The sequence below is a fragment of the Psittacula echo genome (assembly GCF_963264785.1).
Source record: "Psittacula echo genome assembly, chromosome: 3".
NCBI lineage: Eukaryota > Metazoa > Chordata > Aves > Psittaciformes > Psittacidae > Psittacula > Psittacula echo.
This window is the reverse complement of record NC_137736.1, coordinates 81,966,558-82,110,736: the sequence shown is the minus strand read 5'-3', so window position 1 is coordinate 82,110,736 and position 144,179 is coordinate 81,966,558. Positions and strand designations below refer to the sequence as shown.

At 38.9% G+C, this 144,179-nt stretch overlaps 2 protein-coding genes across 11 annotated transcripts in view; one reads left to right on the top strand and one right to left on the bottom strand.

Moving 5' to 3' along the window:
* Window positions 1–44,620: 44,620 nt before the first annotated feature.
* Window positions 44,621–97,760, bottom strand: RBM26 (RNA binding motif protein 26). Of its 9 annotated transcripts, none has more exons than XM_080612584.1 (23): window positions 97,297–97,760; window positions 84,257–84,375; window positions 83,574–83,710; window positions 82,109–82,197; window positions 81,275–81,513; window positions 79,243–79,503; window positions 76,280–76,519; window positions 74,697–74,864; window positions 74,208–74,348; window positions 73,083–73,194; window positions 72,129–72,288; window positions 70,758–70,922; window positions 70,568–70,633; window positions 67,348–67,479; window positions 66,263–66,334; window positions 63,162–63,290; window positions 60,938–61,012; window positions 60,223–60,393; window positions 56,275–56,379; window positions 53,764–53,973; window positions 51,942–52,028; window positions 49,841–49,954; window positions 44,621–46,290 (listed from the first exon to the last, which is right to left on the bottom strand). In XM_080612584.1, exons 1-23 carry the CDS (start codon window positions 97,365–97,367, stop codon window positions 46,201–46,203), a joined length of 3,153 nt encoding a protein of 1,050 aa, XP_080468710.1. In that variant the 5' UTR covers window positions 97,368–97,760; the 3' UTR covers window positions 44,621–46,200. The 9 variants fall into 9 exon arrangements, with proteins under 9 accessions (XP_080468710.1, XP_080468712.1, XP_080468715.1 ...); XM_080612586.1 differs by having other exon boundaries at window positions 74,724–74,864; XM_080612589.1 differs by having other exon boundaries at window positions 74,772–74,864.
* A 33,870-nt stretch (window positions 97,761–131,630) lies between these two features.
* The window catches only part of NDFIP2 (Nedd4 family interacting protein 2), a 45,642-nt gene continuing 33,093 nt past the window's right edge, over window positions 131,631–144,179 (top strand). For both annotated transcript variants that reach the window (XM_080613780.1, XM_080613779.1), the window contains exon 1: window positions 131,631–131,757. In XM_080613780.1, the coding sequence (XP_080469906.1) occupies window positions 131,722–131,757 (36 nt within the window). In that variant the 5' untranslated portion in view covers window positions 131,631–131,721. The remainder of the gene's footprint in view (window positions 131,758–144,179) is intronic.

The window sequence follows — 144,179 nt, the reverse complement described above, 5'->3', positions numbered from 1 at the left end:
GAAATCAGTAAATCTTCAAGAAGCAGGGTAAGCATTCCTAGCAATTGCTTCTAGTACAAATTTGCTCCCTAAATGGTACTAGCTCTCCTCTGTGACTAGGACAGAAAATATTCCAAGTGGGGAAACAAATTACTTGTGCTCTTCTGTGTGAAACTGTGCAAATCCATGATGAACCCATCACAAGTTAAATTCTTTTCAACATCAGGAAAAAGTATATTTTTATTTTGGGTTATATAAAATATTATTTGTTTGGGATAAAATCTTAGCTTCTCTGGTCTTTTAGATTGAGATAAATCAGCCATACTCCCAAAAAGTTTTATCTGTTAGTCTGTGAAAATGGCATGCTCTCTTTTTTTGTTTCACTAGGATTTTACATCACAATAATTATAACATGTTTGCTAAAGTGGAAGTAAAAAGCACATTTTTCTGTTGGTGCACATTAAAACTGAGGTTTTTCCTCTTTCCTGCCATGAGAGAAGCTGTGAGAGCTCATACACACCTACCGTTTTCTGTCCTCCCAGTGAAACACCCAGAGTGGATAAGGAAGATGCCATTCAGGCCTTATAAACTTTTGCCAGAATGTGGAAATTATTTCACTTTGGGCCAATGTATTTAAATCTGAACAAATCTGAAAACCCTATTTCTTCTCCCTCTCAAAGACATCCAATAAGCAGAATTAGTTGAGCGAATACTCACCCATTTTGACAGCATGTCTAATGGCTCCAGTGACAAGGATATCCACTCATATACTTCCAGTAGCAGCTTCAAACTTCGTCTTGTGCATCCTTGCTTCTCCTAGAGATCCTACTTTCTTACTTCTGCCTGACGAGAACAACAGTAGTGACACGGGAGGTGGGTGTGTAATACTTTTATAAAGAAATGATCCCACCAGAGAAATAGCTGCAAGACTACCTCCTAGTGTCTCAGAGAGCCCCCCTCTTTCACAGATACAACACAGAGACACCAGTGCCCTCAAAGCACCTTCCCTTCTTCACATCCCTTCGAGTTCCTCCTCTCCCCCACCCCTTTGAAACTTCTGTCATTATGTGCCCAAGACATTCTGTCGTATTGTGATCCTCAAATGGTACTACTCTTCCTGTTGTATTTCCTGTTTTATGTTATTCTGCTATTTCTTCTCTACCTTTCTTTTACACATTCCTGCTTTTGCTTCTTTATTTCATCAAATTGCATGTTTTTGTTAACCCTGTCCCGCTCTTGGTTGCACCATCCTACCCAACTTCTTCCCAGAAACCTCTCACATCTTTATTTTCACCTTTATTTTTTATAGTCAGTTACCCTGTGATGGGTGATGTGTCCAAGGTGTGCCTTGTGGAAAAATGCTCCAGCTGAATGCATAAAACATAAGAGGGGTGGAGCAGCAAGTAATTAAAGAAATGAAGCAGACAGGATTGCTAACGTACCAGCTTTTTTCTTGTTCTGTACATGCATATACAAAATTTAACATGATAGTGTCAAAGGTAGCCAAATGTATGCACTGCAAAGGTAGTTAAGGGCATTTATTTACTTATTTATTCTTAAATAACTACCATCGTTTGGCATAGTCATGAGTGCCATCTCATATTAGCATATCATAAAGCCTAATAGAGAATTTTCTTAACAGAGGGAGAATTCAAGGTCCTGAATTTTTAAGTTGTTTTCACATTAAAATATCATATGCACATAACTTTTAAACACAGTCATTTCCTAGTGTTTTATTGTAGACACAGAAAATCTTACAGAATTGGTTAAAACATGGTGGCAGTTCTGGCCCTTTCTTTTGCTACTGTCCCAAAGTCTTTTCACCATCATAGTCTGTGATACTATTTGTGCTTCATTTTGGCCTAAAGAATAAATGGGGGTTTTTGAAAGTTAGAGTGAAAGTGGAACAGCCATGTTGACACAGGGATGTATTCCAGCCTGCTTCACCTGGGAACTGAGTTTACTTGAGAAGAATATTCAACCAAGGTTGTTTGCCGAGCTCATCAAAGGATGCCTCACTCCTGTGATGGCAATAGCAATCCCTTCTCGTGTCAGTTCCCATTAAGGCAATGGCAGTGTAACCTTACCCTTGCTATGAGTGACACAGATGATAGAAACTGTACTTTTTAATTAGGAAATATCATACATGCATATACATAAATATCATACATGCTCTGGGCAGGAGCTATTCACAGCCGCTTCATTTGTGCCGCTGCCCCTCATTTCCTATTCTGTCTATTCTCTTGTCTTGAGTTGGCCCTGATCTGAGGTAGAGGGGGAGAAGAGGTTCTTTGTGGTGATAGGAATAAAAGTTTAGATTAAAACAACCTTGAAGTTTAATTTAACTTTTCTGTTAAAGAAAAGTGTAAGAACTCAATTTTATGCTGAATACAATAAAATATTTTGATTTTAAGAGCTTAGGAGGAAAACAAGGACATGAAAAGATAGATTTGCAAGAGAAAGAGTCTTTGTCCTTTTTTTATGGTAACCTATTGATTAGGACATACATCCAGAGTGTGAGAGATCTGGACACTAGCCCCTTCTCACATTAATATTTAATAGTTATACAAAAGGAAAAAGCATCTTAAGAGAAACTAAGAACCTGGTACCACTGCACTGTCAAACTAGTCCTCAGGGCAAAGGGAGACTGATAGTCACATATCATCACGCAGAAGAAGAACTAAGTTGAACCTGGGGCTCTTATATCCTGGCATGTCCTAAATGTCAGGTTACTAAGTAAAGGAGAAACATCTTTTCTGCCAGTATATCCTACCAAAGTGCACCAGCTCTCCTCTCTATATTTACCCTTGTATATTGCAAAGCAAGATGTTAGGAGAATGCTTGAAGAATGAGGCCTACATGTCTGAAAAATAATTAATGAAAAATAATATACAAAGGTTTATAACATTACCTCTGCTCTTGCTCAGCATTGCTGGGGAGGGATTTCGGGGGTATTTGGACATATTTTAACAAAAATAACACTATTGTGATTCAAATTAGTATAGTGTGTTTCATGAAAAACAAAAGCAGGAAATTAAATTCAAAAGCTGTCAGCTAAATTAAAGCTAAATTACTCCTTTTAAAAGCAAACAAACAAACAAGCAAAAACAACTAAAGAAACATGCAAAACAACTAAAGCTAGTATGAATTAAGAATTTGGGAATGATAAGCATTCATCCTTCATTCTTTTATATAAATATGTGTATGTATACATATATGTATATATGTTCATGTGTATTATATTGCATGTGCTTATATGCTTTCAGTTATGTTTATTTTCCTTCTCATATTAAGTTTGTCACCAATATAAAACATTTTAGTTAGAATGTCTTTCTCTTCTATGCAGAAAGAAGGTCTTTCTCTTCTTCTCTTCCTGTTCTATACCATCAAGCAGAATTGTTACAGAAAAAATTAATGTATGTATGTATGTAGCCTTGAAAGCAAGCAGATGTGATCTGTCAGGGTGTATCCGTAGTCATCCTTTTCCTACTTTCCACTTCCTCAGAATAAATTTGACCCTTTGGCTACAGTCAGGCACAGAAGACTCAGCAACGAGCAGGAGCAAACTGCTCAGTGCCTAACTTGGATCCCGAGACAGGATTGAGGTAGACTTAACTGATTTTTAGGAAAGCCAGCATGTATTTCATTTTTTATATATAGATCTGAGGTTAAAAGTTACAGATGCAAATCAAAATGTGTATCATAGAATCATGGAATCACAGAATGGTTTGGGTTGGAAGGGACCTTAAAGGTCGCCTAGTTCCAAACACCCTGCTATGGGCAGGGACATCTTCCACTAGACCAGGTTGCTCAAAGCCCCATCCAACCTGGTCTTCAACGCTTCCAGGGATGATACATCCACAACTTACCTGGGCAACCTCTTCCAGTGTCTCACCACCCTCACAGTAAAGAATTTCTTCCTAATGTCTCATCTAAATCTCCCTTCTTTCAGTTTAAAGTCATCATCCTTGTCCTATCACTACAGGCTGTTGTAAAAAGTCCCTCTCCAGCTTTCTTGTAGGCCCTCTTCAGATACTGGAAGGCTGCTGTAAGGTCTCTCTGGAGCCTTTTCGTCTCCAAGCTGATCAAGCACAACTCTCTCAGCCTGTCTTCATAGTAGAAGTGCTCCAGCCCCCTGATCATCTTCACAGCCTCCTCAGGACTTGCTCCAACAGGTCCATGTCCTTCTTATGCTGGGGGACCCAGAGCTGAACGCAGTACTGCAGGTAGGGTCTCGAGAGAGCAGAGGGGGAAAATCACCTCCCTCAACCTGCTGGTCACATTTCTTTCATTGCAGCCCAGCATACAGTTGGCTTTCTAGGTTGCAAGCACACATTGCTGTGACATGTTGAGCTTCTCACCAATCAACACTGCCAAGTCCTTCTCCTCAGGTTTCAGTGGTTTCAATCCATTCTCTGCCCAGCTTGTGTCTGTGCCTGGGATTGCCCTGACCCAGGTGCAGGACCTCGCACTTGACCTTGTTGAACTTCATGAGGTTGGCCCACCTCTCAAGAGTGCCAAGGTCCCTCTGGATGGCATTCCTTCCCTCCAGCGTATCAATTGAACCACACAGTTTGTAGTCATCAGCAAACTTGCTGAGGGTGCACTCAATCCATGTCACCAACAAAGATGTTGAAGAGTGCCAGTTCCAATACTGACCCCTGAGGAGCACCACTTATCACTAATCTCCACTTGGACATTGAGCCATTGACCACAACACTTTGAGTGCAACCATCCAGCCAATTCTTTATCAACTGAGGGGTCCATCCATAAAATCCATGTCTCTTCAATTTAGAGAAGAGGATTTTGTATGGGACAGCTTGTATGTAAATTGTAGGATTGATCTGCAGTTCTTTATGGGACTTTAAACAAGGTATTCACAAATTGGCAGCCTATCCTATCTCTTCAAGGAACAGACGTTGAAAGAAAGCTCAAACAAGAATGTAAGTGAAATTCTTCAGGAAGTAATGATTTACCTGCAGCAAACCAATATACATGGAAAGGTTTCCAATATCTTTCTGCATTTTGCCTGAACATGAGCTGAGTGGAAGGGGGCTGGAAAGCATCTCAGAAATTGCGAACATGGAGGACAGCAGGTTACTCTTCCAGAAATACGTTCTTTAGTTGGAAGAAAAGCTCAGAGGAGTGAATCCCTCTCCTATGCTGGTTGAACTCCTAATTTGTGAATCTGTATAAATTTGCATCCTACAAATAGTTGTGTTCACATCTGCTTGATTTTTAGCACAAGCAGCACAGCTGAAATCAGACTACCGTCACAGATTCAGATAACAGAACCTTTGCAGAGCTGGGTACACTTGCTCCCTGTGCTTCTTAAGTCAGCCAGTATATAACGGTGGTGTCAAGGAGAAGGACATGGGGCACTGGCAGCAACAAAAGCCGCAAGTAATAAAAAGCGCTATTCTAATTGGCTGCAATAATGTTTAAATTTTCTAATAAATAACATTTACACATATCACAAATAAGCCCTAGGTGAATGTTCCAATAGAGGTATTTATTTGCTATATAGAGCAGATTACATTTACGGAGTTATACTGCACAGCAAGGAAATCACTCTACACGGAGTGACAAGGCAACAGCCTTATAGCCATTCAGTCCCTTTTATAGAGAAGCACTTAGGCAAGTGAGTATTGATTTCAGTGCAGCAGCTTAAGCTTGCTGTTATGGATGTGTATTGCTGAACTGGGCTGTGGAGTGATGCAGAAACCCAGTAACCTTTAGGAAAATATCTATAGGATTCAGGTAGGGTGCACTAAGCCCAAGTTCAAGTGAAAGAGGAAGACTGATTGCCAGCTTCCTTGTTCTTAATATTATCCCCCTTATATTACAGGTATAACTGTCAGGGAGCTTATTTTTTAAATGTGTTAACAATTGCATTCTGCAGAAGCGTAAATATGCTCTGTCGAGAAATATACTCGCAACAATTAATTCATTTTTTTAATTAAGAGATTTTATACTATTTGGTACCTTAAGCTATGCAGCTGTTAGTGTTTACTGCTTCTGTGTGTGTGTGTGTGTGTGTGTTTGGCTCTTACTTCTGTCAAAATGTTCTCCTCTGTGTACTTCTTTTTTTCCTGTTCTGTGCAGGGATGCATGAGGGAACAAGATGAAACCTGACTAATATTGTTTGGTAATATGGTTGCTTGCAGTTTATTTGTTCTCTGGTGGATTTGATTATAGCTGCTGAATTTTTACTCATTAGTTTAATGGTGGTTATTTTGCAGATTTCTTTTATCCTGTATTTTTTATTGAAACCTTGTTCACAATACCACAGTGATTTGAATATACTCTTCACGATGCAAAATTTAATTAGATACTAAGTAAGTAAGTGGTCCATTAAAATATTATTCAGATTGTTCAGGGAAATGTTTTGGTAAACATTTTTTTTGGAAGTTGATTTTTTGGTAAGGGAAATGGAAAAAGACAGATGAATGTTGCTGTTTATTTTGTCTCTCAGCACGCAAAGGGTGAGATGGTGTGCATCTGAATTACATCTCCATTTGCAGTGGGGGAAAGGACCTTGCCATTAGAGGAATCATAGCATCCATTTATTATGCAATTCAGGTCTAGACTGGTTATACTGTAGTCCATCAAAAGGTATTTTAGGGGAAAGATGCTCATAATGTAGCAGGGAGCTCCACTGTTTGAATGATGATGATGATAATACACTGCAGTTGCTGAAGCCACACAATACACATTGCTGGAAAATGTCCCAAAAAAGATTTGAGCTGGAAATAAAGATATACGTTGTGTGTATTTAAGTATGGCTGCATTCACTAACAAGAGAGACTTTAATTATACATGGGTTTTCACAAACAAGTTAGTTCAGAGAATGTTCAATTCACAATGGTCTCTTTCTCTATACTCTGGGCTCTCTGTTCTAAGCAGTTTTGCAGCTATTGAAACAGCTGCACAATTTTTGATTTGGTCATGGATACTTTCAATGTGCACATAAAATGAAGAGGAGAGGGAGGGGACATCTCTCTGCCAGCTCCATGCAGGAGAGTGAACCAGCTTGGTATCTGAAGAGTATTGAATAGGCCTGTGCTGACCTCATGGAGCTGGAAATCAGACCTCCCTAAATCATACACAGAGCTTTGATGGCAAGCAGTCTGCCACGTGGGGGCACATCTGAAAGGGAAGAAGACTTGTTAAGCAGAAAGGTGAATAGGAAGAGAAAAGGTCAACTGTGAGAAGGAAAGAACAGCATGTGAAGCAAAGGGACTAGAAGGAATGCCAGAAATACAAGGGAAGACAATTTTTCTCTCAAGACAGTGTACTGAAACTTTTTAGCCAGAGATCTGTAGCCAGAGGTAGTCCCTCATCCCTCAAATAAACTATTTGTTTTAGTACCACGAGGCTTTTTTCTGCATTCACGAGCTCCATGGTGTGAAGCGTCAGCTGCCATCTGCTGAGAAGTGGCCATGATGAAATATAGCCAACATTTTAGTCATAGTATTCATGCAGACACATGGCATGGAAACATTTTTATCTTGGAAACATGTTAAAACCAATGCTACAGGTAAAGGGAATATTGAAGTAGGAGGCAAAGCACCAAACTGGAAGACCAGGAACTATTATTCTTCAATGCTACCATTTGGCAGACCAGTAACCTTGTTGTGGGAGCAGTTCATCTGGGAGCTGAACTAGAAAAAAAGACATTGTCTTAGGAGTGGGAATGGAAGAAGTGAGCCCTTCAGCATCACTAATGCAATTTTTTTTCTATGTTAAAGGACACCTTAGAGGTTCATAACAGGAAGCCAAACCCAGTTAACATTCAAGGTGGTCTGGATGGGAAAGATACCTGTGTTCAGGAACGGCAAAACGCTCTCAAGATACCTTATAGCCAAGACTGGCTTCTCAAAGAACTAACCTGTTGGTTTTCTGGCAGTTCCAAAACCTGGTAGATTTTCCATCAGCAGAGTAGATGATACTTTGTTTGTTATCAATTTACACCTTCAGGCTCACATCCCATGTGAATTGTCTGTAGTGTCAGTGCTTGCATTACAGCTTTTCTACCCTCTGGGGCAGGAATAGGAACTCCTACCTATGTCTACAACCACTTTATTCTTCAGCACTTAAAAAAATGTAGAACCTTATGAAATTGAGTTAAAATTGGGTGAAATATTTGAAATTATTATGGTGAGAATGGAAGATACATATTCATACGTATGTGTGTGACGATATATACACACTCAGATGGTCATAGAGCACTATCATGTGAGTTTCATATCCTTGGAAAATCAGATAAATTACAGCACTTCAGGCTGAAGAAAATAACTGTTTGTCTTTTGTTGATCTGAAAGGTTGAGGGCTTGAGTTTTTTGAAGAGTATTAATAATATTGTACTAAATCAAGAATTTTGGAAATTAGATATTCTAATATTTTCAGGCTTTTTTTGTCCCAAAGTATTTGCAAGACTACCATGGTATTGCCAACTTTGTGGTTCTCAGTCCATTCTGAAACTTCAGTGGAAAAATTACATGTAAATATGAAAAAACACACCCTAAACCTTCCTCTAAAAAGAAGAGCTTGAACCATGGATGCATGCTTTAAGTTAGTTTTTACTCTCTCCCACGTCATGCTGTAGCAGTTGGAGTCTCTGGAGGATCAGGATGCTTAAAAGAGCACAGCCACTTAGAATCATAGAATAGAATCATAGAATCACAGAATCATAGAATCATGAAGGTCACTTCATGACCTTTTCGTCTTCTTGGACAGGTAAGTATCAGAGACAGAGAAGTGAAACCCAGACATGGAGAGAGGAATAAAAAGGGAAGGGACTCATCCAAATAGACAGAATAACCAGGTATGCATTTGGCACTTTATTTCTGCATAGAAATGGTAAGAAAATTCAGGAAGGCATAATCCATGTGAAGAAATGCTGAGAACTGCAGGCGGTCTGTACAAGATATTCCAGCAAATGCAAGGGGAATACACACTTATCAGTCACTCTGTCCTATTACAAACAAATTACTCTGTTGATGCTCAGATTTGAGACAGCTTTGTTTGCAGATGACTGGGATGCCTGCTATCATTTCCCAATGGCATTTAAATAGTCTTCTGTTTATAAAGTATCACAGTATGCACTGGACATCTATGGTAGATCACACTAAGATCTTGAGAGCTGATGTTTCTCCCTTTTGAGTGCAGAGGGATCTGAGGTATTATTTTATTATTTTCGAAACAGAATTTAAGGGTTTTTTTTTGTTTCTTTTTTGTGAGATTTTGGGGTTTTGGGGCTTTTAGGAGGTTTTGTTTGGTTGGTTTGTTTTTGGTTTGTTGGGGTTTTGTTTGTTTGTGGGTTTTTCCTTTTTTTTTTTTACTTCATTCAGCATTTCTATGCCCAAAATGAATCTTTTGGATTTTTTCAAGGTGTAGTGATTTGTTCCTATACCAAAAGGCAGTGTAGCGTGGCTGGCATTATCCACCTTCTTGTCATCCACTCAGAAGTGTCAAGTCAGATATGTGACAAGCTACCGTTCTTCTTCTGCATTCATAAATCTCTTTCTGTCATTTATTTCCTAATCCATAGACTCTCTCAGTGTACTTTCTTTTGCATTTTGCATTCTGTAGGATGCAGATGGCAAGGTAGAGAGATGGGACTTTTGTAATTCTTTCTGCTTTTTCACTAATATAGCAGGAAAGCCATTCTAAGAGTAGTCTCGTGACATAACATGAAATTAGTACAAGTTGTTTCCAACTGTAACTATCCCATGTTTCTATGATCCTGTGATGTGTGTACTCAATGTGAAATAAATACTGTCCTATAACATATTCCTATATACAATTCTAAATATATCCTATAATGTGTTTCCCAAAATATATCCTAAATATATCCTACAGTATATCCTAAAATGTTTCAGAGACATAGTAATAGAGTAATAAACACAGTAATACACACAGTAATAAATAATAGTAATATATAATAATAGTGGCAAACATATTAATAAACATAGTAACATAGTAATAAACATGGTAACGAACACAGTAATAAATAAAAATAATAAGCATAGTACCAAATATAGTAATGAAAACAGTAATAAACAAGTGTCCCAGTGTAAGTGTTGTGCCCTCTGTCCCACTCAGATGACCTTCACAGCCATGTGTAAACGGAGTCCAGATGCCAGCTCCCCATGTGGGGAGGTGCCAGTGGTTGGGCATTTGCTGGTGGAGGTGCCGAGTGAGCCAGCAAGGCCTCCTGCAAGGCCTGGGATGGGTCTGAGGGTGCTGCTCTGGCTGCGGGGTGAGCTGGTGGAACCTTCCATCCAGAGCAGAAGGACACAGTGATGCTGTCCTCGCCACTGCTGAGGTGGTGCTGGGGCCGTGGGGTGGAACTGGAAGCCCAGGTGGCAGAGCTCATCTGGGGAATCCAAGCAGTAAATGGGCACCTACAAGGGCAGAGTCAGAAAGCACTGATGAAGCCATGAGGGCAGGAGCTATTTTGCTGTAAAAGGGGTCATTCCTAGCACAGGAGAGAGGCACCTGACATCCATGTTCCTCCCAAAGGTATGTGCATGCCTCCAGTCTAGGCCTATCCTGCGCACATCAGGGATGTTTCCTATCCTCAGAGCTTTGACAGATGGAATAAAGGGTCTGCTACATGCCCGGGTGCCTCGTTCTTCTTCCCCTGCTTGGATTCCCTCAGTTGCCCACCCCTGATAGCTCGGTTGCCAGCCTTCTGTTCTTATTGATGAGTTTGCTTGTCACTCCCCTCTTCACAGGTTGCTCTTCGCTTCCTGCTGTCCCATGTAGAGCCTGGCAACCTTTCCATTCAATAGTATAGTTAGACAGGTGAAGCCATGATTCCCTCGAACCCAGCAAGGATAGGTAGTTTTACTTTCTCTCCCTGGAACAGCTCTTGAGGTGTTCACTCTTGGGAGCAACGGGAGGTACCTGCAATGGCAATGTGTAAGTTAGCAGGGGGCAAGGACCTCCCTGCCCAACTGCTACCCTGGCTCTGAAAGGCACATCCCTTGGATGGGTTTGCTCAGCTCAGCTGAGCCAGTTGTGGTGGGATCACTGCACACAGCGCCATGGCCAACCTGCATCAGCCTCGCTCTGCACTTTGGCATTGCTGCAGGCTGGTGGATGACTGTGCTTGTCCCTGCGGCAGCAGCCCCACCTTCTGAGGGGGAGGCTTTTGTTGTCATGCTGTTCGTGCACTTCACATACCTCTGCTGTTGCTGGTGCCATCTGCGGTGCTGGTGGCTCCTCATCCGATGCCCTGGCCAGCCCAGCCACCTCCTCTCTAAGGAATTCCTCCTGGTGGTCAATGAGGAACTCCATGAGCTGCGTCACCTGCACACAGCAAACCACTGGTTTCATCGAGGTGGCTGGTACGGGCTCAAACAGCCTTTCCCAGCCTGACCCACGCTTCTGTGCAGGAAGGTGCAGCCATGGGGCTGCTCTTCCTGACTGCTGCCCCACAGTGTTGCTGACGGGAGGAGGCAGCCAGGACCCTCTGAGCAGGAAAGCAGGGGTGGGCTGGTGTCGTGGTTTAAGCCCTGGCTGTAAATTAGAACCACGCAGTCTACTTCCCCCCCACCCCTCCAGAGGGATGGGGAGGAGAATCGAAAGAATGTAACTCCCACCGGTTGAGATAAGAACAGTCCAGTAACTAAGATATAACACAAATCACTACTGCTGCCACCAATAATAATAATGATAAGAGAAATAACAAGGGAAGAGAATACGATACCGCCCGCCGGAAAAGAGAGCCCAACCGAAAAGAGGACGTGCCCTTCCGGGTAGCTCCCAGTTACATCCCTGGGCATGACGTGCTATGGTATGGAATACCTCTTTGGCTAGTTTGGGTCAGGTGTCCTGTCCCTGCTTCCTCCCGGCTTCCCCTCCTCCCTGGCAGAGCATGAGACTCACAAAGTCCTTGGTCAGTCTAAACATCGGTGTTATCAGCTCCGTTCCCAGGCCGAAAGTCAAAAACACAGCACTGCACCAGCTACTAAGAAGGAGAAAAACTGACTGCTGCTGCTGAACCCAGGACAGCTGGGGAGGCTGTAGCCAGGCGGTGAACACAGCGTACCTTCCCTGTCTCCTGCACCAGGACATCCACGGGCAGCTCCTGGGGGTGGCTGAGCAGGTTCGGTGACAAAGAGATGGCCAGGTTCCCAGCCGTCATCGTGGTCGTGGCCACGTTCCTGCTGATGTTATGAAGCAGGGACAGCAAGTGCTGGAGCGGGAGCAGGTTGGCCTCAGGTAGCTTGCAGGGAACAGGAGCACAGCGTTAATGAATTCGATGTTGACAGCACAGGTCTCCCAGGCTGATCTTACCCAAGGACACCGCCTGGTCTGCAGCAGAGAGGCTGCCTTCACTGAGATATGGCCACTTCCCTCCCTCCGTGCCCTTCTCAAAGAGGCCCAATGCCTGTGGGAAGTGATCCCCAGAAAGAAATGCTTTTCTGTGCCCCTTTCCCCCAGGCATAAACCCCACAGCAGCAGGAGGTGGCTTGCAGGAGCCATGGCTATTTCAGGGAGGCCATTGCTCTACAGCCAAGTCCCAGCCTGTGCCAGTCCCTGCTGGCTGCTGCCACACTTACTCTCTCAGCGCTGCCAGCCTCTCCTGCCTGCAGGTCTTCTCCAGGACTCTCATCAACTCCTTGAACAGCTGGGCATCGAGGAGCTTGGAGGGGATCTTCCAGAGGAGGTCCTGCAATGCCAAGGGCTCTGCATGAGTCTTTGGCCCCTGCCCCCAGGAGCACAGGCATCATTCCCAGCCCTCTGGCTCATGAGCAGGCACTTAGGTTTCCAGTTGTGCTCTTGCATGTGCCCATCAGCATCAACGCTGTTTGGAACAGCTGATACCACCCGGCAGTGGAGTGGGAGCAGCAGCAGTGCTGAGGATGGGGCTGGGCAGGGGTTGGCTGGACACAGCTGGAAAAAGCAGCTCTGCCAGATGTGCCTGATCAGCAGTGGAAACACCTCTGCCTGCAGCTGTGGGGCACCTCTGCCTGCAGGTGTGGAACGTTTCCGCCTGTAGCTGTAGGACACCTCTGCCGGCAGCTGTGGGGGCACCTCTGGTCAGCTCAGCAGAGGTGTTTCCATATGTTTTGGATGCTCCACACATGGAGCATCCCCTTGTGATGGGAGTACAGGTTGGCCTGGCTGCAGTGCCAGGCAGGGCTTACACAAGGGGGGCACTGACCCAGATCTCCTTCATGGCCCGGGAGCTCACACTAGAGAGGAGAAACAGCCTGAGTGCCTGCTGTGTCCCAGCCTGTGAGCAGAGGCAGGTGTCGGCACAGCCCTGCCGTGTGAGGACAGCCACAGGGTCAGGACGATGCCCGATGGGACAGGACAGAGGAGCTGCCCACCCCTCTGGAGGGATGTAGCACCGAGACTCACCAGCAGGTGGCAATGCAGGAGCCGCAGGGCCAGGTGAACACAAGGGAACTGCTGCTCTTCCTGTCCTCCCGTGTAAACCACACAGAGCGGGAGTGCTCCTCTACGGGAGATGGGCACTCCCAGTGCTGCTGGTGCTGTAAACACAGCACCGTGCCTGCAGGCACTGAGGCTGTTGCTGGGCCAGCACCGGGTTAGAACGGAACACCATGGCGACTTCAGTTCTGGAAAGCAGGAGCCCAGGTGGGGCGGGGACCTGTGGGGCTCCCCCCTCTATGCCCGTGTCTCTCTCATACTGGGCAGCCCAGACCTGGGCTCAAGTCAATGGCAGCTATGCTAGAATGAGAACAGGTTGAGTTGGCTGCTCATACTTTACCAATGGCTCAGATGCAACTATGGGATCTCACTTCCTTTCTTCTTTCTGGTTCCCTCTTCTTCACTGCCTGGCAAAATTCCTCACTGACAACACTGTACCTACAGTTTCTGGTATCAAGTGCTGCAGACTGGTGTTACTCTGCCAAACTTGCTCTTTACACTGAACTATATGACAAAAGTGTCTTCTTCCTGTGAGCTATGGCTCAAACCAGAGAGGTTTCAGGAAAGGAGGTAGAGATAGGGTCAAATGAGAAAGTGCAGAGAACTCAATGTTTTTTCAGTTACAACTGGATCCCTTCATTAAGTGATATTTTTCAGGTGCATTTGTGGGGAAAAAAATCAAATCAAAATTGCTAGTCTGCTTGTACCTAATCCTGTACACTTTGCCATCAAAATATTGGTTGTGTGCAAGGACATATGTGCTTATGAGAGTCGAGAGGAGAGGGTTTCTAATGCAGGTTAGCACAAGACTTTTCCACAGAAGCAACTGCTGCACAAATTAGGTAGACCCCTGCTGAGTCTACCTGGCTCATCCTACCTGAGTAACTTGGGATCCTATCACAAATTACACTCCCAGTAAGGTCAATAGCTGTTCTGTTTACTTTCAAGAAGTAATTTCAGTGCTTCTGCTCTTTCAGAGCTTTTGGTTAACTCCTCCTCCAGAATTTCTTGTGAGAGATCGAGCTATTGTAGGGACATTGAAACCAAGGGGTTGATCTGGATACTAATCCAAAACAAAGCCTTTGCATTAAAACTTATACTGAGTTATAGGGAAGGTCTTCAAGGGAAAAGAAAGAAGCATGAATCCATTTGCAAAGTTTCTATGTTACATAGCCAGTTTTTAGGTACTTTTGATCTCAGAAGGTGGAGACATGGGAAACTTTATCTTAAATCAGTGGGCCAGTAGTTTTCTGTGGCATGCTTTGACATGCAGCCATTTTAGGTTATGGGAAAGGTGAAAGGCTTTTGAAACCAGTGATGCTGTCTGTATATCTACTTTAACATACTGCCACTTAGTGATAGGAATGCAGTATGGCAAGAGAAGCTGAACTATGCTTCCATGAAGGAGTAGACGTTTGCCATAAATCAGCTAGTTCATTTTCATTCTATTGTTGGAAAGGGCAGAGGGGGAAGTGGGAAGAGGAAGAGTTTGGTTTGATTTCAACTGGATTTGGTTTGATTTTTACAGAAATAGTTTGGCAATAATCTTTTGTTTGCAGTCATCAGAGGTTATAAGTCTATTACTTGTTGACAACATGCCTCTTAGATTAAAGCCCTGTACTTGTATATTTACATATTCTTTTCATCATTTCAGAAGTATGTCACTCATGCTTTGCCTATGATCCATCTTGTATTTGACGTTGATTTTGGACCTGACATGTAGCTTGTCTGAATCTTACTAAATCCTGTGAAAATTAGCCTCATAAAATAAGGCAGAAGAATTGAGCCCCTAAATTTTGTCTGGATCGTATCTTGGCTCCTAAGCTGCATTCTTTGGATTTTGCCCTGTGTGGGTTTTCCAATAGCTTAAATACCCCTTGTAGGAAGCACTGCAACTGATGTAAAATTTCCTGATTCTTGTTATTATCCTGAGCATGAGATAAAATTACTCATATTCGTTTAGTCACCAAAAAAAAAAAAAAAAAAAGTAATATTCCCTGACTGTAGGCTTTATTTTCACTAAAGAAAAAAAAAATAAAATAAAAAAATAGGACTAATAGGCTCTTCCTGATCTTTCAATCCAGTTCAATATTACCAAGGGTGATTGGATAGCACACATTGTCTCTGTTGTGAAATTGTCAAAATCCACATTAAAACTGTTTCTTTGAGAGGTTTGTCACCATTTTTCATGTGGGAAAGCTTTTTTCTTGCTGCAGTACTCAATAGAAGAAACTATTGTAATCTCTTGCGTACATTCATCATGAGTGAAACTTACTTTATGACAAAGATGAAGGTTAGCTCTTTTCTCCCCCCTGAAGTTACCATGAGACAATTCTAGAAGGCAGTCTTATCTGGTTTGGTTCTTGCTTTGGTTTCTTGATTTCCTTTCTATATATACATTATATATATATATATATAAAATGTATTATATATAATAATTATATATTATATTATAATATACTATATATTATATATATTATTATATTATATATATTATTATATGATAATATATATAATTACATAATATATATAATAATTATAAAATATTTTTGAATTTATTTAATTATAATTATAAAATAATTATATAATAATATATATAATTATATTTATATATGTAATATATATTATTATATTATATATTTAATATAATATATAATATATAATATTATATATTATATATTTTATATATTATATATTAATATTATATATAATAATTATATATAATTATATATAATTTATATATAAATATATATATACATTATACATTTTATATATATACATTTCTATTTCTAATGTGAGCTTCGACCCTGTCCTATCGTCTTTTATGATAGAAAAATAATATCACTTAGTCAGAAGATTGATTTGGCAAGAGATAGTTCCTACTACAAGTTACCTTTATGTTGTCTCACTGGTGAATAAAACGAGATAAGTATCAAGTTTTTGGGCAAGTTCTTCTATCTCTTTGATTAGTTTTAGAAATTACAGTAGTTAGAAGACCTCTTCTCCTGGTGATTGTGTTGTACTTTCCCACCACTTGCAGTAATAATTGCAAAAGCAAGTGGTGGAATGTGAGGTTTTAACCTGTATTTTATGGATCACAAATGGGCTCTAAAAACACTGCAGTCTTGCAATTTCATCTAGAGATAATTATTAGATAATGCCAGTAATAAATTATTTGCTGCTCATAAACTTCCTCATATTCACTACCCATAGGTAATAAACTACTCCACCATCTTATAGAGAAAGTATGTTTGGAACTATTTGCTAGCACTTTTAAGTGTTGTACACACAATGAGCAAACCATTGCCCCAGCATGGCATGCTCAAAGCATCATTATACATGCTGGACTAGAATCAGATACACTACTGTCAACCCAGACCAAGAGACGAGGAGTTACTGACCTGCATGGAGTTGCCTGTTCATCCCTGATGGATCTCAGTAGATTTGCTCTGGGTTCACACAGGTGTAAGAGAGACCAGAACCTGCCTTTTTTGCATCATGTCCTAAATGCATTTATATCTCCATCAAATACATGGGAAGTTTTTGCTTCAGAAAACTTGTTCCAGTTCAATTGCTTTGTTTCAGATGACTCCTACCCAGTGTGGTCAGAGCTCATATAAGACCTTTCTGTCTTAAAGTAGAACTCAAAGGCTGAAAGAAAGGCCATGAAACCATTTTGACGGCACAAACATAAAAAGTTTAAATTTCCCAGGACAGTATTGTAAAACTAGAAGGATTATCAACTTGCTGTTTTAGAAAAGCTAAAACTTTTAGAAAATCTACTTGGTGATGGCTGGCATTGTCCATTTTACTCCACAATAGTCAACCACATCATTGCCTATAATTTGCATGCAGAGTAGATGGTGCACTATATTTCAAATCAGATCCATGTTCTATTTGCTTGACCATTCAGGAGACCTCAAAATCACATTCTCTGTTTTAAATTATAATCAATTCAGGCAATCCAGATTGTTTCCACACTACCACAGACCTGGCTGCCTCCCACAAAGCAGTTCACCTGTCATCAGGTAATTTAGATGATAAATTTAAAGGTACATTAAATTAATCCAAAACACACTCTTTACCTGCAAGAAAGCAAGACTGGAAAGAAAGCACATTGACAGCAATTTCATTATACATTCTATTGTGCTGAAAGCTCTGCATGAAGTTGGATCTGTCACTGACATAATCACTTAGAAGTAATCAACAGAAGTACCAGAGCAGCCTTGACTGAAGCGTTCAATATCTCTGTGAGAGAAGGTCTTCTGCAGAAGTCTTTACCATTTCTTCTTTAGTGATGGCATCTGGGCTCCCTTTCAAAGCAAACTTTCTTCTGTATATACGTCTACTGCACAATGCCTCACATGTTTTTGTGTTGGATTTATATTGTGCAAAGCATCAAAGGGAAAAAACCCACTTGCTTCTATTCTGACTACTGGTAGCAATGGCTAAGTCATAGTAATAAAACTACACTCAGTCCTCAAAAGTGGGACTTAAGGTGTCCCCCTCTATTGAAACCACCAAAAATAGATCCTTGTTCAGTGTGTTGGGAGTGCACTTTGAGTTACTGGAGTACTGAAGGAAAGGAAATAAGTCTCCAGGGGAGCTCTGTATCAGTATTATCTTTTTTGTTTGATTTTCCCCTTTTTCACAAGACTCGGTAAGCAGATGCCCCTTACTAAAACTGCTACCAGCAGATGGAAGGGACTTGTCAGAGCTGTGCCTGGAAGCTCACAAGGCAGGCTGGCATGGTATCTGTGTTAGCTAATGCCATCAGCATCTCTTTCATGAGTACTTAAGTAATCCCAAATTTTTTAAAAGACTTGTCGTTGTTTCTCAAGTAGATAAAAGCTCCATTACATTTCAGGCTACCGATGCTGCCTTCCTCATGAGTTAGCTGATGTTAAACACCACAAAAATTGATAAAGAATCAAATCGCTGCCTAATTTACAAAATAGCAGTCAACTGACACCACATTAAAAGGCTGATCAGCCATCAAAATTATTGCAGTGTGTTTATTTTTTAGATCATTTTTAGTCTTTGAAATGTCAAATGCAGTGATCCATCTGAGCTGCAAATGTGGATGAACATACACAGGAATGTCATTTGCTCAGGGAAGAGTTGAAAGCAATTGCACATAGAAGCATTACAGAACTTATACCTGTTCTGCATAAAATTCATGAAGAACAATGTAACCAGCCAGCCTCAGTTCTGCTACTTAATCAGTTTTGAGAGGGATACGTGCCTTTTAGCTAACATGCCATTGGGGCACTCAGGAATGACAGGTCATTGCACCTGGCCCATCCTGCCCCTTTGGTTGCTGAAGCTCATGAACCTACAGCCCCTCATCCCACATATCTGATGCCACTTGGGAGCTATATATGGTGGCACATTTTTAAAACAAGAGCTTAAAGCAAATCTTCCCTAACCATATCCAGGCTTCATGGAAGAGTTGAGCTTCTGCAGCCAGATGACTTTATAAATAGGGCATACAGGGCATACATACTCACCAATTCTGTGTACAGAGGTAGCTAGGAAAATAGTAATAGAATCATAGAATCATAGAATGGTTTGGGTTGGAAGGTACATTAAAGATCATCTAGTTCTAACCCCCTGCCATGGGCAGGGACACCTTCCACTAGACCAGGTTGCTCAAAGCCCCGTCCAACCTGGCCTTGAACATTGCCAGGCATGGGACAGCCACAGCTTCTCTGGGCAACCTCTTCCAGTGTCTCATCACCGTCATACTGAAAAATGAAAATAAATGAACTTTGGGACTATGCAGCTCAGCTTACAGGCTCTGTAAACCTGTTACTTCTTGTGAGTTGCAATTTCTTGAAAGGAATCTCTAGTTGCTACCTGTTTTCTTGTGAAGGCTGACGCCATACAGTAGTAAACAGCTGAGCTCCTTGACCCCAAGTGCTGAACAGTGCATGGGAGACAATAGAACTAAAATTACACCAGAGTCCTTGAAAGTCCTACCAGAGCCAAAACTCTCAGTATAGATGACATCTGGAAAACATTGAGAAAATTGAGAAAACATTTGAGCACCTCCCGTATGGAGACAGGCTGAGAGAGTTGGGGCTGTTCAGCCTGGAGAAGAGAAGGCTGCGTGGAGACCTCATAGCAGCCTTCCAGTATCTGAAGGGGGCCTACAAGGATGCTGGGGAGGGACTCTTCATCAGGGACTGCAGTGACAGGACAAGGGGTAACGGGTTCAAACTTAAACAGGGGAAGTTTAGATTGGATATAAGGAAGAAATTCTTTACTGAGAGGGTGGTGAGGCACTGGAATGGGTTGCCCAGGGAGGCTGTGAATGCTCCATCCTTGGCGGTGTTCAAGGCCAGGCTGGATGAGGCCTTGGGTGGCATGGTTTAGTGTGGGGTGTCCCTGCCCATGGCAGGGGGGTTGGAACTAGATGATCTTAAGGTCCTTTCCAACCCTAACTATTCTATGATTCTATGAAATCGCTTCACCCTGTCACTGCAAAGAGTGGGTGCCAACAGAAGAAGAAAACAAGGAACTTTCGGAGGGTTTCTTTCTCAATACTTTAATTTATAAATTTTTATTTTATTAAATAATAATCTATTTTTTATTTAGCTTTCTGTCGACTTGGTCAAAAATTATTAATTATAAGCTCACACTTGACAGTCTGGTGGTGTGTGGTCAATTTTATATATATGACTTCATCTAAATTGTAAGGATAAGTGGAAAGTTTTTGCAACAATTGAATGTCTTGATACACTGTGGTTTCACTGAATAAGGTGGAGTAGAAATAATTTATAACAATGTCAACTATTTTATTTCATGGAAAAGCAGATCTTTTTTATCTCTGGTATCCCATTTAAACAGATTGCTACTATAGATGGTTCAGGGAATTTAAAAATCATGTAATACACAGTATAATTTGTTTCTTTCAAACTAATCTGGAAAACTATATTTTTGATCAGTCACACAGACAACAGGTAGAGAATTCATTCTAATAAACAATTTCTGAAAACCATGCAAGCAAGACCAGAATGATGTATACAGAAAGAGCGATACACAATTCTGCCTTGTCAGATCGGAAAACTTGCATTCACCATCACTAAACCTTGTTATTAAATGTGGTTAATGGATTGAAAATTAAACATTTGTGATATCACTAGTGATAAACAGAAAGCTTATGTTTAGGCTCTTACTAGCAAAGAACTCAAGAATCTGTTTAAATGTTGGTGAAATCAACAGAGGTTAAAATCCATGTATGATGTTAAAGATCCGCCTACGCCCTTGTTGAATTACATTAGAAACCAAGAGACAGTGAATGTGTAGTTTTCATCCCAGTGTGCTATCATCAATAAAAGTTTACCAGAAGCAATTGTCTCAATAGACTATAAAGTGAAATATTTTTGGAGGCATCTCCAAATAAAACCCTGCAATTAGTAACCATTATCTCAAGTGTCTAGAATAAAATATTAATTAGCACTAGATTGAAATCAAACAAAAAAGCACCAACAGTTTTCTCTCTAAATTCAAGGTTTAAATTGATAATTATTTTACACTTAATTTTGAGCTGTTGTGTTTTCTTGTTTCTAATCTAGAGTTTGTTTGTACTTTTCCCCACTAGTTATTATTCACATTGTTGAGTTCTGGCAACCTTCATACCAGCAATTTCTCCATCATGGATTGGTTGTCTGGTTTTCAGTAAGCATACAAACAGGCAGCTTCATGTTGCTCTAGCTGTTTTTCTAACACCCTTCAGGGGTGGAGACACCAGAACCGAACACTGTACCAGCTGCCACATCACATCCTATAAGGTGTGGCACGATGTCTGTGGTTTGAATACATGTCCAGTGTATGTGTGTGCTGGTTTTGGCTGGGATAGAGTTAATTTTCTTTACTGTAGCTAGTATTTTCTTTACTGCAGCTATGTTTTGGCCTTCTGCTGAAAACAGTGCTAATAATGTAGAGATGTTTTCATTACTGCTGAATTTACACAGAATCAAGACCTTTTCTGCTCCTCACCCCACCCCACCAGTGAGTAGGCTGGGAGTGCACAAGAAGTTGGGAGGGAACACGACCAGGACAGCTGACTCCAACTGACCAAAAGGATATCCCATATGATATTGTGTCATGCTCAGCATGTAAAACTGAGGAAAGAGGAAGGAAAGGGGGATGTTTGGTGTGATGGCATTTGTCTCAGTATAATGGTATGCATGTTTCTATGTGGCTGAAATACTGCACTGAAAACTTGCATTCAGTACATCATATAACTTAAGTCTCAAAAACTTCCCACTTTGTCATATTGCCACATCAATTTATTGCTAGCTCTGTGCTGATTGTGCAAAGTACAGGCTTTTTCATCATCATGTCACCTAGTGTATACTTAGGTGCCACACAGAAACCTAACTGCCGCCACAGTTCAGAACAACCTTCACTGAACTTCTGCTCTGTCAGAACAGCAACATGAACATTGTACAGTAGAATGTTTTATTTTATGTTATTTTCCACAAAATCATGAGAACATCTGAAATTAACTTTGCTATAACACCTCCACTTTTTACTACTTGTGTTCCACTGCAGCCGTTCTGCAGGAGAAACCTCAAGCTGAATGGTCTACAGTGATCCAGGGTTGACCTGTTTGGTTATTGTCACAATTTTTTTCCTGCACTGATTCTTATATAGAATTTTTCATGCCAAACAAAAGCACCAAGCATTAATAATTAAAAAAAGGCCGTGAATGAATGTATCAAAAATTACCCAGTTCTAAATGTAAGTAGCTGGAGTCTGTCCACATTTCTGTGCATATTTTCCCTTTGTAAATAAAATAATTGTAGATAAATGAACCAATAATCTTCCTGTTCCAAGTGTTGAGACAATTCAGCACTGTTGAATTGAATCCACAGATGTGTAATACCAGCCGTGAGATGGTATTAGGTATCGATTTAGATAAATTTCTTAGCTAGGTATGTGACAAAACCAGCATGCTCACATGTACACACACAAACTATTTTTGCTTTCACTTCTCTCAAGTTAAGTCAGGAATAATTACAAAAGAATCAGGCTGCTGCACATTTAAATACCTTTTTCAAAAAAAGAGTCAGTTTTCCAGCGTGCAGGAATGTAGTTATTTTTGGTAAGTTCCCCCAAACTCTGAGAAATTACTGATATTGACTGCTCAGAGAGGAGATGAAGGCAGTTAACTTTTTTCATAAGTAAGTGCATCTTTTTCACCTGAAGAAGTTAGGAATCAGGCATAGCATGTAGTTGATGTCGAAGGTCTGCTGACTCAGACTTGCAATGAGCCTGTTCAAGCAGTTCTTAAATTACCTTGGTTTTACCCTGTTGAACTCTTTCCTCTCCGACTTGTTCTTTCCAATATAGGAAGAATGAAAACTCAAAACTTAATAGGGGATAAAAAAAGGAAGAAACATGCTAGATATGTCATTTACCTTTATAGAATTATCATTATAGAATGGCTTGGATTGGAAGGAACCTTAAAGATCAACTAGTTCCAAACCCCTGAAACTTAAGTATAATAACATGTTTTGGTCTGTGAATTTCGCTGCTGCTGTTTCGTTACTCTGTGTCAGCCATGCCCCAGATTTAGCACAGTAGCCCACAAATACCGTGTTTCTCCACCATAAGCAAGCAGTAGTGCTGAAGCAATGGTTGTTGCGGTTTATATTTAATGTTTTTGAACTAGATATTAGATATTTTCTGAAATGATGGAAACAGAAGAGGGACTCACACTGAAGCTTCCTCACAGCTCAGTTTAAAGTCAGTCAGCCATGTGACACAGTCCTATTAGAAACTAAGCTTCATTATTTCTGGTGCTCATGGTACTACTTGTTTTTAATTAAATTACTAAATGAGGGATTACGTGCAGAGACTGCACTGATACTGTAATTGCTTCCAGTGATGAAATTCAAATTTCAAGCCGTGAGCTTCTGTAATACAAATGGATCCTTTATCCAGACAGAATGTAGAGCTGCAGTCGGTTAAAAATAAGGTAATAGCTTTATTCACAGCAAAAGGGCTGTTCTGACATTAGCATCATGATTGTTATGTGACCTTTTCAAATAAACATGCATTTGAACACACAGTCATGCCAATATATGAGTCGCACAGACATCAGAACTAAACTTGTATGATAACAACAGCTGTCAGTTTTCTCAGTTATATTCCGAGTACATAAGACATAAGTGTCCATTTTAACAGATTTGGAGTTTGTGAAGGTAGTAAGGAGTGGCACGAGCACATCTATTCTGACCCCTAATGACTACTAATAAGTACTGACTGTAGAACTTCTGCATCACGTATGGTAATTTATGGTTCAGTTACAGCATAACATTTAGAAAAGGGTTGAAGGAAGAAGATTCACCCTGCCCTTTACTGTAAAACAGGCAGAGAAGCAGGTTATTCCAAAACTCCAGTCTCAGGATATAAAAATGCTTATGTGCAAGAGTGGAGCATGGATATGGACGTTCACTCAACAGAGAACTGGCTGAGCATTGTTTTTAAGAAGACATCAAATCTTAATTTAAGTATGTCACATAACATTGAGTCATTGTCTAAATTGCCATTGTTAAAATTTACCCACAGGATTTGAAGAGCTTTCTTTTGATGTAGAATATGTCAAGTCACTACTGCACCTTTTCTTTTACTAAACTAAGTACTGCTTACATCTGTCTGCATAGGACATATTTTTCAGTTTTATTTTTATTTTGGCAATAAATTACCATACCTATTATGGTGCAACCAAGCATCCACAAGCTGCTCACTCAGTTACCCTGCAGTGGGATGGGAGAGAGAACTGGGAAAGGAAAAACTAGAGAAAACCATGGATTGAGTTAAAGACAATTTAATGAGCAAAAGAAAAAAACTCTTAAACTAAACAACTGATGCAAAGGCAAACATTCATTCATCTCCTCCCATGAGCAGACCAATGCCCAGCCAGTCTCTGAGCAACCTTAGAAAGACTACTACCCTAATTTTATTGCCAAGCATGACATCCTATAGTGTATTGAATACCCCTTTGGTCAGCTGGGGTCAGCTGTCCTGGCTGCATCCTCTCCCAGCCTCTTGTCCACCCGCAGCCTCCTCACTGGTGGGGTTGGGCAGGGGGGACAGTGAGCAAGCACTTTCAAGCAACAGCTAAAACATTGAAGTTACCAAGAGTGTTTTGGTCACAAATTTAATACACAGCACCACATGGGCTGCCATGAAGAAAACGAACTGCCTCACTTAATGAAAGCAAGCAAGCTGGCTATGAGATTTGATTCTTATGGTTCACAGAGCACTGATGCCCTGAACCATGTGTCTGTGGACTAAGGCCATATAGGTGGAAGCACCTGCAGTAATTATTCAGTTTAAATTGCAGTGGATGATGCTAAAGAAGCACCTGCTCTAATGTTTCATAGTTATATTTATTTTGCAACACAGATTAAAAAATGATGAAACACCACTGGTATTGGAGGTACATGAAGTCAAGAAAACATCCATTCCATTATGCAACTGTAAAAGAAAAACAGATGTAAATCACTTAATAATTTTTCTGACTGCAACCACATTTTAAATTGCTGCTGCTTAAACAAACAATTTTGATCCTGATTCGTTTTTTTGGGACACCAGGTTTCGCTGCAAATCGTGGCTCTATTTATACCTGCTTCTTCAAAAATGGCTGCTAAAATTAAGTATACAGCTCATCAAGGCACTAGTCTGCCATTATGTTATAAAAATCTCATCTCCATAAATGCAAAGGGACATGGGGCATGTTATGGGATGTAAGGTAAGAGTCTTCTGTGATTGTGCAGGACTTACTATAGAATGTGCAGGGGAGGAACTACCTGGTAAGTAGGTAAAGTGGCCCAGGAACCAGGGGGTGTCTGAAGGTAAGCCCTTGAGAAGAACTGGCTACTGGAAGCACCAGGAGAGTCCTGTTCAACTGTTGGAGCGATCTTGGGGCTTGGAGGTTAGCTGAGAGACCCTTGTGTGCATGTATGTGAGGCACCTGGAGACAGGATCCAGGGGCAATTTACTGGACAGGCTGTGTATCCGATCCCAGCTACTGGAGATCCATGTTGCATCTATAACCAGATTTTTCCCACAAACAGGCCTTCATCCTGAGAAGAACAGGATGAAGCCATGAGTCCTGTTTGTCTTCATGTGTGTCTGCCTGGGTTGATCTGTGTGACCGGATAGGTATGTTTATTTCTAAACATGCATTGTACACACATTTGTGCAGGTGCCTACTGGGAATATATCCCCAGCCTCACAACTGGTTGAAGCTGGGTGCCTGGAGCTGTTGCAGCCTCGTCTCCGTGGGGCTGCCAGATTCAGCAACCCCTATGAACCTGTACTGGCATTTCAACATGTTGCTTAATAAATACTGGAGACTGGATTGCCTTTGATCTAAAGGTACTATACATGCAGAAGTGTAACAGCAATGACATTTGGTTTGTTCCTTCTTTTTTAAGTGTCCCTTTTTTTATTCCTTACTAATGCCTGCTTTTCTGCCACATCTGTGTTTGTATTATAGTTTGAAAAGGTAACTGGCAACTTCATTAGAACATACGAACTTCTTTCTCTACATTAGTAATGTTCACCCGAGCTCAGAGGTACTTTCTGCCTTGGAGGTATATCACCTCTACAGTCTGCCTCCTTACAGCACAGCAGTAGCATTGCCCTGGCACCGCATGTGGAAGGAAAGCTGTTGAAATAAACTGTGTACAGCATGTGCAGAGCCCACTTATTTTGTTATTCGTATTATAACCGCAGCTCATTCTCATTTTATGTGAGTATTTTGATTCAGGTGTAAAGCAGGTTTTATTATAGGATATGCTTTATTATTATTCTTCCACCTCTCACCCCTAAAGGTCCCAGCAGCCTCCATTTCTACCATTTGACTATTTGCAGTGTTTCAAAGTAACCATGGGGTGCCTGTCCTTTTTAGCATCTAATTACACTTTGTAAGGGCTTGATTACCAAAATGCATTAAACAATAATTAGATAAGGATAATTTACATCTAAACAATAAAGTTGAAAAGAACAATATAACTGATAATTGGCCTTGACCAAGGTAAATAATGTCCTTTTTTTTTGTTTACATTTGGTTTTCCCCATAAACTGCCTACTGGGTTGTACAGAAGTAAGAGGCTAGCAAAAATCTGAATCCCCATCCATCAGTATTAATCTCACACTTTACTGAGGCCCCATCCATTTATCTTTCCGACACAAATTAGAAATTCAAGAGTTTTAACAAATGAGCCTGCAAATGTAAACTTATTAGGCCATATATTTTTACTACACACTGTGCAGTGCCCTCCACAAAGCTGTCCCTTCAGAGAGTGTTTTCCTATTTTGTGTTATTGATGGCAGCTAACTAATCACATTTTTAATGTTGTCTTTGGGGAGGGCTGTTTGAGTGAATGTGCAAACTAAACTACCCAGAATAAATCTACCTTATTAAATGCTTGGAATTATGTGTCTTTTACGATAAAGAAACTCTCGAGCATTGTTACATTTGCTAACCTTCTTTTTGCAGAAATCAAAAGACCAGGATTAATTAAAATAATACATCAAAACAGGGGTTTATACAGAACGTGTCTGCGCGTGAGAGAAAGGCCAAGAAAAATTGGTTAATTGGTCTCTTCATCCCTGCTCTCTATCCCTCCATTGAAATAGCTTTAAGAAATACTTTTAAACTGACCTTTTTTTAGCTAAATGCTGTGATTATCTAACTCTTGGAGAATTTACTAGTGAATGGATCAAAATGCAAACCTGGAAACACGGGTTTTTGCAAACCTCCTGCACTTGTCATGAGAGTTTGTCAAAGCTTCCGCATAGAAAGGAGACTCTCTGAACAAAGCGTTTGATTTACAAAACCAAGCTATTTTACTGATAATCAATTTCTCAAAGTTTCTGTTAAGTGACATATTTATCTGTCTATCTACTTCTTGCAAGGCATAGTTGTCTGTTTATGTTGTTAAATTTGTAGAATTTTAGACAAGATTGGGAAAAGAAGGGACTGATCTGAATGGCATAAGCTTTTCTACAAGAAACATTTTTGACCAATGACATCCATGCTGTTTTATTTCATCATTCTTGGCATTTAAGAAAATGATGTAATTACTTCAAGGGTCTTTATTACTTTGATAAAAGGCGGGTTAAATCATTTTAACCAATGATCAGTAGAAATGCTAATTGCCCTTTTATTGCTCCCTTCCCAGCCGCAAATACAAACATAGAAGATATCTGGATTTTTATCTTTAAAAATCAGGCATATTACCTGTTTCAAAGATTTGAGCACTGAAGCTGGTTTGATTTGGCCAGGACCTTTAGGACACGCAGTACATTTCATCAGTGACTCCTACAGAAAAGATAGAGAACATTTTCCAGTTTTCAGATAGGTAGGAAATGAAACTTGAGGACTAATGATTTTATGCCTTTAGAAAAAGGAAATATTAATTTTAAATATACTTCCTCATATAAAAGAAGGGTGATAGTTTTACAAATCAAGGCAGTTCAGTTTACTTTAGACCTGTGACAGTCCAGCTGTCTATTTCTGCCCTAATCACTATTTAAAATCAGTTTCCATCTGAAGCAGTCATTTATAGCAGTGGTTCCATGAAAATGGAATTCAAGCACCATAGTTCCTCATATCAGTCCAAAGGAAAAAGAGCTTTAACACAGGGCAAGATTAAGCTTAATGAAAGGCACACAAGTTTTATTTTGTCTATTCTTGCTAAAATACTCTAGTTAGTGAAATGGTCTATTTAGTCATCATTTTTCTTTTCTTAATTAGAATTCAGATTCTACAGTACTTGGTAATTAATTAATTACTTGGATTATTCTGCATCAACTGTATTTTTACATTAAATACATGGTTTTGCAGCTGTTGTACTGAGCAATCTGCTTATTAGATGTGGTCACATTTTTAGCAAATTACTTGAAATTCTGTTTAATTTTTTTTTTTTGTTTAATTTTTTTTAATATGTACCAGTGGAGGAACCTGTAAATGCCACTACAATAGTAAAATTATCTAGCAGAATTTCAGAGCAATGAATATTCTGCCATTTCAATACAATATATATCCTATAAATAGCACTCTAATGGATATGAAATTACAAATACTGTTATGTTGTCGAAACCCTACGGCTTGTGCTATAGAGGAGGTCAGGCAAGATGATCATAATAGTCCCATTTGGCCTTACGATCTATGAATTTCCAAGAGTTATAGGTGTAGTTTAAGTGCACCCTCAGCATGAGTTGCCTTATTATTTAGCAGAAAGGGGGAAAAAGTAACCTTGTTCATGCTTATACTGTAATGCAGTAGGTCAACACACATTTTACCCACAGGGTAAATAAGTTTTGGTTTTTTATATAAAATGAACAGGCAACTTAACATATGTCTCCCTTTGCATATACCTACAAACCACGGAGATGTGTATGTGTAACCTGCTAAGCCTTTCTGTGCGTGCTTATTCTTTTCATTTAGCTGTAGTCGAGAGCTAAGTTCATGGAAAGGGGGTCAGCTTTGTATAATAAAACATATATGGAGAGATGGAGCAGTTAGCTCTCTTACATGCTGATGAAGTTACTTGCAATCTAAAGCAAAACAGAAAGCAAGTTAACGGAATTTTGTTTATTCTAACATCCAACCTAAGAGACTGAGCTGAGGAGAAACCTTTATTTACCCAAGCAGACCTGGGAAAATGAGAAAATCCCCATGAATTACACAAAGGTACTTACAGAAGCAGGAGAGATTGGTTTTAATCAAACATCAATAGATATCTAGTTGAAGGATAAATGGAAAGTGTACATTTTATTAGAGCTGGGGGAATATGGCAAAACATTTTCCATTAGCACTTGTTCAAAATTTTGAACACATTTCTTGCCCTTGCTCTGTTATGTTTCTCCGACTTGCTCAGCAAAACATTTTATGGATAAAGATATTGAAGGATGTAGAATTTGAGGAAATTTTGCAATGCGATTTCTGAAATTATAAATCACTCATTTGCATCAAGAACCCAGTTTGGAGAACTGCATGTTCATGTTTACTTAGGAGACAGATCAACTTAATGAAGAAAGTTTAGAATGTAATTTCCTTTTTCAAAAACTTTCTTTAAGTCCTGCTATCACAAGTATTTTGACTATAAAACTTACCCTGAGAGCCAATATCTTGATTTGCGGCTCTTGTAGTTGTTCTCTTCCATTCTCTTGCATTGCTTCTTGCACTACTTCAGAATACATTTAACAATACACATAACTAAGTTCAAAGAAGAAAAAGTAAAGGAAGAAAAACAAGGGATGAGGATTATTTTTATAATGAATGAAACAATTCCAGGATTTAACAATAAAAATTCCATGTTCCAGTAAGTTAAATTAGAAAAAAAAAGCAATAAATTAATGCCTTTTTTTCTTGTTAAAATCTGAGAAAAGGCAGAGGACAGAATATGCTCCTGTAAGCATAGTTCTTCTTAAGACCAATATGGTGCATGAGCCTAAATATTTAATTCAGTTCTACTAGTTTTAATATTTCTATGAGATTTCTAGATCAAATCGTTGCATGCTAAGGAGAGATAAAAAAATTATCAATAGTTATTAATCCCGGTGTTGAAGAACAGGGTAACTAATGGGTTTTTATTGTTCTTTTTCTATGAAGAAAAGGGATTTTGAAAATGGTACCTATTTTCTTAGGTAAATAAATCTTCTTCCACCTCTTTGATCACAAAGATATCTCAGGACATTTCTGCTATCAGAATGTATTTTTGCAAGTGGGAGAAGCTGGGAAGGAATATTAGATTCTTTATGGAACATCTTATTGAAGGTTACTCAGAGTAACCCAAAAGATGTGACAACATTCTGGAAATCCCCCGGCCATCTTTTTGGTCTGGATGAAGAGCTGCTATTTCATCGATTTTCATATTCAAACCTGTTGGCAGTGGCAACGTTATCTTCAGTTTGTTAAGTACAGAATGAAGTTTTTTGTTAGCTAACTCATTTCTTGAATTGCTGTTGCTACTTAGTTTGATGCTGTGGGCCTGACATGTTAATAAATAGTCTCTTCCAAACGTGTCTGTAGCCCTCTTTTCCAAATACTTAATTTTGCAAATATGATTTGTGTATTTAGTGCAATTCATTGGCAAAATCAAGAAAGAAGACGGGAAAGAAGGTCAGCTTTGGAAAGCTGTTAATGAGGAAGGACATAAAATAGTACAATGTGAAGGAAGGATATAAAAAAGGAAACTGACAGTATTCTAGTGATCACAAACAAGCAAAATGTAGTGAGCATAGAGTACAGCACGAGTTATTTCTCCAGCTGCATTTTTAATGAGAGTAGAATTCAGTCATAAAAATGAGGAAAAGGGCAAAATTTAATGGAGAAGTAAAGGACAGTGATCTCCAACACACTGAGCTGTGAATATTAATATCTTAAATTGCTGCAGTTAAATGCATTAGACTTCATCAAAGCCCTTCAGCCTGTTTAGCCTAGTAAGGCTGGGATGACATGGTTCATGAACTATCAAGTAAACATCACAAAGGCAGAACAGCTGTTTAAAACAAAGGACAACTCACCATAGTTAACCTGGATGCAAGTCAGTTTAGGTGACAAATTATATCATTCTTAATAATCAGGGGGAAAAAAAAAAAAAAAAAAATGCCTTTCTTGGTGTACAGACTTACCAGAGAAACGGATTAAAATGTCCTACAGTTTTAAGATACATCTTGATGAGTTCATGATAGGCCTTACCCCTGTTATCAGTGAACTTGCCATGAAAGTCACTTCAGGGGTTTTTCTCCCTTCACCAAGAGAATGAAATGGAACTATAAAATTTATTTTAAGCAAAATATTTACAGTTCGGTTTTGGGTTTTTTGATTTTTTTAAACTATATTTCAGTCATATCTGCTGACAAATTATTATATTAATTTGAAAACATGTATCTTGTTATTTTAGAACTGCTAGAAAAATATTGTTTGCATACATCTAAATACCAGCTTTTCTTATCAAGTTGTTTATAGATGCTTTAAATGACCTTGATAGATTTATATCTACTATGCCCATGTTATCATCTACCTTCTTAAATGACAATTTATGGGCATTCAGGGTACAATCAATGCTGATACCAAATGGAGGACGATTTGGATAGGTAGATGATTATATTTTTTTTGTATTTTTGTATAGATAATTGTTTCACTGAATCTCCTCTCCCTTCACAAAAAACAACATGACTTGAACTGTTTTAATTGGTTAGCTTTTGGTATACATTATAAGAAACGATGTGTAAGTTATGCAGATAAGAGAAATTTATATGAAATAGAAGCATGACATGTAAGTACATTTGAAAAGCTACATCAAACCCCAGAGTTTTAAAAAACTGCGACAATTTGAACAGTACTTCATCCATGAGCTTTCAATGTCAGTTCAAAAATAGGTCTTAATTTCAAATGAATATAGCACCTCTGTAATAGGCTGCCACAAAATACCTAGCAATAAGAATGTGGTTTTATTTACTGTTCCCTTTTGAGAAGAAAATCTTAGTCTTCATTTTGAAATAGTATATGTTCCTCTGATATAGATAATCAAAAGCAAAGACACTTCCAGGATTTACAGGAGGACAAGCTAAAACGGCAAAATGCAAAGGCATATACCAGTAATAGACTGCAAAATCAATTTAAGAAGTGCAACTGCAGTTGTCTTTCCCAGGTTTTTAATTATGTGTTTGTTTGCCATGGTGGCCTAATTTAGTCAAGTAGATGAGCCAACATTAAAAGCTGGTAGGAGAGGTAAGTAATCCCCAGGGTGGGCTGCTTGTGTAGAGAGTTTAAAAGCTACATGTACAGAAGCAGAAGCCAAGGCAAATTTGAGAAGGGGGTCCACATGATAAACAGTGAAAAGCCGGCAAATCAAATTTTTCACAATTAGTTGAACAACAACTGTGACAGGTTCGGCGCTTAGCATTTTCATTTGTGTGCTCAAATTTGGTTATCTGTCCTCTTTTATGCAAATGTGATGTGACAGGAGAAGCTGGGAGCACTCAAGCAGGCCGATCACTCACAACAGGAGCAAGGTCTGTACAGCTGAGAGGCCTGGATTAAATGGACTGAGTGCTGATGGATAAATGCCATAACCCAGGCTGAAAGCCTCATGAAGTGATTTAGAACTTCCACATGATGATGCCCAGAACATAAATTGTACTTTATCCTCAAATGTAAAAATAGAGGGGAGAAAAACATCAGCTTCTGCTAGTAAATAACCATGCTTATAATCTCAATAAATCCTACATGCTTGTTGCCGACTAAAATACAAAAGTTGGGAAAACTACCTCTAATAATTGCTTATGCACTACCATGTAACTATACAACTCACTGTGGTGTTTTTGTGCCTGCATGGGAGACGTGGAAAGCTGATGAGGCAATTAAAGCATTCGCTGTACTTTGACAGATGTGAGCATGGCTGATGAAATACACGTACAAACACAGAAAGTATTTTCACTCTGTATGCGTAAGTAATCTGGCAAAAAAAAAAAAATCATCTGGTCAGAGAATTCTATGCTGTTGCAGAAGATACAGTAATTAAAGTGATATATTGTGCCAGAAAGCATACTTACACATGAAGGGCTAAAGGATGCATTATCTGTGTATAGCTCCCCCTTTGACAGTTTATAGGAAACTGCAATTCTATACGTAGGTTTGCAAGTAAGGTACCACAGTTTGCCCCTTTGATTACACCATTAATACTGAATTATTACTTAATACTTAGTGGATAGTTCAAGAGACCTGCAAACCTTACTAATGATAGGAAAGCTTGAATATAATGGCCTATGTGTACTTCAAGTTTAAGATTTTTATTCATTTCCTTTAACAAGGTTTCTTCTAACTGTATCTCATAGACTATTATGTGTTTTGCAGTTTTCATTAAATCCAATTGTTACTATGGTCTATACATTTTTGATTGCTAATTGCCATTTATTTGTACATCAGTGAAAAGCACTAGGAATTTTTTTTGAGTACCATTTCTCTGTTTAGTTAGTAACACTTATCAATGGAGAGGATGGATTCCTTGGAGAATGGTGGTGTCAATTGTCACTGCATTTCCACAGGTCTTCCTCAAGGCATCTGTGTCTATCACTGGAACTAGATCCCATTACCTGCTGCTGTTGGACAAAACTTGGCATTCAAAGATACTGCACAACTCAGACAACATCTGAATCACTAACCTTAGCATGTCCAGTATATATCATAGGCACTGGAACTTTGTTGGTACTTACAAATTGTCAGGCCTTAGCACCACAGAGACCTGGATCAGTTATCCCAAGCCAGAGACCATTTCCAGCAGAGAATGTGGATGTGGTTGTCCTTGTTTGAAGCCTAATAGAGTGTACCAGAGTTGTTCCATGCCAGTTGGCCTCGGCATCAGAGAACAGTCCCAGCCATGTTTAATTCACTAGTATTGATGTATTCTAAGAGGCTGAGTACCAACATTCAGACAGGGAACAAGACACTGAAATAATCTATGTCTCCAGTGAGTTCTGTTAAAAGCAAAAGCTACAAAGACATAGTGAAATGTGATAGTGCCGGATAGGCAGCAGACTAAACCACAGCATGACATCAAGGCATTTGGAAGCCACCACAGCCCACCGCCTTGTAAAATCCTCAGGCAAGGTAATACAGGCAGGAGCAGTTGGTGTTGCAAGAACATAAATGGGCTTTTCTCACCATTCATTTGATTATTAGGGTAGAAGCACAAGTGTTAACCAATCTTTTGTCCTTTGTCTCATAAACATTTGGTGTCAAATTCAGAAGGGCCTGAGATACCCACATCATTTAAAATTTCATTCATTATCTTTCTAAGCAAAACTACAGAATTCATGCTGAGGGTTCCTTACATGTTATTCCTGTAACCACTAAATAATACTAAACAGAGTGGCTAGAGAAGACTACTCATTTTTTGTTTGGACATTTGGAAGAAACAAACCAATAAGTTCTTCAAAAGGCAGTGTCTATTTTCACAAGTAACGGTAGATACAGCATTTGGGTACGCTTTAGGTATTTGTATATGTGCTGCTGTCAGTTTTGAGAACTCTTTAAACTGACCAGTGGATCCACGGAGATAGAAGTAGAAAAATACTTTTCACTGTGACTTTTGGCCCTCAACAAAGATTTAAGATGACAGTCTACCTTCACATTAGTCTTTTCATTTTGAATGTTTCTGATTACTGATTTTTAGAAAGCAGTCATCAAAGCATAAAAGACCTCTCTCAGATAAGAGAGTACTTGGTATGGCTCCTAACGCTTCAAATGTTCAGGTCAGTTCCCAGTCTGCTCAAAGATGGGCAAGACAGGACCATTGATTCTTTGGACAGCTGTAGAGATACCTGAAAGGAGTTAGGTGCCAAAATGCTTATAAAGGTTCAATTGACACATGCTCACCTTAAAGGAACTATCAAAGTTTAGATCTGTACACCTTCCAGCTTATTCTGCAGCCATGATGACCAAAGAGGACTCATTACTCCCATATCACAACAATATCTCACCAGCATTTAATTTTCCATCTGAAATTATAACCTGCCCATTAAGTTTCTCATGTAACTGCTTCCTAACTTGTTCACTCAGACAGCAGGAGTTTTAAACAACAGTTCAAATAAGAGGAAAGATCCATTACTACTTGACTTGTTTAAGCTAGCCTATCTGATTTGAACAAACAGATTTGAACACACAAACACTGTCTGACTGGAAAAGTACTCTTTCAAAGCAGTAACTGACCAATGACACAGCATACTCTGTAAGGATTCATAACAAGGAACGCTGAATTCTGCAATCCCTAAGCCATCAAAAAGGGATCACTAAAGTGAGGTTTCTCAACTCTTTGGTATCTTGGATGCTACTTTAAGGTTCCAGATGAAAGGCTCTGTGAAAGCACAAGCCAGAGAAACACTTTCTTTGCCCTAGTCTGTGGATTTAGCATTATTTCGCACATCTTTTAGTGAAAGTCTTTTCTCTTGTGCAACAAACTAGGCTACCCACTGCTGTGGCACACCGTGAGTGGATTGCAGGAAAGGAAACATGCAGATAACCAATTGTCTGGCCAAGAAGTCAAAACCTCAGCTTCCATCTGCTTTAGTATCTCCTTCTAGAAATTTAATATTGGTAGTTAATTTCAGCAACACCCAAAAACCTTGAACAAAACCAGCCTTGACCCTAACCTAATCAGAAGTCCTGTAGTGCATGGTACATCCAATTCTTATTCTACTTTCTTTGCATCTGCTTGGTTACCTGACTAGCTAAGGTCCCTAAATGTTATCAGGACTGCCTATGTTCCCTTCCAGTGGTTTAGCTTATCGACACAGATCCATTAGAGGCAATAATGTCTTCCTGCTCCAGCCTTGCCTCAGGGCTGTTTTACCCAGCTGGCAAACCTGAGTTCTCCTAGGAAACAGAAGTGCAGGCACTGTGGCCCTGCTGCACAACCGTGACTGGAGGAAGAAGCATCTCTTAAGTAGCCTGCTGCTACTGCATTAGCACTGTACTGACACACACGTCACACAGCCTTTGCCACAGAACTACTGTACTCACAAGAAAGCTAAAGGATGATCCAAAAGGTCTGACAAAATTCTTCCATGGCTTCTCACACCTCCTTTGGAGGTGATCCTTGATGCATCTGAGACTGCTTTTTTAACCTACCCCTCATCAGAACCACTGAGGGATACACCAAGAGGAGCCAGAGCTCCTACAGCAAAGTCCCTGTTTATATGGCTGTTAAAACTACCTTTTTGCTGATTTCCAAATGGGTACAGAGGGTCAGATGAAATGCAGGGCCATACAGCTTTCAATTTAGCAGGTCACTGCTGAACCACAGCATGTCTTGTGTTCCTGAGGAACCTGTGCCGATGGTTCTCTATTGCTCTTCTGTGGAAGCACTTCAGCTTCCACATGCTGCTCACTAAATGCTTTGTTAAATGTTTGAAGCTAAACACATATAACTGAGAACAGCACAGTGGTGGTGGTGTTTCCAGTGGAAGTAGCTTGCGTTGAACCAAAACTGAGGGATGAAGAGCTCGACTGATCCTAGCTCCTCACTTCTGCCCCAACATCCCCTGCCACTGACATCTTTCCATCCACCCAGCGAAGTAGATTAGGAAGGTAATTCCATTGGACTACTCTGTTTCTAAAACCAGAGCCCAGCTCCTCAATTACTACATTATCACACACATACCTACTGTGTCAAGCACAAATGATGGGAAGAAGGGACCAGCCAGGGCAGTCTTTTAATGAGGACATGGAACAAGACTATTTATGAGAACATTTTGCACAGCTTAGTCCTGGCCATCAAAGAGTTACTACTGCTTTATCTAGAAAATGAGTTCTTGCAAAACACTATAAAATTTAGTAGTGGGCAAAAATTATTTCACAAAAAGATTCAAAAACTAAAAGCTCAGTATTTGTTAATTCAGGGTGACTCCAGAGAGTAATTCGTAAGCTTCTAAATTAATATTTTTAAGGCAGTCATAAAATGTGAACTTCAGTAACTGCTACAGCCAATCAAGCTGCCATCAATCCTGCTTTAGACTACTAAACCACTGGTAATTGCCACTGGTAAGTCTAACAAAAGCTTATCTACCAATAGTATTGTAGCATGATATACTACCATCTTAAAAATGGCAGTGTAGTGAATGTTACTGTTTAATCTTTTTATTATTTCAGATTCCAGTTTCTAGAACTTATTCTCTATTTCTTCAGTGTTTTCTTGGCAAGCTGTCTTCAAAAAATTCAATATATAGTAAATTTGCAGAGAAGGACCAGTACAAGAGCAAATACATTAGTATTATCAGTACAGGAAGCATTACAGTAAATGAGGATGGAAAAGAAATAGCACTTACTTTAAACTCACTTGAAAGGATGTTTAGAGACAGTGCAACACAGAAACAGAAGAAACTAAGATTAATATTCAAGTTATAAAACCGTAATTCAGTGAAGACACACAAATGATATTGTGGGAAGTTCACCAATATAAAATTGCAACTACAGACCACATTAACATGTTAAAAGTTAACAACATCTAATGATGACTTATTTTCCTTCATTTTTCCCTATATTTCAACGGGAAAAAAAGCGCTCATTTTCATTCTACTATATTGCCGATATCCTTGCACAATTTCTAATAGGAAAATTATTTTGTAATTTGGGTCAGGCAGTAAGTCTGCTGACCAACACTTTGCATGTTAACCACCTCTCCACTTCTGCCACTGTAAAGACTACTGCTGTTGTCCTTCGCTTCTTAACTCACATTTTCCCTTGACAGAACACTCCCACAGATAAATTAGGCTACATCACAATAATACATCTAAATACATAATGGACAGGATATTGCTTCTGGAAACAAGTAATTCCAAACTCAAAAACCAGAAAATACCTTTTTCAGACTACAAAAGGTAGCTTTGCAAGCTGAAATTTCACAACAGGAAAAAAAAACAAACCAACAACCAAAAGAAAAACACACCACCAAAAAAAACACCCCACCCCAAAACGCAAAGCCAAAGCAACAGATGTAGTGTTCAGATACCTGAATATTCTAAACAAATATCCACCAATTACTGACTTAGCATTTTAAAAGCAGACAGATTTCCCTTCACCTCCTGAAAGACACTAGTAAGTACTCCTGAATACAGAAGCAAAAGAAGTTTTCTATTCTTTGTGTAGAAAGATTAATCCATATAAAAAGTGTTCCTGTGGATGAGCAGTTATGGTTTTATATCCAGGCCCATTCAACTATTGGAATAATGCATGGAAGCAAAGTTTTCAGGTATGAGCAGGTGGTATTTCTCTTCATTGTAAGAATGTTTGAAAGACAGTCAAAATTTCAGTTACTCGGATAAAGAAAGTCCACCTTTGTGAAACCTGTACTGCACAACTCTATACTGCAGCAAATTTTTCTAAACATTCTCAGTTGCTGCTTACTGGATAGTTCTAATCTTATGGTCTCGATAAAATTGCAGTTCTACTTAATTTCATATTTCTTTTGTACTATATAGGACCTATGGACCTATATATGGCCCACGGAGGTGTTTTGAAAACAGCAGCCATGAGTTTAAGATTGTAGAACTGTGCAAATAAATAAACAAACAATATCCTACCACTCTCCCCTGTTTTCTAAAGTAAAACATTACCACAGAGAATGCGGATGGAAAAATAGAACTAAAAATTGTATCAAAATACATACAAAGATTCTGTGTCTCTCTTATTTGCTTCCAAACTGGTAGAAGTAGCATATGGAGTATATACAATTTTAAACATTACATATTATAATATATATATTAAATACCTTTCTCAGAGCATCAGTAAGGTAGATGTTACTCATCTACTGATCTGAATGCAAACCGATAATTGTGGCAAAGAAAACAAAGTAAGTTTTTCAACAGGAATCTCTCTTCTCACAATCACTTCTCACAAGGTTTCCGTCTTTAAGTGAATTCAAAGATACTGACTTCTTGGAAGTTTTCCAGCCTTTTATGATGTCTGTCCACAGGTAATGCCATAGCTGTCATCTTGTGAGGAAAGAGAGAGCATACAATCATCTCCACACAGCTGAATTTGAGAGTTAGAAGTAGTGTAGCAGAATTTGTGATGCCTCAGCACTTTGATATCGCATTAATGATTGAGAGGGAAAACAAAAGAACACAGAGCAAGTCACATATGCTTCCTGCATGATGTTGGCCTAAACATGATCTGTGTGCATGGACATCGCACATTCAGAGTTCCAAGAGCAGAGAAGCATGGCCTACCAGTAGCTTCCTGATGCGCTCAGGCAAGATAGTAACAGACAGTAAAAGGAACCTTTGAGGATGAGCAAGTATTTCATATCATAGTTGAAAAATTGTTTCATGTACTTACACTGCACCAGTTGGTGGAGCTACAGTAGTAATTCTTTGATGTATTTAGTGTGAGCCTACCATAAAGCAAAGATAACCGCCTACAGTGGTGAAATTTCTTCATACCATGTTAAGTTGGCAATTTCTTTTATAGTTTGTATAAGAAACGTAATATCATCTGCCATTTCTGCCTCCCCCCATCCTCCAGCAGTAAGTTTTAGCTTTCAGTTCACTGCATATGTGCCATTCCAGAGCACAAACACATGCTTAACAGATTCATTCTTATGAAAAGCTTTGACAAACAGGATGGAGCTACCCAAAGTTTTTTATAACTTCAACTGTAATCTATCAAAAACTAATTCAACTCCCAGAGTAGAAAAGGAGATGGATATATGCCTCCTGCAACACAGAAATGTTCTTCTGTTTTATTCAGATTTAAACACCTCGAGTCATGTTTTATCATTGGTACCTAAATCCAAAAAAGAAGTACTTTGTTACAGTTCACATAAATAGAATTCTTGCTGACATAGTAGAGATGTATACAGGTTTATGCAAGAAATGCAAATATTAGGATGAGAACTGAAACAGGAAAAATATCACAGAAGTGTTGAAATGGGAGCAAATTACTTCCAGTTATTGTGTTTCACTTGTGTAGCCATAGTGCCCTCTAGCAGCTGAAAGAGAAAACACAGAACTTTAACCCAAATAAAAAAAAAAATTACACAAAATCAGAACTTTTTTTTTTTTTTTTTTTTTTTTTTAACAGAGAAAGGACAGTTTGCAAATGTGAGGAAGAACATTTCTTCATGTTAAAACAAAGCACGTTAATGGAAAGGGCACTCGGCTCAGCTTTTATGCGGCACAGTTCTGCGGAACTGGGAAGCTTTATAAAATAAGAGTTCTTGTACCCTCGAGGCATTTCTGTGCTTCTGTAAATCTCCCCTACACCACACATGCATTAACAACATGCACACGTTTTTAGCAAAAGGATATAGATTTTTACATGCATAGATCAACATACGTTTCTGTCAAATCTGTTTTCTCTGCAAGGAGGAAACATTTTGGCTCAAACATCTTTATCACACAAAATTCTGTGCAAGATGACAACTAAATTACTACCTTTAAAACCTAAGAAACTTTTTTATTTCCCTAGAGAGCAAATTATTGTACAGAGAGAAGAGTTAGTGTGCCTTAGAGCTGGGAAATATTCTGTCTAGCTGCAGATCATTAGGAAAACATTTGGAGAAGTTACTGTTTCTTTCTCTCTTTAAGAGAACACTAAGAAGCAGAAGTCATTCTTTAGCAACTGGGAAATGGTCATCTGCCCCATCTGAGTTCTGAGGCCTGTAAATAACATTTCTGATTTGAAATAATCTCTATAGCTTACCAGAATGAACTGGAACCAGTTTGCTTCCCTAGGCCCCTTTCCTTTTTAAAGGAAAGTATATGCTGGATAATATAAAAATATCTGAACATTTAAAGAAAAATTTTACCCATCAAATTGCTATAAAAAATATTTATGTGAAACTGCAACACAAAAGAATAAAATAGCTAAAAGAGTAAAAATGGAGTTTTACCCTCTCTGCATGCAAAAGGTCAAAAAAAGTCTACTGCAGATGTTTCTCAGAAAAAACAAACTTTGAGGAGTACTTGCCTCAAATTTCTTACTCCCAGTTGCCTACAGGGAAACACTGAAATACAGTTCACCAACTAGCACAGACAGATTTGCTGAATGTGGTATTCCAGTCTCTGTCAGAGAAAGGTGAAAAACTGATTTAGTCAGTTGTGCTAACAAAGCAGGAAGGATCTTGGAATTCAAGAATTCAAACTGTAACATCAAAATTACCATAAACTACCAGGGAGTCAGATGAGATGATTTTCAAAGACATCAACTGGTCTCAGGATTGCAAGCTTACTGCAAAAAGAAGAAGAAAAAAAATTAAATTCAACTTCACTCACATGGATGAAGTACCATCATTCAGACAAGTTTTAGCATTAACATATATAGAAGGATTTTACAAATAATGATACATTAGGGATTAAAAAAAGAAAAATTCCTAGTGGAGTATGTTCTTGGAATCCCTCTCATTAGTGTTCCAATTAGATCTAAAGAGAATTTAAACAAAAGACCAAAACCACCAGTCTATTTTTGTTGCAAGTATTTTTGATGCAAGTATTTTTGATGTCTACACATTTAGAACATGGTTCAGAATAAAACACATAAAGGCATATTAAACAAAAATGAAAGTAATTGTTTTATAAACCTACAGTATTTAGATAACTGTAGGTTATGATAACTGTAGGTGTGACAAGCACACTAGTGTGCTTATAAAAGTCTACATGAGTCCACAAAAACTAAGTGTTCATTTTCACCAAGGATCAGTTTTCAGCTGTATCAGCTCAATTGAAAGAAATTTATTTTTTTTTAAGTCTTGAAAAATAATTTTTAGTTGGTCTGAGTTGAGGTTCAATGACAGCAATCAAGTGCTATAACGTCAACACAATAATAAGCAGCCCACTCAGAATTCCATGATGAACAACAAAAACTGTTCAGCTTTTCATACTTAATTACCCTCGTTTTCCACAAGCTTCAGATTTCCTCTATTTGTTCCAGTTGTTCTAATCTTAATTTGTTAATGGTAACAAGTCAATAATTGTAACTTGCTATTTGTATAAAAGGTAAGCAATATTGGATTAAATCTGACTTTCTTTAGCTGCAACATAAACACCCCAATGTTGAATTACAGTAAATGAGGTGCTTCTGTGGAGTTCTACCCCTTCATGTTATTTTGTGCATTAGTACAACACTAGTATACGACTAGTAGAAGGGAAAAAAAAAAAATAGAAATCCCCCATCCCTCCCCATCTATTTTTGCTGAAAACTACTAGTTCACAGATCAGTTAAAAAAATACAGGGGACATCCCAAATAACTGGAACCAAAACCAGACTCTTGTGGATCTTTTTGTGCTCTTTTATGCTCATGCTGTAACCAACAATAACAAATTAACCATTCCAACTACAAAACCCCCAAATAAATGTACTGTTATTAAAAGTTATCCAAGGGCTGACAAGAATACTAAGCTCAAGACAGTTTGGGGACCTCTTCCGATGGCCAACAACAAAATCAGGTCTTTTATATCAGGTAACAATCACACTAAGCTGCTCTCAGATACTGAAATTACCTGGATAATATTTCTTTTTACTTCTTTTCTAGTTAATTAATAGAGATTTTGTTCAGAGTATGATTTAGAACAGAAACCTATTTTAGGTGTCTGAAAGTTATATGACTATTTTTCAACAGGTGTTCTGTTTAAAAAAACGGACCTGCTTAGACTTGGTTGTAAAGTAAGCCTTCTACCTTCGCATTTAACTGGTAAATACTGTATTTCTCGAATGGGTTTTCCGATTTGAAATAAGTGAGTTTTAATCACATAACAGTCTGAGTTGGAAAAGACCTTAAAGAACAGCTAGTTCCAACTCCCCTGCCACGGGTAGGGACACCTTCCATTAGATCAGGTTGTTCAAAAGCCCATCCAACCTTGCCTTTTGGAAAATAATGAATACAAGTAATACTATAGCCATAAATAATGCTTCAAAAAGGAATCCTTGTTACTTTACTGTTTTGTAAACAGACTGTAATATAGTCTAAACTACTGACTTCCACTGCTTAAAAGTTTTTGTAGTTCGACCAGATATGGTATACTATAATACTGTCATTGAACTAGATGTCCTATCACATTATTCAAGGCCTTTAGCATCTAGCTGGAAGAGAAAATACCTTCTTACAGGTTTACCCTTTTTTCTCTCCTAGAAATTTTCAAAAGCTGTCTGCAGAAAACCAAGGTAACCCCACTGCTGGTGTTTCAGACTAGGAAAATCCATTTGCAGAACTGTTAAAAGAAACACAATTCAGGTAATCACTGTGGCAGCACGCTTGAGAACACATTCCGAAGAATCAGCTAAGTAAAGAAAGGAATGAAGTCAGCAGGATATTTGGTTTGTTGATTCAAACAAGTAAGGATGCTGCTCTAGGTGACAACAGATTTCACCAAAGGCTATGCTAGTGAGGATCTGACTGAACCGAAATGACAAGAAGTTGGCAAAGGCAGTAGCAAAAAAGGGAGCGAAGATCTAGAGAAGTAATACAGAGACATAGCAAGCCGAAAAGGAATCAAATCAAGGAAGTAATTTGATAATGACAGAAATATGCACGGAATCCACTTAGATTGCAACTGGGACTCAATTTTCTGATGCTGAATGGCATACAATCACACATTGGTTTCAACTGAAACAAGTATTTGGGGTTGCTTTTAAAGCAAGAGTAAACCAACCCATTCTGATCCAGGTGGGTTTCCATCATTCAGTGTCACAAGGTGACAGCACGGGACAAAACACACCAGTAAAATCTCCTCAACACCTTTCATTGACAGAAGTTTGAGGGAGGAAGGTAGTTAAAAGGATTTTAAAAGGTTTTGCCCCCTTATAGATAGACCAGGGTGCAAAGAGTTATTAATAAATTAATCTTGCATGGATGTGTTACCAGGCTGAATTCAAAACAAAAAGGCAAACTTGGAATACCAATTTTAAAATTATGTGATACATCAATTTCAGATGATTCATAAGAAACATCCCTGTAAAGAACACACCAATAGTTGCCATTAGCTTGTGTTGATTGACTGCAGCAAAAAGGCAGGTTTGAGCACCAGACAAAGCATGCCACAACCACTGCAAGGAAGCATGCACAGTCCTTTTCTGTGCTGTACCTGTTCTTTAAGACACACAAGAAACCTTCACCTCCCCAGCTGTTAATCTGGCACCCTTCAGATGCACTGAATTATTAAGAAAGTAAAGTAAGAAAGCTTGTACCTAATTCAGTGAACTAGAACAGCTCATTCAGAGCACTGGATAAAAAGGTTCTTAAAATATTTTATTTTACCTGAAATTCAGTGAAAAGAAAATCAATCTCCCAAATACAATTCCTTATGGAAGGATTTAGAATGTACTGTAAACAAGCATGGCAGTCAATTATGAAATTTCAGTTTAAAACAAACTATACAAAAATGTAAATGCATTTTTTTTCAACAAGATATGCACATACACAAGGACTTAGGGAAAAGACACCCAAACAAAAAACCAAAACCCCCTAAAATCAAATGAAAACAACAAAAAACCCCAAACAAAATGAAGAAAAACACACAAAAAAACCCCCCAACAAACAAAAAACCCCAAACAAAAAACACACCCCAGAAAGCATCAAACCAGGATCCAGGTTTCAAAACCTCCTCAAATAACTGAAAAGCACAGAACAAAAATTCTACAGCCAGGGCAATTCTCTCCAGGACACTGCTTCTACTTTCCTCCATTCCTATTTTGAAATAATACAAAAATAAAAATATACTCTTAAGTACTATCCCCTGCATCTAGTCGATAAATTAGATAGTTAGTGGGTTTATGCTTTTCTTATTAATGAGCAAATGGGAAAAAGAACCCCTCTCCCACCCCCAAAACTCAGAACAAAAATAAACCCCGCCACTTTAATACTTAAATAAATGGACTGTCTTTTGAAAACAGACCAGCAAAATGCCGCTGAATGGGAATAAAATTGTCTTTCTGGTAAGAGAACCTTTACTGCCGAAGACTGGGTCGTTCCCTTTTTTTAAGGGAACAATGTTCAGACCTCACAGAACATTCTATTGGAAAGGCCCAGTGAAGTATTTCTGTGGAGTATACTAACATTTCTTGCATGTGTATTTTTCAATGGTGAATATATGCTATAGTTTTAACTCAGTATCTACTGGGTGTTACTCCCAATATAGAAATAAACGTAATCAGAGCAATGCAGGAATAACAAAGGCGCATAATTTGTGTAGTCACTTTTTTTTAGAATACCTACCAAGTATTCCACTTCTCCTAATGAATTTTTCTGAACTACATTTCAGTACTGCATATATTTCTGTGGGCTCAAATTTTCTTCTACAGTTGCACAGTGCAGGGATACAGAATAAATTCCTTATTGTTGGAATATTATTCTATTTAGTGTTCGACTTAAATCAAACAGTTTAAAATTCAGAAGACATCCAAAAGCTTTTATGCAGAGTACACCTGTGTTAATGTAAATGAAACACCATTACATTGAGATTTTCTTTTATATTCAATACTATTTTAAGGTAGGTGATAGTGATTAGAGCTCCTTTTGTGAATATGGGGGTGGGGGTTGCCATTTGGAATGGTCTTTTTTCTTTTTTTCTTTTTTCTTTTTTTTCTTTTTTTCTTTTTTTTTTTTTTCCACTTTGAAGGACCATTGCCTCAGCTTTTTTGGTTATTGCTTTTTTTTTTTTTTTTCTTTTTTTTTTTTTGAAGACCATTCCATTTCTTTATTTTTTAACATCTTAAAGTCATAAGGACTTATATGCAAAGCAGTCATACACTTTATCATTAAAACCCATAGGTAAAATACGTACACAAATCCAACAAAAGGCTAGTACATAGTAAAGCCTAAGCATACTACTATGCAATATTATGAATACATAACTTTAGAGACTTCAGTTTAGTACTGTTATCTATTCATTTCTGAAAACATTCACAAAGATTTTAAATGCAAATTTTCATTCCGTATCTGGAATAGAACAAAAATTATCTATGTTATAACAACTTCTGGTCATTTGTGTTTGACCAATTCAGTAAATTACAAAGAACCCAAAGAATTCTGTAACTTTCTGTAGAACTATGTAATAAAAACATTGCATATGTTCCTAGTATGATGTCTTTAGCAATCATTTACTGAAATGTAACTCAAACATCAATCTTTCAAAACGTATAACTGACCAGCTGCATTTTAGTCTACATCTGAATTCAACTTCATCACAAAACCCCTTTTAATACAAAGATGCAGAAGTATATTAGGTAATACTAATGCAACACAGGTGCAGTTCTAGCATTGTCATTGATTAGTTGAATCATCTTCTCCATGAACGAGATTCATTTTCCTCCTCCTCTTCATCATCATCTTGAAGCAGTGAGTCATCCACCAAAGATTCTTCCTGAAACTTCAAGAGAAAACAATACTCTGTTATGTCAGAAAATGTTAAAGATCAAAAAGCAAAATACAACTCTGTGACTCTCACAATTTAAAAAGGAAAAAATATATGAAAACGTAGTAAAGCTCAAAAAAATACACTATGTATATATATTATATAAATGTATTAATAAATGGCAAATTAGACATGTTTTTTTCTTTTCAATGGTCTTCAAAATGACATATGCACCTCGTACTTAAACAGCTCTTTTTGGCATGTCATTCATGCCCAAGCTGCAATGTTCCCATGGAACTTAAGATGCTATACTTAAAAGTAATGTGAGTTTTCGCATGTTTCACAGAAACTATGCCTCTTTTAATTCAAGATCTCAATCTACCTGTTCCACAGAAAAATAAAAGGCTGAATCTGAGACAGTTTGATTCTGGCAGCTTATTCAAGCTTAACACCAATATAAAGATTTAAAATATGGGGGCAGGGAGACAGGTATTTACAGAATTTAGTCAAACTATATTAGTGTATTTTCAATTCCTTTCAGTAGCAACATAGTAACTTCATAGACTTCACAAAACTCTGAACATTTCAGGTCAAGAATTTCAGGCTTGAGAGAGGCAAAGTTGAAAGAACTCCAGAAAAAAACAGTGCGTTGTTTTGATTTTTATTTAGACACAGGGGTGTATAAATAAACTATCCCGCCTCAGAGCTTTTTTGGCAACTGCACCTATCATAGCAATTTCTGCACTAGTGAAACAAAGGACTAAAACACAAGGATGTGTTTCCTTAGAAAACCCTCCCAGCTGCTCTGTAACTCATAGCCTTCCTTGTTTATTCTTCTTGTCCCACTGACTGTAGTTTTTTAGCTACAGATTTTCCAAAGCCAACAAGAGGCATGAAGGTTGATTTGTGAAGCTAGGGAGCCTTCTGGAAATGTGAACATGTAGGCTGAAGAAAGCCTAGAAATAAGCCTTCTCTCACTCCAGCAGGCTCTTTTTTTAAGAGGCAGAAACCATTATTTTTATTACTTTTGCCTATGGAAAGCTATTTTAAAAAGCAGCTCTGTTGACACCAGGCCTGTCTGTCACTGTATGCTTGGGTACTCTAAGCCAGACTAAACCACAGCTTCCTGAGGACTTAGCCTCTTCCCGTGGTGTCTAGATATCCAGCAGGCCAAAATATGAGAGTGCTATCAAAAAGGAGGAGTCCTGGGCAGCACACAATGCAGAACTCTATGGTGCACAAGGCTGAGTGGCAGTAAGGATGATCAAAAAACTTAGAACAACTTCCATATCAGGGAACAACTACAGGGACTTGGATTTCCTGGCCTGGAGAGAAAGTAATAAAAGGAAAGTATAACAGGAGCCCCTATATGTAAGTGTCTCAGAGACAGTGAAGGAAGAATGATTGTCTTGTTGATGCAAGATCAGGAAAACATCAAAATTAAACACATAGGTGCTAAGTCCAATATAAAGACAGTTATTATGGATAGACATAGTTGAATCGAAGCATTCCCTGTTGCAGGACACTATAGATGCTATTCCAATTTCAAAGAAACCAGACAAAATAACAAAATAAACACCTATCAAGGGCTTTTAACTACAGAGACACCACAACCCTGATTCAAAAGGTCCCTGAGCTGCAAACCACTGGTAATTAAAAGCTTTTCTCTACTTAAATGTTTTATACCATTCCTAGACATTGGTTGTTGACTCAGTAGAGTCAGCTCCTTCGTTAGGCAATCTGGTGTAGAACATGAAGCATCTAGGAAGATTAGGTTCTTTCATAATTAAGTGGCTACTGAGCAGGGAATTTCTAGAGCATACAAGTCCAAAAGACCTACTTCATATTTTCATAAACAGATCAGGAGCCGTATTATTAATAATGTCACTCCACTGAATGATCTAGTCCCCTTTTTCTTTTCCCCCACCAAACATCAAGGTACTTGGCTTCACTCAAGTCTTAGGCCCGCTACCCCACTTTTACATAGTATTCCTTAGCTGAACTAAAACGGTGGTTTAGGCATGGAAAAAACAAAGAACTTTTTCAACTGTTTACAACACCTAATATAAAATGAAGTTAATAAGTAGCATCATGAATTGTAGGCATGCAGAAACTGAAGACATTTTATACATATGAAGAACATATGATGGAAATTCAGGTCACTGACAGTAAGAACCTACCCCGCCCCCTACTCCTGCATAAGTACCAAGTTTTAAAAAATAAAACTATGTAAAATTTCTTTCATGTAATTGGTTGAGCTTCAGCACATGAACATAAAACTTCCCGAACTCATCCATCTGGGACCTGGGGAATCATAGCATTATACTTCAAATACTAACTTAAACAAATGCTAGAAGCAATACAAAGCTCACAGAACGAAAGAATGGCATTTAAATGCAAAATTTCACAAGGATTATTGCATAGAAATCCCTCATGTAAAGAAACCTGGTGAAGGTTAGGAGGACTAATTTAGTTGTAAAAAATTGAAATAAAAATCCAATCTCATTACAGGAAGAAAATAGGAGAGCTACATGTACTTGGCTTGTTTTGAGAATAGGAAAGGGTCAGGGTTAAATACATCAATCACACCAAATAAAAATAAAAATAAAAATAAAAAAAAAAAAAAAATCTTTGAATGCTGGGCCAAGTAAGAATCAAACAACACTACTAACAAATATACTGGTAAACTAACATTTTTCTATTGCACATTTGCTATTGGCAAAGATTTCAGCAAGCAAAAAAATACAAAAGCAATGATCAGCTGGGTTTGTAATCCAAGATCAATTCCTATACACTTTTCACAAGCATAATTAGCCGAGGAATAACTGTAGAAACAGTCCAGAGACAAATAAAAACAGTTAAAGAACAGAATCGGATCTCAAGAAAAGAGTTAGAAAAATAAATGGTCAGGAAAAAAAACTCATAAACCAACCAAACAATAAAAGTAAGTATTCTAATAATTAAATTATTTCTTAAATAACAGTACTACTTCTTTTAACTTCAAGTTTGAAAATCTGGAAACTTTTAGATAAGCCCATCAATTTATGAATTACAGAAAACAGTCCCATGAAATCTTTTCCCTGAGTTTTTTTTTCCATACCTGATGACTCCTGCTAAGGAGAATAACCATCACCTAAAATAGAAGTATCCCACTACCACAAACACTTCTCAGCTGACAAGGCCTAAGGTATGTTCAAGAGTTTGTAAATCTGTCCTTTCAACTCTGCCAGCGCAGCTAGTGCACGTTGTTTGTTACTATCTTCATTCCCTTTCCTCTACTACCAACACACCAGAGGTCTCCTCCTACACTCAATGTCTTCAGGTAGGGTTAAAAGATGAGTGCCTCTGCTGTTCACCTGCCAGTGAATCTGTCCTTTCTTTCCTTTACACAGCTGAAGTGTTTGCATATCCCTATGTGCCCTGCCTTCATTATGCAAAATGGAGAACTCTCAGTGGTTAGCTAATGAGACCTCTCAATAAGGCAGACTCCTTGCAGCAACAAACACTATAGCAACGAGCTACATTATTTCATCTTAAAGTAAATGAAAGAAAAAAGCAAGCTTACTTCTTCTTCATCAGGTTCAGCTTCTTCTGTTTCAAGAGCTGACAAGCTAGCAACAGGCTTGTTCCATGCCAACTTTAGCTCTTGTCCTTTAAAACGAGATCCATGAATTGCAGCCTAAAACAAGTTTAAACATTTTAGTTATATATTCTACACATATATACATGTAGTCTTTTGTCAAGGGAAAAAGTAACTTCAGTAATACTTAAATGCCAGAAATAAAACAATAGCCAGCTTTTTCAGAAGAAAATTCAAGCTGTAGTATGTTCATACTGAATTACTGTTAATAGGTTAAAACTAAACAACTTTATTCACTGCACATGGAATTCACACATCATTTCAGAAAAATTATCAAAATATATTTAGAAGAAAAATAGCTTGGAAAACCATAAATCATTTGGTGATGTGGGCAAAATACTGAACCAACACCTTCTAGCTTTTAGTGCTATCTTGATGGTTCTTCACCTTTCAAAGATGGACACAAAAATGTTAATGCGCAACTTACTGGAAGATGTAAGACATCCCACAAGCAAATGATTTAATATATTAAAAAAAACACAAAACAAAACCAAAACAACTAAAAAAGCCCCTTTGTGATTACAATTTAATCTACGGGCAAACGTTCCACTTCCTGTAAAGCCATTGTAATTGAAATGTAAAAATTTTTAACTTATGGGATATTCATGCCTTTCTAAGTACCAGCTGCATTAAGTGGCTGCTTTGGAAATAGTATGTTCAAATTAAAGTAACATGAATGAGCATAAATCAGTGTTAGCAACATTCCGAAATAACCGTCATAGTCACAAAAGATTTATAGTACAATCTGAAAGCACAGCATAATGTGAAATGTAGAAACAATTACATGTTCAATGACATCTGAACATGAATTGTGTGATATTAAGGTCCCCAGGTATAAATTTTAAATCTGTACATATAAATTTATGATAAATTTAAAAGATTGTATGCTTATTAAAATGCAGCTCAGGAGCTTTTTGTCCATGGTCTCATCACAATGTCACACAACTAGAATTTTTAAAAGTACTTATACGTGACACTCGGGTCCAGAAACAACTTGTAATCTTTAGGAGAAATTACTACTACATAAAAATGCAACATTTTACAATTGGGAATCCTCCTCTTCCTTTCAGGCTAGAACATATGTATTCATAAACTGTAGACCTATTTTCATTTAAGAAGGTAAAATATTGACTGCATTTACCTCACAATTGGCCTCAACAGAGGTTTTTAATGTTTACCTTCTACAATTTCTCCAATTGCCAGTCTTAAAGTCTGCTTTAGTAGTAAACACAGAAATTCCAGTAGAAGTACATATTTAAAACTATCTTAAGGAAAACACAGATTTTACTGTATTTGATCAAACACAGTTTTCACACAATTTTAGTTTAAAATTGAAGGTGCAATTAGACACAAAGCCATTTGACAAAAGTTTTAATGCTAACTAGAATGTGGCCACCTCAAACATTGATCATTCAAGAAAAGAAGAAAAAAGAAAATCCCATCACATCAAATCACATTTACACTATCACAGGTTTTCACAGAATCATAGAATAGTTATGGTTGAAAAGGACCTTATGATCATCTAGTTCCAACCCCCATGCCATGGGCAGGGATGCCTCACACCAGACCCTGTCACTCAAGGCTCTGTCCAAACTGGACCTGAACACTGCCAGGGATGGAGCATTTTCAGGCAAAAGAAAATCCAACTGATCAAAAAAATGAAACAAAATATACAGGCTCACTCTGCAGGATACTAGTGAAATTTCAGGAAGACTGTGAAGGTACCAAGTCTCCAGGTGGAAAAAACTGGTAATTAAACCAAGACATCCTGCTATCAATTCTCAAGTGTTTCTCTTCTTTTCTCTCTTACATCCTGTCCTTGAGTATGCTACAAACATCCTAATTTCCTAAGCATTTCAGTAATATGCTGTTCCGATAATTTGTTTAATCTAGAATCAAACTTCTGTGTCAAACTTCTTTTAAAATGTTTAATTAAGCAATATTACATTTAATCAAATACAGAAGTATAACATAACTAGAAAGTAGGTGAATGTTGCAGAGTATTTTCAACAACGACTTTACTCACAGCTTCAGCTTCTGCTCTTGTTTTAAAGGTAATCACTGCATGAAGAGAAGAGTCATCTATCTGGCAATCTTCAATGTCACCATATTGCTTTTAATAAAGAAATGCAAAAAAAAGCTTAGTGAAATAGTTCTCCACCTCTGAAAATGCTGTCCTAAATCAAAAAAATCACAAATTTAGAAAAGTGCCTTTCATAGCTTTAATGTCAATTAAGAGTACTTGTGTTTGCAAAGAATACCATTACTTTTACTCGCATTTCTAAAACATGAAAGTGCTGTAGTCTCTGGACTTCCATATTGTAAACATACAGGTATGAAGTAAAATTATGACAGAAAAGAGGTTGTTCTGCTTCAATACTTCTCTCTTGAACAGAAAGAAGGTATCTTGAATTCCATTAATCTGAAACTTTTCCACAAATAATATTTATTAGACACAGGGACTGCAGAAAAAGTTTCAAAACTGAAATTATTTCAGCAGCTTAAGAACCTGACCCATCTATTCCTGTAATGGCCTCTCTACTATTGCTACCTTTAATGTTCCATCTCTGTAAGCTGCAATACCAAATATATCTGTAGAGGTAGAGTGCACTGCTGATGTGCAGAGCTGTAGTATCATAACAGAAACAGAAAATACAGCTACTATTTCTATGGAATTTGGAGTAAGTTTAAACCAGCTAGTGCACAGCCTGCAAAATGAAATAATTTACATTTTTTCTCAATTTTATACTACTAACACTGTGAATAGAATTTTGTTTTTGTTTGTTAAAAATAGTAAATTTAATACTGCAATAAAGTATAAGAAAACACTAAGTTCTGAGCAAATTTATGACCATAAACTGACACCACTCAGCAACCTTTTAACAGTGGCAGATTTTGTCATCGTTATAGTCTTTGCAGAGAAGAATTTAATGAATTAAAAAATACGAAAAGTGACCAGCAAAATTTACTTTAGCAATAATCACAAGGCATATTAAATCACAACATAATGTTGTAGATTAAAAATAAGGTTTTTTCTTATACTCATGGAATTTGGTCTCAGAAACATCCTATGGTTGATCATGTGATTGTACTATTTCATTTTAAAGTTACATGTTCTTAGCCTTATAAGGAAAAGTTTGTAAAGTCATTGCTCAGAAGTCCAGTCCTGCATACATTTCTATAGAAAGTACTTTAGTTCCCCTTCAGAACTCATAACCAAAACCCAATGGGAGGGGGTGGCAGAGTGGCATACGAAGATTCACACAACTTACATCACTAGATATTCTTCACATTTATTCCACAAAATAAACAAGTTTCCTTTTATTATAGCCTTTTTTAATGGAAAGGGTTTAGAAATGTGTGTTGATTTCTCCATTATTTTTGCAAATAAAAATTTAACAAGAATTTTCAGTGAAAATTTTCATTAAACACTTGTTAAGGTACTTCAATGAAGATCAACAGGCGTCACAAATTTAAAGTTTGGCAAAGAATCAGTCTTTTTCCTCACCATTACTCCTTCTATTTCTTATACCTAAAAAATTATAACAATTTCAAAAAATTCTGAACAAATAAATATTTCAAGTCATTACTTTGTATTCCACATTTCCTTTTAAGAAAAATAACAAGCCTCGTAAATGCTATGCAGTTGCAGTTACAGCTAGCTGAATCAATGGTGTAATTTCTCTCTGTTTCACCTTTTAGAGATGCATCTTTTTTCCATGAACAGGTATATCATGCTGAAGATTCATAACTAAATAATATTCCCAGATTAACTGAATCAAGAGAAAACAAATCCTTCAACAGAAGAATGTCATCCAAAGAACAGAAAAAGTGAAGTTGCCACATACCGCAAAATGAGGAAGAAGATCTTCTCTATCACTCTCTGTAAATGCAGAGATTTCTAATGCCCTAGGTCGATGATCCACAACTGCATGCACAGGAACTCCTCTGCCTCTACCCCGGCCTCGTATTCCTCTACCTCTGCTACGTGATGCACCCCGACCTCTTGCATGAACCCCTCTACCACGAACTGAAGAAAGAATCCCTCGTTTGGCAGCCTAAGATGTTTATACATAACATATTGATGTATTAAAATTCACAATCTAAATATTTAGACAAACTTACAAACATATAATCTTATCTTTCCTATAAACACCTCCAAACAAGACTTAAAAAGAGCAGCTTACAGGTCTTAAAATAACAAAAGGTGAACGTGTTAATAACACCGAAAAGCCAAGACTGTGAATAATTAAACAGATCAAAAATAGAATGAAAAAAGGAAAAAAGAACCAGGTATTAAAAACAGGTGTCAAAAGAGCCCTTATCTGTGAGGCTAACTCCTCACAGAAGAAAGGAACTGCTGTACAATACTTGCAATTTCATTAGCAAATTTCTTTGATGTAGTGACTAACTCCTCAATTTGTCTCTAACTTTGACTCTTAATTGTCTCTGAACGTCCAGCCAGGACTTTTATTCTGACCAGAATTTAATACAGTGTAATAACTTTTGGCCACACAACTGTGAGGTAGGAAACAGAGGCTCTCACAAGTGCCTCCAAGGCCAAAAAGCTTGGCTCTACATACTTACTAATTTCCACTCCCACCTGTGTATCCCTTCTAAAGAACTGGCATGCACTCTCCAAGAAAAGTCAAAAGGCCGATGGCAGTATCTGACAGCCATTTGAAAAATAATTTGCAAAAGTCATTGTAAGTTTCAAAAAAGCACTTTCAAGGATTTAATTTCATCATTTATAACAAGAAAAAAACATTTTCAGCACAAACAGATCTGCTACAGGAATAAAATGTTAAATGAAATCACTGTAACAATGTTTTTAACATACCCTACTGTGTTTACAACTCAAGTACTGATAACAGTACTTTAATGCATGCCAGTGATATTACTCATAAGCAGCTCAAATTTGTTATGGCTTTATTCCTGAAATTATTTAGATAATTTTACAGTAGTATGTAGTTCTGTAATTCACTGTGTGTGTGTGGGGGGGGGGTGGGGGGTGTAGTAAAACGTGCAGGTTCTGGTGGTTTTTAACATTTTTAAATGGTTAAATGAATAATCCAGACAGTTAAACATTATGCTAACTCAACAATCAAGCTGTATACTGTTTGGGTTTTCTCACAGCAAAAGCAGGGTCACCTGGAACAGAACAGCAGGCTACAAGGCACAGAAGCAACACGATTATTGTGGCAGTTAAAGTCACAAAGAGAATGTGTGAATAAAGTTTTTCCAAAGGATTTGTAGGAATTCTGAATAATCAAACAAATATCAAGGGGAAAAAACTCATAGCCCTCCTGCAAATTATAGAAAGGATACATCTTGTGCTGTTCTCTAACCCTGGTTTTCTCTATCTACTTTGATCACTATTTGCGAAAGGTTTCAGAATATACCTTTTACTAGCATTTTCTAAAATCTACAATTTATAAATAAGCTTTCAAGACACTTTTGAAATATTATTCACCATCAGAATATATATCAGAATATTAACATAAGCTTTTTTGTCATCTCCACTGAACTGGTTTGGCTTATTTATAACCCTATTTTCAATTACCAAAGCTGCATTACAACTTCATTTTAAAGTAAGATTTTAATGCAACTTAGCCATAGGTATGTGCACTGTGTTCATATGTAGCTATACATAAGACATGACCAAACTTCATTCAGACAAGAGGGATTTAAGCGACACAGGAGCCTGCTTAACAATAAAAAGAGATAAGATTATCATGCAATTAAGTATCTATTACACAGGTAAGCAAGACAGTGCAACAAAGAGCAACACCCACAGCATTCAGAATTTCTCAAAATAAGACACACATGAAGTATCTTGCACAGCTTTTGCAGTTTTTTAAAAAGTATGTTTCTAAATATTGAGCACTGCTTGAAATATTGTTTCTGCTTTTGGTATAGCCTCCTTCTCCTGAAACCAGTGCTGCAATATTATTACTTTTGGCACTTCAATGTTTCAGTTAATCTTAGAGTGGATGCTAACATTTAAGAATAAAAGATCAAGCAGTGTTTTTTAACTCCTCTATATCAAACACAACACCACCTACAGAAAACAATTCAAAAACACTCCAAGCTCGCAAGGAAGTATTACTACCACAAATCTGTGGAATATCATGTCATGTAATAGTTACAGAACTTAACTAGATTAGCCATCAAGCTTGAAGACAATACTATTTCTCTACTATCAGTGGAATTAGAAGCTATTTTTTTAAAACATAACTGCTAATTGCCTCTATATACAATATTGCACAAAAAATAGTTTATAATGCAACAGGTGAGTTAATAAACATATATGAAAATACATTAAAAGTCAATTGCTACAAAAGAAGAGACAAACATACTTCCAGCTGCAGCTCTGTATATTTTCGTCTTAATTCAGTAACTTCCTCCCCAGCTTGCATCTTCTTATATAAATCCAGTTCAGTATCTAGTAACTCTTTCTGCATCTAAGAAAATGTTATGGTAAGTTATTAGGTTCCACAGTTCACATTCTCTACCGAGGAAATAACATTCTGTTAAGACCCAAGATTCTACTGCTACGCCCCTATGAGCAGGCTATTTCAGAAATACACAGCAATTTAAAGGTTGGCCAGGGCTGGCCTCCAAGTAAGGTACCAGTCTGCCACAGCACCTCTATCTGGAAAACAGATTCCTAGACACTGTAAGGAAAGGGAATTTGAAAACTAGATGTTGTAGCTTCCATAAGGTTCTAAACTTAACCAAGTTGTGACTTATCAGTTCACATCACAGCTCTACCTTTGCAGGTATACTGCTTACTATGTTAGGTTTCCACCCTCAAAAACAAAGTACAAGTTTAGGAGCCTTCTTGGCTTGGGTGTGTAGTAGCAGGTTTCTGAGCTTGCTGATGTTAAACCTTTTAAAATACCACACAAAGCCAAAGCCAATGGAATTTTTTCTAAACTAGAGATAAACGAAATAGAAAAAATGCAAAATTACATGATAGTGATGATGAGATAGAAAGACATTCTACAAAAAAGAAAAAAGCAGTACAATTATGAATACGAAATCTATAATCAGACTGGAGAATAAGAATTTATCACAGTTCCATAACGCAAAAGCACAAACAGTAGTTCTGTTCAGACCAGTAGAAAAAAAAAAAAACAACCCAGTAACAAGACCTCCGTTAATAAAAGGCTGGTCTCTGATGCACTCAGTTACCTTCCAGCACAAAGTACCTTAAAAAAAAAAATCATTAGAAAGTTCAAAAACATGCCGAAAGTCTTAGAAACTGAAAGGTGTCTCTGAACCCAAATGTAGACATGTTCACTGCAACCACTGAGGTGCAGGTTCTGGTACAGGTTTTATGTAACCATGAATATTTTATTTGAAGTTCTGTTCCAAATAGAAAACTTTCTACAGCAACCAAATGTTCAAGTGACATCACAAATGAAGGATAAAATTATAGATGATTGGTAACAGTTTTACATTTATACCCATTGATTCAAAACCACAGCTTGTAATGCATTCAAAGGCTGGTTTTCAAGAGATGAAGGTTTCACATTGTGATAGTTGGAAACCAAGTATCATCACTGAATGAATGTTGTGTTGGTTTCTTGACCCACACCCTCAACCCACCCACCCCTCCACCCCCCCCGGAAGCTTTAAAAGAAAAAAAAGATGGATTATTCAACTGACAAATTATTCAACCGACAAATTATTCAACCTGACCCACTTTTAGCCCCATTCTATGATTATCTACAGCAACCAGATTAAAAAAAAAAAAAAAAAAAAATCCATCACCTCCTATATAATAGTTTTCAAAGTTCTCACAATTGGAAACACTGTTTCTCTCAAATCTCACTGTGCTGCAACACATCAATGACATGGCAAACCAAGGACTTCTGAAATTTAGTAATGACCAGCAAGCATCTAAAACTGACAGAGGGATCAGGCCAAGTCAGCATGGGTTCATGAAGGGCAAGTCCTGCCTGACCAACCTGATTTCCTTCTATGATAAGGTGACCCACCTGGGCCAGGAGGAACCTCCTGCATGTCAACAAAGCAAAATGCCATGTTCTGCACTTGAGGAGGAATAACCCCAGCCACCAGTATAGGATGGGGGCTGCATAGATGAAGACGACCTGAGGGGTCCTGGTAGCAGGAAAGAAGTTCAACATTAGCCAGCAATATTTCCTTGTGGCAAAGGTGGTCACCAGCCTCCTGGAGAAGAGCACCACCAGCAGGTCAAGGGAGGTGATCCTTCTCCTCTACTCTGAAGCAGTGAGGCCACAAATGAGTGCTGTGTCCAGTTCCAGGCTCCCCAGCACAAGAGAGAAGTACTGGAGAGAGACCAGCAAAAGGCCACGAAGATGATTAAGGGACTGAAGCATCTACTGTATGAGCAGACTCTGACAGAACTGGGATTAACTTTGAGCAGGTGGCATGGGGGATCTTATCTACATGTATAAATACATGGATGAATAAAGACTGAGTATGAATGAATCCAGGCTCTTCTCAGAGGAAACTGGTGATGGAACAAGACAATCCCCAGAGACCCTTCCTAATCTCAACCATTTCTAGCAATTTGGTGTTAGACAATTTTCTTGTCCATTTCAAAAATTTACTGGAACACTCTCTGGGTAAAATAACTGTTATGGGTTAAAATGCTACATTGAAGTTTTCTGATTTAGTTTTCAACCTCCTTCTTAATTTCTATGGATCTGGATTCATTTCCTTGCATGTGAAAAACTTATAAACTATTTTCTCCTGTTCAAATTTATGAAGCACTGTACACCTCCAGTAGAAGAGTACTCCTCAAAACCACGAGGCTTTAACAATAAAACGAAACTTTAAAAATACTGACAATTTCTAAGACTGTTATAGTTCAAATTCAGACAGTGATTTCCTTCACACTTCTCAGAAAAGTTCTCTCACCAGACAACATCTACTCTCTCTCAAAAACAAAATAAAAATTACTCCCTCATCTCTAAAAAAAGAAGAGTTTAATCTTATTATAGCAGGTCCCGAATTTTGGGAGTATTACCCTTAGTTCCCCCCCCAAAAAAAACACAGTAGAATATTCCACCAAAACTGAAATTGTTTTAAGAGGTATAAACTGACTTCCAGAAATAATAATCTATGTCCATTTTTATGATAAAAATATGCTGCTTCAACTTTTCCTAGATAACAATGTAAGAAGTTACTGTAAATATATGACATTTCAGTACTATTTTTCATATTGCTTTTAAAAACCGTACATCACTAATTTACACTGCGCTTTTAATGCCTACATTTCTATGTAAAATAAAGCAGTAGAAACGCTGCTTCAAACTGAGACTTAATACTCCATTTAAATTAAATCTGGGTTGTAATGTCGCAACAGATTTTTAAAAAAAGAATCACGAACATTGCAAGATTGAGCATTCTGAAGACTTAAGAACTGAAAACAGCAAGAAAAGACTTTTTTCTTTACTGAAAAATACACTGTACAAAAATTGCTCTTTTATTAGCATGAACTTCCTCACTTGATAAATCAAGAAAAGCTTGTGATATATTTACAGAACATTAATCAATTTCTTAAAACATTATTTCTCTAAGTCTTTCCTAATTCTTAATCACCTTGTGACCTGCTTAGGAACAAATACTTTATAAAAAGCAAAATACTGCATTTTAAAAAGGTAATACAATTGCATCTTAAAGCAGTTGGGAAACTGGTTAGAGGCATATACTAACACAAGTGATAGTACAGGGGAGAAACTCCTCTTACAGGTACAACCCAAACACGGATAGCCAAATAAAGGAATACTGACCAGTGCAACATTCGATCTAAAAAGCTTAATATACTGAAACATTCCAGTGACATGAAAAGCCCCGTGACATTATGTACCAGGACAGTAGTCAACTAGTTTCATGAAGCAGTCTGTTTTCTGTATTAAACCTCATCAGAAGATACCTGTGTTGCATAATGAAAACCCTTTTGCATAAGAAATTCTACTTTCATGATTTCTATTAAAAAAAATGTAAAAAGCAACAGATGATACACAGAAGATTCAGTAAGGAAAAAAGAAGTAAGATTTATGTTTTGGTTTTTTGATTTTCCAGAAGATGCGATACCTGTGTAACAATGGGTAAACATTTTAGACAATGGCATAGTTTTGAAATCAACTATGTTAGTTTAAAAACAAGGTAAAAACAATCTCCCTTCAAAGATGACTTCAAAATTAAACCAGTATGGCTTTAAATACTGCTTAGGTGGCTGCCTGTTTTTAATTCTGCTGACATAAGCATGTGAACTTATCTTATTAAAAGGCTGACCAAAACTTGAGTACCTGAGTCTTAGTTTTCATGCTTTTTAAAGGAGTCCCTCCTCCTGGTGATACACCTTTTAATTCGTCCTTTAACTTGGTAATGCTATTAGTCAAAATTTCCAGTGTTTTCATGATTTCTGCTTTGTCTTCTGACTTCATGGTTTTATTCTTCTCCAGCTTTGAAATCAGCATCTGTTCAATTCAAGAAGATAAAACAAAATGTTTTATACTTAGCAACTACTACTACAGATCTATTTTCCAGTACTCAGTATTGCATTACTTTTGTTGTGATCGTCAAACTCAATATATAGGGCCTTTAACAGCTTATACCAAGTTAAAAATTTTGTCTGAATCTCTGACTATTTGCTAATGAACATCTGGTATCTCCATTTTACTTGGCCAGATTTGCTCAACAAGACTTATATAAATTAAATTTTTACATTTCTACTCCTAAGCAAAGTGCAGTCATGCACACTTTTCTACACCTGTTCTTGTCAAGTCAAACACTCAGGTTTTCATTTCTCCCAGAACATATGCATGTCGCACCCAAATTAGGCAATTTCAACTAACAAGACAAATTATGTTAAAACTTAAAATCATGTGGTAATACCATTGTAAGAGAGTGCTTATTTTATAGGCCAGTTTTACAGCTCATGCTTACAAATTCTGAAATACTTTCTAGTGAACTGAGATTTTACAACTGACTTGTTCACTTTCTTTAATGCTAACATTTTACCTTCTGTGTTTCAATGTGCTTTTCTAAGATTTCTTGCTTCTTTTTTCTCACATCTTGTTGAAGTCGTAATGCATCCTAGAAGCATAAAAAAATTATAGAAAGTTTCTGGATTTTGAAAAATAATACCAGAAGAATAATATACCTGACAACTCTACAGCAGTAATTTCCAATATGCTTTCAAAACAATGAATCACCAAATGAGCAAAAGGTCTAATATCTTTCTTAGTCTGATCTGTGCTGGAAAGACTTCACTATTACTTACGTACAAAGCAAACACACAAGTCCAATGAAAGCTGAAAGGCAATATAATACACTAGTGCAAGAGGTACAACATACAAGAGTTTAAATGCGTAAGGTCAGTATCTTGAAAGAAACTGCAAATCAAGTCCATCAATTAAAACACATTCTGAAGTACAGCTCCAAGCAAAAAGAAAATACATCCTGTTTTCTCAAACTAATGCGTTACCCAATGAAAACCATCTCTTTTGCATCTGACTGCTGCAACTTGGAAGTGACAAGTGCTACCACCCCATCTGCTAAAACCAGAAACTTGACACTGCAACGGGCAAATCAAAATTAATTTAAACTGATAATTTTGTAATATATTTCACTCGAAAGGAGAAGCAAGAGGAAATGCCACAGCTGCTGTGCTCAGCTCCTATTCATGCTGCTTGAGAAAGCAACTGCTTCTTGCTCTCAGATATAGAACGTACAGGTCTTAGCACGAGACTTGCAGGAAACAATTAAGAGCTTTGATATCAACATATTTAATGGGATAAAAGAGGAGAGGAAGAAGATGATTTTGCACCTCTAAATTATCTATCAACTGGGATCAGACTGGAAGTGGATTATTTTATACAAAGAGCATAAATGCACAACAGCCATAAAAAGGAAATAGTAAAGGTTCTGTATGTCTTCCCAAATATTGACAAATTCTGCTGCATGAAATGTTAGTTTTGCAATCCTGTGTGCAACCTTTTTTCTGAAGGGAAAAGGAAGATAAGACAAGGGGATGAATGCTAAGAAAAATTAGGGAGACAGGAGGAAAGATGGGAGGGAGTCCCACAAAATTATGTGTTTCCACAAGTACTAGTATACTAGTATATTGTAACAGAAATCTCTGAGGAAAGGAGGAGCAGAAGAGCACATGAAAAAAGAGCCAGCCACTTAGCATGTCTCCAGTGTCTTCTCCCAAAACCTCAAAAAACAAAAACCAAATCACCAAAACCCTACAGCTGTTAAGAGTCAATAATTTTATTACAAGGTTTTTGGCATTTCACAGGCATTTAGCATCTAAACTTGAAAGGTAAAGCTTCCATTTCTGAAAAACATGTTTGAGGGGACAACTATTAAAGGAAACCCCAAAATTAGAAGTAATTTCTTTAAAGTCTGAACCAATACCACAATGGACATGCAGTTATAAACTGCTATTTCAAATTATATTAGACATTAGTTATGTAAGTTTACTAATAGTCTAACAGTTATACTGATTTCAATGTCTGTTTGAATCCAACTTAGTACTGAACTCTTACTTTGAAGTTTGAAACCAGCAAGATAAACATCCTGTATTTAGTTTTGCTAAATTAGAAGAATAAATCTGAAAAAAGGAAGCTTACTGGCCTTTTCTGAAAATTCTAACCAAGCTAAATTACAAGTGAGCAAGCTATTCAAGGCCAAATGCATTTTTGTTGCATTTCCCCTCTAAGAAAAAGAGAAAACCTAGTACTACGCAAAAAGTAAAAAAGGATGCAGTAGACTTATAGTTTGGAAACAACAAAATGAAGGGTTATACAGTTTTTAGTTCTCTCATGTGAAGAAAATTTTGGTCAGAAGTACAAAATACACTGAAAATAAAGGCCAGTTTGATGTTAAAGGTCAGTTCCAGAAGGGCTTAAGAAAGAAGAATCGTGACTAGACTATACTCCCTTCTCACTCACAATAGACAATTCATGCCTAAACATGGAAATCCTGCTTTCAGGAAAAAGCATTTCACATTTTGAACTTGAGAGTTTTAAATCTACTTGTACTGTCTGAACATACATTGAAAAAGCCTACGAAAACCATGCTGAATTTTCTTGTCCTTTGAAAAGAAACCATCATAGTGAATGTAATCTTGTAACTAGTTTCATCTATGCTCTTGAGATGAATATACATAGTGCACTATCTCTAGTGGTCACGAGTTCCCAATCTAAGTCCATTTTATAAAGAAGTATATTTAATTTACCTGTTTTTTCTTCTGTGCTTCATTAGAGTCTAGCACGGAAGTGGAAACAACAGGCAAAGATTTCTGTGCTGCCTTCAAAGCAGCAGGGTTGTACACAGTTTTTGTCAAGCCAGTAGAAGTGGATAAAACCTATAGGAGGAAATCATTTTATTCTTTTGCCAGTGAATTTCAATTTCTTTTTTAAAAAACACGAGTGCTTAAAAATACATAAGCATCTTTTCTTTTGTCTGTTTTGATGATATGGAATATAAAAAATTTGGTGTAACAACTATATTTGGAGTTGCTGAAGTTAAACAATTTTTAAAGAGGCAGCATCACAGATATGTAAGGATTATAAGCATCAGTTATAAATCCTTTCCACTGAGATGTCCTATGTACTTCCAAGTTCAAATACCTAAAATTTTAAGTAATTGAGCATAATTAAGCTAATAGAAGACTCAGATGTTCCTGAGTATAACTGAAGTCTGTCATTTTTTGGTTTTGAGTTTAAAATATAATTTTTCATGGCTACATGAATTTTTTTGGCAAAAATTCAACATAACTTTAGGGACTAAGGTCCCAAGTAGATAAAATAGTTCCTTTTCATATTCAGTTTATGGAAAGCAGAGCTTGCACAATCAACAAGAAGTAAGTACAGGGAAATCTTCAACATCATACAGCAAAGGAAGAGAATACTATGTCTCTCTGTTCTCCTTCCCACTTTTGTAATGAGGTATGAAATTTCTCCCTGACTTAGTGAGAACCAGTTGTCTGCTTTACAAGCTGTCTAGAGTATACTATGTACACCTCACAATACCTGAAGATCTGGACTATTCTGTTCTCTTAGGATGTTCCTTAAGGACATTAAGGCCATAACAGTATTGACAAATCCATGTCTAAGTGCTGGAAATAATATAGGCATGATCTTGTCCAGCTTGTTAGCAAATCACAGCAATTATGCAATTGGTAAAATTGCCAGGATTTTAAAGATATATATGTGTGGAAAATTAAAAGATACATGCAGAGTCTATTGGTCAACATGCACTCCATAAAATAAGACACGATGCCCACCAACAGGAGAGAAAAAAAAAAGGCACAAGAGAGACAGCCAAGAAACATTAGAAAGACAGAAAAGATCAAGAGATCACAAGAATTTCCAACAGGAATACTTCCTATAAAGGGTTTTCACTTCATAGTGCTATTTATACTATTTCTTCCCACAGAGTACGAAGAGCGGAGAGAACAAAAATCAAAGCATGTTATAAGGTATTATAAAAGGTGATATAAAATGCTCTAAGCAGGCCATTAGAAAGGAGATGAAGGAATTTCTTTAAAACTTATTAAAGCACATTAACATATGCATATCCAAGTCATACAGTTCCTATTACAAAGAAGCTTTAGGACAGGCTACATCACATATAAACAGAAGACCAGGTAAAGACAAAAATATCCTTTCCTGAACTGTCTTCATGGCAGAGTGAACCATGCTTCCTTATCTCCTATAATTAAGCAAAGATGCCACAGAAGATTACCTGCATCAACTAATCTACAAGAGCAGGAAGCAACACATTAACGTCTTCTACATCCCTTACTACTATTCAAGAGAAGAAATAGTGTAAATCTTCACAAGTTCATAAAACAGGTCAAACCAAGTTTCAGAACCCTACTAAAAATGCCAAAGTAAACTGCTGCTTCACAAGCACTCCAGTAAACAGCTCAGAATTTACTCAAAATCAATCTGTGCTATAAGACAACAGAGCTGAAAACCATTTTAGCATGGATTTACTATTTGTAGAAAAAAGCGGTTTAGGATAACTCAACTCTTGTGGAATAAGAAAGAAAAAAAGACTTCCACTCAAAGTGAAGCAGACTTGTTTATTTCTCAAGTATATAGTTCATATGCAAAATGTAGTTGAGAAATTCAGAACTTACGAGAACTTATTCAGAAATTTACAAGCTGTCTAGAGTATATTATTCAGAAATATTATTCAATATTACTCATTATTATTAATATTACTGAACATTATTCAAGTTGTCTAGAGTATATTATTCAGACATTCAGAACTAATTTCTCTGCAAATAACTTAGGGCAACAAGAATGCAACTAATCAAACCAAGAACAAAATACAGGCAAGAAGCCAAGGTGAATGCATTTTGGTGGACTGCTCAGCTTGAAATGAATCAAAGAGACATCCTCCTATACTACAACTCAACGTTAAGTATTATTACTATTGTATGCTAAGTACAGCACCGTATCTTTTGAGCTAATTTTACTTGCTAGATTCCACTAAATGCATTATAAATGCTATACTGTAAGAGGGCACAGGAGACATGGGAAATGCAGTGGATGCTTCATTCATTTCAGATCAAGTCAATTCCCAATAGAATATATACACCAAGGCAAAGGAATCTTGTTACTGGGTAAAACTTGCTGCCTTTCTACCTAAAGTCTTCGCAAATGAGTATTATAAACACTGGGGAAGCCTGACCCCCATAGTGCTAAACAGATCTTTAAACATGTATCACAAACTTTGCTGCTAAAGTAAACACATCAACAACTCTCTGTTCTGAAAACTGCAACCACCAGGGAAAACACATAATCCATAACCACCTTTCCCACCTTAAGTCTCCTTTGTCCTGTCTATACGGATTAATTTCCACTTTTATCTTTCCACAACTACTGCAAATTTCAAGATCAAGTAAGGGTAAATGTTTACAGCATCACCTTTTAAAGGGCACAAAAGCCCCAAAACATTTTTATAGAAAGGCTTTCTACAGATTCATATGTAGTGTCAAAATTTATTTATTTTTAAAATTTATTTCTGTATTCTCCTAACAACTAAGGGCCCTGGAACATATCTAGTTATTTTCATGACTGAATGAAACCTACTATAGTAAAACAAAACCCACAGAATAGCAGCTTCTGTCCTAACACGGCTTTTTAATTCTTACAATCATTTAGCCATTTGCTAAGCTGAGGTTTGATATATAAGACTAATATTTAATAAATAACTTTATTCATAGTTACAAAGCAAAATTAATATTGATACCAGGGGTTTATAATAAAATTAACTCTACTGAAATTAAATGTGAGAGGAAGAGAATATGAGACATTCTCTTACCTTTTCAGTTGTTGGAGTAACTGGCTTTGACACAAAACCCAGTCTATCCTTTACAGATAATTTAGTCACATTCTAAGAAAGCAAAAACAAAATTATAGTACACATAATTTATGAAGTTTACTGTTTCCTATGTAATTTCAAATGTTAGGAATTCAGAAAAGAGCATTCAACTAATAACGCAATAGACTTTTGACCAAAAATGTAAGAAAAATAATTAAAGCAGTTGCTGAAATGAATTTTAGATATTTGATTGAAAAGTTAATATACATCTATATGTAGACTAGGTAAGACAAAGATAACCCCAAATTTGGAATCAAAGATTTTACTGCCTTTTTTTTTTTTTTTTTTTTGCAAGGAGTTCACGACACGGTGGCCAGCAGAGGATTCACACAGGCCTTTTTAGTACACTTCAGAGTCTGTGGTTTACAATCTGCTATTTCCAGGTATCAGTTGCAGAAAGTTGTCATCTGAATTTAAACTACAGATGTTTTCTGAAGTGTGGTGGTCTTCCTTTTCAGATGTAAAATTAAAGCAGTGGTACAATGCTCATGAAGAAATACTTCTAAGATAATAAAAATTTAAAGACTATTTCCAATGGGAGTAACATGCCAGACTGTCATTCATATTAGTACTGTGGATACATTCTCTCTTTTATTAAGGGTGACATACAAATACTGAAAATAGTTTTAGATGCTGACTACCAGTCTCTAATGGTTTTAGCTGTTTAACAGATATAATATTAAAAAACGGTAACTTTCTGTTCTATGGATAGAAATTAACTTTATTTTGCAACATGAAAACTACAATTTAACACAACACTACTGAAATATTTTCAGAGGTTTTAAACTAAGTAAAAAGCCATGATACTAAATATTGAATACTATGCTTGGGTAAGAAAGCCAAATATCATTGCACTGAAGAAAACTTTAATATCAAAACATCACTCACTATCAATTTAGATGCATTTATTAGTAATAAATGTGTACTTGCACTAAACGAGTTAACTGTAATGGATACATTCAGACAGTATAGAACCTATTCTAAAAAGAAAAAAATACAACTAATTTTTTTACTTTCATACATACCTGAGCGACTTCTGTATTGGCACTCTGTGCTTCTGCAGGTTCAATATTACTTGCAGGTACTGGACCTAATCGCTCCTTGACAGACTGTTTCACTACTGGTAAACTGGGTTGCTGAACTAAGGGTTGTATTACCTGTAACGCCACCCCACCCCCAAAAGAGCACATCATAATATTAAAAAGAAAAAGCTGCTACACATGTAGTTCAACAAATACACAACAAAATTCCTGTAATGATATTTAGATTTACACTTCTTCCTTTCTATCATTCAATAGCTTTTTCACCTGATGGTAAAAATAAACACTTCCTGAGATTTAGGATGTTATACTGACTATATCTGTAGTGCATACAGCAGTAATATCTATTTTGCACTTGCAGCTCACAGATGCAATCAAACAACTCCGGTTTATTTCTATTAATCGCTTCTCCTTAGACCATCTTAATTTCCACCTGTTAGAAGTGAATAAAAGGTAATAAGCAGTCTTATGATTCCTTTCACAAATCTTTCATCATCAACCATTTAGTTATGGAAAGGCAGAATGCAAACGTGTATCATAAAGACGCTGCTTTTTACAGCAATTGTAACTTTTCATCTGCTATGTGTTTAACTTGGACAGCATAGAAAAAGAAAGATATGAAGACATGCACTCATGAGACCAAGGAAAAAGAAAACAGAGCAGCTAATCTTCAAACCTACCACAGATATGCCCCAAGAGGTAACACCATGCCTTTGTTTCTTTGACAGAAACATTAAACTCCTCTTAGGACCAAACAAACAAATATGCTCCCAACCAAGCTTCCTGTCATATTTATGACCCTCAGGAGGTCACCTAACACATCCCTTCACTCCAGGGCAGAATCAGCTGTACCTAAGCCATTACTGACAGTATCCATCAATCTAGTTCCTACAGTCTTCAAATGAATTAGGTCCTATCACCTCTCCAGGCAAAAGTACTTCAGTATCCTTTAGCATTAGAAAAAGTTTTTTAACATCTAACCTAAATTTCCTGCATTGCTTTTTAAGCCAAATACTTCTTGTTTCAGCTACCACAGACTGAGAGCGTATTTCTGCTTCCTGGCAGAAGTCTTTTATTTGATGATTTACTACGGCTGACTCCCACCATTTTTACTTAGTATTTCCACTCCTTTCAGAATTTCCACAGTAAGAATTTTCTGAAGTAACCCTGCTGAGGAAACAGCAATGCTCAAGAAATTGTGGAGGACCAAATACTACTGAAGGGACAAGTTAAAAGCCAACTGACTTTACATTGCAAAAAATTCAAAAGTCTGTCTTTAATGCCTGATGGAAAAAATCTGGCTATAAGTCATTATAAATACAGGCGAAATTAATTCAGCTGTAATTAATACACCAGAAATCTTGACAAAAATTCAAATACTTACAGTAAGAGTTTCCATAGTACTTGTAGATGTAATATCAAATATTACTTTCAATGTAAAGGGAAGTAAATATTAACATTCCTGAACGGCTTATGAATTAAAAATACCTGTTTACTGGCTCAACAATTTGATAACTGTTATATTTTAGGGTAGAAGAACATAAAAGCATTGCACTTCAAATCTGAATTTCCCATTTACATTGTTCTTGTCACTGTGCACCCTCTATCACCTATTTAAAATTGATGTTTTGCAAAATAACAAATCTGCAGACAAGTTATTTGTTCGAAATTACACAGTTAATACTTAAAGCTGCAACAGCATAATCAGAAAGTAAGTTGACTGCAGTAACTGTTCAAGCTGTTCTTACGAAGAGAGATGTTTGTATGAACACAAATAACATACTCCACTGCCCTCTTCTGGCTGATGAGATGAATGTCAGGCTTAGAAAATAAGTACCATTTGGATAACACTAGTTCAGATCAAGGACCAAGGATATTTATAAATTTGATTCCAAACTCAAATCTGACGAATGGTAACTGGGGAGGCCGTGAGATAGTTGTTGTTAAAACTGCATTTTGGTAGATAAAAAGCAGGGCATTTGTTACAAAAGGAGAAGAAAAAGCAAACTGTTAAAATGTCCCACAGCAGGACTGTTACGGAAAACTGGGTCACTGATTCTGAATGATGAGAACACATGCCATCTAGAGAAAGGAATTCAAAACTTAAAACAGCAGCTGAAAGAAACCTCTAACTACTCATTTGTTCATTATATCAGCGTATATAAATAAGTGAAGGTTTCTTCTACACAGACTCCCTCATGTTTTTCTCAGTGTAGAATGTGTTGCTCCATGTTGACAGCAAATCCAATAAAAACGGATATGCAGGTATCTAGAAGGACTCGTTACATACCAGGAGCTAACTGACAAGACTCAGTAACCTACAAGACCTGGGAGAATCCAAGCTTCCTCTTACATTTGAGTAGAACCACTATGCCTGCTAACAAATCTGATTTGGCTTGCCATGGGTTATGAACCTAAGTTCCACAACAGTAATTGCTATTTCATATTCTTAAACAGTTGCCAATGCTACTATGCACATCACAACTACCAACAGGTGCTTCACTGTGCAATTCATTCTAGTTCAGTTGGAAGGGACCTATAACAAACATCTAGTCCAGCTGCCTTACTACTTCAGGGCTGATCAGAAATTTAAGCATGTTACCAAGCATATTATCCAAATGCCTCTTTAAACCCTGAGAGGCATGGGGCATCAGCCACCCCTCTACAAGGACTGCTGCAGTGTTCAACTACCCACTCGCCAAGAAATGGTGCCTAATGTTACCTCTGAACCTCCCCTGGCGCAGCTTTGAACCATTCCCATGCATCCTGTCACTGGATGCCAGGGATATTAACACCTCCCTCCTCACTTAAAAATGTAAAATGTCCCTGATCCATTCCCACAAAACTAATCTAACACAATTCTCCTACACTGTTGTTTGTATGTCCTCTCTGCATACACATGCATGCATATCTGCACATACGTACAGGCACCTTCATGTAAAACAAATTGTACTGCTTCTTTCTACAGCAGTATGCATGCTCAACAGGAAAGGAAAATGGAAAAGACTGGAAAAAACAGCGCCTTTTGGAAGAAAACGGAGATTATCTTCCAAGAACTTTGTCTTCCTTATGCTCATAAGAACACAAAAAAAGACTATACTAGTTAAAGGAAAATACATGTTATTCAGCAGACAACAGCATCGAATCTTGCCTCACATGAAATGACAGGGGAATTCTCTCTGACAGAAGGGCTTTCGTTAAATACCTTCAGTCTTATCAACTCCTGAACCTTGTACCCGAGTTCAAGGAATCTACAATTAAAGAGTAAGCTCTGGAAAAGAAGTATGTGAAATATTCAGTATTTCTGAAGTACTTAATTTCCTTAATTTTTTTTAAATGTTTAAAAGACTGCATTTTACATAACACTGTAGATAGAATAGAATTAGATCCTCTACCTTCTGTGTGGTAGTCTGGATTTGTGGTGCACTGCCTTCTCGATGCCAATAAACTTTAATAAAGCGATTATTTAATACTGCTTCTGTACTTGATATAGCTTTCTTTGCTTCCTCATGTGTGGCAAACTGAATGAGGGCACCTTCTGGATCACCTTGATATGCAACCTAAGATTTAGAACAGAAGAACAAAACTTACTGCATGTAGGATTTTCATTTGTGCCTTGATCATCATAAAATCACTAGTTTCAAGGCTCAGAAGCTTGCAAGTTAAACCCAGTATAGGTCACCAGATGAATACTTCCCATTCATGATTCTATTTGAAAAGCCTGGTGTCAAGAAGCAACCTTGAGATTAAGCTAATAAACTTTCAGAATAGTTTTAACAACAAACTTAAGTAAAATACTTAAAACAGCCAAACAGTATTTCTAATTGGGAGTATGAGTAGTTGTTTGAAAGAGGAAGCATCACTGAAGTAAACTGCTATGAAAAACACATGGGTCTAGTATCAGAGCTAGAACGAAGTAGCTCATTTTGGTTTTCCTCCTTTGAGAATAGAGTAAATAAGAGATTTTAATTCCCCTCAGTGTTCAGACAGGCAGAGGAGGTTTATTCTGTACTGTGTCAGTACACACAGACACATTGTATTACACCTCTTCTTTCAGCCTCTCAGTGCAAACAAGAAAGCCAACATAAAAACACAAGTTAGCATATGAAACTTTGAGAATGAAGCATGATGAAAGATCAGTCTGAGCCCCTTAGAGACTTGGCCTGAAATACTGACATTACGCATACAGCGGGTAATATGTAGTATCAACCTAAAGCCCTAGTTCTTTGCATCTCTTTCCTATCTTTCTTTAATTGTTTGCTTATTTCTATTTATAAATGCGGATCACAGATACGACATGAAGTAACTATAAGGAACAAACTGCCTCTAATATGGGACTAAAAAGTAATTACATCACAAGGACTTTCTGGATAAAAAAATACAGGTTTTCTGTGTTTACAATTTCTCTCAAAAAAAAACTCAAAAAAAACCCCAAACAAATCAACCCAAAGTGTTTATGATATCAGATCCAAACTTGAGAAAAGGGGTGAAGGAACACACACTCCCAATCAGTTTTCAATGTTTTCAACAATATATCTGAAAAGTCTTATCTGTGAGGAAAACATCTGTTTAAACCTAAGAGACTAGAACATTTCATTTCTCCTTCTTCAATGACAACTCCACAAAAAACTGTAAGATCACGTTTAAGAAACAAGTTAGGAAAATAGTGAGAACAGTTTCAGGGAACGAGTTAAAACAACTGGCATTCTTCTTTTAGCAACTACAACTAAGTTGAAGCCTACTGCCTTCTCTTTGTTGACTCTTACCTGCAAGTTGACCAAGTTGCCAAACTTACTGAAGTGCTCATTAAGTTTGCTGATATTGTTAAGTTCTGGGGGAACTTTTCTCAATTCAAGTTTTGTATTCTCATTTCCAAACTGCACCTTCTTCTGGAAACCTGGACTATTTGTTCTGTTAAAATTTTGCCTGCAACAAATAAAAATCAAGCCAGAAATCCATAGCAAGCTAGAAAACACAACATTAAATTGTATACACTTACACAGGAGCATGTGTGTGTGAGACAGAGGTTAAAAAAAAAAAAAAAAAAAGGCAATTTTAGGGAAGTGTAGAAGAGTAGAGCACACAAGCCCATGCACCTGCAGTTTTCTCCACTGATACTCTCAGCACATCCCAAGGCATAAATCTGTGAGACAATTCACAACTATCTGCTTGCTTCAGTAAGTCCTGATTTCCACACTGCTTCCCTCCAAAAACAATTTCTCACCTATTCCATGGAATCTCCCCACTAACGGTTCAAATAACTATTACTTCAAGGTTCCTCAGTCCCAGTAACCTCTTCGAATCCCTTCCGACTTTTGTTACCCCAGGTATACATGGACCCTAAGCACTTAACGCTGTATTTTTGTCAGTAACATACCTGGCAACTCAAACCAAAACAGAAATCATACAATTCACATTTCAAAACTAAAACCAGTCATCTCAAACTATCACACTGCAGCTCCTCTGTTTCTTAGATAATTCTAATTTTCAGGGAGTAAATCTTTGGAGTAGATCCAAAGCAACTTCACCTATCTCTATATTGCCTTTGAGAGAAGACAGTCAAATGCAGATCACTCTACAGCACGATTTATTTCAGTACAATCAGCTTATTCAGTTTAACTTGCTCGCAATTTATATAGACTTATGTATGTTTCACATTACAGAAAAGAGCTCCATGGAATTCCAACTATTAAGCCAACCTTGTGTTAATGATCACTCACTTGTCAAACCAAGTCTTCTTTGTAGGAACTCCAGCATCACCTGCACCAATTGTTCTTTTCCTGGATTCAGCATCTACCACTATTCTCATACTACTTTTATTAGGAGGTTTTTCTGTAAACAGATGAAAATATTTTATTTTTTTTTTCTGCATTTTCTGTGTATTTGATTGTAAAAAGGTGTTCTGCTCACATTTAATTTACATTGAAAACCACAGTAGTTTATTTTGAAATTATGATGATCCTCATTGAAACTGAATAAAATCTTGGTCACAGACTTCTCTTAACTATCAACAGATGCTGTGACAGACCAAACCAGCTATTAGCTTTCATATTGTCATGGTAACATCACACATAGGAAAACAAAAGAGGGGTGACAGAAGGCATCTGCCTCAAGATGATGGTACTCTGCACTGATTTACAGTGTCCCATAAAATACTCTGAGGCTCACACCATTTCTGCTAACACGTCCATTCTACCATTTGATGGCATGCACAAAAATCCTCATGATAGGAAACGCACAGTACTCAAGAGCACTAACACCCAGGAGAAAATTTAAGGATGAGGTGAGAGAGGAGTCACTCTTACTGAAGAACAGGAAGCGTACTGAGGGACTCCTTGCTGAAAATACACTAACAGAAACATAATAAGGTGAAATCAAATACGTACAAAGGTAAATTAAACCACATTTAAACAAACACTGTTTTATTTTTCTTCCCTTCTCATTTTGCGTGCTGGTGCTCCTCAAGGCCACAGGAACTATGACGTCAGAATTACTCATGCATAACTGCCTGCTACCAAATAACAATTAATCCTTCCTCTCTGCAGCAGAAATCATCCTAAGATACTGAGAATCAGTAGTATTTTTCTGTATAGAAGATGTACAAAGTGACCAGTTATTACAGCCAAGTGTAAACTTTGCAATACTCTAGAAAGAGGTTTCATTTTACCTGTAAAAATGCACACACAAAGCAACTATGATGAAAATTCCCTATTCAACTGAACTTCTCTTAACTCCAGAAGGTTTTAAAGAAATGCAGTTTTCCATTATTATATTTTCTAAAAACTGCCTCAATCTGCATTAATAAAAGAAAACCACCTAAACTGAATATAGCTTTGAAAGCATACCTCTGGGTGGTAGATCCATATCACCTGATGTGAGTCCTATCAAATTTGGTCTTTGAGCATGTACTCTATGTCTATACATAGGTCTTGAAGTACTTGTTATACTTGGAGCTTCTGGATTATAGCCATCTGTGTCATACGTTTCTGGTAACAAAGAAATTGTCTAATTAAAATAAATTGCAGTTAAACTCCCTAAGGTTTCAGATACATTATTTTGTTTAATTACAAGATACAGTTACAATGGAAGAGTTATGCAACAACTATCTTAAAAAACCCTGCCATGCGAAGTTTTCTGCTTAAACACAATGAAATATTAGTCCATCATCCAGATCCACACTTTACATGCACATTTTACTTCTGTCCTAAACTAACTTTGAAAAAAACAGTTACTGTCACAGTCTAAATAATACAAACTTATTGTCCCAAACTACACAATTATAATCTCTAAACAGTACATTATAATATGAATCAATGTTATTCTATTTAGCAAACCTTGTGGGCAAAGCCTCAGTACTACACCTGCTGTAAAAAGAGAGGGTGGAGCAGGAGGCGGCTGGTGATGAATACCCGTTGTAACAACGGTAGGAACTGAGCTAGTTGCTGAATTTGGGGGGGCATCCATGCCAGCAGGCTGCAATGGGGGAAGTGGAGGGGGTGGTCCTGTCAAAACCAAAGGAAAACATTGCATTCATTTATTATCCACTACGCTTACATTACACTCAACACATGAGGAAATTGATCTGAAATGTTTGCACAGATATTCAAATAAAACGGTGTGAGAGGTATATGCACATGATGCTGTAGCATTCATCCATATGAAACCATCCCTACCAGCCAGTGACTCAGAACTTACATTACAGAGAAAAGCATTTTATAACATTTCTCCAAACACCTTCTTGCTGTAAGCAAAATGCTAACCTAGTATTTACCTTCACCAAGAGAAAAGCATTAAAGCTTTGTAAAATCCCTTCGAAGAAACAAATTCTATTTTTTAACAGTGTGTAACAAAAATATTTTACAGTAATAACCAGCTTGCCTGAAATTATTTTTCTGAACACCCAAGAAGAAACCTTCAACTCCAGTGGAAAGTCAAAGGGACCTTCTTATAACCGAGGCGGGGGGGGTTGTTTGGTTTTTGGTTTTTTTTTACAACAGGTAATGTGGCACTGTCAAAGCTGAGCAGTCACGCCTGACCTTCAATTTAATCATTGGCAAAATCAGTGTCTGGAAAAAGATGCTGAAAAAAGTCACATATTGGGACTTTCCACATAGATCTGGAAACAGCATGAGAGGAAGAACTGATCACCCCAGCAATACAGTTACCCTCTGTATTAAGGTGAAATAAATACATTCAAACCTTATCCTATCAACTGGAAATGAAAATAGTTTAAGAAACTTCCAAGCAGCATCAGATATCGATTATTCTCAAATAATTTTACCAAGTGAAACATCTAACTTGTTAAAAACAAAAACAAAAAAGAAATAATCACATAAAACTAAAGTCACAGCTTTTAAATGCTAAACTGCTGTTTTATAAAGGAGAGCCAGGCACATAAGTCTTCATGTAATTTTTAGTGCTTGAGCCAAAGTACTTTTCAATAAAAGAGTAAACAAGCAGAAGAATTTATCTTTCTTAGTTATAAAAGTTTCAAAATTAACCACAAATTACATTTCCAGGTGTAAATCTGATATGGCAATTAATTCTCTTTATTATTTCAAATGAAATGCCAAATCTGTTGCTTCAGGATTTTCCCTTCTTCTCTAATAGTAGTCAGTTGTGGACTTCTAGAAAACTCAAGGAATTGAGTTTTGCCACACCATGCGTTTGCTTAAGCACAATTAAAATATTATTCCATATTCAAGGTTCACATTTAACATGCAAATTTTAAACCAATCAACTTTGCTACAATTACCATGGAAAAAAAAAAATTGGTGTAAGCTATGCCACAGCAGGGCATAGTACAACTTTCTAAAATACAATTAGCATTCTTAAAACAGTTTTTTGCACTGCACACAACCCAAGTAACATCCAGGCTTTTCTACTAAAACAGGAGAGTTTAATCTTTTTTAATTACCTGTTACAGGTGGAAGGCTAGGTGGTAGGGGGCCTGGTGGTGGTACTGGAGGTCTAAGGTTAACAGGAGGAGGACTCAGAATTGGTGGAGGGGGAGGAAGTCCAGGAGGAGGTGGTCCTTCGACAACAGGGGGTTGTGCTGGAAAAGGCAGAATGCCAGGAAGATTTACATCTTCTACCACTACTGGATCGCTTCCATGATCAAAAGGGCACATGTCTCCTCTCATACAGAAACCCTTTTCTGAAAAATCAAAAGCAAAAGGAATTGCTGTTAGTATTCAAAAGCTGTAGTTCGATTCAGAGTAGATATGAAACATTTTATGTGTAATGCAGCCATTTGTACATTAAGAACAGAAATTTATATTAGAAAATTAAATTGACTATTTGACTTGATTTTTAACAATCAGCACACAGGAACACTGCAGCAACATTCTAGCAGAATAAATACAGAAAACAGATTTTTCTTGAAGAATTAATTCTGCACTAACTTGTAACAAATTGTGAAAGTAAAAAATTAAATCTAGATATCATCACATTAATAAAACCACAGGGCTTCTAAGTAAAAAGTGCAATTACTGGGATTGAGAAACCCCTATTAAAGTTAAAGTTAATATTACAGAATTCTGACATGGGAAAATTCACTCCAATTCTTTTTCCTCTTCTGCAATTATTTCAGGAAGAATTAGAACATTTTACTGTAGTTTAATGAGATTATGTAGGAGCAAACATTTGTTATTTACATATATACTTATTGTCTATGTGTATACACATGCATGTGTAAATACGAAATATGCACACTCAAAAATGAATATAAATTATTTTCTTTTACACTGAATTGGAGTAGGTCCAGAGGAGGGCCATAAAAATGATCAAAGAGATGGAACACCTCTCCTATAAAGAAAGGCTGAGAGAGTAGGGGTTTTTCCACAGCCTGGAGTGAAGGCTCTAGGAAGACCTTATTGCAGCCTTTCAATAAATAAAAGGGGCTTGTAAGAAAGATGGGGAAACACTTTTTAATAAAGAGCCTGTAGCAATAGGACAAGGGGTTATAGTTTTAAAATAAAAGCATATATACTCAAATTAGATATAAGGAAGAAATTTTTATTATGAGGATGGTGAGACATTGGCACAGGTTGCCCAGAGAAGTTGTGGATGTCCCATCCCTAGAAGTGTTCAAGGTCAGGTTGGACAGGGCTCTGAGCAGACCTGATCTAGTTGAACATGTCCCTTGCAGGGACACTGTCCGTCACTGCAGGGCAGTTGGACTAAATGATCTTTAAATGTTCCTTCCAACCCAAACCCATGATTCTATGATTATCTGTTTAGCAACAGTCCTGACTCCCCTCCCCCCCCCAAAAAAAAAAAACCAACAACCCTAATACAATTCAATATGAAGTGAAAGTTCAAAACATCTTCTGGTTAAAACAGGAAGAAAGCCAACTGTCCACTTCCTAAAACATGATGCAGAAAAAAAGTCTGTACCACCTCATCTTCAGGAAGAGTTACCGAACATACAAATTAGAACATCAAGAACTAACAGAAGTTCTGCAGAGACTCAAGTAGAAAATATGAAAGTACAGACAGGATGAGCAGTACGTTGGAAGCAGGTAGCCACTGAAGAGAGAGATGACCATAGAAGTTTAGAAGGCACAAACAGACATAAGAAAGGCAAACAGAAGAGGCGTGCATCTACTGAGAGATTTCAGTAACAGTCAGAAATGCAGTGGGGGGGAAACCAAACCAACAAAACAGTAAAAATTTGAGGACAACTACATTAGTTTTTTAACACATTACCATTTGCTTCATACTTGGAAATAATAAACTGCTATAGAAGACAAAGTTACAGTCACAAAGTCCTAGAGTCACACCTGAAAATGTTATTTCAAAAGTTTATTAGTCTGCAATTTTTGTTCCTGTCTTAAAAAAAAACAAAACAAACAAACAAACAAAAACAAAAAAAAAAAAAAAAAAACGGAAAAAAAAAAAAAAAAACGGAAAAAAAAAAAAAAAAAAAAACCAAAAAAAACCCACAAAACCAAAAAACTTCAAACCATCACAAACACAAAACTTTGCAGAGCTGGGAGACCATGACGATACAATGTTCTGCAGCTCAGCTTGCACTAGGAGAAAACTTCAAAAGAAACTACACTTTCACAACTCTACTTGTTCCATGGTATTGCTGTGACATAAACTGGCAAAGCTACTCTTTTGAAGTACAAGTCCGCCAGCACTTAAGAGCTCAGCCTCTCATTTTCTTTACTTAGATAAACCCCAATTAATTAGGTTTGAATGTAAAACTAGATCTTAAAGTCATCACTGTGGTATGCAACAACAAAAAAAACCTCAGAAAAACACTTGAGTGGGAAATTTAAACTCTTCTCAGCTAATAGGTTGACTGGCTGAATTCAGCTAAGACACTGCCAACTGCCGTAGCCTCTTGTGTGGATTTGGCACAAGACATGCAAAATGATAGCTTAAGACACAGATAAGCACAAAACCTCACACAATTTTAAGAAACTCCTACAAAGAAAAAATGGGTTAATGTGAACCTGGCAAGTTGTGGCTTCAGACCGTTCTAGTTAAAAATTATTTCTTAAGATAAGATGGAAAAGTTAGGTCAATAAAGTCCTTATCATGGTCAAAACTACCAAATACAGTATTTGGTGTGAACAACCCGTAAGAGAGAAAACCTTGGTAAAATTGTATATTTTTTAATGAGTTTAAATATATTATTTTTCATCTATGTAAAATAATTCTAGTAACTAAAAAGACTATATAAACACTAATAAAACTGTCTAAAAGCTAAGTTAATAAAAAAATGGGACAAAATCTGTATTGAGCAGTTGTGTAATAGAAAAACCACAGTATTAGAGAAGATCGGAAAAAGAAAGGAGTATTACCTCAATCTTTTCAGAAAGAGGCCAAATCACAGCTGCAGGAAGCAACTAGAAAATACAGACTTACCATCATAATCTCGACAGCGTTTCTTTGGAAGCGGAGGTCTTCCATAGGAGTTGTGGTCCAGCTGCTCCTCATGGAACTCTGACCAGCTTTCAGTAGTGTTATTTCCATGATGAGCAGGAGCAATAACAGTAATGGTGCTGCTCAGTGTAGGGACAGGGTAGTGGCCAGATGAAATATTTGTCACAGAAGAAACTGGAGTATAATTGTTCTCTAATGGATCTGTTCTATCCATATCATATTTTGGCTTTCCCAAATCCCTTTCTGTAATAAAAGAACAAGTTAAACTGAATGATTCCTTCTGCACATTTTTGCCACTAAGTCACTAACCTGTGTATTATCTTTATTCCACATCAGTTCACCTCGAAATATAAAAATGATAATTGAAATGTTCTACAGGTTACCCAGAGTGCCTGTAGAGTCTTCACTCTCAAGTTTCTCACAATCCAACTACACAGGATCCTGAGCAACCTGCTCCAGTTTATCTGCTTTGAGAAAGTGTGTTGGACTATATGACTTTCAGAGGTATTTTCCAACCTCAGCAATTCCATGATTCTACATTACTAAGTTTTAACCAGAAACATAACAATCTTAGAAGTACACAGTCAGCCACTGGGGTATTTCAACAGCAGCTATATCCACAGTAAAGCAGAAACACTATTTAACTTCAAGCAGAGTACATCATCTATAGTGATGCATATATATTTTAAGAACTTCAGATGGAAAGTTACTCTGAATAAAGGGAAGCTATGGGCAAGAAAAAGCTAGCCATCACTGGAAAAAAATGTAAAAGTTACACATCTTTAGTGTTTCAAGATGCTACTGCTACTGTATCTTCATGTTTTTATCTTCATTCTATCTGCATTCAAATGTATATATTTATCACATACAAAGCTTTGCAACGACTGCAGAAATAATAGCGCGTGAAAGGTGTGGAACACTTCTGGGCAGATGCAGCAGTAACATGACATTTTATTCTGAATACATACAAACTATTCTCTTAATTTTCTAATATTACCGTCAAATAAACAGTAAGTATCCAGATTAAGACAGAAGAGTTCTGTTATGAGATAAGCTGGTAGACTCAAATAACCCCGTATTAAAGGAACATTAATAAAAATGCTTAAAGATGGCAGGTAAGTGAGGGTAAAAAAAGCTTTTCTTAATGTGCTCAGATAAAGAAACAAAGCTTTCACTGTCTGTAAATAAAAAAAATATTGTCTGTAAGATATTACCATTGTCGTTCACGTAAAACAAAGCTTATATTAACATTCAATCACATTGTAATCTTCCAGCTGAACTGCAGCAAGCTGTTTTAACTTCCTTGTTTGCAAGTTGTTTGGAAAATACCTGCTGCATATTTTCAGAAAGTCCACACACCTACTTTTAAGGCTGAGTTATCAAGGCCCATTCCACAGTAAGACAAATAATACACAGGAGACTCAGATCAGACTATTTTTATCTCCACATTGTCTTAAGACAGGACAAAGATATAAAATTACTCTCAATATTCTTTTCCAACTTCCAGTAACAACTACTGGGAGAAAAAGCATACTTTTCAGCTGAATAAACAGCTTTGTTTTTAAAGAAGTTTTATTTGAAAAACAACAGTACTGAAGTCCTACAGATGCATGCAAATGCAAATATTTACTGTAATAATTTCAGCCCCTCTCTATGTTGCCAAGGAAGAGGCAAGACAAAAAGAACAGAGTTGTCCTGTTCTGCTTGACAGTCCTCAGCCAGTAATTTCTGCCAGCTCTCTCTCAGTAGCTGATTATTAATTTCTGTATCTTCCCAAACCAGACTCTGAGTTTCCTGAAACTGGATTTTTCTGCCTCTCTTCCAAACATTGCTTAAAAGTGGCCAACACTTTCAAAGGTACTGAAGAAGAATGGAGGGAAAGAGGGGAAAACAAGCACTGAAAATATAATCATATAAGCCTTATTTCCACAGAAAACCAAGATAAATTTGAACAAAAACAAAAACAACAGAAGAAATTTTGGTACATCAGGAACGTAGTGTAGGCAACATTCACCGTGTCTTAGAGACCAACTGTTGGTACCTCTGCTTCGTGTTCTGCTCCGGCTTCTGCTCCGGTCTCGATCTCGGTCCCGCAATCTCTCTTTGCTCCAACTTCTACTTCGACTCCTGCTGTAGCTCCGGCTCCTCCCTCTTCTCCTGTTATATCGATCCCTATAGGAATCTCTTCTGGGAGGATTTCGGTCATAATCTCTCTTTCGAGAACGTTCATCCTTTTTCCTTTCATCACGGCTCCTAAACATGTAATTTTGTAAATTAGTTAAAAGAATTATGAAGCCATAATTTAAAACCTTAACCACCATTATAAACCTCAGGAAATGGCAACGGAAAATTAATAAAAACAAACCTACAAATGGAATCTAACTATGATCCTTCCTTTCTTCTCAGAAGTCTTTTAAAATACTTTCATTGGGTTTATGCATTTTACTTTTACCATCCGTAAGATTGTGAAACACAGGTAAATTCTGTTTCTGCCAATAATGTACCTTCCTCAAGTTAGAAACACCAAAAAGTTAAACAGCTACTGAAGCGAAAGCTTCCAAATAAAAAAATATCACAATTCAATCTCAATAACCAAGCACAGTACATTGTACATTGTGTTGCAATACAAACCATAAATCTAACATAAAAATTAACCTTAAAATTCAAATGTGATAGTTGTGCACAACTCTGAGATGGTTTACACTATCACTTACATACTAGCCATATAACTACATATGCATAAAAGCTATAAAAGTCTTATTTTTAGCCTTAGGTAACTATACATAAAGTTCATCATAAAAATCCATCTTATTACTGACGCAATACAATAGGCTAAAAAAATTATTACCTGGTATCTCTGTAGCGAGAACTTGACTGAGGAGGGCTGTGATTTAATCTTCTAGAGAACTTTTTCTCTCGCTCTTCCTCTTTAACGATCTGAATTTAAAGTATATACATTAGATGAAAACATGAGGACACTACAATGAAGACTTCTGCACAATCACATAAAACAAATTCAAAATACCAAGCAAAGTCAGCTGTAACATCGAACTGAAACAACATTTTTGCATGTAATGCAATTAGAGAACCTTCGTATCATACTAGTTTTCTATTTCTAGGAATATTCAAAGAACAGGTTGGGCGAAAATGAAGCCGAATGAGCACCCCTATTGTGCTGCGCTGAAAATAACACCTGCTTTTGCTACAGATAGACAGAAATCCATACTAAGGTACAGTGACAGATCTGGAAAGACATGAATATTCAACAACTGACACAGTAAGGTCTTTTCTTCATCAGCAGGTTAGCAGGTTCAGATCACAGAATCATAGAATAGTTAGGGCTGGAAAGGGCCTTAAGATCATCAAGTTCCAACCCCTCTGCCATGGGCAAGGACACCATACACTAAACCATGTCCCCAAGACTCTGTCCAACGTGGCCTTCAACGCTGCCAGGGATGGAGCATTCACAACTTCTCTGGGCAATTTGTTCCACTGCCTCACCACCCTCACAGTAGAGAACTTCCCCCTTATATCTAAATTAAACTTCCCCTGTTTAAGTTTGAACCCGTTACCCCTTGTAGAGTCACTACAGTCCTAATGAGGAGTCCCTCCCCAGCATACTTGTAGGCCTCCTTCAGATACTGGAAGGCTGCTATGAGGTCTCCACGCAGCCTTCTCTTCTCCAGGCTGAACAGCCCCAATTTTCTCAGCCTGTCTTCATATGGAACTGTGGCCCTCCTCTGGACTTGCTCCAACAGCTCCATGGCCTTCTTATGTTGGACACCAGAACTGCACACAATACTCCAGCTGAGGTCTCACAAGAACTTGATATGGTCAAATGTAGGCTGCTGTCGAAAAGGACAAACCTACTCTTCTGGCTCAAAGAGCAGCATAAACATTTGTGTCAGAATAAGGAGTTTATCTGGATAAAACAGCTGGAGGAACAAGGACTGCCATTTGGAATGGCAGCCTGGATTTATGATGAATTAGAGGGCAGCATATCTACAACAGCAATTCTGAGCAAAAAAACCTGATGTAGGTTGTACTGCAACTCCTGCACTACCCAACAGCTTTATTTACATTTAGCTAAGCAGAACCCCTTTGGTTTACCTTTGAAACACCCACTTACGTTTAGAAAAATTGTGCAGCGATACTCAACATACTAGACACAAATCTTCCAACATATTTTAATGCTGTAGGACAAGTTTTGGGACTATTATTAATAAATGAACATGATGAAGTTGAGCCATGTAAGCAAACTACAGGAATGAGGAAAAAAAAAGACATACATTTAATTTAAAACCCATGCCTACCTCTTCCTTTTTTGTCTCTTTTTCCTGGTGCTGAAAAAATTCTACTTTCAGGCTTCCTGATGATGGCTGTTCTGGTGGAGGTAGATAGCTTTTTGTATTCACAGCATCAAACAGTTTTTCCACAAATATCTGAGTTTCTAAAAGTAAAGAGAGTGTACAAATATCCATTATGCAAAATACAGTTTACATGTGATTTAAAAATTTAAAAAATTATATACTTGAAAAAAATCAGCATTCACCATAAAGTTAAGACAACGAAGAGTTTGGTTTAGGTTGGGTTTTTGATTAATACTCTGCTGATAATTTTATATTTTTAAAAGGATATTCACATTCAAGAAACATGTCAATAATAACAATGTTTCACAAAGTTTTTCAACATCTGGAAGCTTATTTCTAGAATATATACAGAGCTTCAATACTTCTAATTCTGGCAATAACTCTTAACATTCATAATTTTCTTCCAGGAATACAAACAGACACAAAACACAGACCTAACATACACATATTGTGCTATACACCTGTTTAAACAAACAAACAAACAAAAAACCTTCATGAAAATTGAGTTACATACTTCAAAGTAACAAAGCTAATAAAGACAAAAATGCATTATTCTATGGGAAAAGATTGAATGAATTAAGACAGACTTTTCACTCAAGCTTTATTGCTATGATAAAAGACCATACCTTTCTGAAGAAATACATCCAGCTGATCAACACACAATGCCTTCAGTTCCTTTTCACTTTTATCCTTCTTTACCAAAGCCAGAACATATTTAGCTAGGGCAGACGGATCTGCATCACATCTGCAAACAGATTAAAATAGTAATTAAATTACAGAAGTTAACATCTGAAACTGTTATAACCAATACATATAAAGGACCAAAACATTTCCTACCATAGTAAAAGAAAAGCACTCAGATGTATTTTTTAAGACAGAGTCCAGATATGTAAGATTGCCAAGTATCACCTTTCTTTTCTAGAGAAGTAATTGCCTAGAACATGTCCAAACAATATTGCACAGAAGACTTCACAGGAAACTAGAAAGAACTATTCAGAATGAAACAGTCTCAACTGCCTAAGTCTTCAAGGCAAATAAACAAATATTTCTATAACTCTCCAATGATGAAATTAGTAATTCTGAGTGCAACACTAGGTGACTGTTAATGGGGTAAAGTCAGCCCTACCTTGTTACAAATGAATACACTTACACAGCAGAAGTGATCCACACTATTAAAATATAAATAAATAAATCACTCTGAGATTCTTAAATATGCTTCAAAAGAATCTTATTACTACCTACATACGAATACCATAAAAAACAGATTAACTGAAAAATCGTAATTTTGAAAAACAGTTCATATAATACTATCATGTAATCTTGGTAAGTGGTACAAAGACAATGAAGCGAAATTTAAGGGCTCGTTATCCATTTTAGATATCTAAATTCAATCTAAAGGTAAGTATGGAACACTTCAGTATAGAAGCTGATGGTCTCACGCACACCAACAAAGAACTTAAAAAGGCATAAGCTGTATATGCATGTTAAGTAGAACATTATTCAATATGCCTGATAAAATTTGATTATAATGTCTCACAAGCTGTAATCTACAATGAACTCTGTAGTGGTGTTACAGAGTAAAATCTGACAAAGCAAGCGAGAATACCGCAGAAAACAATTTCATGCTTCGTAATTCAAAGCCAGTAACTAATGAAATGGTGAGACAGTGGTTTATCAGGCAGAACAGCTGCATTTTCTTAAACCATTTAATCCCATTACACAGCATAAACCAAAGGAAGACCTCAGACCCCACAAACCCAGGCAGGATTTAACAAACACACGCTGGTTGTGTGATATAGGCAGTGAGCTTGTCTAGGTGGTGATCAAAGTTAATACTAGTGTTTTAAAGAGCTACAACAAAAGGGAAAAAATGGCACTGGTGCATCTAACTGTACATTAGCAGAAATAATTAAATTAAACTGGGGTTAGAAAGTTGCACTGAATATGAATATCACACAAACATTGTTCTAGTACAGAAGTCTACTAGTTACAACGAAGATTAAAATGACAGTTCCCAATCTCTTCCACATTAAACCAAATGAAATTTCAATGCTGAAGCTTAATTATAAAACTGAACATTGTTCATTTAAATTACATGTATTTTAGACACTGGGCACAAGAAACCAAATCCACCACCATTTAATGCTGCCTAATTCCTCACCCTAAAGACACCATCACCTGCACACCAAACAACATCCTTCACGCAACTATTCACTAAGCAGAGGAAGCAGATCTGTCAGAATCCATCCTCAGATCTTCTGGATAGCCTGGGTCCAGCAGTGCTCTGAAGATAAACATCAGAGCTTCAGACTTAACTCAGCATCCTCTAGAGATCAGCCAGTATCAGAATTTCAGGCTGTCAAAGCAACTTGAGCTGCTAGGGGTGATACCACAGCATTCTGTGGTATTCACAGTCTATATTCCAGAAGAACCTGCACACACTGAACTGACAAAACACCAATATATACTATTAATCAAAAAACAGATTGCAAACCAATTGAAACTTGTTCAGAAATGTTTTCCTTCACATATCACATCTGATTTGCTCCCATTCAGATTTAACAATTCTTTATCCAGAAGAAAATGCTGTTCAAGCAGCAAGTCATCTTGGAACCAGGGACATAACCTCCTACAGTAAGAGCGACAGGACCACATGGTCTCTTTCACATTGCTAGCACCTGAGCACATCATCTCAGAAGCTTATCTGAAAGTTTGATACTGAACAATACAGCCCCCCAAAGGGCCTAAGGCCTCCTTCTCAATGCTTGAATTTGGCTTTTATCCCCACCCCACCCCCTTCCTTTAATGCTACTTCAATGTCACTACAGGAAAACTTCAGTCCTCTCTCAGTTTCAAGCTGAATCATGACTCGGAAATTACTGTGCTATTTTCATATTAGCTATCTACACTCATAACAGGAAAACAATCTTCGCAGGAGAGGACAATTTTTACATGATAACACCAAATTCCTTTCTTCACCTTTGTATTCTCCACAAAAATCAGGTAAAATATTGCAAGCTGGGTTAGTTTTTTTATTTCAATTTCCACAAATATGGTTATCATCTGATAATAGTCACCTGTCATTGTTCAAAATCTGCCACAACTGACTTAAATGACAACACATATACTCAAAATGGAGGGAAGAAGAAAAAGAAGAGTAATTCTAGAAGGTAAAACCTCACTGCTGTTAGCTACTGCAATATACTTCTATATGTACTTTAATTCTACAGCTTCTACAGCAGCAACCACACAACAACCTCATGTGCAGTTTAAAGTAATTCCTCCCTCATAAGCAGAGTAGAAAAATTGAGAAACTTGTCTGGAAAGCCACACTCCAAAATGTGTAACAAAAAAAAAAAATAAAACCACCAACCTCAAACCCAAACAAACTCAAACAAAAATGGTTAAAACACAGCAAGCAAGCAATTCATGCTTTCACCCCTCCCCACTATGATTTTGGAAGTCTTAGGAATACTGTTCATCCCAGAACGACCGTAAAATTTGAATCCATCCACCCAACCCCAAGATACTCTCAAAAAAATATCCTCAATAACTGTACTTTGTATTCATAAACCACAATCATTTTCTCCTCTGGTACTGTCCTAGCCTTTATCACTCTGTATGCAATACAACCACATATGAACAATGTAAAACAATCATACTGAACTCTAAGTATTACTCAATATGTAAGTGTAGAAACCCTCCTGTACACAACAGGAAGAACTCAGATGCTTATTTATTTTGGCTATTCAACAAATGCTATATTTGAGAAGTACTAACAGATGATATTAAATAATCAGTAATGAATACAATTAATTTTGTGCCAGAGTGAGACGGAGAAATTTTTTTTATAAATAGACAGTACTGTTTGTTTTCTTTTCACTTTTTAAAATTAAACTACAATACTTCATACAAGCCAAAGGCTGACTTCCTTTTTTTTATGTACCGACTTGAAACAGAAGTCTCCTCTCTTCTATGTCTGTTGCTCAAAGCTTGAAAAAAAAAAAAACAACAACATAAACAATTGATCTGTTTTCTCCACACTGTTGCCAAGACCACACTTGTTTCTGTAACTAGTAATTTAGATAGAATTAACAAGGTTATAGTGTGATCTCTTACTGCTTTTCAGACTGCTTTTTAAGATGATGCTAAAATTAAATTTCTGGCAATGTGAAGTGGTAGAAGAGAAGGGTAATGGGTCTCATGAACTATACAGGACCCTCAACACAGTAGGCCTGCCTGAAAATTTCTGTTCTTTACAGCTATTAAGTATTCTGGATTATCACCATTAATGGTTTTGTTCGGGGGAGAGCTGCTTTTTTAAAAGCAATTCTCTTTTTCAGTCAAACTGAATTCCAAAATATTGCCTATAAATTTGCCATCCTTTGACTTAGACAAGATCTGCTGGTTTGGATTATAATGGCTTTGGGTTTTTCTGATAAATGAGTTTTTATGTTCTCTAGATTGACTGTAGTTTCTCACAGAATAGCAATCTGTGTGGGAATAATATGCAATATGCTTGTTGTGCATACATGGATTTTTCACTAATTTTGAGCATGCTTTATCAGTTTTTCTGAACCTCTGCCTTGTATTTTATGCTCTTGCAGTTGACACTGTTATAAGTGATGTCACTTTGAAGTAAACAGGAAAGGCACCCAGGGTGATGACAGCAAAATACACTGTGCAGCAGGATTTCCCATGCAGTATGTATCACTATGTTCTTGCAGATTATAAGATTAAGAAAGGTCCTTAATTGACAAATCAGAAAAATTAGAAAAATCAGAACACTACCTACACATTTCACATCTGCATTCAAAATCAAAAGTAAATTTCAATTTCAATTCTAATGTTCACTGAATTATATACATTTTCAATTGTTAGATAAAGGTTTGAATCCTTAGCTTAACTTGAATATGGAGGGTACATGACAAACCTCAGTATAAATGGCAGTGCGTGTTATAACTGTGACAGAAGTTTAAACATCACTTTATCCTTATGCTAAAGTTTGGCTGCTAGAAAAACATTCACATGTGCTGAAAGATGTAAAACAACATTTTGCAACTTGGAGCCCCATAACTATATCCTCCCAAGTTTTTGTAGGCATTTGCTGCAACTAAATAATCACAAATTTTTCCTCTTGCTTTCACTTTCACATTTTCTTTAACAAACAACATAAACCTGTTGGCAAAAGTTATCTGAACTCATTTCCACTGCAGCAAGTTAACTCCCAATGCCATTTACAATTAAACACCACAGCATGTATTCTTACACCCACTTTCTGAATATATGGCCCTAATTAGTAATAATAAATAGTTTTACCTCTAGTACTGCTTTTTTGTAGCCTGTACTCTTTCAGAGAACATGCAGTGTCTACTGTTCTGTGTTAAGTAAGAGATGGCTCTTGTAGCCCCACTTTAATAAACAGCATTTAATATAGAGGCACAGATGGAAAAATTCTCTTGCTAGAGCTCTATACATTCTTCAGAGAACAATCCGAACACCTCCAACTGCTACCCACCACAGAGAAGTTTCAAAAAGGAAAGCAACAGCCAACCAAATATTTTGTTCAATTGTAGGAGCAAGAATTCACAACTGCAACAAGCCTCACAGAAAAGTTCAAAATCCTTTCTTTCTGATCTCATCCAGTTTCGAAGTTATTAAAAGAAATTACCACTTCAAATAAAGAAAGCAGAAGAGGAAAACTGAAGTTGTTAAGAGTAAGCCCTTAAATATATACTTTTTTTTTTTTTATTAATAATGAATGTTTGAGAAGGGGAAAGTAATTTAGCTGAAGAGGACTCATTTCCCTGTACAGTCTTTTTATTTTAATACTTTGCAATTCATTAAACAATATTCAATATATCCATTTCCAAAACTCAGATTTACATATTTTTAAATATAAAATACTAAATATCTTCTGAGAACTCACTTTGACTTTTATAATCACCATGCAATTACAGACATCAGCCTAATTTACAAATGCAGTGGACGTGGAACACATATTGAAGTTCTTTTAGAATAAAAAAAGAATGTTACTGGTATAGCTGTACATACAAAATCCTTTATTAACAACAGAGCTTACACAGACTTAGACTTTACACAGACTTAGAGGTTTGGGTTTTTTTTAGCTAAAAGTAATTTAAAAATGCAGATAAGCTAAATAAACATAATACATTTGTACATAAATATTATACAGAACCCTTTCAGAAGATATTGAATAGAAGCATTCAGTAAATATCTTTCAAGCCGTAAGAGAGACTAAGCACAAACTTTGAATATTGTATGCTGAGGCAATATTGCATGCTGAGGCAATATTGCGTGAAGTTAGTGCCCAAGAATGTCTTTAAGCATCAGTAACAAAAATGTATCTTCAAATGAAAAAACATGCTGTTTGAGTATTGTTAATGTAAAAAAATACCATAAGGAAAGGGAGATCTGAAAATCTGTCGGACTAAATACTCTGAGAATTTTGGCAATGTCTCCCCAACAGGGCCCTGAACTCTCCATCAAGAAAACACTGAATAAGGCCACTAGGACTCCTGTTCAAATACTCACACTGACAGCAAACACGCCCCCACAAACCAACCAGATGAATTCTTAAACCAAAAGAAGGAAGGAGGAATTAAAAAATGGCAAGCAGAATCAAGAATGATAGTTGTGATGTTGATAATATACCTGAAAAATTCACACACATATAAATAGCTTATTAACCTTGCCTATCCTACTCCAGTCTGACTTCTTGACAAAGCACAAAATGAGTAAAAGATAGATATTCGATGTTTCCTACATATAAACAAGCTGAAGCAAATTAGCTTGAGGAAAGGTCTGAAATACCTTTTTTCCTCTCAGAAAATCTCACATATTGCTATGAAGTTCCTCATGCTGCAATTCTTCATTTCAGTCAGTTCTCAGTAAGTGAAGTAGCCACTTGGAACTGGAGCCTTAAGAAAGTTATTTTTTCTAGTTATTCTTTTAAAAGTAGTATCTACAGCATTTGCTGAAGACCTGGTACTATGCTGCTGTAGCAAATACTACAGAAATCTTTAACAAGAGGATAATCCTTTAATTTCCAAAAATCTCACTGGCATGACGAGACAAACTGTTGCTTAAATTTTACAGTTATTAGACGACTACTCAACCATTACAGGAAAAAAAAAATAAATCTTTTTTGTAGTATAACCTAATTCACACATTTCTATGTCTTTTCTATGAAAGTGAAAAAATAATAATCTACTATTCCAAAGTCTACCATCTCATGAAAACATGTTTGGAAAACAGATGCAAATTCCCAAGAGGAGATATACATAAGTAGCAATTAACTATAGGGTACATAACCTTTTAACATGCAGGGGGGAAAAAAGAGTAAAAAATTCCCATGCTGAAGCTGTCAAATTGTAATCTGACCGTTTTCACAAAATTAACATGGTTACTCACTTAAGGGAAAAAGTGTGCTTGGGGGAGGGAGAGGAGTGAGGACAGAAACTTCCATACAGTTTCCTTGTAAAAAAACCCCATTACTTGTCCATTTCAGATACATCTGGTTGCTTTTATTTCAAGCTAATGACAAAACCCTCAATCTAGCCTTCATTTTGGACACAACCATTGTGCACACACAACTCTTAAGATGGTAAAAGAAAACATGTGAGGGTTTTTCCCTTCATTTTTTAAAATTAATGTACAGACCAAAAAGGTGCTGCGAGTCCTGAAACTAGCTGCTCAAATTTAAACTACCAGAGTACACTGAAACCACAAAAGCATGTCTGAAGTCCTCCAGGCAGTGAATGATCTCTCTGAAAAGAAAACAACATGTAGGTGCATGTTATTTGCCATACTCTGATCCTGAGAATTTACAACCTAAATTTTAGTCTAGTTTTGTTGCCTAAAGATTAGTATTTATACTTCTCTAGAATGATGCTCAGTTCTTGACAATTATCAAGGTGGACATGGTTATGTTTGAAAGCTAAGAGAAATGCTTCATATTCGCAGGGCTGAGTGGGTGCAGAAAAATGCCTGCTGCTTATTGGGCAGAACAGCTTAGTCTAATTTAGGCAGCTCTACCATTCCGCTGTGTTGCTGCTAAAAAAAATAAATGTATTTTTTTTACAGTATTCAATACAGTATTCAATAAGTAAAATGAATGACATACTCATTCAGCAAGATCCAACTCTTGAGACACTACTGTAGATGAGGACCACTGTTACAATGTTTTCATTAACTTTAATAATACAGAAATACACTGAGCAATGCAACAGCCTCCAATGCTGTTACATAAGTTACTGATGTCATTACAATAGTTCTAAGTTATCATGATACCCACATCTGAAATATTCACACAGCTGCAACCAGCAGCTTAAAATGCCACCTCTAGATTCAAGAGAGCTCTCATGAGGCAGAACAGCTGTCAGCTTGCTAGCTGGCTAACACATTCAGTGCAGAGAGCAAAAATCATCGCAGCGTATCTGTGACGATATGCAATGCAGCCAAGGGTTTCCATTTTGCTGCTGATATTCAGTGTAAGAACGAGAGGTTTCCTGTAACAGGAATAATTTTCTTCTCTATGTTCCATTTTCAATTACACCTTATAACACAAATATTTTAATTCTAGCATAGTATTTTTACAGAGAAGCTTAGCAGTATCAGCACACTAAGTTAAGGACCTTAATTTCCCAAACACAGCAGCTTCCCACTAGTCCCGTTAACAAACCATCAAGTTTCATAACAGATGTGTAAGAGTATCTTCACTAGTGTTAAGACAGTGACATACCAATGACATGTATTTCTGCTTTATTTATCTTAGCCATAAATAGCTTAAAGTGTTGACAGAGTAAACATAAAGAAAAGAAACATCTATTCCTTTTGAACTTCTTGGGAAGTTTCACAGAAAACGAAAGTGAAAGCTCCTGGTAGGCTGATGAGTGCTACAGGCAGGACAGTGTGCAACAATGTAAGTGCAAAGGAATGTCGAAGTTTTTCATTTTAACTTACTTATATTCTTTCAGTATCCTGGCTTATTAACATATTCCTTATGCCATTATTAGATCTTTTTTATTCATCACCTTTCTTAAGTAACTGGGTAAAGATAACTAACCAGTAGCCTATTAACAATTCAGCAAAGATCCAAAAGGCCAAAAACTATTATAAAATTTAACAAAGGTTGAAAAGCATGACAAACAAAAACACAACAGTGAAGGCATAACTGAACACCAGAGCATACTGACTGTTTGCCATAAAATATTCCAGTAACAGATATATTCTAAATAGCCTTTAAACAATTTGGATTCTGCTCCCTCTGACATAAGCAGTTTGAGCATCATGATCACTTGCAGGATTAACTAATGCAAAAAACCTCTCCATTTTAATTAGATATACCTAAATAACTTAAAAAATTGGTTTAGCTATTTTTTCCATCTTCCTTTCAAGTCTGATTTAACACATGAACAAACCTTCACAAGAACGTAATTATAGCAAAGTGGAAAAAATTAGATATGGGAGTCTTAATCAAATTGTAAGCAAAATTCATTGGGCCAGCAGAAGATTTTAATTAAAGTTAATTTACACAAAGTAATTAAAAACAAGAAAAATTTCCACTACAAAGAATTAGGGCAAGGGGGAGAACATTACAAAGTCTTACAAAATGGTGAATTCAGCTTTAGTACAGAAAAGCTAATTTTTTCACAGGTAGAGATTCAAACAAATGCAAGAAAAAAAAAGAAAAAGACATCCTACTTGGAGCTTTACCAAGCCAGATCCTGATACTCCAGCAAGGATTATACACACAGTTTATGCAGGATCTGGAATGGATGTGCAGAAAAGAAACCCATCACAATAGATATGGCTCAGTGAGAATCTTGTTGGTACAGAAATCAGAAGTGACAGACAGATAGAAATTATATATTCCAAGTTTAACATTATTTCCAAAAACTTCATGGGAGCCATGCCATGGACAAGAGAAAGTGTATAACACTAGAAACTAAGCATATTGCTATCTGCAAGCAATGCAGAAGACTATTGAGAAATGCCTTCTTCACAGAGACTGGAGTTGAACACACAAAACAGCTCTAGTCAAATACAGAGCAGCCACAGCACAAAAATAATAATCTTGCCACTTTGTTTACACTGGTATTACATTCTCATAGCTGTATCTATAGTGGTTCTGTGTGTATATTCACTAATTTTCTGTACACCAAACTGAGCAGCTCAGGAGTTATTTCCAAAATCACTAAAGAAGCCTATCTTTGCAGAATTGTAGAAAGCGTAGAAACTCTAGAGATCTACCACCCTTCAAGCAGAGCTGGACTGTGTAAATGCTCCAGCATAGCAGCATTTGCAGTTTCTGCCTCACTGCAACAAGTCTGAACTTAGATAAGGAGTGTTTGTATGAAGGATCACCAAGGCTTTGCCAAAGGCATTAGAGACATCCAAAACAAAACAACCAAAAAACCCAACAACCACAAACAAAAAATTCAAAAACTCCCCTCCAAACATTCTTGTCTATGAACAGTGCTTCCCAGGGCACCAAGTGAAAGCAATCTAACAGCCAAATAGTTTTAAGTTCATACATTTACATAACACTATGTTATGTACTCATTATACTAAATTCATTATACTAAAAAGTTAGCATTCCTGATAGTGCCTTGAAATAGTTTAATGATAAAACTTAATGATAAAATAACAATATCCATAAAGGTTGTTTCATCTTCTAGTTCTAGAAGTGTTCCAGAAACGCATGTTTTATGGCTTTTGACGCAAGCTAAACATCCCAATTAAAAACTGCTAGCTAGCTGGAAACAGACAACTTGGAAAATGAAGTATATTCTAACTACTCAGCTCTAGATAACTAGCACATGTAGACCTATCTAAATGTGTATAAAATTTATTTGCATATTTTCTTAAATGCACTTCTCCCTTTAAAACTGAGACAACACCTACATAATGATCTAATACAGTGGTGTCTTCCTTACTATAGTTAGGAAATACAGCTGCCTATCTTGCAGCTAAAGCTTTCTGAAAGAGCAATAAGATAAAAAACAGTTGGCACATTTTGTGTTTCATTAAAAGGAAAAGACAAGTTAAAAACTATTTGCAGGCTACGGTAACACCTTGAGGCAACCAGCACTTTGGGCTTCATTGTACTAGCCACTGCACCAACACCTCTTCTTTAGAAGTAACTACACACTAAAATTTTCATACAGCCAAAAGCTATGGCTATAGGCACACATTTCAGATAGCTGAGATCAGAAGCAGCTCCAAGAATATCTGACTGCTGGGAAATGACAATACCTCTCCACCAACTATGCCACTTATTGGAATAATGCAATTACGTAGGACACTGCACAAAACTGAATTTAACAGCTGCTTCTGGCTTTTTTCCTCCCAAAGCTAAAAATTCAGAGAACTCATCCTCTGGGCCTGCAATTCCCTATGCCATGACATAGCTTTCCAGCACAAGAACCGTATTTGAACTACTCACACACAAACTCTAACTTAACACAAACATGTTGGTCCTTTTAGTGCTAAAAGCACAGAATCGCACTGATCACAGAAGCTGAAAATCACGATTACACCCTTTAACTGCCGGCTACCACTAGCAGATATGACAGTTCAGCGTGCAAACAAATAGAAAAAACAAGGAACAACCAGAGTTTGTTACCAGAACAAGAAGTTACTACTGCACATCGCTAATGAATGGAACTTGAGGGAAAGACTGAGGAACCACACTGACCTCTAGGTAAATAGTATTTGGCAAACATTTGATACTTATATTGCTAACAGGAAACTTATTCACTGGTGAAAGTTAAATTTCAGCTCCTGATGCATAAATACAAAAAAAAGCAGAAGAATGTATAAACTAATTTTAGATATAGATCTGCAAAATCCAAAAAGCCTATTGCATTTACTCAATAAAGGGATCTGGAAGTCAGCCGAAGGCCTCCTGTAAATGCCACAAATGGACTCCCAGATTTCACAGAATTTAAACATGCTCCTTGTAAACCACTTGAAGTTAACAGATCCATCTCCAGCTGCTGAGCAACTGAGAGGTAAGTGTGTACAATTCATCATTTCAACCTACTAACATGTATTTTGGTAATTACAAGGTTCTTCAAAGTTCAATATTGTCTGTTGCAAGCCTCCTGACCAGCATACTCTAGAACACCACTATCCTGTTGCTCATTACCTTTTACAGAATATTCATGCAAAAAAGTATCCAGAGCCTAACAGGGAGCATCCAGAGGACTATCTGGATCTATTACCACAGAATACAGTATGTTCTGTTATTCTAACACTATCTAACCAATGTGTTCCTTTATTCTGCTATTACCTTACACTGACTCAAGAGTGACATTAATTCACCTTCCCCAAACTAAACCTTTACAAGACGCCGCTTTTTTTCCAAACAACAATAACATAATCTTACTACAGTCTCAAACCTTTTACATAAAGGCACCGGACATAGTTTGCTGCAGGCCTAAGTCAAGTCCACTGAAATTAAGTTCAAGACTCATCTATTTCACTGTGGTTTGGATCAGGTCCTATGGAAACAAAAAACAAACCCAAAAACCAACCAAAACACCATACCCACTCCCCCCACCCAAAAAACAAAACAAAAAAAAATCACCACAAATAAAGCTCTCTGAAAAGTGTCTCAGCATTTTTTCACTTTTCCAAGTTATTTCAGCATAAGCCAAACTATAAATGTACATACATATACTTAATTAAAAGTTATGGATGCCATAAAGCAGATTTCACACACCACCCATCTGACAGCATCAAAAACTGACACTGGCCAAACATATCAGAAGTTAATACCAGAAGTAAAAGTTCTACTTCTATTGACTCAAATCAAGCTGAAGCAATTTAACCCACACGTTACAACAGGGTTTCAGAATGACAAGTGCATACTTTGATCTAAAACGTCTGCAGGCACCATATTTCCAGAATGCAAAACCTTTAAAACCAAGTTCACATCTTAGTTCCACTAAACTATCATTCAGAGAAGGAAGATGAGGACTATTTGCAAAACAGCCCAAATTACTCACTTAAATGTTATGCTTAGAGGCCAAGCAGTTACTCACAAATACGCAAATCATTCTCTGGGGCTTCTACTCCCAAGCGTTCTACTGATGCAATTTTTGTTCGGGGGGAGGGAAACAAAAGAGCGTCCAATATTCAAAACAACCGAGAACTACGTGCTACGAGTCTACACGAAATGCTACTGGGAAGATCCCAAGCCCCTGTAAAACGTCCCATAGCACCTGAGCTCTCCCACAGGTCACTGGACAAGGCGGCAGGTGGTAGTTATTAAGCTGGCCTCTACAGCGGCTGAAAGTAGGCAACAGCGCGCTGCACACGCAGACACATTATCTCCTGTACACCCTGGGCTACAAAGGGAAAGAACGAGTGCCGTCGCTAGGGGGGGGAAGCTGCAGCCTCTTGAGAAAGACGGTCCTACCTCCCAGCCGAGGACGGTACCGGGAGAGCGGGGCCACGACGTGGCCTCCCATGGAAAGCGGCCGCGGGAGAGAGGGACGCTGGGCGGGCATCTCCAGGGATGCCCCCACAGGCCCCTCCGGCGCTATGTTCCCCTGCCGTGAGGATCCCCGTCTTTTCCAAGGGAAGGTTTATTTTGGAGCGGGCGGGAAAGAGAGGAATGGTCGCCGCTACTCACATGGGCTCCAAGGTCTTGCTGAGCCAGGATTTCAGCGCCTCGAAGTTTTCTATGATCATTTTAACCACCATCCAGAGCGGCCCGGGCCCCCCGCCTCCCCGGCAGCAGCAGCAGCAACGGCGGCGGGGTCCGTGCCGCCCCGCCGGCCGGGACTCCGGCTCCCGCCTCGCCTGCCCTCACCCGCCTCGCCCGCGTCCGCCTCCCGGTTCAGCAGAGGCCGTGAGGCAGGGGCCAGAGGCCCAGCACCACGAAGGGGGCGGAACCAGCTGAGCAGCGGCTGCTCCCTGCGGCCCCACTCTCGCCTCTCCTCAGCCGGGGAACGCTCTCCGCAGCTATCCCTCGCCTTGGCGGAAGGCAGCGAGGCCAACGAGCTGCGAGCCCTGAGCGCGGCTCTGGAACACACCACGTCCCCCCTCTACCCTCAGCCGCAGAGACAGACGGAGCGAGCGGGCAAGCAGGTAAGATGGCGATACCCCCGCTATCGCGAGAACGGGAAGTCTCGCGAGGGCTGGCTACGCGCGGGGCTTGCCGGGGTGAGAGCGGCGCTGAGGCGCTGCGTGTGGTGGAACGTGTTGTGACAGCTGGTGAGGAGCTTCGGTGGCGCTGTTAGGAGGAAACGCGCCATGGGGAGGCAGAAAGAAAGGCACAGCGAGTGCACTCTGCCCTGTGGCACGAACTCCTCCCATAAATAAAAGGCCACAGTGATGATCCGGGGTCTGGAGAATCTCTCTTATGAGGAGAGATTGCAGAAGCTAAGTCTGTTTATTCCAGAGAAGACTGAGAGGGGATCTGAATAATGCATAGAAATATCTCAAAGCCAGGTGCCAGGAGCATGGTGCCAGACTTTTTTCAGTGGTGTCTAGCAACAGGATGAGGAGCAGTGGCCATAAACTACAACACGAGAAGTTTCACCTCAACATGAGGAAGAACTTCCTTATGTTGAGGGCAGCAGAGCACTTGAACAGGCTGCTCAGGGCAGTTGTGAAGTCCCCCTCTCTGGAGACATTCAAAACCTGCCGAGGCACTTTCTTGTGTAACCTGCTCTAGGTAGCCTTGCCTTGTCAGGGGGTTGGACTAAATGATCTCCAGAGGTTCTTTCCAACCCTAATGATTCTGTGAAATGTTTGCAAGTGATAGAAAAAACTAATTAAAAATTGTTTTGTTTTTTTTTTTTAGAAAAAAAGGCTGAAGTGAAATATTTCTCTGAAAACATGGGAGTGGGCAGTAAAGGCCCATGCCTTCCTGATGTTGGCCCTGCTTGGGGTGGGACAAGGCCTGCTGTGGGCCAGTGGGTGCTGATGCCATCAGGCCCGTGAGGAGGACCTGACAGAGAAGCTGAGCCCATGCACCTGCTCAGTCACCCCCAGAGGCAGTGGCAGTGGGGGCTCATGGACTGGCCCCCCAAAAACCAGTGCCCACCAGTGCGGGGCGCTTCCATGAGAAGTTAGTGTACAGCACTGCTTTTGCTGATGACCTGGACTAACCAGGTGCTGAAAGCAAATGTCCATGGTGAATGTACCTCAGAAGGTGGGCTTCTGAAAGACTGGCTTCTCACCTGAGCGCCGTGTGAGGAGCATATCCATTCTGCACAGCCAGTGAACAAAGGTGAGTATTTCAAGGGAATTGTTCACTCTGCTTTTCTCCGGGCAGAGCGAATGACTGTCTAGCTGCCTGCATGGTTTTCTCAGATAGAGAGGAACTTCAGGTAACTGACATAGATTACATGGCAACCATGGCTTTGGGTGACCTGTCAATTCATAAGCATCCTACCTTTGTCATGTAGAGTCCAACTCACACCAGTGGGAGCCCTAGAGAGCAGCGGTGAAGGCAAGGAGATATGTTTGGATAGAAGGCAGGATGCCCGTCTGTTCTCCTGGCATGGGCACTGTCAAGGTCTGTCCCCAGCTTCATCCTGCCTATGGAAACCCACCATGGACCACTAGTACTTAGTTGTGTTTGAAAAAGCTCAACATTTCTTTGCTGCATCAGTCATGGAGCAAGGGTCATTGGCAGTTATGACCCTTGTTTAAAATCTTCCATGATACCGAGAAGCAGTTGACCTCAGCAGACAGACTGCCAAGAAATCCAGTATCTGAGACAGCTAAATAAAAGCTGGAGGAGGCAAAGGCTGCCTGCTTGTGGCTTGATTACCATCTTTGAAAGTTTATTGAAAACTGGAGAGTATAGCAAGCCAACCAAATAAACTGTCAGCTTAGTATGTACTTCACTGAGGACTTCCCAATTACAAGACAGACTTTGATTTCCCTGTGGAGAGTGAACAGCACATCTGGTCAGTAGACAGAAAATCAGCAGAGCCTGAAATTCTTTGCAGACTGTGCTGTAGACATCTAGAGTCTTTGGCTCACAGTCACCAGCTTCTAAGTTAACTACCCCTGAACACGTAAAAAGGGTCACTAAGCCTGGGATTCTGATGGGTCTTTGAAGGGGCAGGCACATAGAAATTAAGCATTGTGATAAGAATCTAAATTTGGGGTTGGATCTGGCCCTTAATCCTTTCCAAAACCTAGTGTGTAGTGGAAATAATTCAGGCAAGCACTGTGTCAGTCCACTTCACTCTCATCTTTGTAACTACCTTTGATCCTTGAATATACAATGGCTAGCAAGAAAACACAGCCTCTAAAGCTTCCCCATATAAAATGTACGGATATAAGCATGGTAGCAACTTTTCTGTCTTTGACATTTCATTTTCTAAACTGCTTTCCTGCCATTCAGAAGCACAGTGCTGTAAGTAAATGAAATTTGTGGTCAGAAAAAGGATTTCATGAATACATTTTATGCACTGGATAAGACTTGTACGCATGGGGTAATTTTTGAACATTACTGCTCTGATAGAAGTATGCTTTTATCACACTTCTGTGGTGATATTCAGAGTAACTATAATAAATAAAGAAATAAAAGGTGCTGACATTCCCAGTTCTAGTTTGCAGACTTGAAGTTCTTAAGGCCTTATAAATATTTAGATGCCACATCTTCAGAAGTGACTGCAGTGTTCTGTAATATCTTTCAGGCAATTTTCATTTCACAGCAGGAATTAGAGGAGTACAAAGCAAAACTATTTATTAGATCTGAGGAAACCATTTCCATTGAAATATATAGTGGCTTCTATGCATAAGGTGGTTTCTATTTAAGGCACAACATTTTTAGGTTCTTAATAACAATTAAAAAAAAAAAAAACACAAAATAAGGAATGGTTTTTACTTCAATCAAACTTCAGTCACACGTGAAATCAGTACTTAGAAAAATCTCGGAAGATCATGTTTCATGTAATGCAATATAATACAGAGTCTGTGCAAAGGATCAAAGTAATTATTAACTTCTTCAACGTCATATTCATGTGAGACGAGTTTCTATTTCTCCCGTAACTGTTCAATGTAAAATTAATGAACTGTCCAAGGGAAAAAAACCCACATACCCTAAATTTCATCCCTACCTGTACAATTAAAGCCCTGAGGAAATTAACATGAGAAAAAATGAATCTTTGAAAAGACAAGAATTGAACACGCCCTCCTTAGGTTTCAACAATTTAACACCTTTATTTAAAAAATCAGTTCCTGTTGCTAAATGATGGTGATATTCTGTATCATGTATGTGATCTATGGATACCAACCATTTAATAGGAACTAAATAATAAAATCACAAAAATGTGAAAATAGACATATATATTCTGTGGATTAATATAAAAAAGTGCATTTTAACATCAGTAATCTTAAAATAGAAATTATTTGTTAACAAAGTAATACAAATCTAATTACCTTATTTATTCATGCATCAAAATTACATATTCCTAACAGCCTTTTTGGCTTATAAAAACTTTGTTAAGTTCTTCAGAGTAGTATAGATATTTTCACATATAATAACTCTTGAGGTTCATAGGTTTTGTGTGTGCTTAGTTTGCAGTAGTCTTATCTAAGTCAATTTAGCGACCTTTGCTATCTAAAAATAATGGGTTGTATTTCTTCACATTTTTATTGTTTCATCTACTCATGTGAGAGCTGAATGTTGCCAGCCAGGACAGAGACATCAATCCTTCCTGAGATACCTGAGATTTTATTTCTGCCGACTCTTCTCCAAAGCTATTGGACTTGTGCTTATAAACAATCTTCGTCAATGTGTAAAGCTGCAATTTTTAAGTGTTAAAGATTCTTCTTTGAAAGCTGACATTTTCTTAAATGCCCGTAGATCATTTTTTAACTCAGATTCATCCCTTCAGTTTTTTAATGCAAAAAGCAGTTGTAGGAAATAACTTGTGGGCACATCCATCTTTCTGCCAAACCTATCCTATCTTTATCCATTGCTGTTTATATCATACAAAAAAGGTTAATTATTCCTTTGTGTGTATGTGTTTGGTGAGTTGGTTCTGATTTATAGGAATTTTTTTTTGGCTTTTTTTGTTAGGTTGGAATTTGTTTGTTTGTTTTGCTTTGGGGTTTTTTTGGGCATTGCTTTGTTTAGGTTTGGTTTAAGTGAGTTTATTTTTTTTTAAGCTGCCAGACTGCTCTGTGTCATCATAAAATTCTTCAATCTAATCTTCTAACACTTCATCTTTTTATTTAGGAAAATGCAATTGCTTTTGCAATTGGTTTTAAGCATTCATCTCTGACTGTAGGTTCTCTACTAGTGTTAAATTTGATTCTGGTTTTGCACAGAGGATATAGTCCACCAGCTCCAGAGTTGGGGCCCCTAATGTCTCCCAGAAAAAGTATTTAGGCATTACAGGCCACAGATATATCTGAGTGGATGATCTGCAGATCAAGGGTTCAATAGCGGTTCAATACTACAGCCCTTAGCATCAACACACAGGCTAAAAGAGCAGGGCTGATGAAATTGGGTGTTATCAGGATGGTTTGATAGAACAAAACCATTTTTGTATGTTGCACAGATTTTTAGTTTGTACTTCTGTTGAGTTTTTGAGTTTGCTGTTTGTTGCTATTTAGATATGTATAAATGTACATCTGTATATCTGTGAATGTATTGCGTTTGCTCTGTGTGGAAGGGTTGAATGATATTCCTCCTGATACTCCTTGTCTACTTGATAGTGAGTTTCATCTCAGGAGGCATCAATATGAGTTTTGAGGATAATGTCACAGAATGGATCCAGGCCTGAAAACTCCCCTTTCCATCCTTCTTAAATTGCAAATATTTATCAACTCCTGAGCATCTGAAAGATGAGGCACTTCTGCCTTTTCCCATAAATACACCGACTAGTGCTTTAACAGCAGGTTAGCAGCAGCAGCAGGTCAGCAGCAGGTCAGCTTCATATTACTCTTTTTGGACTGTGTCTCAGAAAGATCAATGAAAGCTTAGTCTTTTGCTTTTTGACTTCTCCATAGTGAATTGAATAAAACTGAGACATTGCAACTTAAAAACTGGGGCCTATAAAAGCTCTCAGAGCAGATGATCTTTAAGATCTGAATGTCTTCCTCTAATCTTGAAACCACAAAAATTTAATCATGAAATAATCTGTGGACATTAGATGACTTCTTGTGACCATGGCCTTTCTATACAACGGATCTAAGCTATAGGACTATGTATCTCTCCTTGCCTTTTGTTGCCACAGGAAGAAGAAAAGTGACATAGTTGGAGAAAAAGGCTCTGTGTGGCCCTTCTTGAGCAAGGGAGTTGGACCAGATAATGTCCAGAGGTCCATTCCAGCCTCAACCACCCAGTAATTCCATAAAAGACTTCTGGCACAGTTTCCCAAAGCCACAGGTGTTTGAAGTATTTGTAGCTGGTGCACGTAGCATTTAGCTTGAGATTGCAAGCCGTAGAATTCAGCATTGCTTTTTTGAACTGACATAACACTTGTTTAACAGGTTTTCTTGAAAGCCAAGGTCAGAAGAAGTTGTTGCAGTCGAAAGTCAAATCTACAAACTCTGCAGATTTTATTATTGTTTAAATATAGAGATTGTCAGTAGTAGATATTTAACAACATACATCACACCACTTAAGTCACTTTATACTAAGTCTATATTGTGTTCTCTAAATGGCCTGTGTTTTAAAAAATAAAATGGGTCAGTTTTATAATACAAGATGCTTGTGTAGTGGAACCTCATTAGCTTGGACTAATGCAGGGTGAGATTGTTGTGTTCTTGCTCATTAGCTTGTGCTAACAGAGGGACAGCAAAATTTTTTTGGCAGCAAAATTAAGCTTAGCCCCTTCTTGTGCCTGTGGGAAGGATGACTGGGAAAGGGCCCAGGGTGTAATTAATACCTCCTCTTCTTCCCAAAATGCAGTGGAGCAGGAAAGGAAAGTCATAGCTCATAACTCTGCCCCTATGACACCAACCAGCAGAGCTTCACTTTCCAGAAATCTTCTTGGTGCAGTCAACAAGTACCAACTGTGTCATTCTGGTCTGTGCAAGCAAATGATTATGGGGCAGAGCCACACCTGCACATGGGGTAAGCGGCTGCCCACGTTCCCCAGTTTTCCTGAGCAAACTAGTGTGACGGAGGCAGCCAAGTACAAGCCTGTGCCTTGTAGGAACACGGTGGCTCTGTGACCCTGGGCAAGGCTGGAAGCAGCTCTGAGGCTGATGACGGTGCTGCGGTTTCAGCACTCATGTCATGAAACACATGTTCTGCATGTGGGATTTACTGCTAGGAAAGAGAGGCTGGCTTCCCAGTAATTAAGTAGTTCCATCCCAAATGTGATTTCCAAACTCCTGTGTACTTCGCATCTTATACACCAGCTAGTGTTCTGCTCCATTTTTTGGCCATGAGCCTACAGTTTTGGGCCACGTTGCACAGAACCTGAACTGTTGACTCCTGGAGCAGCAAATTTTGAGTTAGCTAGTGTGTTTTGCTGTGAAAATCTTGTGCAGAAATAGAAGACACAGTGTCCTTTCCATCTCAGATGTTAGTCATGCACAAACCATAGAAGGAAGCAAGTAGGATCTTGATTTTGCCCCTTCTGCTACCCCTTTTGCCAAGCCCACCTTCCTGTTAAATTGAACAAGCGCAAAGAAAATGTACTGTATTTCCAAGACAGCATTTATGCCAAGTACACCATGCTGGAGGTAAGGTATTCCTGAGCCACAGCATGAATTTCCTTTGCATGTGAGATGGCTCAGCTATCTAAGATTGTAATCAAACATGTAGTAAATGAAAAGAATAATCACAAGTGGCAGAATAAACTTTATCTATTTACCTTGAAACCACTAATTTAGTTTTAATTGTAAATAGTCTTTTCAGTTAAAACCGAGTGCTAGCCATTGTTAAAGATTGCTCTGACAAGCCACGTGAATAACCCAGCAAAGATGGCCTTGTCCTATAGATCTAAGAGCTCCACATTGAACATATTAGAAACACTGCCAAAAAATTTTAAAAAATACCTTCTGTCGTATTTGAGGTGAAAGTTGGATGGTTTACACTATCTGTTCTTCACAATGGACTACTGCATACAGAATCATAAATGATGAAGCCTCAATTCTTGGTTGTATGAGTTCTTCGTACAAATAAATATCTCCTGAGGTGATGAGGCTATCTGATTGTTATTTCTGTTACTGTTTGTTTTGGGGGAGTTTCTGGGTTTACAATTAGACAATTAAAAAGAATCTAATTTTATCATTAAAAGGGTTATTTAAATTTTCTTGTGAAGAATTTATGAGATAAACTGTTATTTTAAAGTTTCCAGATTGCCCACCACAGAGATCAGGATTTCTATAACTGATTGGATTATGAAAAATTAACTGCAGTATTGCAAATATTGAAAAAGCTCTGTCCACTGTGCAAGGCATTTTTGTATTTTTCAACTGTCAGATCTTGGGGGAAAAAACTTTCAGGAAGTTTGGAAGAAAATTTTTTTTTAACGATTTTAATTCCCATTTGAAACAACTTTTAATTTTTCTATGTAAGGAAGCAGAAACAGTACAGTGCTGTACGGTTTTGTTCTTTCTGTTGTGCGCAGGCCTCACATCCTGATGTCAGCATCGTTAGGATTTGCACTAGGTCAATGCTGCTTCAGAGCCAGAAGAGGGAGCACAGAGATTGTTTCTTCCTGGTCATGCTGCGGAGGCAACAGGGATTATTATCGCCGGAGAAAATAACTAAACCTATTTTCAAAGGAGGTTTACGTTTTTCGTTCTTAAAAAGAATATGTTTTTCCTTCTTAAGAAAAAAAAAAAAAAAAAAAAAAAAACAAACCACCAGAAAATCAAGAACTTAAAACTTTCATCAATTCTTATCAAGCTGGACGCACCCGTGGCAGTGACCATGGCAGGCGGGGGCTAGAGGGGAGCCAGCGGGCTCATCCACCTCCAGGTCACTCCCTGCCACTCCTCTCTGCAAATGTGCTAGCACCCCGTGCCCTCTTCTGTGCCTTGCCCTGGGCCTGCTACAGGTGCTGAGCGGCGGCAAGAGGTCATCCGGGGATGCTGCCGAGGAGGAGGAGGAAGGGAAGAGCAGCAGCTTCCTCGTCTTCACCTGGCCCTGCGGCTCCTGCCTTGTCACCTTTTGGTGAGTCTCGGGGTTACATCCCACCAGAGGGGTGGGCAGCTCCTCTGTCCTGTCTCATTGGGCATCGTCCTGACCCTGTGGCTGTCCCCACGCGGCAGGGCTGTGCCGACACCTGCTTCTGTTAGCAGGCTGTGACACAGCGTGCACTCAGGCTGTTTCTCCTCTCTTTTGACAGCTGTCAGGCGGTGAAGGAGAGGTCAGCACCCTCCTTGGGTAAACCCTGCCTGGCAGGGCAGCCTGGGCAGCCTGTGCAGCCATCAGGGGGGACGCTCCATGTGTGGCATCTGAACGATGCAAAAACACCTCTGCTCAGCTGGGCAGGGGTGCCCCAGAGCTATAGTCAGAAATGTCCAACAGCTGCAGGCAGAGGTGCCCCCACTGCTGAGCAGGCACAGTTGGCAGAGCTGCTTCATCCAGCTGTGTCCAGCCAACACCTGCCCAGCCCCACCCTCGCCACTCCCGCTGCTCCCGCTCCACTGCCGGGCGGTACCATCTGTTCCGGGCAGTGTGGAAGCGCTCCCCAGGCTGGCAGCAGAGGGAAGAGCTGGCTTGGGTCTCACCCAGCTCTTTCCCTGCCCCTTCCCCATGCACAGACCACCAGGAGTGCAGGGAGCCCGGGTCACCCAGCTGCCCTCCATCAAGCTGGTGCTCAAGGAGCTGAGTGGCCACCATGCTGTGAGTGTCCCTCCTACACCTGCTCTGTCCCCAGGGGCTGCTCCAGCTGCATCACTCCTCACCTCCTGCTCTTTTCCCCTTGCTCAGGTGACAACACTGGACACCGGCAGCCTGGAGAAGCTGCTCCAGCACCAGGCTCAGGTCAGGGTCATTTGCAGTGCAATCTCACCCATCCCCACCTCTCACACATGGCCAGGGGCTGATGCAGCTGCTGCGGGCCTGCCTGGTGAGCGCAGCACATTTCCTGCAGGCTGGTGCCAAGCAGCTGACACCTCCTGTCCCCTCCGGCAGTCGAGGTGGATATGGCCACATGGATGGTGAGTGTGGAGAAGACAGGAGCAGCATGGCCCTTCCCTCCTGCTCTTGCAGGTGGGCACATGTGCTGCAATGGGGCTGCCACTGCCCTTCCCGCAGGGCATGTCCATCCTCATTGCTCTGCCGCAGGAGAGAGCTGAGCCTCAGGCGCCTTGGTCCCAAACGACGCTGCCTCTCCCGTGCCCTGGGAGTCAGGGGGACAGCACTGAGGGAGTCTGTGAGGGTTCTCCTGGTGCTTCTCCTCCAGGGCTCTTTGCTCTGTTTCCCTTGGCAGCAGGCGGGACCTGCAAGAGCAGGAGGAGGCTGCCCTGGCCATTTGCACAGCCAGGGACTTCGGCTGCAGCAGAGGAGCCGGGGTCTTCGGGCTCTGCTGATTGGGAAGCTCAGAGCAATGGCCTGTCTGAAACAGCCATAGTTCCTGCAAGCCACATCCTGCTGCTGTGGGGTTTATGTCTGGGGGGAAGGGGAAAAAAGCTTTCTCTCCAGGGATCAATTCCCACAGGCATTGGGCCTCTTTGCAAAGGGCAGGGAGGGCGGGAGGGAAGGGCAGGGAGGGAGGGAAGTGGCCATATCTCAGTGAAGGCAGCCTCTCTGCTGCAGACCAGGCGGTGTCTTTGGGTGAGATCAGCCTGGGAGACCTGTGTTGTGAACACTGACTTCATTAACACTGTGCTCCTGTTCCCTGCAAGCTACCTGAGGCCAACCTGCTCCCGCTCCAGCACTTGCTGTCCCTGCTCCATAACATCAGCAGGAACGTGGCCACGACCACGATGACGGCTGGGAACCGTCTGTGCAGTGATCCCACCACAACTGGCTCAGCTGAGCTGAGCAAACCCATCCAAGGGATGTGCCTTTCAGAGCCAGGGTAGCAGTTGGGCAGGGAGGTCCTTGCCCCCTGCTAACTTACACATTGCCATTGCAGGTACCTCCCGTTGCTCCCAAGAGTGAACACCTGAAGAGCTGTTCCAGGGAGAGAAAGTAAAACTACCTATCCGTGCTGGGTTCAAGGGAATCATGGCTTCACCTATCTAACTATACTATTGAATGGAAAGGTTGCCAGGCTCTACATGGGACAGCAGGAAGAGAAGAGCAACCTGTGAAGAGGGGAGTGACAGGCAACCCATCATTAAGAAGAGAAAGCTGGCAACCGAGCTATCAGGGGTGGGCAACTGAGGGAATCCAAGCAGGGGAAGAAGAACGAGGCACCCGGGCATGTAGCAGACCCTTTATTCCATCTGTCAAAGCTCTGAGAATAGGAAACATCCCTGATGTGCGCAGGATAGGCCTAGACTGGAGGCATGCACATACCTTTGGGAGGAACATGGATGTCAGGTGCCTCTCTCCTGTGCTAGGAATAACCCCTTTTACAGCAAAATAAACAGGGGTCAAGTCCCGCCTGCTCCTGCCTTCATGGCTTCATCAGTGCTTTCTGACTCTGCCCTTGTAGGTGCCCATTTACTGCTTGGATTCCCCAGATGAGCTCTGCCACCTGGGCTTCCATTTCCATCCTGCAGCCCCAGCACCATCTCAGAGGTGGCGAGGACAGCATCACTGTGTCCTTCTGCTCTGGATGGAAGGTTCCATCAGCTCACCCCGCAGCCAGAGCAGCACCCTCAGACCCATCCCAGGCCTTGCAGGAGGCCTTGCTGGCTCACTCGGCACCTCCACCAGCAAATGCCCAACCACTGGAGCATCTCCCCAAGTGGGGAGCTGGCTCTGAACTCCATCTACACATGGCTGTGAAGGTCATCTGAGTGGGACAGAGCGCACAACACTTGAGACATTTATTTATTACTGTTTTTATTAATATGTTTGTTACTGTGTTTATTACTGTGTTCATTACTATGTTTATTACTATGTTTGTTACTATTATATATTACTATTTTTTAAAACTGTGTGTATTACTGTGGTTTTTATTCTATCACTATGTCTTTTTGAAGCAAATTTTAGGATATACCTTAGGATATATTTAGGATATAGTTTAGGAAACACATTATAGGATAGTATTTATTTCACATTGTTTGAGTACACACTTCATAGGATCATAGAATCATAGAATAGTTAGGGTTGGAAAGGACCTTGAGATCATCTAGTTCCAACCCCCTGCCATGGGCAGGGACACCCCACACTAAACCATGTCACCCAAGGCCTCATCCAACCTGGCCTTGAACACCGCCAAGGATGGAGCATTCACAACCTCCCTGGGCAACCCATTCCAGTGCCTCACCACCCTTACAGTAGAGAACTTCCTCCTTATATCCAATCTGAACTTCCCCTGTTTAAGTTTTAACCCGTTACCCCTTGTCCTGTCACTACAGTCCCTCATGAATAGTCCCTCCCCAGCATCCTTGTAGGCCCCCTTCAGATACTGGAAGGCTGCTATGAGGTCTCCACGCAGCCTTCTCTTCTCCAGGCTGAACAGACCCAACTTTCTCAGCCTGTCTCTATACGGGAGGTGCTCCAGTCCCCTGATCATCCTCATGGCCCTCCTCTGGACTTGTTCCAACAGTTCCATGTCCTTTTTATGTTGAGGACACCAGAACTGCACACAATACTCCAAGTGAGGTCTCACGAGAGCAGAGTAGAGGGGCAGGGTCACCTCCTTCGACCTGCTGGTCACGCTCCTTTTGATGCAGCCCAGGATACGGTTGGCTTTCTGGGCTGCGAGCGCACACTGAAGCTGGCTCATGTTCATTTTTTCATAGGCCAACACCCCCAAGTCCTTCTCTGCAGGGCTGCTCTGAATCTCTTCTCTGCCCAACCTGTAGCCGTGCCTGGGATTGCTCTGACCCAGGTGTAGGACCTTGCACTTGGCATGGTTAAACTTCATAAGGTTGGCATCAGCCCACCTCACAAGCGTGTCAAGGTCCCTCTGGATGGCATCCCTTCCCTCCAGCGTATCAACCGAACCACACAGCTTGGTGTCATCAGCAAACTTGCTGAGGGCGCACTCAATCCCACTGTCCATGTCACCGACAAAGATGTTGAACAAGACCGGTCCCAACACCGATCCCTGAGGGACACCACTCATTACCGGTCTCCAGCCGGACATGGAGCCATTGACCACAACTCTCTGCATGCGGCCATCCAGCCAGTTCTTTATCCACCGAGTGGTCCACCCATCAAATTGATGTCTCTCCAATTTAGAGACAAGGACGTCGTGTGGGACAGTGTCAAAGGCTTTGCACAAGTCCAGGTAGATGACATCAACTGCTCTACCCCTGTCCATCAGTTCCGTAGCCCCATCGTAGAAGGCCACCAAATTGGTCAGGCAGGATTTCCCCTTAGTGAAGCCATGCTGGCTGTCACCAACCACCTCCTTGTTTTTCATGTGCCTTAGCATGCCTTCCAGGAGAATCTGCTCCAAGAGTTTGCCAGGCACAGAGGTGAGACTGACTGGTCTGTAATTCCCCAGGTCATTCATTTTCCCCTTCTTGAAAATGGGGGTTATATTTCCCTTTTTCCAGTCGTCAGGAACTTCACCTGACTGCCATGATTTTTCAAATATGATGGCCAGTGGCTTAGCAACTTCATTCGCCAGCTCCTTCAGGACCCGCGGATGGATTTCGTCAGGTCCCATGGACTTGTGTACGTTTAGGTTTTTAAGATGGTCTCAAACCAGATCCTCTCCTACAGTGGGCCTAGGGTCTTCATTCTCACAGTTCCTGCATCTGCCTTCCAAGACTTGGGTGGCGCGGTCACAGCCTTTGCCAGTGAAGACCGAGGCAAAGAAGTCATTAAGAACCTCAGCCTTCTCCAAATCCAGGGTAGCCAGTTCTCCCGATATCTTCCGAAGGGGGCCTACATTGTCCCTAGTCTGTCTTTTACTCGCTACGTACCTATAGAATCCCTTCCTATTATCCTTAACATCCCTAGCCAAGTTCAATTCTAACTGGGCCTTAGCCTTCCTCACCTGGTCTCTAGCTTCCTGGACAGCATCCCTGTATTCTTCCCAGGCCACCTGTCCCTGCTTCCATCTTCTATAAGCCTCTTTTTTCCTTTGAATTTTCCTGAACAGCTCCTTATCCATCCAAGGAGGTCTCCTCCCCTCCTGCTGCACTTCCTTCTAGTTGGGATGCAACACTCCTGAGCTTGGAGCAGGTGATCCTTGAATAACAACCAAGAGTCTTGGGCCCCCCTGCCCTCTAGGGCTGTGTCCCATGGAACCTTACTAAGCAGGCTCCTGAAGAGGCCAAAGTCTGCTCTCTTGAAGTCCAGGGCAGTGAGCTTGCTGCACGCTCTTCTCACTGTCCCGAGGATCTTGAATTCGACCACCTTGTGGTCACTGCATCCAAGGCTGCCCTGGAGCATCACATTTCCAACCAGCCCTTCCCTGTTGGTGAGCACGAGGTCAAGCATGGCACCTCTCCTTGTTGGCTCCTCTATTACTTGCAGAAGGAAGTTGTCTTCCACACAATCGAGGAACCTCCTGGATTGCTTGTGCTGGGCCGTACCTTCACTCCAACAGGTGTCAGGGTGGTTGAAGTCACCCATGAGAACAAGGGCCTGTGAGCGTGAGGCTGTTCCTATCTGCCTATAGAGGACTTCATCCACAGATTCCTCTTGATCAGGCGGTCTGTAACAGACCCCCACAGTAATGTCTCCCATCGCTGTTGTCCCTTTAACCCTGACCCACAAACTCTCTGTTGACTGCTCACCCGTCCCCAGACAGAGTTCCATACTCTTCAGCCTATCCCTAACATAAATAGCAACTCCTCCTCCCCGCCTGCCAGGCCTGTCTTTTCTAAAGAGCCTGTAACCTTCCATTCCAACACTCCAGTCGTAAGAGCCATCCCACCATGTTTCTGTGATGCCTACTATATCATACTCCTGTAGTCGTGCACACATCTCTAATTCCTCTTGTTTGTTCCCCATGCTACGGGTGTTTGTATAGAGGCATCTGAGTCAAGCTCCAAATGAAGCCGTCTCATTGGCTGAAGCGGCTGGAAAATCTCTGCATCGCTCCGAGCATTTATTGTAGGTGCTGGCAACTGACTGGATGTGTTGGGTATGGAACAATGCCCCCCCTCCCCCAACACATCTAGTTTAAAGCATCCTTGACCAGCCTGGCAAGCCTCCTACCAAAACCTCTCTTCCTCTTCTTTGTCAGATCAGCTCTACCAGCCCCCAGGAGACCTGGCCTACTAACTTGGGCCCCATGTTCAAAACACCCAAACCCCTGACTATGACACCACTCTTTTAACCATTTATTAACTTGGCCAATCCTCCTAGCTTTTTGAAGGTCTCTCCCTGTATCCTGGAGAATTGATGAAAAGACAATCTGAGCTCCAGAGCCCCTAACCACCTCTCCCAGGGCTCTGTAGTCCTTCTTTATGTTCTCCAGGCTACTTCTATCAACATCACTATCACCCACATGGATCACTAGAAGTGGGTAATAGTCAGTGGGACTCACTAGAGCAGGCAGCCTCTCTGCAACATCCCTGATCCGTGCCCCAGGTAGGCAACACACTTCCCTCGAGACCAGGTCAGGTCAACAGATGAGTGCCTCTGTCCCTTTCAAAGTAGAGTCCCCTACCACTATGACCCGTCTCTTTTTCCTGGCAGCACCAGTAGTGATCTTTACCGGCGCACCAGCCGGTTGTTTCTGGTGCAAGTACCCTTCCTTCTTAGCACCCTGCAGGACAGCAAAGCGGTTTTAATTTCATGTTATGTCACAAGACTACTCTTAGAGCTATATTAGTAGACTAATAGTAGTAGAAAGACTTAGTAATAGACTTAATAGTAGAAAGACTACTCTCTTTCAGCTATATTAGTAAAAAAGCAGAAAGAATTACAAAAGTCCCATCTCTCTACCTTGCCATCTGCATCCTGTAGAATGCAAAATGCAAAAGAAAGTACACTGAGAGAGTCTATGGATTAGGAAATAAATGACAGAAAGAGATTTATGAATGCAGAAGAAGACTGGTAGCTTATCACATATCTGATTTGACACTTCTGAGCGGGTGTCAAGAAGGTGGATAATGCCAGCCACGCTACACTGCCTTTTGGTATAGGAACAAATCACTACACCTTGAAAAAGATTCAAAAGATTCATTTTGGGCAGAGAGATGCTGAACTATCTTTATAAAGAGAAGACTATTTAAATGCCACTGGGAGATGACAGCAGGCATCCCAGTCATCTGCAAACAAAGCTGTCTCAAATCTGAGCACCAACAGAGTGATTTGTTTGTAATAGGGCAGAGTGACTGATAAGCACGTGTTCCCCTTGCATTTGCTGGAATACCTTGTATAGACCACCTGCATTTCTCAGCATTTCTTCACATGTAGTATTGCCTTCCTGAATTTTCTTACCATTTCAATACAGAAATAAAGTGCCAAATGTATATCTGGGCAGTTTCTGTATTTGGATGAGTCCCTTCCCTTTTTATTCCTCTCTCCATCTCTGGGTTTCACTTCTCTCTGTCTCTGATACTTACCTGCCCAAAAAGACAAAAAGGTCATGCAATGGTTGCACTTACAGAAGCCTTTCCTTTCTCCTAGGAACCTTGTTGTTTCTCCTAAGAAACCTGAGGAGACACTTGCATCCAAGTAAAGGTCTTGACAAGGAAAGAACTTGGGTATGTTACTGCTACTTCTGAGAAACAAAAGCAGTACTTTTGCCCAGTCTGTCTTTTTTTCATCTGGAAAAGATAGAACTGATAAGTTACAAGGGAATGGCCACTTCAAATCTACCACAGCTGAAAAGTAGGTGATGAATTAAAAGCTGTTCTCTATTAGCTGGCAATGATAGGAAAGACTCCTCATCTTCCTCAGCGTAAAGTAAAATCCCCAAAACATACAGGATGTTGAGAAAAGGTTGAATGAAAACTAAAGTTCCCCTGCCCTTACTCCAGGAAGGAGGAGCAAGACAGAGGGTAGCAAGGTTGTTGAAACCTGTTCCCTCATCCCTATGGATGTTTTCTCCTTATTAAACTGGAATGCATGATCTGGAGCACCCAAGTTGACCATGATGCCCGCTACGTGGTCATTCTCAGTTACAATGTGCCGAGATGACTGAATTATGCTAAGAACTGTGCCTCATCTATGCACTCATACTTACAAAATTCTGATTTTATTTCTAAAAATAAGCACATACTTGGTAAACATGACTCGCTGCCCTTTCTTCTGTCTTGAAATCTGTATTTGCTCCCCATGTGCTGGGAGAGGAGGGCTATCTGGGAAATGGATGCTCGTGGTATCAAAGCCAACATCAACAAAGACCCTAGGTACTGCTTATGCAAGTCCAGTCAGCCTTCTTATCCTTTTCTCATCTATTCCAGTAACTCAAGAGTCCTTCTTGCTATTGTAATACTCTGTGCCTCCTAAGAGAGGTCTCGTGCAGAAAGCAGCACTTGTGCTCCGTGACAGAATTTCAGAAAAAAGAAACTCAAATAAAATGGTGAGAAGAAGAATTTTAATAAAAGAGGAATGAAGTAGATGCACCTGTGTATGCACTTGAACTTGCCTGGTCCCATAAAGCCAGTGTTGGCTGCAGGTTCTAGCTAGTTTCCTTGTCCCTCTGATTTCCAAACCAAAGTCCAATTGCTTAAGTCAAGTGCATGGATTTAGGGCCTAATTATAGACCTATTTTTAAAAATATGTTGGCCTGAATAACTGAGTAAGTATAGGGCAAAGAGTTCTTCCTCAATGCAGGAGGAAACTTGATGGCTAGGAGACATGCCAGCTGCATGCTGGATCATTCTCTCTGAGCACTGTATTGGCTTTCCCCTCCTCTGGCTGCTCAGTAATTGCCCAGAAGTGCTTCTTCCATTGCCCATTTGTACATAATTTATGCACACAGAAAGACTTAGATTATCATCAGCAAACAGTTCTGACAAAAATAGCAACACAAATGACTTGACTCAGTTTGCTTCTTTTCCTTTACCTTCTTTATTCCAACACTGCATTTTCAAGCAGGTTTTGCCTAAAAACTAGTCAATGAACTAACAACTTTTATGCTGCCAATATGTAAAATAAATCCTCATGTTAGATGCTCAAAGAGGAAACAAAAAACACTTCCCAGTTTTCACTCCTTGAAGTGCACTGCTTCTTTCAGCTTTAATGAGATATGAAAATATCAGGGGGATAACTGGCACCTAAGTATTCTGATGCTCACCATTCCTCAGATTGCTTTAGTAAGAAAAACATAGCATAGCATCACACACTTGTAGTTCACGTTTTTGGTTGGCATGGCCATCTCAAGTTTTTAGTCCTGTTAAACAACACAGATTCTTCAGCAGTCATTGCAGAGTGATGATCCTTCAAAAACCCACAATGGAAAAATGTGCAGGGCAAGTGAAAGACTCAGCCTATTCCTACAAAAATGATGCTTAAGCGTGTCCTTTCTTTTGAACCTATTGACCATTTCAAGGTATTCTGGAGGAAGGGATGGAAAAATCAAATTACAATTCCATTCCTCTAAGTTTAATGAATAAAAAAGTATTCACTAACACAAACAAATTGGTTCTTTATTTTATAATATACTGAATTATCCTTCTTTCTCACATATGCCATCCACAGAAAACAAAACTTTTAAGAATCTTTTATATGAGACAGTCGTCTGCAATTAATTTTTTGAGCTAAAATTATCTGACAAATAATGATAAGCATTCTGTCTGTGCACCCAGGCCTTAATTCACTCTGTCCCCAAATCATTCTTAATTAATGCTTGTAGGCATTTGCTTGCTTTAACTTACTGATATATATGTTTACATGCTGGTGGATAATATAATTCATCAGTTTACAACAGTATGTTTTGTTTTCTTCTTGTTGATCTTAATTTTTTTTTTCCTAATCCAGTAATTCTTTTTTCTACATCTTACGTATCTCCCATCACAACCAAATTAAAAGCATAGCTAAAAAGATGGCACAATTTTCTGTAGTTGTTATAGTCTGAAAATTCTGCCATCTTTTAAACTATTTTTTCCGTAGTCACTTTAAAGAGGATACAGTACATCCCAGAATACTCGTAAGCTGATACAACACTGAAGAGGAATTTCCCTTTTTATCTATAGAGTACGTTTTTCAGCTCTAAGCATCTGATTTTATCATTCAAATGTTTTGAGATGCCAAATGTTTCATCAAAACCCAAGGCTATTCTACAGAATGTCTTAACGTGCTTTTTTTAGATTCCATAGAAACAGTAGTGTTTTCCATCTTTTTCTTGAGTACCTGACAAATGTAAAATAGTTGATCTCCCAGGGTACCTTTATTCTAAATCCCACATTGTTGTTCTCTTCTCATTTCCTTTAGTTTTGGGATAATGTAATGAAGGCGGCATTAATGGGAGAGATGCCATGATAATGTTTCAATTCAATCTCATCATGCTTTCTCATAAGTTGGTATGTGTTAGTATTCATCTGTTCCACTGAGATATCTTCAGACTACTAAACCTAGCTTGTTATGTCTTTTTATCTTATGCACTTCTTAATTAATCAAGAGATTTACCAGTATCTGTTATCTTGCTGTTCCAAAGCATTCTCTTTTCCTTTTCAGTTTATTTAAAAAAATATTTCTCCCATATTTGCTTCTAGAAGTTGTTTGCTGTTATGATAATTACAAAGCTTACTAAAATCTTCCCACAGTTGCTCTGTAACTGTAGTCTTTGAACTGAAGATGCCCATTTTCATTCTCCATCAGATCTTCTTCAGGTCAGTGCTATCTTCCCACGTTCCTGTTGCCCTACTCCATCTCCTTCAGAGAGTTACATACGCAGTGCTTTTATCACCAGCTCTTTGTTGGCTCTTTCAGTATCAGACCTAAGAGTTCTGAAAAGGGGAAGACCCAAGAGAACTATGACAGCAGACTCCATAAATAGTGTGGAGAGTGTGAACAGAGATTAACTGCTCAATGACTCTTTGAGACAAATAAATAAGGGGTATCAAGTAAAGGTGGTGGGTAGCAGATAAACAAAAAAGCAGAAAAGGAAATACTTCACACAATGTAGAAATCTTGGTCGTGTGGCACTGGAATATTAAAATGTCATAAGAATTCAAAAAGCAATGAACAAATTTACTGAAGAAAAACCTTACCAGGGACTGGTAGATACAAAGATGGTGCATACAGTAAGCCACAGGTTGCTGGGAGTGTCTGGGGATGTGTCACTATATGCTTGTCCGGTTCTTTCCCACTTCTCTGTGCATCTACTGTTGGCAGCTTTTGGAAGCAAGATTCTGAGGGAATGGGACATTTTGTGTGACTTAGAGGCCAAAGACAGACATAGCCTTTCTTATGTCTTAGCATATTTTCAGAGAAACTCTTTACAAAGACATATGATCTTTGAGGCACATCAGTTCTCAGTTGTTCTTTTCCAGCCTTTATCAAAACCCTGTTTATATCATTACAGTTGCCATGCTACCGGACAGCCTCCTTGTCTGTGTCAAGTTCAGCCATAATACACACATGGCGTTAAAATCCATAAGCCTTATTAATATTATCTGACATCCCTATCTTCATTTGGATGCCTTCAAAACACTCTATTTTATAAGCAACTCTGCTATTTCTTTCCATTCTTTCTAGTGCTAAGGCCTGGAGTTGTGGCTTTTTTCACTGCCTTTCAGGGCTTTACAGCGTCACAGTCTACTTCCCTTATTAGTATTCTGACAGACAAAAGTTAAGTGGCCACCAGCTGCTGTCATAATTTTTCAAAGCATCTTCTAAACTCATCATTTTGTGTATGTAAAGCATGTCTATAAATTTGACATATCTAAAATAGAAAAGAAGTCAGTCAACATGAGTAATGCAAGCTGAAGATATTCCTTAAATATTAAATGGTTGAGAGGTAGAGCCTATTAGACCCCCAATTACTGTCCATAGTTTTTAGTTTTCACTAATATTTGATTGGAACGCAGTCAGATTCCAGGAAGATATATTATAGGCCCAAATTTTGTTATCTATCAAATCCCAGGGAAAAAAGATATTTTCCAACTCAGCCAGATTATGGCTAGGAAAGAATCCGACAGCTCAAGTCCTGGCTGTTCTCAGTAATCTTGATCTCCTGCTCTCTCTCCTCTAAAGTTTACCATGTATTTGTTTTATAAAGTATGTGTGGAAGTAGTGTTGTGATTTTCATGACAGTTCAAGAATAAAAATGTGGCAAGACCTGTGGGAGAGAGATTTTTACTTACTAGAGCACTGCTAGAACTGGGAAAACAGGCAAGTGTAAAAAGTCCTTTGTCAGGATTCTGTCTCTCCCTACACACCTTTCCCCTTTTATGAACAGCTGCATAATTTAAAATCACCCATTATTTGTCTGGGCATTTCCTTGTAACAGCAGATTGCTAATGGAAATAGTTACGGATCTATACGGGATTTTGCTCACCTGTGGGGCCTTTGTTGTCAGCTTGTTACTGTTTCATTTTCTGATGATTTGTTTCTGTGATAACTGAAGCCAGTCTGTCCATTTTTAACCTTTTAGAACTTTTGGCATTGTTTTTTAAAGTTATCTCAGATTAATATTATCAATTATAAAATGAATTGTTACCCTGAGCTCCTTCTCAGTTTCTTAAGAGCCTTCCTGAGATGGGTGGGGAGAAGGAAGAGAATTACACAGAAAAGGCTATTTCAGTTGCCTCAACTTGCAGTTGCTATGTTGAAGGCCCGCAGATATCTCAGACAGATGCTACCTCAAACAGCTGAGGTATCTCCTAGGCTTGGCCAGCCCTATAAGGATGTCTTGAGTATCCTCGGGCATTTCAGATGAACCTCACCTAAAGTCTAAAATGACAGAAAAAGTGTGCATTGGTTTCTTTGTTTTTAATCGAGCATTTCCAGTCGGTTTGGTAAGTTGTGTAGTACAACTGTAATGTGAAGGGAGCAAGGAAAGGAAATAATGGCAATAATCCAGCCTTACTTTCCCATGAACTAGAGCAAGTTTAATAACTGCCATAGGTTAATATCATCTTGCAGCTGCTGTTTGGTCTTTTTTTCAATCCAGTGTCTGTGTTCCGAGTCATGGGATACCTACTCTATTCCAGAAAATAATTATTAAAAGAAAAGGTTTTGAAGCAATACAGCAACTTGATGCGCCTGGTAATTTATTTCAGAGGGATCTACCAATCCTGCTTTTATAGCTGCTTCATGCCTCTGTCCATATCAAAACAGCTAGGGACATGCAAAGTATCTGGCTGTTACAGTTCAAAGATGTTTATTTTAGCCTTGCTTATTTTAACATTGGGAAATTCTACTATTGTAGTACTAACCTGTTGCAGAAGGCACTATTGCCTTATTCTAGGCTCATTTAAAAAGAAATTATAGTGATTCACTGAATGAATTATTCATACTTGGCTGAAGTGATGACATGTTATTGTACCAAGATACAGAAAAATATAAAATTGTATTTGTTCTTTAGCTTTGGACACATTGGTATTTAAAAAAATCAAATACTAATGTGTACTTTGGCACAACATCTTTAACATTTGTGCATCCCTTGACAAAAGGTGATGCAAGAGCCTTCATCCAGCCTCTGTGCAGACAAGCATGCTGCTTCAGAGCAAAACCAGACTGTGTAGTAGCTCTTCTGTAGTAGCCAGGGAAAACATACTTCCCTTACAGTTAGCTGCTAAGTAGCCTTGTTTTTAGCCTCTTTCCTTTTTAAGTACCCAATTCTGCTATCAGTGAGGTGAATCTGAGCTTTTGTTCCATAGAAATTTACAGGAAGGAAATGATCCTTTAGGAAAAAGTTAATTCCTGCACCTTTATGAATTTGCTATAGCATGGTTCACAGTAACAGCAATTCTACTACATTTACCTGCAATTCAGAGATAACCTTAGACTCTTTTTTGCTGTTAACTACACGTGTGTTTAGCTGTCTTAAAATCAAGACAGCCAGTCAAGATCCTCCTATGGCTTAGAAATACACCTTTATGTGCTTTCAAAATCCACCCAAACCTCCTACTTTACCTTTTTGCATCCATCACAACCCCCTTCATAAGATACCTGGTGCTGAGGTGCTGCACATCAGCTGCCTCTTCTGTTTTGTTCTTGTAAAGGGAAACTGGACAGTTTGTATTATTGTCTGAGTGTTCCTATGACAGAAAATTAGATTTCACCTTTGAAGCAAAAAGAAGAGAAAGCCATGGCAGATTTTACAGTCTATAAGAGACAATGAGTCGTGGAAAGATTATTCAAACATCACGAGCAATGGCTACACCCACTTTTGCTTGCTTCATTTTGTGAAAACAGCAGAGAGCATCTGTGGTTCTGCATCCTCCCTTGGTTATCGTGGACATAAATTATTCACAGATTTGGAGGCAAGAATCTTGAACTCTGCATGACATTCAATACAAAGTCAACATAGAGTGGTTAATTCTTCTGAAGAACCAACTTTGAGCACATGCCTATGAATATCACAGCTGTGGTATACATAGTACTCATATTTAAGACTTATTCTAGTTAGCAATACTTGTGTCCTGAATATTGCCAGATTTCTGAACACATGAAAAATGAAAGAAGCCTAGCCACCACTGAGTGCTTTTTTTACCTATTCATGCTGTTGGGAAGTAAGCCAGTCACTTACTACTGGGGCCATCGACAGACTCTCATTCACTGCCATCTTTTCCCTTGTCATTTGCTTGTGCATAGAGAGTCCTTTCTTTTTTAGTTTCTTCTTGGTATAGGTATTTAAACTAAGTCTTTCAGATTTAAGATCTCTTACAGCATGGCTGCAAGATGATGATCACATAATCCAATTTAATGGGGTTTACAAACACAGGCACTAAACGTAATTACTCACCTTTTGTGGCAACAGTAATAATAGTGAAATGAATTAGCAACTCAATATATTGGATACATTAATTTGCCAACTAGATTTGGAAAAAAGTATGTAAGAGAGTGTGGTATCGAACTCTTTATCCTAAGAGATAGGGGATACCAGCACTGATTTCCTGAATACCAACTGATTCACTATTGCTTTCTCCGACATACGAATCATTACATTTTTCAGTAATAAATGTCAAGTATAATGTTTAGCAATACAAGAGCAACAAGTTACAACAAAAATCCATACTGCTTTTTCCCTTGTTAAATCTGAACTATGCATCAGTTATCTTCAGCTTCTATAAATAGCCTCCTCAGAATTAGTAGAGGTTAATTCTGTGACATATCCCTACACTCCCAGTGAAAAATAGTATCTCCCTCCTATTTAAGTGGTACCTTTGTTTCTCTGGTTCAGAACAAAAGCCTGAGAAGTTGTCTTTTTTTCCTCTTTTACCTCTGTTCTTATGGGCATCTGGTTCAGATAGAGTTAAGGGTCTTTTAGTTCATTCAAACATCTGGTGCTGTATTCATACCTTGGCAGGATTCCAAATATTTTGTGTCCATGGGCTTCTTTTTCTAAAAAATATATGAGGAGTTTATATGAGGGGGAGGTTTCCTCTGTTTGATGCTTGCTTAGTTATGACCATATCTCCAAAAACTGCTGAAGGAGGAAGAAAACTAAGGAACTAAGGCTGTATAAAAGCAGTACACTCAGGCAGACAAAAAAAAAAATCAAAACAAACCAGGCATTTAGATCAGTATCCTTTCTGACACTGATGAACACCACTTGACTATTCAACAGTGCTAGTGTGATTATACATTGAGCTCCTCAAGGCTTCATTAAGGCTTGTCTAAAGTTAGAAGAGAAGCCCTTCTTACAGACAAAAGAGACAACAGAGTAAGTGTGGACTCCAGTTGAAAGAGATTCTCCATCCTTGCAGATATCTAGGTTTTGACTGGGCAAAGCCTAAGTAATCTGATCTAACTGGGACTGCTTTGAGCACAGTTGGACCAGCTGACCTTCCAGCCTACATGATTTTGTGAGTCTGGCTGTTGCATTTAGCATCCATGAATCCACTGCTAATCCCTTGGCAGGAGTAAAACAAATCCTTCTCACACTTATCTGGAATCATTTCAGTTATGCAATGAAAACATCAAAACTCAGATTCAGTAGCTTTTTGAAGGCACACAGGGTACATGCACATGCCTACATTGGGTTAGATGCCCAACCTCCTGTTACAGTCAGTGGAAATCAAATCAATAATCAACAGTTGCACCACATCTTAAGAATCTAGGTTGCCCACATTCTCCACAAACTTGTCACTAACGTTGCATTTAAATTACAGCTTAGGTCACTCCTGCCAATTTGGTGTGCTACAATTTGTGCAGTTTATGTGGGTCACACACATTTTATGCAGAACTGGGAATTTACTGCTAGTCTAATTAAAGTCTTGTCAGTCTAATGAAAGAATGATTATTAGTTTGGGCACAATGATACTAATGATTATAATTCAAATTATCCAAACATTATGGCTCATGCCAATAATGATATGGAGAAAAACAAAATATTCAAACTTTATAGTCATTGTTCCTTTCTCTGGAATTATGCTCACCCATCCACTACCACGCTGGTGACACACAGATCACATCCTAAGGTTGATGGCTTCTTTGTCATGGCAAGGCATCCATGGAGGAAGAATGATGTTGGGAGGGTTCTTCCTTCTCTTTGGAAATATGATGTTGGTGTTGATAGTTTCTTCCTCCTTACTCTTGGGTCTGCTTAGTGTCATTATTGCCTACTTGCTAATGCAGTCCACTCGCTCCTTATTTATTGGTTCCCAATCCCATGTTACATCCACATCTACTATATTCGATATGTTCTACATATATCAGATACCTGTTCTTTGCTCTTTTTGTTGCCCCCAGATTGTTCTACCCAGCTCCCAAGGTTGCAGCTTCCTTTGGCAGCCAGTAACAGACTAGTGCTGAGGTTTTTTACAACCCAAGGGCCTTTGTTATCATCCTGTGTCTGCACTTTCAAGCCTCCAGTTAACATCCTATGCCTGTATTTCCATACACAGCATTTTTATTCTATGTGATAAACAGATAACTAGAAACAGAAAAACTGCATGTTGTATCAACTCTTCATAAAAATGCATATTACAATAACCCTTACACCATTCAACTGTACAAAGCTAAGCAAAGGCTGAAACAAATCAGGTAACAGTCATGTGGTTGTCTGATGACAACTGCTGTTACGTCTAAACAAACTAAACCCAACCTCCAGACAGGTCAAGCCCAGATGAATCCTTACTGTCCTGACTGTGTTGTCACCTTAACACAGAGCCTGCAGCCTTGTAGTGGTAGCACAGTATGTGCTATGCTGTAAGGCTGAAGAGTCTGGAGAGCTAATCAGCTCACTGTGTAACAGATGTCTGCATCTGAAAAGTTCAGTCATGCTTATAGTGCCCTGAATGTGTTCTGAATCATGGCAATGCATCCTTGATCTTCGAGGAGAATGAATTATGAACATTTTCTTTACCTAGTTCTGATAGTGCTAAGATCAAACAACATTTCAAAAGTCATCCTGAAAAGCACATACTTGGCAAAACTGTTTTGAAATGCAAATACCAATGTCTTACGTACACCTGTGTGAGAGCTCATACATCAGAACTGGTACATTACACACTTGGAAAAGAGCTTTTCTATCACTCCAATTTCTGATGTCCGAACGAGCCCAACAAATACTATGTTTCCTTCATAACTGGGACATTTGCCTCAGAGCAGAAACAGTCGAGACCAGCATATAATTCCAAGTGGGTATTTGTTTGTTGAGTTAAACAACATTCTGTGCTGCTGGTTAACAACTGAATTGCAGTTATATTCTCGCAGTACTTGCTAATTTGTCACTTTGTCACTATACCTGCTACCTGTAGACTCACTCTTACACAAGACCCAGATCTATGTCTCCAGTTGTAGATATCAGAAAAAAAAAAGAATGCTGGTAAACACTATGGTCCCATTTAGCTTGCAATTCTGGGCTTTGTTTCTATTGACACTTGGTATGGTATATATCAAAGGCTTGGAAATTTGGTATAATGCATCCCTGAGTCTGTCTTTCAGATGGAGTTGGGATATGGTAAAGGGAAACAGAACCTAGGAAAGCAAGCTTAGATCCGTAGGTATAGGGAGCAGAGGACTGCTTCTTAGTTCCTGCCAAACTCTTGAAGTATTAGCCAATGTGGTTTCTCACATCTGTTGGTTTCTAAGTTTCCAAGGGAAACTTAGAAATTGCAAATAATTTTTCACCTGTTTCTCTTCATCTGGTGCCTTCTTTCTGAGACTTAACGTTGCCTGCAGATTTTACAGAGGCCTTCATTTTTAGTTCCCTCCATCTTGCTTCTTACTTCATTTGTCAATGCAAACAGCTTTATAGTAGTATTGTCAGCACATGATTCGGCACTTCTGGAAGCTCTCACTGCAGGGTATTCCAAAGGACAAGGAAGTAACCTCACTTAATTCTTACTCAGTGTACTTATCAATCTATAGACTTATGGCTGGAACATGCCATGGTTCTGATCCTCAGGCACTCACTCTCCTTTCTGAGATAGTTTTTCTCGTGTTATGGGCACACGGCAGAACTAGCACTGTGGTTGGTGCCCACAAGGTTTTCACCTCCAAGAGAATACGGCTGGCATGTGAACACAGTTCCATAAGTAGAGAAGACTAGTCTCCTATGCCTGGAACTCAACTCTTGACTATCCTTTCCCTCTTTCATCTTTTCCCTCTTATTCTGGCACGAGCAAAATTAGCCATTAATTGGCCTTCTCCTCGATTTTCTAGCCAGAAAGGGCTAATCAAATGAAATATCTTTAAAAAAATAAAACACATTAAAAAAAAAAAAAAAAAAAAAAAAAGAGCCCCAACACTGAGATGAAGTACCTTCTGCTACTATATCCTGCACAGCCTATGGGTCACCTGCCAGCTTCCTCATCTTGTGCGCTCCCTTTCTACATCTGAATTCATTTAGGAGCTCCTTGTAGGGCTCCTGTTGCCTTCCATCTCCTACTTGTTGGAATGGTCTTTTCTTCAGCTTGGAGGAGGTGATCTCTTGTTCATTTTCAAAGGTCACTTTCTGCCACTGCAGTCCTAGCTCAACTCGGATGTTGGCAGTTATGTCCACTCAGATTCAGTGAACTAGGCATTGTTCCAGAAACCTATGTGTTTTTGAAAACAACAGTATGGAAAAGACTTGAACAATTTTAATTACTGCAACTGTGTGTTTGCATATTACTAGTTCCTGAGGTGTGTCTGGATGAAATTCAGACAGCTGCCTCTAGCTGAAATAGTACAGGTCTGGTTGACGATATGGTGGTTAATGGCATAGCAATGCTCTGGTTTTGTTTATATTCTGACATAAGTTCAAAGCAAACTAAGCTAGCATTACAAGGAACCACTGTAACAGTGTGACACTGTGTGGTTTTAAATGCAGTTGTATTGCAAACACAGAATAAAAGGGTGGTTCCTAATCCAAGGGGTTTATTATTTATGCAGAGCTTTATTTTAGATAGAAGAAAATCAATTTGGGCATAAAGCCTGCTCAGGAGCTGTATATATGGGAAACATATATAATGATGAGCAGACTGAAAGTTATTTAGAACAAAACCATTATCAGTACTCTGCAGGACAGTGTCACAGGACATCTAATTTGAATGATCAGCATCATTTTGATACTGAAAAGAAAATTTTTATTTTATAGCTTTCTCAAATAGATTTTTGTACTGTGTTATAAGCATTAGGAGAAATGCCAATACATCAGACTTACTGACCTAGCAGTAATTTACCGTGAATATATACTCAGCTTCTCTCTGTTCCTGTAGGACAGAGACCATGCATTACAGTTACTATTTTAAAGCAATACTGGCACTACGACAGCACGGAATTACTTCTGCATCTATTACTTGGTCTTTCCTCTTCTAGTTGATTAAAAAAATGATTTTCAGATGACATCCAGTCCTTAACTGTTTGGGTTTTTTGTGTACAACCAATTTAAAAACAAAGTCACTTTCAGATTAATGGCTGAACAAATGTTTGAATAATCTTTTTCCTAAGAAATACACGTTAATCTTTCTGCTTAATCATATCTTATTGATAATCAAAAAAAACCCTAATTATTGCCAAGATCAGAGTGGAAATGTCTTGTCCAAATAGGGCTTCATAACAGCAATGGATTTCTTCTTGCATCATCCATCTGTATTGGCTTTCCATGCACAAACCGTATTGCCACTGGTATTTTCTACCATTTCCTCAGTTTATTTATTTTTTCCAAAAGACCTCAAGGGTTTGCGGATTTTTTTTTGTTGTTCTTTGTTTTCTAACTGGAAGTATTTTCTCACAGATTTCCCATATTCCTTCACAGTTTGGTGTGTATTTACATTCTATAGCTGCATTTCTGCTCTACTGTCATCAGTTTTATCGACTCCTGCACATTCCATTCTACCCCATTTATTAAATGGAACTTTCAAAGCCATATGGGGACTTTTTGTTTGTTAAACACTGTTTATTTCCATAGCAGCACATGTTGGCTATTGTCAAGACTATGTTTTTAACATCAGATCTGTATCTGAAAAAAACACTCAAAAACTATACCATGTAAGTTACAGAATTGCAATTGCTTCTTGGTTCTCTTGTTTGTTGTTTTTTTCAGGTAGTGCCCAACAGTGGTGTTTGTTACATATAAGTATTCAAATAATTATGTTTTATTACAAGGCATTTTCAAAAAAAAAAAAAAAGTTATAAACGTACAGATTTTAAAGAAAGAAGATAGTTTTAAAGAGAACAACTTCAAACTGACACACACTCACGTGTTTACACCTGGGATTCTCCTGCTTTGTACTGACTTCTCTCAAAGACCACATGCCTCTCCAAAGAGGTAGGACTTAGCACGTCTTTCCTACTTAGCATCAGACGCTTCCCTGTCACCTGTGCAAAACGGTGTCAACCTTTGCATCCATTCTTCACAGCAACATCCAGTCTGGATCACATTATGTGGAAATAGGAGTTTTTAAGAAAAATCTACTCTGAGAGACAAGCACATGCTGCCTCAGCATTTATTTATGGACTCTGTACCATTTCCTCTAGATTCACAGCTTACTCTGCAACGCTGCCTAAACACTTGTCTTCCAGTGGCAGCTCACTCTGCTCTTTTTTTATGCAAAACCACCAAGCTACACTGAAGAAGCTGTGCTGCTGTTAATGTGACCACTAGCTCCCTGACTTTGTCTGAAGTGTAGCTACGTCTGCTAGATAATGTTCCTTCACGTCCATGGTCTCCTGCTTTACAGCTAAAGTTATTAATGTAGGTTGTAAGAGAGACAACAGAGACACAGGGATCTGACCATGCTACTGATTTAGACAAAGTGCAGCTACACACTATGACGTGCTTGTCGGAATATACCTGAACTAGTTTCAAACTGTCTCTGTGACTAACAGGAAATAGCTGTGGCATTAGAGATCCATGCAGACTGCAAAATCAACCCTAGACCAAGGCAAATATTTGAGAGGTTTCCCACCCTAAGCTCTGTGTTGTAGTAATGACATTTAAAGCTCGTTCAGGTATATCAGCATGGTATTTGGGCATAACCAAGGACCAGATTTATAAGACTATACACATGTACATACACACTGAACAGAGATATCTGACGACAACGTAATTGAAAATCTGTATTCAGCTATGAAATCTTAAAAGTAGCCCAGTATTCCTATTAATGATGCCTCTGGCATTGCCTATGTTGCCTAAAAAAAGAGAGAAAAAGATCAAGCAAAGCAAGCCAACCTCCTGCTGTTTCTTTCTAAAAGTTCAGTCCCGGTGGTTTCTTTAAGCCAACTTCCTGCTTAAAGTAGCTATCTAAACCCATACAGAGATCAGATATCTTGTGCAGTTTACATAACCAAGAACATGGAATTAAAGAGTTTATAAACAGAATTTGAAAACAGTGAGGTAAACACATACAGTCAGTAAATTCAGAGCTTGGTTTCATGTCAGTCAATGAATAAATTAGGTACATTAAGATTTACATTTGGAAAAATTTGTTTGTTTATCGCTGAATTACCTGTACTTGAGGTTTGAAAACCAATGCTTAAGACACAAAACAAAGCTATCCTGAAAAAAACCCTGAAATCTTTTCTTTCTTAAGTTTTTGAATAGACATTATATAAAAGCTTTTTTTCTAAATGATTTACAAAGACAGCAGAATAGGGCAGTAAGCGTAATATTTACTTAAAATAGTACAGAACTGTAGAACAACAGAAATACGCAGTATGGTTTTTTGTGTGTTTATTATAATAAAATGAACCTAGTTCTCGAATCTAACTAAGTTCCACCAGAAACCTTAAAAAATTGAATAGGCTTATACAGGCGAAGAAGTGTAAAGTTCAATATAGTTCTTATTTGCTGGCCACTGTCTCAATAATGAATGAAAAACAAGTTTAAAATTGCTAAGTCTTGTACTGCTTGCTTGTGTGCACTTATGTTCAGACTTGTCTGAGTTCAGATCACATCCTTCAAGTCAACTTTTCACAGATCTGAGTTGCAACAGCTATTACTACCAGGATTCTCTTCTTGGCTTGCTTTTGTGGTGGAGCAAAGTTGAAACGGTTGGAAACTTGCTGACCAACAGCAATTAAGTTTCTTCTTTTGTAAAACAAATCTGAAGCAATACTTTCTTTTAAATGCCATTTTGATACTTTTTTATTTACAGGCTATTCAGAACACTATTTATGTTTCCTTAAATACAGATATTTTACAATAAACAATTTACTGTGTGATTACAGTGCTAACCATTACTGTCACTGCAGGCCTTTACGGTTTAAGAAGGTCGAACTGAAAAATTAAACCTTAAAACTAGTACTGAACTGTTTTAGTCAACATGGGTTATTCTTTCAACAGGTCCTAACAGTTTTGAAATACACATCGATTTCTCACATTCAATATATATTTTGTACAGGTGAGTACAAGAGAGACTTTGACACACTGGAGAGTGTCCAACAAAGGGTCACCAAGGCAATGAAGGGACCAGAGCATCTCTCCTGTGAGGAAAGTCTCCCAGACCTGGGACTCTTAGCTTGGAGAAGAGAAGGCTCAGGGGGGGTCTCATCAGTGTATATAAACACATGAAGGGAAGGTGCAAAGAGGGAGCAGCCAGGCACTTCTCAGTGGTGCTCAGGGACAGGAGCAGAGGCAATGGGCAAAACCTGAAACACAGGAGGTTCCCTCTGAACATCAGGAAAAGTGGTGTTTTTTTTTTACTGTGAGAATGATTGAGCATTGGCACAGGTTGCCCAGAGAGCTTCTCATGTCTCCATCCCTGGAAATATTAAAAAATCTGGGCATGGTCCTGGGCTTCCTGAGCAGGGAAATTAGGCCAGAGGACATCAAGAAGTCACTTCCAACCTCAATTGTTTTATGATTCAAAGATGCCTTAGTGCTTGACCATTACTTTGCATTATAGGTTAATATTGTGCCATAGTCACAACCTCTGGAACCAGACAGTTAAATTAAAATATAGAAATAGCACTATTTTGAAAATACAAAGATCTGGCAGAAATTCAGGTCATCCTTTTTCAGCCTTCTACCATCACAATGACACAGCCTCCTACCCAGTTAAAAAAAAAAAAAAAGTACAATGTTCCAGAAAGAGTAAGAACTAAAAGATGGACATACTTAAAGCCTAAATTAGTCACATTGTCTGTTTGGAGGATGTCTTGTAGGTACACTTCCTGAAGATAACATTCCTGAAGAAAAAGAAGTTGGGTCTCTGAGTATCTCCTAAGCTGTATCACCCATCCAAAATTTGTCCCCAGGTTAAGGAACTCCTGCCCCACACACACCTTTATTACCTGTACTAAATCTACCCCTGCCTCAACTGACTCTTTTCCTAAGCTCTATGGAATATTTTCTAGTTTCCCTGTTACAGATACTCTGGTTCTTGCCTACTGTTTTTTCTTCCATTAAAAGTGATTTGCACAAGCTCAAAACTGAAAGTTACACCTCAATAAATGCTTCCTCAACTGTATTCTAACATTTACAGACTGCAGTGCTATTTGGCAGCTATTAACTGGGGCCCAAGTTGGAGTTTCTAGGACAGTGTGTTACACAGAGCTGAGATACAAAAAACCACTTGCAAAAACCATGGACGTCAGGTGACATCTTCGACCTTTGAGATCAACACTCCATTTCTGATTTGAACACCACTTTCCTGGGCTCAGATGTCACATGCAACACTTCAGAAATAGTTTACTTTGGGGAAGTTTGTTTCTAACAATATAGGAGATACTAGAAGTTAAACCTATTACACAAACGGTCCAAATTCCATTTCCCATGAAATCTGGTCATACAATTAAGGCATTTTCCTTCTGTTTGGTAACTGAAGCACAGTGCAGTACTCTGTACAAACTATTCTTAACCTCAGTATGACCTCTACTAATAACGGTTCCTTTTAAACCAGAATAATTAAACACAGAAACTTCCATTATGTGGAGAGGTAAAGAGGAAAAAGGAGGAAATCCTGACAGGAAAATAATAATATTAATCCATTTCTAACCTATATTTCTCTGCCAACTTTGATTCCTGACTGATAGGGCATTTGATGTGCAGCAGAGTTCTTGTATTAGGAACATAATAAATACAAGCAACAATAGAGTAGGCCTGAACTTCCCAAACTTGTTTTGTTTGAGTAGTTTCAGTAACTGCTGCATTAGCCAGATATGGGCTGCAAGCACAAGCAGAAAGCCTCATGTTTCTACCTCCTCCTCCTTCCTCAGAATCCTTCATGTATTCACTCCCACCCTGTCTAGAAACAAAAGTGCAAGCTGGCTCCCCAGTTCTCTGCCCTCCTACTCGCACACACTGGAACTTGACTCCACAACCCTAAGTCCTCACCCAGATTACCTGTAATGACTGCCTGCACAAAAACACTTGCCCTGCTGCACAGGTCAGCCTCCATACTGGCAAGCAGCCTGCATGAAGGTGCTGTTCTGGGCCGTCGGATAAAGTTTTGCAGGCAAGACACTAGTGACAGCAGGAAGCTGCTTTTGTACGAGCATTTACCTTGCAGATCAGTTATACTCCAGCACATATGCAAGCAGTAGGAACTGCAGCTACAGCTATTGCTGAATTGTTTCATACCACAGTTGCATGTCTGACAGTTTGGGAACCTAGCGACAAGTCAATCTCATATGATATGCCACTTATAGATAGTGTTTTTCACTGATTTAGCCCAGGTCATAAACATAAATGCATTTACGGTTTTATGGAAGAAGCGAGAAGAAAGTCACACTTTCTCGTCATACAGTGGTGTTTCATCTTTAACGGAAAAGACAGCAAAAGGGCTCATGACTCGTAATTACTTTAGGTACATACCCATTTAAAATCAATACTATCAATACTCCAGGTCCCCAAATGTCTTCTGTGGCATATCCTACTTCTTGTCCCAGGCAGGTAAGTGTCTAAGCAAGGCATGGGTTTTGGGACACAGCAGCCTCACGGAATAGTACTGCATAGGAAAGTGAAAGGGATGATGCACAATCACTCATGAGCTAGGCAGCACGTACACCACCTGGGAAGAGGTCGAGGGCAGCCACCTGCATGGCCAGCGGGCTCAGCGCCTCACAGCTCAGCACAGCACAGTGTGCAGGCCCGCACCAGAGCCAGAGGCTCTAGTAGCCCCCGGCCTAGGGGATCGACAGGAGGCACGAAGCCGCAGTGCCCTCAGCAGCGGCAGTGAAGACGGCGATGCCCACAGGCGAACGAGCGAAGGGAACACGGGTAGAGGAGCGAGGCTGAGGCAGCAGACAGGGAAGCAAGAATGCTACAATGAACAGCGTAGCTCCCGGAACTCCCTCCCCACACACCCCTGCCGCGCTCGGAGCCACCTGTGCGCATGTGCGAGAGGCAGAGCCGTGACGTCACACGTGCGGTGTGAATCCTCAGGCAGCCCCCCTGTCTGGGGGTGGGGTATGCGCTGGTTCTGCCTCCGGGGCGGGCGCACAGAGGCCCGGCGGGGCGGGGAAGGGCTGGGCCGGACGGGGGCGGTGGCAGCTCCGGTGGAGCGGGCGGGGGGGGGTGCCGCGGAACGCAACAAGACGAGACGCGGGGTCGGTGGGAGTAGCTGCGGCCGTGACGGTGCGTGTCGGCGGGCAGACAGGATGGATCACCACCAGCCCGCCAACCGTTACCAAGTGGTGAGTGCGGCGTCGCTGGCGAGGCCCCGGTGGCCTTCCCTCGCCTCCTCCGGTCGGGTTGGGGAGGGCGGAGCGGGAGGGGGAGATCGGAGTGTCGTTCCGCCACCCCCCGGCTCCCAGGCCTGGGGCTTTGTCGGGGACCGCCTGGCGCTTCTCCAGCGACGGCCCAGGGCGACCGCGGCCCAGTCTGCTCCCCGGGCGACGGCGGGGCGCTGACAGCCGGGCCTTGCGCGGGTGGCGCGGCCCCAGTGGCTTTTCCCCTCCACCTTCCTCCCGAGGCGCCCGGCCTCTGAGGGGGCGTCGGGCCAGCCGTGGCCCCGCCGCTGGCCTACACGAGAAACCGGCTTCGCCCGCTCCCTCCCCCTCCCTCTGGCTGCCCCTCGGCGGTTGGTCCCGGTCTGGGGGCGGCGGGTTTTGCCCCGCCGGTGTCGAGGGAGCGGCGGGCCTCAGGGAGAGCGCAGCCCGAGCAGGACAACGGTTCGCGTTTGCCCCTCTGCGCAGCCGGGGAAGGGCAGGGTTCGTTCTGCCGGTGAGCCAGTGCGTGCCTGCGAGCCGAGCGGCGGCTCTGCTCTGGGACCTGGTTACTCTTCATAGCTCCTGGGTGCCTGGCACAGGGACAGAGGGTGATCCGTGCACGTGTGTTGTCATCTTTAAGCTTGTGTGTGTTTGTGTACACACGTGGACATTGGTTTACTTTAGGTTAAGTGGAGGGGCTGTGAAATGCAGGAGTCTGACCTTCAGTAACCCGCTGTGTGCGTGCATATGCACACGCACAGACACACACGAGTCTTGCTGTAAAGAACAGTCCTCAGTGCTTTGCTGTCCGCTGCGTCCAATTTCAATGTCTGTGCTTTCCTTCCTCAATTCTGGTACAGTAATAGTCATTTAGGATGCTGAGGTTGTCCTGCCCGAATTGAGTGTACTGCTTGTTTCTAATAGCCATTAGTTTAACATTGGTTATTTTAATCTTACAGTCATTAATTTAACGTCAGTTATACTCAAAATATGTAAGCTTTTCTGATTACTGGTCACAAAAAATGACTTGGGTGCAGTCAGACTCCTTAGAGGTTTCAATTTTATCCTTCAGTCACTTGTGCTTCATGGCTTTGCTGTGTGTGTAAGGGTATACAGTAGAAGTCTGAAATCTCTGCTTATGTCTGTAATTCAGATTTCTACTACAGTCTTCTGCTAAATCCTGAATTTTTTATCTTGCTGTTCATGTTTTACAGCTTGAGCAGTGGAAGCTGTCCATGGAAGTAATCACATTTACTTCTGTGTGTGTATAGAGTTAAATACTATTCTTATATTCAGATTGTTCCTAGGTTATGATCTAAAAAATATAAAAAAATAAACCCCTTGTAATGGGTTTGGAATATTTATTTTGATGGCATTACGGTGTGGTTAATCTTTGTGCTTTTGCATGATGATATACTGAGACTGTTGTGTAGCTGACGAGCACCTACAACTTCTCATGATTTGAGGTTGCTAGTAAGTCTCCAAGTGCTTTGTAGGTCAGTGTTTTCAGCATGGTACTCTTCCTGCACCATGCTACCGTGACTTGGAATCAGCAGAAGTCCTAAAGTCACTCCTCCTCCTCTGCAGCCGAGAATGATAAATGCTGGCAGAGCCTTTTCTTAAGAGCTTACAAATGCTATCTTCCCTGAGGCCTGAAGTATCCTGCGTATGTCTTAGAAGGCCTTAAGACTATATGCTATTACACTTCAGACAGATACAGGGGAAATTTTAATTACGTTACCCAAAGGAGTGGGAAAAAAATATGGTAAGATGAAGCAAAGAAATAATTTGCCTGTGTACTGTTTCTATGTTACATTTCATTTGGAACATCTAGCGAAGGTGCTGGTGCCCAATTTTGGGTAAATGCTTTTCGGTGTGGCCTTCCAAAAGGGTTTATCTTAGTATTTGACGATAGAAGTTGGCCTAGTCAGCTGCCTGTGAATGTTAAACCTTGTGGTCAATTTGTGTCACTGGATTTTTTTTTACGGAAGTGTTCTCTAAAGCCTTAGTAATTACAGCATGTTAATTTCAATTGAATTTGTTTTAAATCACGGTGAAAGTGCTGTCTTAGCCTCTGATTTACTCCAGAATTTAAAATACCATCTTACTGATTCCTGTTCCATAGGAAAGAGTGTGGTGTTTAATCTTCTGTCATAACTGGCTTGCAGGCATTGAGATTTTTGTGATGTTACTGACTTAGTGTGTTGGGTCAGAGAATGGAAGGAGTAAGGCAATTGCAGATATAGTTGATTAGCACCTGATTATTCAAGAGTGTGATATTAAGTGTTAAGATGTATTTACTTCCATAATGGCTGTGATAGGTAGTAAGCAATAGATTATTGCAGATTTTTATGGAAGTGTCCTAATTTTTAAGGACAAAATATAGAAGAAAAATAGGACTTAATGTGGTTAATACTGGTGTTGTGAATGACCCCACCCCTCTAGTGCTAAGCTTACAAAATCTGGGTGCTGCTATGCTCACTGTGTGTCTTTGTTTTTTGGGTTGTTTTCTCATTAATAATAACAAATGCTTCCCTCCCCCTGCAATTTTACCTTTACTTCTCACTCGTCTGTTTTGCTCTATTCAGGGCAAGTCCTCTTCTAAATGGAATTATAGACAATATTGTGTTATTATCAAAAGAATAAAAGAATTACTTACTGACTTGCATATCTGTTCCTGGCAGTGACAGTAGCACTTCTGTGGGGTTGAAGAGCCATCTCACTGCTGCCTCTTTTTATTTGTGGTTTCTTCAAGCAACTTAAACTGAAAGACTTTTCAGAATAGCAGGCAATTTAGCTTTGAGCCTTAGCACAACTAGCCAGTTTTATGGCTTCTTATAAAAACAGAAAATGTCTAATCATAAAGCTAACACTCAGCTTCTCTTGGGTTTTATCTCTGTCAGAAATAGCTCTAAAGCTTTTTGTTCTACATCTTACTCTTCCTTGCGTGCCTGTGTTTTATTTAAAGAGCAGTGTAAAAGTGTTGAAACCAGGCAACTGTTGGGAAGCTGGTACTTGGGACTGCAGCAAAGTGTTGTGAGCAGAGAGCAGGCGGTACATCAGCATTAGGTAACTGCCTGCCACGGACCTGTGTGATCTGTACTGCTTTTCGCCCCTCCTTCCTCGTCCTCTCTTCGTAGGGCAAAAAGACAGCTAATTGATGGGTAAGAATTTGTCATGCTTCCCTGAAGGAATATGACATCACAAGTAAATTAGCCAACCTTTGTTCTCTTGCTTTGCTTCCCTTTTTTTTTTTTTTGCCCTTAGTCACTTGCATGCTGCAGTCCTGTTGGTAAACGTGTCTTAAATTTTACATTCGTTCCAGGTGTAGTCAGTTCAGTTGTGTCATTTCCTTATTGTATTTTGTATTTTTTTTTCTTCCCCTATTTTGCTTGTTGGGTAAGGGAACTGAGGCATGAACTTCAAAAAAATTCACATACAAATTCTTCAGTGCTCCTTCCCCTTATTCTTTTTAGCTTCCAGCTTGTTGTCATCTGACCTTCATTTGTGCATTATTATCTTGTCTAAAATGTCTGCTCCTAGTCCACTTTGTTTGCAGGAATAGTATTTTGAATCATGCTTTGTGAATCTTTATTGGGAACAAAGAAAAAAAATGCAGCCGTTTGCTGCAGTGCATAAAACTTGGTAAGCAATTAAGTATTAGAAGTCAAGATTGCCTTTTTTTTTTTTTTTTTTCTTCTGTGAAATGTGATTTTCCAGTTAACTGAGTCACGAGGGAAGACTTCACATGCATATGAGTGATTTAGACACAGAAATCACATTGAATGCTGCAGGATTTACATGCTGAACTGCTTAAGAATTATAGTCAACTTGCTGCTCCTCCCAGTCTTTCCTGATTAAAGCTTTGGGTTATCAGTGTGGGGTCAGGTAGGCATCAGTCTTTGATTTACGGGGTGGTCAGAGCTAGGTAGGTAAGTGGTAGGATGGGTAGGTAGCAAACTGGGACAGATGAAGCCAAAGACAGCAGTCCACACAGATGTTGATTTAGCTGTCACTGAACTTGCCATGCCAGTGTAGCAGCTGGTTTTGGTGGGATTTGTAAGTGATGTGTGATGTGCAATCTTGTATGAATACAAGTTTGTTGTTGTGTTGCTGGGGTTGAGTTGCTGGGGTTGAGAGGTGGAAATTGGCACTGTAAATGCTTTATTCCAGTCAATTTGCCTGCATAATACTGCGTGTTGTGAATAGTTTTACAATTTAAAAAGGCTTAATTTTCTGTATCTCTGAACTCCATTGTCATTGACTCTTTACTCTCGCAGTGTTACCTGGTTAGAAACCTTCATCAAAGTCAAGTTGTCTTTGTAGGTCACAAAAACATGAAAGTCAGCCTACACAGGAAATGTGCACAAAGAACAATTTCTTCCTCCTTCTTTCTTTTCATGGGACTGACCTTAATAATGATTGGCAAATAAAATAAATACTGTTTATGGTACACCCTTGATATAAGACCCCCATAGAAAATATCTGCTAGATTTTATATAGTAATTATTGTCTTTGGAGAACTCTTATGTAATCTGTGTCACTAAACAGATCGAGCTAGCTTACATTAGGGAAATTCTGTTGCTTTCCACAGATGCGGTGGTGATGCTGTAACTGGAAGATAAAATCAGCATCTAGGGGACTATGTTTTAATACTGAAAAGTACTGTGTAAAGACGCATGAAGTGATAAGTGTTACTGTTGCTTGTAACATTGCACTGATATTTCTAGTGATAGGAAGTTCTTAATTGTTGAAGATAAAATTTCTCCGTGAACTGGCTTTTTGCACGTGAAACACCTAGCATAGACATTTATTAGTTTAGAAGAGCAAATGAGGGTCTTCTGAAATGAGGTAAATGATGCTTTCAAATAACAGGCTCTTCTTGCAGTTTAATGGATTTCTTTTAATGATAAACATTTAAAATTTTGTATTTCTGTAACATTTTATCTGTGACAAATTTTTCTATTAAACATAGTGGATTATTTCTTGACAGAATAGCTTTACTAGTTTTATAAATGCTTTTTCCTATTTTTTTATGAAGAATCTTGCCGCAAATGAGAAAGATTATAAATGTTGAGGTACGTTTGCATATACAGTAGTAATGCAGTTAGTGCTGAAAATCTAGTATATTTTTTTTCACTTTTTAATTAAGTTTCAAAGCACTTTCACATTTTATGTGAGCAAAGAAATAAACTTCAAATTTTTTATGTGTCTCCTAAGTCAAGGTGATCAGTTACTATCCTTTCTGTCTATTCCAATCCATTGTAAATTGGTGGTTTAACTTTGTGTATTGCCATCACTGTCTCAGTTTTGGATCTGTTTTGGGGGGCCAAAGATATAACACCCAGATCTGCAGCTGATTTACAGGAAGAAATGCTGGCTCACTAGTATAAGATGAGTAACAGCAGCTGCAGCAGCTTTCTGGTTCTTTATGTGGGCACAGGTTGTGGCATGTGGGCAGTTTCTTTTTGGTGTGGGTACAGAGGGACCTGAGATAGTTTACACACAAATTGGTTACGTAGGGCACCAGTTCTGCCATACTGAACAAAATAAAATGAGTGATGAAACCCAGCAAAACGTACCTGTGTTGCTGCACTTGGTATTTCTCCAAAGGTCTTGGTAGGACAAAATTTAAGTTTGACTCTTTGTGAAGGTAGTGCAGGAAGACAGGGTAGGAACAGGACTGTCTTTTCTGGTGGCAGCAAGCTGTTGTTGTGGTTGAGCCTATCTTGTGAAATTGGGATTTGTAGCTTCTCAAAAAGATGCACAAAGCCAGAAGAAAGAGTTACCTGATATATGCAGTGGCGCTAACTCATATAATGTAAAAGGACAGCTTCAGGCTGTGGCATGCATACATGCCACACCTACTAAGTCTTCTAATCCTATTGAAAAGGGCTGAAGTTTAGCAACAGGAATAAACTGCCTTCAAATAGCTGGGTTCTTAGCAGAAGTCATCTGTGATGTGGCCAAGCTAGATGTGGTTTTTGTGCTACTTGGAAAAAAAGAGAAATTCTAAGCACTTAGCTTGTTCGTATCTGAAAACTGAGGTAGGAACCACTTTAGGATAACCTCAGAAATGAAGTCTGTGTTAATACAAAATGTTAGTAGCAGTCTTATCTATGGGAAAAATAAGGTACTTTTGACAAAATGGCTAATTATAGGCTTATTTTGAAACTTTCTTCCCAGTGACAGTGTTGACAAAACAAGGAAGATGTGACAACTGGTAATGTCATCTCACCTAACACTGTGAGACCTCAGTGCTCAGTTTACAGTTGTAGATTTGAATGTTGTGTTGAGTTTCATAGCCTCAAACCTCCTTCTGTACTACATGTTCCTCAGCTGCTTTGGAAAGGGGAATGACCAAATGGATGTGTACCAGTACACCTACACTAGGTAAACGCTTTTCAAACAGAGAAGAAAAGTAGTGCTGAGAAATTATGATTAAGAAAGCAATGAAAAAACTGACAGGTTGTTAGGTCGGAGAGGCACTGCCAACTCTTCCTACTGAAACTGAGCTATTGCGCAGCCAAGGCTGTGGGCTTGAGCTGCCTCAGGCTTAGGTCTCCCACTTCCTGGACAAGTACTGTCATAGCTACCTGGCTTTAGTAAAATGGGCACCGCCTTGACCAGCTCTGTTTTTAGTGAAAATGAGTAACTTCTGTTTTGTGCTGAAGTAATTTCAGACTTGCAAAGCCAGGGCTCGCAGCACATGTCAGGATGTGGATGCCTTGCAGCTTTGAGTTTACAGTGAAAGTGGAAAGTACATTTCCATTTTAACATTTAACTGTTTATTCCACTTAAGCATAATTTCCATTATCACAGGCTAAGATTAGCCCCAAACTGATATAGTCTAATTTATTGCTGGTTCACCCTGTAGCCAAAATATTAGATACTGAGTCACTCCCCAACCCCGTGTCAGGCTGTGCCTCCTCTGACTATGCTTGCAACAGACAGAAGGATTTAGAAAACAAGCCTCCAAACTTTGGGTGGTAGACATGAAAAAATCTGGTCGATAACGTGTGTTACTTTATTTCTGTTTGTAATCCCATTTTTCTGTTTATTGAGTTACTGATCAAGGTGCTTGGCTGAGATTTGTCTCCTTGGTTCTTGTAAAATGTGGCTTTCTGGTAAAAAAAAAAAAAAAAAAAAAAAAAAAGAAAGAAAAAAAAAATCCTCCCACCTATTGTATGGTAACTTAACATATTCAGAAACATAGTTTGTCCATTTTAGCCTTGAATAATATTTTACCTTTAGATAGTAATTCTATTAATGTTGACTCATTGTGGGAGGGGTAAGAATCATGTCCTTGCTAAAGTTGTATATTTGAATTATTGAATGTGGTTTTTGCTTTTCCCTGATTAATCTGAAAGATCATAGAATCCTAGAACAGTTTGGTTTGGAAGGGACCTTAAAGATCATCTGGTTCCAGTCCCCAGTGTTGTGTTAGAGCAGCCTTGAGGAAATGTTATTGATAAGAGGATGCTGACAGTATCACTTATCTACTTATTGCAGAAAATAAGATGGGTCTTCTTCTTTGTGTATTGTTTGTTTGTGGGTTTTGGGTGGTTTTCATGTGAAGTAGCACAAGCTCATGTTAAGCATTGCCTTGGTAATGGTTAGTGTAGTTAACACTTGCCGTCTTTGAGGAGTGAGTGATGCCTATGGTAAAGCATGAGACAACTGGGACAAAGAGTCCTGGCTGGTACTGAGTCCAGTTGCCCATTTCGATCACAGTACTTTGAATCAATTGCCATATTTTGTAATTTAAGGGAAACAGTACTTAAGGTATTTTTGAGGCATGTACTGAAGCATTAAGGCTCTTAGTTGAAACTCCAGAGTTGTGGTAATAAAATTGACTTCCATCAAATGCGTAGAATAAATAATTAGGAAAAAGACTTGCACAAGCCTAAAGAACTGTTCCAAATTCTAGAGTGAGAATGCATAATTTGAACAACTGAGCTGAAGCCATGCAGTGCTGGGCCTCAGCTGATGGTGGGTAGTGTGGCCCATGTTCCTTTCTCATGTAAGTCAGTTCTTGCTTCTACTTGTGTTTTTAAATACTCTCTATGGTTTAGAGGTAGCACTGGTTAGGCATTTTGTGCACTCTTCCGAAGAAGTGACCTTCCTGGACTGCTGCATTTTCATAGAATCATAGAATAGTTAGGGTTGGAAAAGACCTTATTCTGTTGTTTTGTTTTTGTTTAGCTGCCTCCTGGAAAGTGCCTTCTTCCAAAAGTGTGCATCATCTGTCTAGCAACTGAGAGGTTCAGAGAGTTGTCCTTTGGGCCACATATTTTGTAGATTTGCTTTAGAATACTTAGTTGGCACTCTTTAACAGTAGGCTTGGAAAAACTTGATACTGTCTGTTGAGACATACGCATACATTCTTTAAAGAAAGGGCCCTTAATGTTCATTGCTGTTGTGTGAGCAGTCTTTGCTGCTAAACTTTGTTAAAGCTGTGAGTCCCATAGTGGAAGGAAGAGAAAGAAGGCAAATCAAAATGAGAATTCTTTCCAGCAGAGCCTGTTCTTCTGCATGTGATGCACAGTAAGTGTGCTCAGCTGGTATTGTGTATGTGTGTGGGTTTTTTTAAGCCTTTGAAATTTCTGTCTGTGTTGTCTTTGTAAACTGAGGAGCTTGAGTACTCTGTTTCCAGCTACGAAGAAAATGAGTTATGCTGAGAAAGTCAGGCATGATTGACCAACTAATAAGAGTGTGTTTGCTCTTATTGATTAATAATATCTACTGATTTATTTAATGTTTCATTTTCGGCTCCTCTGTACTGTGAAGTAGGAAACTCTTCTGCTTGACTAGCTTTATTCACAGACACAAGCAATAAAGCTTCATGTTGTCAACAAAGTTGAGACATTTGAAGTTTTTCTTGGAGTTTTCCGCAGAATTTTTAAGGACATTTACTTACATCTGATACAGGAGGCACAAACTCGAGTCTTTTTCTGTCTGCTTCTCTCAAGTCAGGGGCCCGAGGTGAAACTGTATGTTGCTTCTGCAGTTCAGTTTCCATGATACTTCTCCAGGAAGAAACTCTTCTTTTTCTGTATCCCTCCCCTTGTAAAATGAATTTGCTATTTTTAGCATCCTCCTGCATTGTCTTTGTTAGGGAGTTCTGTGCATGAGCCCTCCTACTGTACTTGGGCCTTTAAGTGAAACATGTGTAATGTATTAGAGAAATATTTGGCCTTTCCAATCAACATTGAATTTTTCAGCCCAGCTTAATGTAGACTGAAATGGAAGCTGGAACTAACTGTTGAATATTGAGTTGCTCTTTTCCATTTCCTAATTTTACAGGTTTTCCTATCCTCCTACTATTAAAGTTTGCGTGTTTTGTGTGTTCTGTGCAACTTTAGAGTGACTGGGATCTATGTTCTGATTCTCTAAATCTGCTGGTATGTAAAGGCATGACCTTTTGACTTGAAGTTCTTGGAGCTGTCACTGGTGGTTAGCTGAAGCTGTTGGTTAGTGGCAGCTGCCAAGCAAGTCCTGATGAAACATTATCCGTCATCAGGAAGATAGTGAGAATGGACATGAAGCATCACAGTATGAAACCTGGGACCTGCCTGCATTTTGGGCACTATGTGCAGTTTTGGTCTCTTCCAGGAGGAGCTACAGAAGGTAAAGAGAAGCAGACTTCTGAAAAATGCTGTCTGAAATATGTGGTGGGTGTTGGAAGTGATCATCATTTACAGAGTCACCAAGGCAGTGGATAAAGCAGTTGTGGAGCTGTTCACCAAATTGTACAATATTAAAACTGGAGAGTGCTTAGTGAAGCTTGGTTTAAGTAACGGAAAAGAAAGTACACAAGGAGAAGCTAATGTGGTTTGTTAATACACAAGATCATTGAAGCAGATAGTACTAGCAGATTCAGGAAAAAAAATTCAGGCACAACAGATTTGTAATGGATACAAATGGGGTCGGTAGAGATGTACACTTTACCAGCCTTAATATAACAGCTGTGAATATCAGGGGAGTCTAAGGAAAATAGATGGGAAATACGTGACTAAGGCTCATGTGCTGTCCATGTACCTCCTGATGGAGACGGAACACTTCCATAGATGACTGCTGGTCTGAGTAATGTACTTCCTTTTTATTAATGGATCTCTCACTTCTAAGCAGAAAGCATTCAAGGATTCAGAAATTTTATACTTTGTTTACAGAATTTACACAAGTTCCTCAACCTGTTCTCAAGTTACCATTTGACAAACAGAAGGCTACATAGTATGTGGTAATCTGTCGAGTAACTTCTGCATTCTAGAGTAGGTCAGGGTTGCAGTACCTCATTGTGTACAGGCTTTAAAGTAAGCTTTTACCAGCTCTTTTTCTAGAAATATTTTTTATACTAACGCTTAAAGATTTGAAAAATGTTGGTCTTGGCCATAGTCTTTATTAGTATTTATAGACATAGTGTTTTTTTTGTTGACAAATTTCATGATTAATTCCTATGACAATGTAATAGGAAAAACTCTTTGAAACTATGCCAGGTTCATAATTTTACAGTAAATATGAAGAGTCTTTTTTGATCATGTCAGAATTCCAGTATTCAGCATTATTTCTGAATAATTTAGTAATAATAAAAAAAGATCCAATAGGTTAAAGATCCATAGTTGAAGAAAACTGACTGAAGTGATTTATGAAGCACATGTAAAACACTGTCACTTGCTATGGATCATTTATATATGAGGAGTCTCACTTTGGCAGAAGGGCTGTTCTATTACAACATAGGAGTTTGCTTCCAGAGGTTGTGGGTTTCCATGGTACCTAATCCTTATTTAGCAGACACTTGGTATTTCTACACAGCTGTGGAATGGCAGCAGCCTACTTTTGTTCCGCTTTCCTGCTTCTAGTGCAGCTTTAACACCTTTGACCTTCTAACATACTGACTACTCTTGAAAACTTTCTGCAGAGATGCAGTAAGAAAAAAAACCCAACCCACTCCCGTATCATGAAGGGCTAATGCTAGGTCTGGATACATTATGGCTGATGCTTGCCAAGTGATGGCATGGTGGGGAAAAAAATGATGTGGATCTCATCTATACAGTCAGGAATTCTGATCAAATTTGATCACATAGTTTTAAATAGATAAAAGCAAAAATTAGCAGATAGTTGCTAGACTTTTGTGGTTTACTGGAATGTACTTCAGTGCTTTATAAGGCTGATTACTTAGATCTTCAGTAGAGTATTTATTAATCTTGAGGATGATGTTTCTCTGGAGCGTTGCGGCTGTTGTCAGGACTGTTTCAGGAGAGAGTGCATTTGGTGCAAATAGCTGCCTTCCTACTAGCTGGTCTGCATGGATTTGTGGTAGGTTGGGTTTACAACAGACATCTGAAGAAAAAGGCTTGATGATTTTGTAAACTACCTTACTGGTAGAGCATAAGAACTGATAGGAGAAAGCTAGTAAGTTAAAATACAGTGTGCTTTGAGGGTTTTGTTTGTGTATTTGTTTGGATTTTTTTTTTGTTCCCCTCAAGAATTCTTTTGTTTTGCAAAATTGTGAAATACTTCTTTCAAAGGCCATTGTGGAGATGTGTTTTTCCTGATAAACAAGAAAATTAAAACAATTACTTTGCATAAGGATTTATTTATCTCTTTTGTTCTTGTAAGTCTTACCTGAGTGTAATTTCAGATTATTGATTCTAATTTTGATTATTAATTCTAAATTTGATTGTTCAGTGCCTACTAGTGACTTAAATTAGGGGTGAATGATCTTAGCACTTGAATGGTATGGGCATTAGGGGCTTTTCTAAAAACAAAATGTAATAGTCCATAGAGTGAGCTGTGGAGACTATGAGGTCTCATTCAGAAACAATAGAGAGGGGTAGACAGAGGTCAAAGCTGTCCCTAACATGAAGTATTTTTATATCGGATGCAGAATTAAATTTTATTTCCAGATTTCCTTGTGTTTTTTCCCTTTTAAAATCCCAAGATTACTCTTGCTATTTACAGATGAATAAACCTATTTTTAGACTACAAAATCTGGACAAATGCAAAATGTGGTTACAAAACAGGAGTTTAATACACAGCTTGTATTTGTTCAATTGATTTTTTTCTTATGTAGGTAGAGAATTCTGCTTTCAAGTCTCAATCTCAAGCCTTGTTTGTAGGGAACAGTTTAGTACAGGTTTACAAATCGCTACCAGTTGGCAGGTGTAAAAGGCCTTTGAATTTTTCAGCAAATGAAAATATTGGATGTGACACAGAGAGGTGAGAAGCTTCCTGAAAGCTTAATGAAGGTGATGGCAATTTTCTTTTTTAACCTACTGTTGGTTACACCTGTGGTACTTACAACAGTAGAATTTCTGTGGAATAAATACCCCTGTACCAGTATGGGAGATGTCATGGATCTGCTGCAGAAATATTTGAATGCTTTTTGTGCACTTCACTGGCAATCT

What these genes read in the sequence shown, in the direction of transcription:
- RBM26 (XM_080612584.1), bottom strand. Translation starts at nt 97,367, where the DNA reads ATGGTGGTTAAAATGATCATAGAAAACTTCGAGGCGCTGAAATCCTGG. An exon ending in AAGAGACAAAAAAGGAAGAG is followed by an intron (nt 82,198 to 83,573) that starts GTAGGCATGGGT and finishes CTTTAAATTCAG; the next exon opens with ATCGTTAAAGAGGAAGAGCG. An exon ending in TTACTCCAACAACTGAAAAG is followed by an intron (nt 63,291 to 66,262) that starts GTAAGAGAATGT and finishes TTCCTCCTATAG; the next exon opens with GTTTTATCCACTTCTACTGG.